A 139,143-nucleotide genomic window follows, 5' to 3' on the forward strand; every position below is an offset into this window, starting at 1 on the left:
CTGTAGAGGCAGCAGCATTCCAGTAATTAAGTGTAACCATAACTAGGCTCTTTTAGGAACGAAGCATGTGCAAGTGTCTTCCTAACTCCAAAATCAAATTACTACAGGCCATATTACAATAATAAAAAACGAATTTAACCTTCAATTACTTCATTTAGGGCTCAATATGTTCTCTAAAAGTGAGTTTAAGATTCACAAAGGCAGGTATTTTTAGGATGACACTTTTTCAATTAAGTCCCAAGATATAAATACCAACATGATCTGAGATCAATTACAATTTGGAAAGTAACAAACACACTATTAGAATCAACTTTAAACAATGCAATACACCAGCCTGACTCAGAGGAGAGAAAGCGGAGGACTGTTTAAAACTAGGATTCACATTCTTTAAAAATCAAATCATATTTTAAATGTCGCTGAAATGTACACTTTGAGCTGTGCATAATATTGCTCACACTCAATATCAGATTAGTTATTTTGCAGGCTGCTGTCTACATGTTGTAGCTGTGTCCCGTCACTAGCAACCAGTATTAAAAAAAAAAAAAAAAAAAAAGTGGAACAACTAGTCTATGGACTTCTCTTGCTTTTGTTTGCAGTTGCAGATGATGATGTAACATTTTGGAACAAACAGTCACCATACCTTACTAAAACAACCAGCTAGTGGCTGCAGCGTCAGCTGACTGATAAGTTACACAGCTTAGTTTTTAAGACCCAAAGGTTTAATGAGAACTGGTATTTGCAGTCCACGCCGTGATGCAACATGAAAGTACTGTTTTAATACTGTAAGACTTTATAATAAACACAATAAAAACAGTCTGCATATATGACAAGTTTCATAAAAGCTACAGCAACCTTGAGTCAGGTGTAAATTAGACAATGCGAGTGTCCTGAGCTCCGTGTGTGTGTGTGTGTGTGTGTGTGCTGACCTCTAATATCACAACATCATAGTCACTAAAGGAGCAGAACTGTGTGGCCCAGGCAGCATCACTCCTGATCACCTCATTGATTAGATATTCAAAATCCAGAGTCAGCTGCTCAACACAAACACTCTGCAAAACAAAAAGTACAAATTCATGATCAACCACACACACAAAAATACTCTGTACGTGTCCAAACCATCTCAGCTTTGCCTCTCTACCTTTGTCTTCAAAGTGTCTAATTCATGTCCATTCTGGTTACTCAGCCCTGTAACTCCAACATCCCCAGGACAGTTCTTACTTATTCCTTACTGCTACTTCCATACATGTTCTCCATTGACTTTACAGTCACATGCACCAACACCTACCTGTCCATTGTGTGGCCCTGTAACCAGCTGGAGGTTACGTCCTTTCAGATCTGTGACTGTGAAAGGCAGCTGGACTTTATCATCTTCATAACCTAGAAAAACAAATGAGGAAGAAATACCAGTCAGCATCTTTGGATCTGACCGGACACATTCTTTGACTCTGTCTTTTATCATCTCTCACCTCCGGCATTCTGCTCTGCTGCCCCTGGCTGTTGTAAGCGGTAGTGTAGGCGTGAGTAGTTTACATATCCAGGCTCACTGGGGCTGGCTTCCTGGCATGAAGACATAGTTGGAGTGGCTGACGGGGATGAGGAAGAAGAGGCGGGAGACATCACTTGTTCCGATACCTGTGGCAGACTATGGCTAACACCTGAGGTTAATGGTTGTAGTAAATTAGTCCTCTCTTCTACGCTCAACCCTTTACAACCACCCTCCTCTCTCACAGTCTCTGCAATGGTCCCTTTGTCTCCAGTTGACTGTACTGCCTCTTTTACACCACCATCAGACGTTCTCCTCTCCCCCTGGCCTTCACCATCTTTCCCTCCTCCCTGGGCTCGCCTGAAAAGGTCAGCAGCAAACTCCCGGGCTCGCATCGCTGCTTGTGAATGGCTAGGAGATGAGGGGACTGGAGTGGGTCTGCTAGGTGGAAGTCGATGTTCAGGAGATTCTTGAGGTAGTGAGGAAGAAGAGACCAAAGAAGAGGAGGAAAAAGACGTCGAAGCTTGACTTGACAGGGCTGCTCTCTTTGTGTAAAGGATTTGCGATGACTGACCCTGTTTACCTGAAGCAAACAAAGAAAAAGGAATGAAAAAACTAATAATGATAAAATCAGACAGCAAAACATCACTGTGATGGTTTTTTACTCTTGAAGACACAAACATTTTTAGGCCTCTACTCAGTGTAGCACTGTTCCTTCTAATCCTATCTGGAGATAAGAGTGAGTTGCTGTTTAAGGTGTGTCTATGAACAGCCGTGTTTCTGGATATGATCAACATATATGCTCCTACAATTAACAAAGCAAACAAAAAAAGAAGATATTTGTACATGGACACACCATGCACCCATGCATTAAAAAAAGCAAAAACAACTGATGTTAACATCCTGACAGCAAAAATAAAATATTCTTTTTAAAAGGGGGGGGGGGGAGAGAGAGAGAGAGAGAGAGAGAGAGAGAGCCAGCATGATATGACCCTCTGGTTGCAAAACTTCTGAGTCTTTTCACTGTCACCATCTCGGTGTTTTGCAATGAGATGTGATGAGCAAGGTGCACATCTGAGAAACCGAGCACTACCACACGTTCACAGGCTTTTACCCGCTTAGCGACTCAAAAACAGAACAAAAATCTACAAACTCAACATCACGGTTTATAGAACTTGAAACGTGTGACTCATAACCTACAGTGGGGCAAAAAAGTATTTAGTCAGCCACCGACTGTGCAAGTTCCCCCACTTAAAATGATGACAGAGGTATGACGGGATGAGATCTTGCGTGGAGCCCCAGATCGAGGGAGATTATCAGTGGTCTTGTATGTCTTCCATTTTCTGATGATTGCTCCCACAGTTGATTTTTTCACACCAAGCTGCTTGCCTATTGTAGATTCACTCTTCCCAGTCTGGTGCAGGTCTACAATACTTTTCCTGGTGTCCTTCGAAAGCTCTTTGGTCTTGGCCATGGCGGAGTTTGGAGTCTGACTGTTTGAGGCTGTGGACAGGTGTCTTTTATACAGATGATGAGTTCAAACAGGTGCCATTCATACAGGTAACGAGTGGGGGACAGAAAAGCTTCTTACAGAAGACGTTACAGGTCTGTGAGAGCCAGAGATTTTCCTTGTTTGAGGTGACCAAATACTTATTTTCCACCCTAATTTACAAATAAATTCTTTACAAATCCTACCATGTAAATTCATGGATTTTTTTTTTCACATTCTGTCTCTCACAGTTGAAGTGTACCTCTGGTGCAAATTACTGACCTCTGTCATCATTTTAAGTGGGGGAACTTGCACAATCGGTGGCTGACTAAATACTTTTTTGCCCCACTGTAAGTGTCTACTGAAGTCACAGATTAGGGGAGATGAGAGCAATTTCCCTATTTGCAATCGTAAGTGATTTTGCAACCAGTGCAAAATCACTTGCCTGCTGGCAAACAGAATGAATGCAGAATTGAGGATCTTCCAACACTGCCTTTCTCTTTTATGCTCAGAAACTGCATCCATTATATTACCAGTCTGTGTATGTGCACAGTCTGCAGAGTCTGGGTGGTCTGAAGTTTTCAGCTGCGTAAACCCTTGTGGACTCATTGATAAGGAAACTCATAATGTGGTGATCTTAAATCCATAAAAATCTTATCTGACGCATTATAAAGAGATGAGAAATGTGGCAATTTTACTATTTGTGTGTGTCTTACCTGGGCAGAGTGAGATGCCACAGGCTACAAGAGAGTAGCTAGTGTTTAACAGAATGACCTGGTCCTTCTTAAGCTGGAAAGCTGGCTGAAAAGTGGGGAACGGATATACCACCTGGTACCTGCTGTTGAGCACATATCCGTGTTCAAGACACTCACCACTTCCTGTGGAAAAAAAGTGATGTCTGATGAGAGTGAGAGAGGAAAACGTAATGAGAGTGGTGAAGTAGTAGCTCTGTATGTGTTTTTGTTAACCTGTGCGTATAGTAGTGACTGAAGGAACAGGACAGCACTGAGCACAAGGTTTAGGAGGTGGCATGGAGGCGATGGTGATGTAGATGTCTCTATTGTTCTCATCACTCATCATTAGATTCATCAGGACTGAGTTGGAGCTGCGTGTACTTAGCAGAAACATACACACCAACACATAATTTAGCCATCACTACCTGTGGCTTGCAATAAGGTTATTTTTGCCATTCATAAAAATAATTATCATTCCTTACTTGAAGCCGAAGATGACAATTTTGGAGTGATCATTTGGCCACTCACATACTGTAAGGTACAGGTCACTGTAGATTTCCTCTCCTGCAAACAGTCGCACATGATGGACCTAAAGAGAAACCAAAGGAGTTAAAGAAAATAAAAATAAATTCTACAATTATATTTATATATTACAATTAGATATTTTTTTTTACCTGCTTGAGTCTGCTGTGCAGGTTAAACTCCCACCAATAAAGATGATAAGTATAGAAAGAGAAATCATCATCTTCTCCACAATCACTGGTGTAAGACAGAACGTAGCGTCCACATTTGGTGAAGCCAAGAAAGATGTGCCTGAAAACAAAAAGATAAAGTACTGGTGTCATATATGCTCCACAATGAACAATACAAAATAACAACAATTACCCACCAGACATCCTCAGAATCTGCTAATTCCTTTTTTTTAAAAATACAGTAATGTTATCATATTCAAAGAACATATGGAAAATTTTATTTTCATACTATGAATATTTTCTGAGTACCAGGTACTGAAAGTACACCAGAGGCGGGTGGAAACTTGGTGCTTTTAACAAATTTTTTCCAGCATCTTTGAACCCTCATAACTTCAAGAGACAGCCATGTGTCACAAGTGTCAACAGCTCTGATTCAGTCACCAATAATCCCAGTCTATTTGAGATGCAGCCAGTGTGGTATACATGCATGTAATGAAGCATACTGTGCCAGTCAAGGTTCTTTAATCACAGTAAAACAATGCAGTAAACACATACGTACCCTGCTCTGAGGAACTCCTCGCTTACGATGTTCTTCAATGGTACACACACTCGAGGTGGCAGCTTCCTGAACAGGCGCTGAGAAAACTGCCCTGACAGCTGCAGGAAAGAAACCACAGTGGAGGTAGATATAGCTAATTAGCACACGGTGTAACATAAAGCCCAAAATACTTTGCAATTTTGCTGTGCTTCATCTTCGTGTAATGCCCAGCACAGTAAGACGACACGAACAGTACATGAATTACGCTTGATGCACAAAGACTGCCATTAAATCTGAGGTGTGCTGCCGCGGTTGAATAAACGCTAAAGCTGACTGGTAAAGTTAAAACTCAGATCAAATAGACCTTTACAAATGTGGCTTAAGTGGCTAGCACTTTAACACGGTTCGGTTGCATTAAAATGTGTATGGGCCATCTGCAAACCAACTTGGGAAGTAAAATGGATAAATATCATAACATAGAGCAGGGAAGCTGCATTGTTTTACAGTTTGGAGCATTAGCCACCTGCCAGCCGTTGGCTGTTATTAAGTTAGCCGCGGTGCTAGTTAGCAGCTAGCTCCTAGCTGGCCTCAGAAGCTCCTGAAACCGTAGAGGCCTTCTCTTTGACGGCTCATTCTAAACCTTTCTCTTCAGGTCCTGCTGATGCATGCCTACCTTTCCGCGCATAAGAAGCTTCACGACATGGTCTTTGTGTTTTCTTTGGCTTTTCTGTTTGCTGTCGTCCTTTTCAGATTTCGAGCTGGGCGCCATCTCCCCCTGAACTGTTCCCAGTTGCCCGTCAGAGGCCCGTCCCGATTGGCTCACAGGCTGCACGGGGCGGCCCTCATTCGCCAGTACTCGCATCCATCAAAACCCCAAACAAAAGTAAGGCACGACAAGGGGAACATCCCGAGGGAAGCAACCACAAAGGAAGACATGCATGCGTTTGTTTGTTTTTTGACGTGCCTAGGATTTTAGTTACAAATAGGCAGGTGTGAAAATTCTTCTTAGTGATCTGATATAAAAAATAACCTGGGAAAATTTGTCAAGACATTAAGAATGAGATGAGATATACGAAGATGTTTAGTGAGATTGTGACGTCCACTTGGATTTTTTTATTTTCATTTATCTGATCTTATCTTACTTGTCAGGGGTAATATTTTGTATCCCCTACAATACTATTAAAGAGGCTATAGTTTTTATCTCAGTGTTGAAAACTTTCAAATATGAATAAAAAACATTAAACTTGAAAGAATAACTTTAATTTTAGGCATATTAGCTAATGTGGCATTACAAACAGCACAGGGGATTATCACACAAGACTGGTAATTGAATGTTTTTATTTAAGTATTTAAAAACAAGCTGTAAAAAACAAAACAAACAAAAAGAAAAAAAAATAAATCAGCATACAATAAGAGAACTTACTGGAAAAGAGACTATTCTTTTCATTGTAAAGATGTAGAAATGAAACCAAGGGCAGTCAAGCACACAAACACATACATGCACAAAGAACCAGCCTACATAACTGCAGGACAGTTAGTGCCTTATTACAGCCAACTTACACACGGTCTTCTGTTCAGTAGCATACACTGTATACAGACACACAAGACTTGCCCCTTGAGGAAAATCACAGAGAATGTAATTAAAAATAAGAAATTATGACAGCAGGGAGAAGTTCACCTGCAACTTAAACACTGGAATCTTTTTTTGTAAAAAAACTGAAGTTTAAAAAAGTACCAAGAAGAAGAAGAAGAAGAAGAAAAAAGACCAACAACTTCTGCCATACAAACATAATTTTTTGAATATATTCAAAATACTGCTAGACAGTTTTTACCTTCAGCAAACAGAAGGGGAAAACTACTGACATGTGAGTCATTGTTGAGATGCTGTTGTGCTAGCTTGCAAGAAAAGATGCTTATTATTTCACATTTAAGAAAAAAATTCCAAACCATCTGATGTATTACAAGGTGAAGGTGAGGTGAAGGGGTAAGTTAGTGCTTTTTTTCAATACATCTGCAAAACGCATTCCCTTTTGAATTTCATTAAAAAAAATTAAACAAACAGGAAGGTTTGAATACAAAATGTCTGAGAGGATGAGTTAACCACAGGCTTATTGTCCTATTAAAGCCCAAAAAAAAACTGGGAATTTAAAAAAACAAACAAACAAAAAAAACCAAGCCCGGAGATTCAACACATCTGCCCAACAGAACACGTCACAAGTTTACTGGGCCTGAAAAGAAGAGAAAAGATGTCATAGAGAAGCACTGATCTAGTCACACTAATAAAAGACAAAAATGTTCTTACAATCAAAATCAACAGTTGATGTAGTCGATTTCCTGGTATTAACTTTTTTTTAAAAAGGCCTTTTCTGTTTTTTTCAACCATTTTCTTTTAGTATTAAGTTTTACCATATTTTCTAATTCTTCTCAAATTCAGTTGATATACCCTTATGGTACTAAAGAGTCATTTTAAATTTTGATTTATAAATGTTTATTTGCTTTGTTCCATCTTCTTGTCAGTTATCTGTAAAATACTTTGAACTGAAGGTAACTTGCATGAAAGGTGCCAAATAAATAATTCAACGTAAATGCCATTTCCATCTTTAGACAGAAGAATATGGAAACTACTGATGTGGTTGATTTAAGCTACTGGTTGAGAAGCTTAACCCAAGATAAAACATCCCTGGTTCATATAAAAAAATCCTACGTGTAATTGAGCTTAACTTCATCGGTGAACTCATACCTGTGATGGTTGGAAACATCATTGCTGGCCTTTTGACCAACCCACTTTGACATAGATGCATATACATTTTTGCATGTTACCATTCCAACTGAACTACAAATCACATATATCCAGATCTTGCTTTTTACTCCATCTTTACACAAGGCGGTGTCCATTTGTTACCCTGCTTCCAGAACAGTTTTGTAGCCTACCATAATGTTATCTCATAGCTGTGAGGATCACTCTATTATCCATTTTTACAGAATTCTATACACAAAATTTGGGGAATTATTCCCAAATTAATTCTTTTTTCATTAATTAAATATATAGCCAATTAATTAGTTTAGTTTACCCCCTTCCAAGCAGCCATGAGGTCAGTTTTAAACATCAGCCATACCTGTTGTCCCTGCTGTGGAGCAGCTGCTTGTCCAGGAGCCTGGCCTGTCTGTCCATAGTAGGCAGCCTGCTGTCTGTAGTACTCAGCCCAGGCTGCACTGTAGTCCTGCTGGCCACCAGGTGCAGCTCCTCCTGCTGCAGCTGCTGTGGGGGCTGCTGCTGTGCCTGGAGCAGCTGCTGCCCCTCCTGCTGGCTGAGCTGGAAAAGAAAAACAAGTGCAAACATACATTATATATGTACAGTTACATGCTACAAGCACATATGGATGAATGAATAATATATTAGCATTAAAGTCACTTGTGAGATGGCAGCACATTTGACGGTTGTGACTTTTTAAATTCTTTAAGAATTAAATATTTGAAGTTGTTAAAGGCTGTCAGTTACAGACTTAATAAACATTATTTACTCAAAATTAGTTCCAACTTACTCATGCCCATCTTCTTATAATACTCTTCCCAAGCCTTGGTGTAGTCTGGCTGACCCCCAGCAGTCTGGGCTGCCGGGCTCTGGTCCCCTGGTGCTGCTGCTGCTGCAGGAGCTCCTGGATTCTGAGCTGGCATTGTCCCCCCTGGCTGCTGCCCGTAATATTGTGCATAGTAGGCTGCCCATGCTGCATTTGGGTCTGCTGCAGCCTTATCTAATTGGGAAAGATGAAATTGAGTTGAGGAATAAATAATCAAGTACTGAAACAAACAAAAGAGAAATAAATAAAGGACTTACTGGGGTCATATGGATTTGGGGCTTGCCACTGCTGATAGGCATTTCCCCAACCCTGAGAATACTGGGCACCACCTGGTGCAGCTCCACTGCAGAGAGACGGGACAGTTAAAGCATAAACCACCTACTTATATGAGTTAACCCTGAAAGAAAACACACTGGCACAACTATTTACACACTGTACTTACTGAGGAGCTCCACCAGGAGGCCCTGCATTATAAGGGTTCGGATTATAGGGACCCATTGGACCAGGTGGCCCTCCTGGACCAGGACCACCACCCACAGGACACAATGGGGCCTGGAAAAACAGGGAATAAAAATCATTATACCAATAACTTCAGACTGCATGGGATCTTTAGGCAGCTGCTTAAAGTCATTCTCTGCTTTGTAAGTAATGTGAACCTACCTCAATCTTCTCTTCTATAAGCTGCTTTGCATGATCAATCTGTTGTGGAGACCCTCTGATGGTGAACAGTTTGAAATTCGGGTCACCGTTTGGAGGTGGCTGACGAGATATCTCCACAAATGCACCAGTTTGCTGGTTGATGGACTTGACATTCTCTCCTCCTCTGCCAATAACAAGCCCACATTTGTGAGCAGGGATGGAGAAAGTCATCTCACCTCCTGGTGGACCCCAGTTCCCTTGGCCTCTACCCTGCCCTCGGCCACCAGGTGGCATACCAGCACCAGGACCCGGTGGACCCTGTGAAAGAAACATGCCACATTCTTTTTAATTAACACAAAATTCAACATTAAAATTTCTTAAAGAGGCCCTTAATAAACATGTGTAACATTTCAAATAATGAGGTCAGTGTTTATAACAGTTATCCCTGGGTGCCAAAAGTTCAGGCTGAAGACTGACTTAATGGTCATCTCAGCCACACAGCTTTGGCCCCACCCACTTTGTGTTTGCACCTTCTCTGTTTAATGGCTAGCCTATCTAGAGAGGAAAAGAGGAGCTAAAATGATCTGTTTCATACACATAACCTGAGGGTCTGCATAAACACCCAGTATGCAATAAATAAGGATTATTTGGAATCATGCAAAGCTACTCTAGCATAATCCAAGAAGAAAAAATATGGAGTTTAAATTGAGCATTTTAAATTACATCCCCTGCCCGTCTCTTCAGCGTGTACTTACCCCTTGCCCACCCTCCTCTCTGGCACGGATGCTCTGTAGCAGGTCAGTGATGATCGAGGCAGCGTGCTGACACTGGTCTGGTGGACCCATAATATAAGCAATCTTTTCAGGACCTGTACCATCATCTGTAAAGAGTAGGAAAATGACAGTTGGGTTTATTGATGAGAGTCCACACTGAGACAAAAACAAACAAACAAAAATTTCTAGCCACCAATACTGAGTAGATGTATGTATGGTATAAATGTGAACATCCTAGGTGACTTCCTTCTCAGTTATCACACCCACAAGACTTTCAGAAAATTTGAGCTCTGACCTTGACCTCAAGGTCAAAGTCACGATTCAAATTCATCCAAGATTTGTAGCAGATGCACCTATGGTATGAATTTCAAAACTATGTCATCTCATTTTCGAGTTATCGTATTCCCAAACTTGGGTGTCCACGTCGCCCACCTCCCCAGTGGGGTGAAGATATTTTTCAATTTTATTACATGCAGTGAAAGTAGAGTGAGAGTGTACCTGGTTTAAACTGTATTTTCACGCCAGCATCACTCTGGATCTTCTTGATCATCTCTCCACTGCGACCAATCACAACTCCCACAGAGTGCCGCGGGACAGCTATCTGTAACATTAAATAAACACTTAACCATTCAGAGTTGATGTGTCTCACTGTGCTGGTCGAATTCAAACACACTGTCTTTACTCACTTCTATGCCCCCTCCTCCCATCCTTGATCCATATTCGTTCCTCTCTCCAAAACCCTGATGTTCTCTCTCTCGTAGGATCTCATTAACCATCTCCTTAGCTTGCTAGAAAGGCAACACAATGAAAAATTTTAACCAACAGCAGCTTAACATATTTCCCGCACAAATGAAACCACTTAACCCAAAACGGTACCTGGACTTTGTATGGGTCTCCAATGATACGAAGAGGTTTATCTATGTTGGGTGGCTGCGACGCATCTTGGATAAGAATCATTTTGACTCCAGCTCGCTCCTAAGAATTAAGGAAGAGGTATATTACAGACACATGGCAGACTAACCAAACTTCGGCACATCAGACTGTCCATTTGTTGCACTTGGATTTCGTACTATGTGATGTCAGGTGTTATTTGTAATAATAATTTTTTTCCAAATATTTTTATGCTTTAATTTCTACAGCTCCCTCATCTTGGAATTAAAAACAACCTTCAGGAGATGGTCTAAATGTTTAAAGTCACTTTATATGACCTTGAGTTACCTCAGGTTCTAAATGTTACTCCTGATAATTAAGGCCTTTCTTGGCACAAATCAAAACAATTAACTGTTCTGCTGTTTTAGTTTTCCCCAGCTTCAAGTTTGCAACTTTGATTGTTACTTTAATTATATACTTAATTTTGTGCATTTTATGCGCACATTTGTTTGCGTTACTAGTTTATGCAACTACTGATCTCTGCACTCTTACAAAAGCAGTGTTGCTGGCTATCTTTTCCTGGTTAAATAAATAATCATCACCATCTGTATAACTGAATGCTGCATGTGTCACCTGCAGTTGTTTGATAGTCTCTCCTCCTTTGCCAATAATAAGGCCAGCCTTTCCAGCAGGGATTATCATCTCTTGCATGGAACTTGACTGACCATTGGTTGACTCGTGACCTCTGGACACAATGTCATCTAGAATCGCCCTGGCTCTCCTGCAAGCAAATTCATATCAAGGTCATGAAATGATTGAAGAACACAAGGTTAATGTGGCACAGACGCAACCTAGTTAACATTTCACACCATTACTGCAGAAAGTCCAAGCAACTTTTACAGCACACAGTATGGCATTGCCTCAGAAAGCTGCAAGGATTTGAACAGGTAACCCTGCCAAATGTTTATAATAAGGACTATCTCCCAATGTGACTGTAGGTACGACCTAGGACCAACCAACAGGAATGCTGCATGAAATAACACGCTGATCCAAAAAAAATAAAAATAAATCATGATTGCCTCAAGGAGGACAAAGAATGGGAACAAGCTACAGCAGTCACAGCCCATGATTCAATATTTTTTAAATCACCATGCAGCCAACCTGTCTTGTTGTCCTAGACAAGTTTCATTAGATCTATGTTGCACAGAGTGCCTTAGAACTGATAAAGCTTCTGACATCTTATAGTATCCAAGCAGTTACACAACATGTCCAAATCCCTGAGAGCACGCCAACTTCCTCCAGTCACCTAAAGATTCATGGCATACATACAATAGCAAACAAACAATGATTAGTTTAAGGACCATATTTATGGTTTAAGCTTAATATAGGACACAGACAACACAGAGTCATGTCTTAGAGGCCAAACTCATCCCAATAGTGCAAACCACTGAAACTTAACAAGTACACAGGAAATAAAGATTTCACACAATCTAAAGCTGTACCAGGAGGTTTGTCTATCATTTAACTAGGCTGGCCATCAATCTCGTTACCATTTCTCCCTACAGATATTAATAATGAAATAAAATTTACCACAAACCAAACTTCTTGACAGCTTTTCCCAATATTTAAAAGACTTAAAGGACCAACTTACTGTATGGCATCGGGTGATCCTGTGAGGGAAATGCTTCTATCTGGCAGACCAACACTGTCTGTGGATTGATATGATAACAATTATAAATCAAAAGGGACGATGGTATATCGATGAGGCACCGTTTACTTAACTAATCACAGCTCACCGTGTGCAATTTGGACTTTGCAGCCAGATTCTTGCTGAATTTTGTTAATCTGTTCGCCTCCTCGCCCAATGACTTTAAGGAAAACAGAAGAATGTTGAGTTTAGTCTGAACATGTGTAACATAGCAACACGGGAATAATTTGTACAGTTTATGAAGGGTTTGTCTACTCACTGAGCCCAACCATGCTATCAGGCACTCTGCACTCTTCTGTCATTGTGGAGGGCCTTACACTGCAGACACATGATCGTGAATAAATAATGACATACAGTGTTTCAACAATAAACAGCAAAAGGTGTTTACATAAAGAAAAATAAAAGTCAAACCTTTGCTGGGACAGAGCAGCTAGCTGAGCTCCAATAGCTGTAAGAGATTCAAAACTGGTGAGCAGGTGGAAACTGAGCAAAAAGGAGTTATTGTAACTAGAGAATTGTTTAACGTACACATTGCAGAATCTCTTTCACTCTGTGATGCTACCTTCTTGGCATCGGGTTCATCTGGAAACAAAAATAATAGTAAGCCTTCAAAGTGGAGTAAAGGAAACTGTAGACAGAGTCCAAGTTTGATCAGATTTTCTACCTCCTTCTTCCAGGGATCGTTTCTGTGATGTGAACGGGTAGCTCTCGGCTCCTCCGTTGTTTGTCGGGGACACACCGTCGCCACCAATTTTAGCTGCAATCTGGAAAGAGGTGAATACTGGATTAAACCAGAAACCTTTGCAAAGACACCATTAAGACATCTGAAATGTGTCTATTTTGGTAAGAAATCTTTGACATTGCTTGGAGCTTTCAGACATGTTCAGCTCATGTCATATAAATAAAAGATCTTCACATTTAAAACTGCAAATCAACAGACACATGAATATATGTTTAATTATGAGGAGATAATGTAGTGCTAATAAATGATGCTCCCACCGCATTCAGGGGTTTGGGTTGTTTGTTACAAAGAAAGAGTAGAAATTTTGAGAGATGTGAGCATGTGCCAGGTTGGGAAGAATAAACTAATGATAATATTGCAGTGCATTGAATCCCTACAAAACTGATCATCATTCTCTTAATATTATATATAATTGACTACAGATTTGTATCAGACTTTTCATTAACCCTTCACTGCATAGTGCTGATATGGACACTGTCTTGTTTAAGAATTGCTGGTACAAATGATTTAGTTATCATTTTAACTCTGGTTATTCTTACAGTCCAAAACAATGTTTAGTTCTGCTCCACATTATAAATTAAAAAGATGTGATCCCCAGGTCTTTTAATGTCCCTTTTGTATCACAGAAAAATGGTTTAAAAAAAGCTTTCATGTGTCAAGTGGCTTCTGTTTGGAATAAATTATCTTTAAATGTCCATTTTATCACTGTTTTAAACAAGCTTTGTTTTTGACTTATTATGTTTTCAGTAAGTCTATTCGTTTCTATTTCTATGTCTATTCAGTATGTTCATTTATTTCTTCTCTAACTGAATAACTTAATAGGTTCGTTTTGTATGATGGTGTAGTTTAATTTGCTTTTTATTATTGGTTATTGTTGGTTCGCCTTTGTTGTGTTATGCATTATAATAAATATCTTACCACTTGTTGTATAAATGTTTGTTCTGACTCCCTGGGCTTATCCACATATAATTGATCAAATATTAAGTACTTATTATAATATTAGAAGCCACTTTGAAACATGAGCCATTGTGACTGTGCCCCAAATTAATGGAAGCACGACAGTCAGACAACCCGACACTAATTTAAATCTAATAAATCAAAGAAACTATAATCCAATGCTAGCAGTCCCTTCAAGTATCACAAATAACCTTAAACGATCTTAATTTATCAAAAAATATTAATTTAATATATCTATATTCAACATCTCAAAATATAACTATCACCAGATAAAATATACGATGTGTTTTTTTTATTTTGTTGAAATAAACAACTATACTTGTTAATGAAAATAGCCATTAGCTGAAAAATAACCCTTTACAGTGAAAAAAAGTAAACGATGGCTCCTGAACTCTTTTCAGTCAATGGTCTACATGAAACAAAACAGCCATAATGCTATAATACAGTTACCTAATAAATGCCTCATAAATGAATGGAGATGATCCCCATATAACAGCTAACCGTTAACTAACGGGTAATAAGTAAATGTTGCTTACTTAGCCCAAGTTCACTAAATTTACCTCAAGGATCGCGGTAGGGACAAACATTTCATTTATGTAACAGAGCCATGCTAACACACACAATTCAATTGCCTCGATCTGAACAGAAAGTAGGGCAAATGAATGGCTTTGCTATTAGCTAGTGTGCTACCTCGCTAACTAAAGCTAACGTTACTGGTCGTTATGCTAGCTGCGGTTTCAGAGCAGCTAATTAGCTCGCCGGCTGACTCCTCTCGTAGTCGAGCGCTTGGATTACCTGTCTGGCTCGCTGAACGGCATCTGCGAAAGCGTCGTTTTTCATTCCTGCTCCGACTCCATTTGATGGCAGAGAGCTGTAATCAGACATGCTGCTCCCAGAGGGCTAACACAAACACGCGCGCGCGCACACACACACACACACACAGGGGGGGCAGGCGGGCTGGACGGCTTTGGCCGGGTCGAGCTGCGCAGAAGCGGGAAGGTTAACAGGAGCGTACAGGGAGACACCGATGTGTGTGAGATCTCCTACCACGCCGGCAAACTTCCCTGCTTGAAATAACCAATCAATGCATGTTCGACCCCGGGTTTTCTTCTTCCTCTTCCTTGTACCTTTGAGGGTTAAATTGTTAAAAATTTCAAACACAATAAAAAAATGTCGCCTCCATCTGGACTGGAGCGTAGTTGCACTGAAATTGCACAGAAACCGATGTCTAGTCATCTCAGTGGTTTTTCTTTCAATGTGTTCAAGTAATTGTATTATGGTAGGCTTTTTAACTGTATTTTTTAGCTTAATAACATTATATCACATATGTAATTTCCTTATGTAGAGATACACCATGAAGACATTGCAATGGATGCTTAAATTCATGTTTATGTAATTGCTGATACAGACAGTGTTTGCGAGTAACGGAATACATGTACCGGCGTTACGTATTTAAAATGCAAAATATGAGTAACTGTATTCCGTTACAGTAACCTTTTAAAAGGGTGGTATTCAGAATACAGTTACTTAAAAAAAAAAAAGGATTACACGGTGGTCTTTTCCTGTTTCACATGTTAGGCTATGACATCTCTATTTTTGGTAATTCCACGCCAGGGAAACCCAAACAAAACACGCATTAAGAGGCTCTAATGTCTGCATCTCAATCTCGCGGCCCATGTCACCCCTACTTGCGGCCGCATAATCACGTGAATAAATATTTTTAAAAAGTTATTCACAAAAATGATTTAATATGAAGGCAATAGGCAGAGTGTTACAGGCATAGCCCTAAATAATGTAGCCTGATGGGCAGTGTAGTGCGTGCTGCAGGGAGAATGGACTGCCATACCCGTGCGTGTGTGAGCGCGAGGAAGGGAGAGAAAAACTGAAGTGGAAAGTCAGAGTTGTCACCGAGCAGAATCGGGAGATGGAAGCATGTAAATGTAATAATAACCACTGCAGCCAAAAAGAGTGCCTGACGAGCCCAGTTGTAAGTAAGCTGTTAAGACTCGACTGTACACTGTGTTCTGTTTTCCTTCGAAGCAACCTTTCAACGCCTCTCTCTGTCTCGCTAGCAAAGTTGACCCAGACAAGTTAAGGGTAGCTAGTTTTCGGCTACAAGCCCGCCAGAAGTCTCTTTACGACGGCTCGGAGCCGCAAACCTGTTTTATATACACGTGAATAGTTTTCAGAGATCGCTGCAAAAAGTGCAGCCTTACCTAATGTCCACCCTGTTACTCATTTTATATTAAGATTTAAAAATCTAGTTGGTATTGGTATGGTGAGTAACCTTCAGTAATAGTAATAAATCACACAGCAATAGTACATTCATGTAGTTGTAAAAAGCATGATAATATATTAAGTAATCCAAAGTATTCAGAATACATTATACCCTTTGGCTCTGGTCCTGACAACCAGTAGCGGTTTTTAATACGGGCGGTTGCCCGGGGCGGCATCGTTACATACAGCATACATACCGCTACATACAGTCCAGTATATAGAGAGACGAGACGACGAGACTCCAGTTACAGCAGTGCAAGTAAACAAACAATAAATATAAGAAGAGTAAAAAAGTAAATATACACTTTACAACTAGGGATAAAGGGACCAATAACAATTTAAAATTTATAGTTTGATGATTTAAAGTCTCACACACAACCTGTCGAAAGGGCAGGCGGCCGGCTGCTTCCAGAGCACATTTCATTCATAATGTTGTCAGTCCAAGCCCATTATGTATTCATGATTTGAATCCTGGGTTGTGCGAAATCCCAGACATAAACCCTAGACAAAGTGAATCTGTGAACTAAGGTGTAGGTCTATTAGGTTATGTTGTGGTGATGCTCGGGTTGGGGAATGGGTGTTCGTACTGGAGTGCAAAATTAAAACCAAGATGGACAAGAAAAGTTCAAAGCCATCAAGTCCTCAGCTTAGAAAAAATAGAAAAGAAGAGGAGGAGAAACAAGCAAAAGATACAGGTAAGCAGATGTGTCATTGGATAATGGCAGGACATGTAGCCTGAAACTATCAGAATCAGAATACTTTATTAACCCCTAAGGAAATGATGTGGGTTACAGTTGCTCCAAGAAGAAATGGTAAAAAAAAAAAAAAGCAACAGTAACAGACTAAACTCCAAACATACATCTGTCATGACTTTAAAAAATAAAAACTGGATGTACAAGTTTCCATTTTTTTATATCACCAATAATATTTGGCTCAGTGCTAAGTGCCTTAGCAAGATGCACCTCAACCAAACACTTTTGGTAGCCATCAACAAGCTTCTAGTACAATTATTGTTGGATATTTGACCACTCTTCTTGGCAGAATTGGAGTTCATTTAAACTGGTTGGTTTCCTGGCACAGATCCATTTTCAACAGTGTTGAGAACTTTGGGAAGGCCATTCAAGGAGCTTTAGAATAGAATAGATTTTTATTGTCACTGCTACAAGAACAATGACACACAGTTTGGCATCTTTCCATTGTGTGAAATACACAATAACGTAACATTTACACAAGAAAGATATGTATAAGTTATACATACAAATGCATACATACGGATACACCCACCCATACATACATACATACACACACACACACACACACACACACACACACACACACACACACACACACACATATATATATATTATATATATATAACATCCATGAGTCTTGTCAGTGCAGTTAACCTTCAATCAGGTTGGAGGTAGGGCATGTTTGACAGCCTGTGGGTAGAAGCTTCTGTTGAGTCTATTTTTTGCCTTTATGTTTATTGCCTGCTTTATCCATTCCTGCACCAGTTTCGATGTGTGTTTGGGATCAGTGTCCAGTTGAAACACCCAACTGTGTCCAAGTTTGAACTGTGTAGCTATTGATCTGAGTGAAATTGAAGAATTTGGAGGTTTTCCTCTTTCTTCATTATTATCAACTGTTCCCAATTGAACAGTCTTGACTATTAGAAGAACTAAATTATATAAGGTAAGGGCCACAATTCTGATTAAAAAAAAATCCTCATATTGTATTGCAAATTAAGAAAAATCTGACAATTTCAAAGATTTGGAAACATTTAAAAACTCACTCTTCACTGGCGTTCAACAGCTTCTAGACTGCAATGAAGTGCTCTCCTGGATAACCGCAGGAAATTATTTGGAAATTCACAAAATAATTACTTCTCATAGGAAACGGTAAGTACAAACCCCACAAACAATTTTTCATTCATTAAATTTGAATTTAATTGCATAATTACTGTATATCAGGTAAAAATAACAAGGTGGGGTTTACTAGGAGTGTTCTTAAAGTCTGACTTTCATCTTTTAACACACTGTCACCAAATACAAGGAGCATTCAATAAACACAAATTACAAAGTTTATTTAGTTCACTGCTTTCATTTTATTTCTCATTGATACATATTTTGATATTGAGAAAAAATGTTCACTTGCATTAAATACTATTATTGTTTCATGATACAGACAAAGATAAGTCTTAGTATAGTGTTTATGAAAATACTGTACATGGCACTGGCCCATGTGGTAAGAAAGCATTCAAATACCTCTCTGCATAAGAACAGTGACATTACCCATGAGCATTTAGCCAAAGAAGTTATCTGAAACAATCTGTGCTCCTTGATATGGCTTTGGCAGTTCATCTTCTGTAAAACATAAAGTCTTTGGGTGTGCTTTATTCAGTTGTAACTCTTCTAGAAAATGCATGGCAGAGTGCCTCTTCAGTAGTTTTTTTTTTCAATACCTATTGCTTTGCTTTACTAATTGTGGCCCTTTTAAGTCAGGAGTGTACCTCCACCCTACATATTCCACATGTACAAGGACTGATCCCCCAAGCTCAGTTACTGTGTATACTGTTTAAGACATCACCTGTGGTGTACACACAATGGTTGGCAATACTGCAGTGTAGGTGCAATGTGTGCAGGGCTTTTTACTAACTTGATTTCCATGGAGTCCAGAAAACATGAGTATGGTGGCGGGGTGCGGTTTGTGGCGCAGCGGCAGGGGAGGGGTGGGGCAGAGGGTTCCGGGGCAGTGCCAGGGGAGCCTGACTGGCACTGTTGCCAGTCATCAGCTAATCGTGACCTCCCTTATTTACATAGTAGGACGTTGGGACCGGCAGTGTGAAGCAGAGAGAGAAATCAGAGGGACGCAGACGGAGGAAAGGGCACTGTAAAGTGTGACCACTAAATCACTAATTGTGAGAATAAACAGGGTTTGCACAGTTGAAACTGAGAGACTGGAGTTGTGTGGTGTGTTTCCCGTGACCACTGTGTTACAGTTTGTTCAACTTGCATTGAGTGTTTGTGTCTATTGTTTGTGTAATTGTGATTAGCAGAAGTTTCCACTTGCTGGTAAGAAAAGATGTGAAGACAGGTCTGTCTGTCCAAAGGATTGTACAACCGGCTTTGTTCAAGTCAAATGGAACCTTGATGTTACCGCAGGCTCAAGAGGAAGTGTTAACGATGCACCCACAAGGCTGTGAAGAATGTATCCTAAAGACACCACAGGCTACACCAGCCCAGCCAGTTTCAGAGGACTCAGGTGATGTGAGCTTTGTGTCGCTGGGTTGTGTTTTCAGTCAGCTATCTGCACAGTGGCACATCCGTGGCCTTAGGGGCCTTCTATTTGACCTGCATCCCTTTACCCGCCTCTGTATCGTCCTGCAAAGAGTTTAGGTTGAGTGACCCTCATCATTGTGGTCATCAGGTCTGTATCTTAGCAACATTTATCATCTCCTTTCACAGAGGCTGAGGCTTTAGGCCTGGCCTCTGAGTTTCCAGCCACAGCGTTGCCGAAGGCTCTTGGTCAAACAGGGTGGTGTGTTCGTATGACTACATAGTAGTTCAAGCAAAGTTGAAACAGAGAGTTCAATGTGAGACAGGTGGATTCCCTCATCTGCACAGCCCCTGACATTCTCCAGTTTCTACAAGTCCCTGTTAGCTTTGAGGGGACTGATTGCAGCCATGAAAACAACCTTTGCTGGTCGTCATAAACTAGCACCTGTATTGCCTGGTTGCCAAAAGTGCTCGTAGTGTTATGCTGTGCTGTCCTGCCATGGGATTTGGAGGTAATGGTTTTGTGTGCATGCTGGTTGTGGTGTCAGCTGTGAGAACGTCAGACCTTTCAGCACACAGGTAGTGTTGCAGCTGGCTGCCAGATTATGCAGGCGGTGCTTTACACAAAACCTCCATTTCACTTTAAGGCCTTGTTTTCAAGATGTATCTTTTTCAGACTTGTGCTCAGAGATCAGTAGGTGAACTACTCGTTGGTAATAGACCAGACTGCCTGGGAAAACCTGTCACTGGATTGTGGAGGTGACCTACTATTCATTTAAATGGGCAGTCCAGGACCTGCAGAATGCATGTCTTCCCTTTAGGAGTTCTCCCACCTCATGTGCTTTATTGCAGGATGTGTTTCTCACAGAAATTTTTTACAGGAGCCTTTTGGACGAACTTGTCCACTTTTACCAGATTTGACTGCTAAAAGTGACTTAATTGAAAAACACATGCTAGATTCTGTAGCACATGGCTCACATATGGTTGAGAATGATGTTGTTTTTTCACTGTAGCCAAGTGGCTTTCCTTACATTTGCAAGTAGGCGTAGTGCTTGGGAGAGGCAGCTAACCTTTGGTAGCATCTTGGATCAAAACCATGAGCATATGCTTATGTGTAGAAGAACTCTACAATCACACTAGTACTCAGCTGCCATTTTGTGCTACATTTGCTTCGTTTCCTAACTGTGTTTGTTACAGAGTCCTCATATACATGGAAAATGGGTGGAGAGAGAGCCTTGATACATAAGAGAACAGTTAGTTACTTTGTAACCTAGGTTCTCTGACTCTGTAGCCAATCAGTGATGTCTCTTAAAGAGTATCCCCATGGAGATCAGACCCCTTACATGTAAAATATGTGGGACTGGGAGACCCTGTAAGTCTCTCTACTTAGAGAGAATTGAGGAAATTGGATCAGCCATCCATCTTCTCTAAGTACCACCTGGAAGAAAAAAAATAATGTTGTAGCAATATAATATGGTTTTCAAGATCGACTATACCTTTTACCTGTTCTCAGTCAAGTTCATGCAAATCCTCATATGTCCAGGTCACTCCAGCAGCAAAATGTCAGTCTGTTAGCTTTCACACATCTGCTGACATGCATTGCAAAGCAATTACAGATCACATGTCACCCAAATGTCAGAATTTCAAACAGATTACTGTATATATAACATACAGTATATATGTCGATTTCTCTCATCCTTATCTTCAAAATTCAAGACTTACATTCTCTTGTATCATTCAAAAGCCTGTCGACCCATGCACTTCCAACAGCTTGCAGGTAAAAAGCACCACAGTTTCTCCTTTTGCTACCCCTTTCCTTTTCCTACCCTCCTACCCTCTATATCCACTCCAAGGAATATCCTTGTGTATTCATAGACGACATAGGACACGCTCACAGCGGGGATGACTTTGAGCATGTTGGGAGAAATTCCTCGATAAAGTCCAGTGATGCCCTCCTGGCTCAAAATGGTTTGAAGCAATGTCAGCATGGAGACTTTAGGGGCTCCCTTCACTGAAGCTGTTGGGAAAGTAAAGAGATGAGCCACATCAAGATCATTTTAACACAAGGGGCACAATATGGTCTTCATCTGATGGAGCTGAACATGTCAATCCTACATATTTCTGAACTTGTTATAAACACTAAGCAAACTCTGTTGAAAGAAAACTGAGCTAAAGACTCTGGAAAAAAGTTAAGAAATATACCTTGGACTAAGATGTTCTTTGTTTCCTTTTTTTGGTCTACTGTTTAAAAGCCCTCTGGTGGCTCGACATCTTGCTAACAGGCAGTTTATGATTCTGTTTTAAATTTATGTTTTACATTTATGCCATAAGTACACTGTAACCTGATTTGTATCTCCCTGGAAATCTAATGACATAGATGCATAGATGCAACCTGCGACTATTGTGATTGGCCTTTTCAGTACTGTTAATTTTTCCTGTGGATTTCCAAACAAATGGAAATAATTTGTTTCCCTATGACCAGAACAAATAGAAGGGACACAGGACACAGGAAAAAGGACCCAACACTTTATTTCTTTCTATTATGGCCGGGGCAACATATAACTAACTAACCCATAAAAACCCCCACGAAAGCATGAATTCTGCTAAAGAATTCGGCCACTTACGTAGGTTGCATCGTAGGCTTTACATAGATTTACAGCAGAAGGCTAAATTAGCCGTAAGACAGTTATTCGACTAAAGTGCACAACCCCTCAGAACCGTAATTGTCAATAACCAAAGCATATGACAATATTTCTTCGAGACGGCATCAGCTTATATTGTAGTACTTGTCCATTTCAGCTGTATTAGCACAATAAAAACAGTTGCCCTCATTACTTTATGCGATTATGTGCAGTTGATGCTTTGAATGATGCTTTACCATATGTATCGCCTGGAGAGTCACATCAAATCTTATAAATATAAAATTCATATATGAAGGAATTTCTTTGCACACCAGCATGTGTTGAAATTCCTCTCACTTGTCACTTATTTGTAACTGTGAGTACAAGCACGCGTATCCTCACCTTGCGCTTGCATTCGGGTACGGATCAGCGCCAAAGGGTAACTTGCCAGTTGTCCACAAGTGCTGGACACGGCACCACATCCAACCAGCACCGTGACCCCTGGGTCCACTAAACCTCTGTTCCTGTTCAGCCAAGAAAACTTCAGAGTCTGTTGAATAAAAGACATGAAAAGAAGGTCAAGACTAAGGAAAACACAGCGGGAGCTGTAGGTTTTCATGTCTCTCTGACCTCGTAGACAGCCAGATCGATGCCAGCGTAAGGGATAATACCCAGCAAGTTAGGTATATAGCCCTTGTAGAAGGCTGCGACGCCTTCTCTCTGTAGGATCTGTTTGGCACAGTCTGCTATTCCTGAGTATTGACCTGTTTTTCTCAGTGTGAGACGGGTCTTTAACACCTGAGGGGAAGAAGAGAGAAGGAAAAGAAACAGAAGCAGACAAAAGGAGAGAACTTGTTCATTTTCATTAAGTCTATAAAATGTGTTTTCTCAATAATATAAAAATATTCTTTATGTCTGTTACCTCCATTGGATAGATGGCTGTCTGAGCTGTTGCTCCAGCCAAAGAACCGGCAACGAATCTCTCATGTACTTTTAAAGTCCTAGATTCATTACTGCCACGCATCATTTTCTTGATCTGTGCAGAAATACATAATTTTTAAGTTAATAATGTGAAATGGTTGTACAATCAGAGAAGAAAGACAAATTATTTTGGCAATTATTGTTAATGTATCGTTAAAAAGTAAACTGAACAATAAGAATAACATGACTGTCAGCTTTTACATCTGTTTCATGCAAGCTTTGCTTTTAAGATGTCACCAAGCACAAAATGTCCAAGAAATTCAAGCCTTGAGTTGTGAAATTTAAAAAAAAGATGACTGGTAGCTATCAGCAGCTTTCCTCAATATTGGATGCTAGAACAACTAAAACACTTGTAGAAAATCTACCTGGTAAAAAAGCAAAAAACAAAAACTGAAGGCCTGGTAATGGAAACAGCAAGGAAAGAGAGTAATAGAATCGAGAAATAGCACAAAGTGAGCCTCAGATTGGGTCAGTGGTGAGCACTCCAGGATTTGGAGGGTTTGTGGTTCTCAGAATTTCTAGTAGATCAGTAGGTAACGGAAGCTGAATGCCTGTTAGTCTAATACTGGAGTCCCATTGTTTTAGATCAGGTGCAACATTTACAGACCAGTAAAGCCACTGCATAACACCCCGTAAAAACACTTCCTTTCTTTTGAGGCAAAGAAAAAAAATCTTTGCCTTCATAAACAAAAGCAATAATTTTAAATTTAAAATGCAAGAGAATTTCACAAAATCAAATGTTTATTTATTCATATAATTAATGATTAAGGACAGTATAAACAGTATATTTACATCGCAGTTATGAAACAAAATTAGACGTAAAGTTTACACGCAAAACTGGTGCACGAGCGAGGGGAAAGCGTTTATTGTGTATAATAATACACAATGAGGAAGTCAACATTTTGGGTGACATCCTTAATGAGGAAACAACACTGTCATGTTTTAGAATTTAATGAGCATTTTCAGGAAAGCACCTCTCATTAGTTAAATCTTTTTTTTTTTATTTGTACCACAGAAGGTTAAAAACATTGTGACTTTCTGCAGTCTTGTTGCCATGCAACCAGAATACAGTGAAGGAAATAATAGCCTGAGAAGTCCTGCATCTGTTTCTCACTTCCGCGATATCTCGACCAAACTAGCTGCTGCTGGTTTGGATTCATATTCGATACAGAGAGAATAAATAAGAGAATATGTTTATTTTTCACAATGATCTAAATAGATCATTTAGAACGATTTAAATATTTGGACAAAGGAAAATAATAATAATAAGAGAATGATGAATCACGGTAAAGCCTTGAAAGAGTTAGGAGTGTAAGGTGAAAAATTGAATGTGTGTTCATAGTTTTCTCCACCTGTTCGTAAGCTGCAAACTTGATAGCAGTCTCCGGGGCAATTTTTAGGACATTGATTCCATTTCCCCTCCACAGAGACCAGATTCCTCCCTCTTTCACCATCGTCTGAAAATTGCTTAGCACATTCCCTTTAAAATCAGAGGAGCCGTGTACCTGGCAGAGTAAAGCAAGAAAGTCAATATTAAAGCATCAGAGCTCAAAAAAGACTTTTTATACATAAACAGTAACACATGGATGAATTCAGAGTGATCAGAGAGATAAGGCAGTAAGTGCACCAGTCTGACCTGTCGGAAGACTTTGAGCCTGTCTAAAGGGGCCGTTCCAGTCCGGGATACAGATCCGGCTATGGCTCCAGCCATCAGCTGCCGCCAGACAAACCCAGACTTCTTTTCCTCTTCTGAAAATTCATCTGGGACTGTCAGCTGCTCACCGATGTCCACCATCTACTGAAGCCATGCAGGTCAGAAGATGTATAAAAAAAAAAGTAACAAGGAGTGGGGAATAAAAAAATATTTTGAATTCTTAACAGTGGTGTCAAACACACTGCATACTGTATGATAAATTTTGTTTCCGACTTTACCAATGAGCGTTTCCAATGGCACGCCACTTCCTCCATGTTAGTGATAGGGTTAAACAGGAAGTGGTCCCGCCACTCATTCCAGTTAATGGTCATTGTACCATCCTTATCTATACTGTGGAAACACATATAAATAAATATTAAAAAATAGATAAAAAGGTCATAAAATTCATATAAAGAAAAACACCAGAGACTGTACAACAAAGATGGACACAGCCACAGTGACATCACCCTCTGGTTAGAATGTCTGCAGGGTTCAGACACCTTACGTCTGAAACCACAGTAAGTTCATGTAAATCGATAAAAGTTCATCTTATTATTAACTACTACTACTACTATTAGTAGTTCAGCGGCTGCACTTCCTCTATGTCCTGAGGAAGAATAACCTGGACCAGAACCTGCTGCTGGCATTCTACCGCTCCTCAGTGAAGAGTGTGCTCTAGTACTGCCTGGGCGTTTGGTATGCAGGGGTCACAGCTGAGAACAGGAAGGCTTGCCAGAGGGTAATTAACACTGCCCAAAAAATCATTGGCTGCCCTCTGCCACCCCTTGAGGCCATCGCCAGCTCCTCCTGTCTCAGGAAAACCAGGCCCATCACACGTGACCCCTTGCACCCAACCCACCCCCTGTTTGACCTGCTGCCCTCTGGCCAGCGCCTCAGGTCAATCAGGTCTCACACCTCCAGACTCACAAGCAGCTTCCTCCCCTGGGCAATTCAGACTGTCAACAAACACTATACACCCTGCCCACCAATCCTGCCTCCCTAGTCTGAGCCATGGTCGGAGTAACCTTCATCACTATGGACTCTTTTCAGACCAAGTCTTTTCTTTGCACTACTACTGAGCACTTTGCAACTATTTTGTTGTCCAATGTTTCAATCGTTCTCTTATTTTTGGATATTTTTCTCTTGTTTTCTATTTATTCCTGCTGTCTACTATTTATATTTTATCCCAGCAGGACAGTTGGTGTAGAGCACCTACAATTTTGTTGTAAATGTACAATTACAATAAAGGGCTATTCTAATCCATTCTAAAGACTCAGTTTCATTAGTGTGGAGATCTCTTCATATTCACGTTTTCAACTCTCTGAATGTTCTTCAGATCATGTTTTCAATATCCCCTTAAAATAATCCACTGATTCAATCAGTTTAGTTTTTTTAAAATATGAGGCTAAAATCAAGGTTTTATGGATAAAAGACAGCTTTTGTAAATACTACAAATCTCCCTCCTCTCCATCACTGGGCCAGAGTGAGGATTGACTCCAGCAAAAATTGACATTATATCTTCCACAAAACTAAATCTCTAGGTTAGAGAGTAACTAACAAACCTGTAACAATGGGTCACTGTGACTGAGGTGATTGAACAGCTTCTAAAGATTCTCCCCAGTTTGGTTATAGAGCATAGTCAGTGGCTTAATATTGAAAGTGTCACGCTGCTCAACCTATTAGAAATGGTGGCAGGTAGTATTTTTGATGATAGACAGGGATCGTAGGAATTATTAATGCAATATGGATTACTGATTGATAACATACCTTAACAAAATCCTGTTGGCATCCTCCAAGCTAATATTCACACCAATGTTGCGAAGACAGACCTGAATCTCTGTTGCATCTATGCAACCTGCAGATATCCACAAGTCACAGGGGTTGAGTGAGAGACGAGTGAGATAATTACAAAAACTATCATGTTGTGATCTGATACAGACCATCGTTGTTATTGTCCAGGCTGCGAAACATGTCTTTAAGCTGCTTTTCATGGCTACGAAGATACTGAGTGAACTCTTCTAAGTCCAGGACTCCATCACGGTTGGTGTCTCCGGCCTCCACGATCTGACAGCAAGGACGTGATGTAAAACAACATTTGGTCAAGAACAAAAAACAGGTCTTTAAACAAGTGTAATTACACAGTGCTGCTTGGTCCTTAAAAGTATACTTTTACTTTTACTTGAAAGTATCCGGACCAAAAATGGACTTTAGCCTGTCTACACATTACTACAAAGACAGTGTGTTTGTAGTTCTCCACAACAGCATAAGGTTGCTTCAGCTTATCAGAGCACACAGAGCTGAGGTGACCTTGACAGCAAAGAAATATCTCCTCACAAAAGTCCAGCAGCCTCTGGGCTTTACATAAACTTTGCAATCTGTTGGGAAAATATGGCTGATAGGTGTTGTGCAGTCAAGGAAATATGTGTTAAATGAAATGCTTTTCTCCCAAGAAGGATCGGTTCATCTGTTTTAAAAAGTCAAAAAGGCTGTTTTATAAACTAAAACTATTAATTGAACTTTACACATCCAGCTAATAGTTAATTTAAGCTGTGAACAGAATTATTTTTAAGGTATTCACCATACTCGAAGATTTAATGGGCCACTTCAATGTTTATTTCTATTAGTGTAGCTTGCATGATTCACAGTTTACATTTTTTTTTCCATTAGAAGCACATGTAAAGGGTCCAAAAGACGTACACTGAGAATCCCAGCTGCACAAAAACAGCCAAGCAATGACGCGATCAAGACCATTCGGATTTTCCAATATTTCCAGTGTTTGTTAACTTCACTGTCTACTAATATCTCTCGAAACTGTGTCCAAAATTTAGTTTAATAAACAGTTTCTAATGAATGAACTGCAGATAAACAACGCACCGATTTTCCCTTAAATCTGTTAGTGGATATTACCTCCTTAGTGATGCCGGCAACTTTTTCATCTTTAGCCTGTGGCGATGACACCATGTGGATTGTAATCAATCAACGGTTTCATGTAAATGTAAAGGAGTTTTTATCTGAATTTTAATTGATTATAAACAATCATTTATCTGCTGAGTATTTACGTTTGTCAGAACTGACACAGTTCCATATCTTATCAAGTTAAAAAATGATAGACAAATTTGTTGTTTGCAATCTAGAAGTTTTGAAATTTTAGAAAACATAAAAAGAAAAAAGAATGTTTGGACTTTTTCACATACTGTATGACATTTATCTGTGTGCAGCTCCTCAGTCTATAACAAGCCATTTCATTCTGATTGGCTGCCCCTCATGAAGAGAAAACAATAGTCTCTTATGTGTTCACTGTAAGAGCTGTATGACTTACAGTGAACACATTTATGTATGCTGACTTTACCATGACGTTATCATTTGAAATTTTGGCCATGTGTGTTATGAATGTCCACAAAAGGTTTGGATGACTAGTATGCCACTCTGCAACCCTTACTCTCCTTACAGTTACAGCTACACCCCATTTTTCCAAAACTTTGGTGTCCATCTCTGTTTTATGTAGTGGCTCAAATAACAATAAGAATCCCTGTCTAGTTACCTAAAAAGTAACTCTGTCGCAGAAATATTCTTGGAAAAACAGGGGCCAAAACACACTGAAAGTAGAGAGTGAATTACACAGAAGCAGTGATAAATGTTACAGGAGAAAAAGAAACTGGACAATTATCCATGTGTAGAGAGATCAAGCATATGACAGAGCAAAAGGTTACTAATCTCAGCTTACAAAGTCCTGCTCCTTCGACCAAAATAGCATCCCGCTGCCCTTTACATGTGTGCAAAGACAGACACTCACACATTAAATCTTACCCTAACATAAGCCTCAAACTCTGAAATAAACCATATTATGCTTGCAGCCCTCTTAATTCACAAAGAGGAGCAAGGCTCAGCTTACAGTTTTCACACAGTCCAGGCGAGAGAAGAAGCAGAACTAGAAGAACTGATGAGTTCTCTTGGTGACCCAGACACTTTTTACCAAAACAAACACTCAAAGAGAGAAGAGAGACACCGTGTGTGCTTTCTCAATACAAATCCATGCTGTTTATGTTCTCTGCTGCTGCTGCTGCTGCTGCATAAATAGTAAGGATGCAGATAAGATGGAACTAGAAGGTAAAGGGAGAAGGGCAGAGATTTTGCCTTTCCTGGTTGTTTAATGTAAAGAGAAGAGGAAAGATGAATGGGTGCTATTCTTAATGAATAGAAAGTGTGCAGGAAGGTGAAATTTAGACACAGTTTCTCCTTCCCACAAAAACCCATGCATAAGCAGGTTAAACCACTGAGTTAAACAATGACCTTCCAACAGTAGAGCAACAAGTAATGGCAAAAAAGCACTGAAAAGCTGAATTACTGAGGTTTTATCTGAAACCAGCATCTGGTTAAAAATCTTTCTTTACAACTAAACTGACTTGATGTGACCTTTAATGTGAAGTGGCTGCTGGTACTACAGAGTGCCCTCTACTTATGTTTGCCATTTACAGAGACCAGCCCTCATGAGTCCTCTAATGCACCTTGACTTCAATATACAAAAATGGCAAATGGCAAAGCCCAAAAGTAGAAGCCTGCTGGAGGATTTTGGTGGATATATTCTCTCTCGAGTGTGATCTGTTGTAGAGACAGTAGGCCACCTGGGGACCAAAGTTATCATCTAAAACTAAAATTAGATGTGGAAAAACCAAAGAAATAACAAAAGCATAATTGCAGGCTTACAAAACTATCTAAAATAAAAGAAATACAAAGCTGAAATGTCTTCACTTTCATTCTTATCTACTTGTTTAACCCTTTAAGACCTACCATAGAACCAAGTTCGCCAGAGCTTATATTATATTTTTACATGCTGTGGAGCCATTTTTGGGAGCATTTCAAGTTGCTATACATCAATACAACCATTATAGCCCAAACTTTAATAATATGTCTGCATTAGGTGCATTGTAATTACATAAATTGCAAAAAAGTGCAATAAACTACAAAAATATTGAAAATCGTTTTTGTTTTTTTAACATATATTTCTAGTTAGAGAAATTTAAGAGGCTTATCCCTCAAAACTGTAAATACAAAAAAGTTGGACAAACTAGTTTCCCACCACAAGAAATTTATTTTAAGTGTCTTCATAGTTTTATTTTTGAAATACACCAATTTTCATACACTGCAGGAAAAACGAAAATAAATATTATAGTGCAAATATGCAAAATAACAGCATATGCATCAAAATAAACTATTTCCAGCAGTGCAATATGAGTCGTAAGCATCCCAGAAACAACACAGAAAATCATAAACTCAAACATAACTTTTAAAAACACAAGTGTAGGCTCATAAGGCCCCAATCGTAAAAAACTACATTTCCGCAAAATTACATCACTTCCGGTTTCGGGCAGGTCATGGCGGACATGCGACAGTTCACGCTGATGGACGTAGGAAGTGTTACAAACAGCTGATCGGATCGGCAAAGCGTGTTTCTGGAATATTATGTTTTTGTTGCTGCAAGTGCTTTTTATGCAGTTTTTGCAAAGCTATATGTGGAAGGAAACTGTGACCGAGGACAAGCTGATGGCATAAGATGTAAGTACAACTCCTCTGGTTTCATATGCAAAAAAAATTATTGCGCTAGCTTACGTGGTTGCAGTGCTACCGGGATTTAAAAATAGTTACGCAAAATGGAGCGTGCCCGCTCCGACCGGCTTTAAAGGGTTAAAATCTTCGCTATAACCACCCTGAATAAATGTATTGCACGCTCAGTCATAAAGGTAAGGAAAGTTGAGTTCCCAGAACGTTGATCCTGTTTACCTGGACATTGCATTTCTCAACGTCCAGGTAAACAGAATCAACTTTCTGGGAACTCAACTTTCCTTTTTCCAGGATTCAGCTGGGTGGAAATGTGTAATGAGACTGGGAAGACAATAGGACTCTCCCACTCTGCTAGGAACCATTTTGAGCTTAAATTATGCTTCAGCGGGAAATCTGCTTCATAATTTATGATGTAACTGGAAACTCCTTTTAACCCTACGGTGTAACATTCCACGTAATCTGATGTGCACCTCCCAAGAAATGTAGCTACATTTAGGGTCAACGCAGCTCGCAAAGACTGAATGACGTGGAAGGTTGAAGTGTAGAGTCGTTTATCAAAATGGCCCACTATTTGTGTGCATGTTAGGTAACAAGATTTTTAAAGAGCATAGAGCAGATAAGGAATGATTTATTGACTGTTTAATGGTAAAACTGTGTCAGATGGTAAATGGACTGGTTCTTATATAGTGCTTTTCTGTTTTATCTGAGCACTCAAAGCACTTTAGACAACTTGCACATTCACACAAGCACTTTTTTCTAAGCGCTTACTATCTAACATTCACAGAAATTCATACTCCCATGGATGCATCGAAGAGCAACATGGGATTAACGTCTTGCTCAAGGATATTTGGCTTGCAGACTGGAGCAGACTGGGATCAAACCGCAAACCTTCCAGTTAGTAGGTGACCTGCTCTACCACCTGAGCTACAGCCACCCAGACGGCTAGCTCCTAAAGACCAAAACAGTCTGATCACTGACATTGGGAGGTGTCTAATGTGAAAATGTAGAAAATGAACCCATTTGTAATGCACAGTATCACTGTATGCTGCTGTATTACCTTCTCTACTGAGCCTTTGGAAAGCCCCTGGTCTGCCAGCCCTCTCCGCAGTTCAAGGATGTCAATGTGTCCATCTTTGTTGATGTCCAGCTGTTCAAAGAGTTCAGCCCAGCGCTGCTCCCGCTCCTCGTCTGGACTAGAGGATTCACTCTCCTGGCAGTGCACCCAGGGGAACCAAGTCCGCTGGGGTCCCATGACTGGTCACCAGTCAGAGTTAGCTGATAAGATACAGGGGCACCAGTTCAGTATCCACAGCCTGACACAGAACAGTATGTCTGTTTATCTGTGAATACCTCAAACTTTCATTTGTACAACAAACTATTCAGTTATCAAAATTAAGTTTTGTTAATGAGAGCATTGCAACCCATTAGGGTCAGTAAACTGAAGCTTATGGGCTGCAAAGAAAGAGACCAAAAACAATCGAGAAAATTATTAAAACTGACTGCAAACAGTTGTTATCTGGTTGGCGGGTTTTGCAGAGGCAGCAAATGTAATATTAAGCAGAAACAGGGGCACAGCGCAGGACCCTGGACCCCAATCATAACCAGTCTCTGTGGGCCCCCTTTCTTTCTTGATCTGTATCTTTCAGTGTAGCTAATAATTAACTGTTCATATTCTGCATTTGATTAAAAAAAAACAAAAAACAAAACTATGATATGTCCAATAGTCTGCCCACCTTAAAATCTCCCCATGTTTGGATCCTCATCTCATAACATACTGTAGCCTGTATAAGCCTCTTAACCTTCTTACAGCCTAACACTGTTTTCAGCCTGTTTAGTGCTAAGGTACATTAGAGGTCTACCCAGATCACTGAGACACACTAGAAGTTGTAACAATGTGAGTATCCTGATAATTGTGAAAGTTTAAATAAGTCTCCCAGCTTCCGCTAAGGAGCTCTTTTGGAAGAAAGCGAAAATACCTTGTGTGGGGCCAGTGACTGTAATAAAGGGGGGCCTCATGTCCTTGCAGTGATTGGTCTGTTGAATAGACGTGGTAGTGGTGGAGCTTCTGTGATTAGTCACACCAGAGGGCGTTTCCACATAGTGAGAAATAACTACAATTACAGTCCTTTGGTTGTGTAGGCTGAATAACAGAATAATGAAATCCATTCAATTTAATGATATATGTGATAAAATAATATATAACAGCCACTTTCTGTTGGTATTTATTTCACGTTTAAAGCAGAAGTTAAATATATCATATAAGGAAGTCTACTGTTTTTGCAGATATATATCGGGTGGTTTTGGAACATATGACAATCTTTGTGGGTGTACAAAGAGGTGCTGGTGTACAGCAAACCGCAAAAGCTGAATAAACGCACCCATAAAAGTGTCTACATAATTTTCTTTTTTAAATAAGAAGCAGTGTCACTGTGGTATTTTAAAAATGCTGTTTCATCAGCCTGAAAATCTCACTGTCTAATTGCTGAGAGTCACTGGTCCAGCATATCACGAAGACACTTGGCATTAGTGTGGCTAAGCTTTCAGTTGAAACTATTCTGGATAGAAATGATTGTTTGGAATAACTCTGGAGTTGCCGTGATGTGACCTCAGTTTGTGTTACATTTTGCAGATCATTTGGAGAGGGGCCTGGGGCTGCTTCACTCACTCTGACTGTTTCTGAAATGAAAGGCCATGTGTTTCATACTGTTGGTTGTAAGTTGTACTGGGTCATTTTGGTAGATGTCACATCTGAAACTGGCTCACTGTCTTTAACAATTGCTAAACCATCCTAAGCCTGTTATCTGTGCTCTGCTAACCTTTGTTAACAGCTGACTCCCCTCACTTTGCCTTCCCTCCTTTGTTGATTCATGCCATTAGCTGTCACTTAGATACAATAAATTAGTGGTGTAAAAGCGAGGCCAAGGAGGTCAGCTTCATTTGTATAAGGTGAATGTAGCACCTCTACACCTCTAGTATAGCCTCCACTATTTTTGAGAAATCAAAATTCAGTCACCAAGCTGATGCATTCAGGCAATTTAACTATGACTAATTTACTTACGGATGAAACACAGCAAAGGAAAAACAAACATTTCATTCCAAGCTAGAAAAGGCTCCTCCTGCCACCGAAGAGCTTTAACCCAAAACTAGATGCCCCTGAGCAGAGATAACATGAGGAGGAAGCTTCAGATGTAAACTCATATTTTGCAGTTTTAAACCTCAAATTTATTTATTTTGTGTGTGTGTGTGTGTGTGTGTGTGTGTGTGTGTGTGTGTGTGTGTGTGTGTGTGTGTGCATTGTATCTGTTGATAACAGGCAGCCGTCACAGTTTTGTTTACAAAGCCTTGATGATAGGTAGAGATTACATCTGGCAGGGTTAAACTGGGTGTACTGTAGCTGTTACATAGTGTTCCTGTTATAAAACACCATTTGAAATGAATAGAGTTGAACGCTATTATTCATAGTGGATGTGTAGTCGATTCAGAGTGTGTATTGTAGTTGAGTTTGCAGCACAGGACGTAGTGTGAGTTGTGTAAGGCGCTGTTACTGTGCCCACCCTGTTAATCTGATAGGCTACGATTAGCCTATTTTGAAAAATGAATGCAAGCAGCAGGGCATGTGGGCATCGAGTGGAACGTTTACTAAATTTGTAACCTAATACTGATGTGTTCGAACACTCTCCAGTAACTGAGTTACTGGTTATTACCGGTAAACTGGGAATGCCATGAAATACCCCGGCTCACATGTTCATCCACATACACAACAGCATTTTATCCTTTAAATACATGACAACACCTTTCACTTGATCCTCACAGCGTTACGCACGCTGTTACGGTCTAATTATAACATCTACGAGACCATTTTGAGGCGCACTCACAGTGTGTTTATCTGCAGACCGACTCGCCGCCCATGCTCGGGCGGATGCGGAGGATCAGGACGCAGGAGAAACCGGCAGGTCCGCTCAATCCTAAAACAGCACTGGAAACCACACAAGCGGGCTCCCCTTGGCTTCAGCGGGTCTCCGTGTTCTGCGGCGCTTGGCGCTGCGTCTTGCAGATTTCTCAGACACTCTTGTTGAGGAAGCAGGAAGCGACCGAAACACGCAGTCGTCCTCCTGCTGCTGCTGCTGAAGCCTTCTGGTGGAGAAGTGTCCGATCCGTGTGTGTCCGCAGTGTACTCAGTGTGAAGCCGGCAATTTATTTTGCGTCAATAAAAAGAATTATTAATTGTTTACGACAAGGACTTCTCACATGACATCAGCTAGAGCCCCTGGGCCAGATTCTAAATAAATACTAAGATCATCAGTCCATGGTTCCCTAATGCTTATAACAGGCTAATACATTTAGGTCCATAAGTATTTGGACAGTGACAGTGTTCTTAGTTTTGCCTCTGTTCACCACCACAGTGGCCTTTCAAACAGCCATGCTGTAATTAAAGTACAAATTCCTTATATTTAAAGTTATGTTAATTTGTCCCTTTACTATTGAGCAATATGATTAAAAATGGCGGCACTTCCTAAACAGTTAATGCAGTACTTTTGTGAAATCCCTTGACTTAAAGCTGAAAGCCTGCACAGAATTGTATATCACTGAAAAACATTCTGCTAAATGAGCTTCTTTACCTTCAATGTACTTTGCGAACGGTTTTTAAAGGCTGGACACTTTCGTGCATGCTGGATTTTAACTATACTAGTTTGACTTTTTAAAAATACTTTGAGTATTCACGTGTATAACCACTCTCTGTTTATTTTAACACAGTATATTACCTAAAATTGTTCAAGGTATTTCAACAATTCCGCTGTTGGGCACAAGGTGTCCCCTTCTTCGTTATTTTCAGTGTGTTTGGAGGTTTCAAGTTTCCAAATCACACGTGACTGGCTTCCACACTAGTTATGTCACAAAATTCCTGCTTCTTCCCTGCAGCTCTTGAAGATGAGCACGGAGATTTTATAACCTATCACAGCTGGCAAAAGCATAAGGTCGAAGGAAAAAAAGGAATCACTAACATGTAGAGAGGATATTCGTGCATGTTCAAGTCATTAATTTAAACAGTGAAGATAACCGAATGCACTGATATGTATTCATAAATGATATTTCTCTCCAGGTGAGACAGGAACATCAATGAACAAGAACACAGCTGGGGATCTTTCTGAGTATCTCAGATAATTTGGGATTTTCCTCACAGCGTCTAATGAAACACCAGTATTTAAAAATTAGTTGACTCATGTGTGCAAATGTTTAACCAACCAGTGTCATCTTTTCATTCAGGAGGAGCACGACATAATCTGCAGGCCTCCCATACGTCACATTATTCAAACAATGGAAGTTATGATTCAACAGAAGCATTTTTGTCTCTATGTGTCTCTGATTTGATTTTTACAAATTTACAGTAATATGGAGTCGATCAGAATTTGGCACAAAGTTTTAGCTCTCTTTTTAACATTATTTGCAGTGACATACAGATGAGCACTGTCTGCAGAGAGCCACATAAGAGGGTTATAAAACAGCCAACTAACAAATTAGAAATGGAGAAGAAAAGCTGAACCTTATTTAATGATTTTGCCAGATGTTCCTCTAATTTTGTCCACCAGCTTGTCCATCATCATCTCCGGCCTGCAGATCTCAGACATTCTCCAGCGATGAGTGGTTGTGCCTGTCCACCTGCTCCTCCCTCATCACTTTATTCTTCTGTGATATAACTCTGCAGCCCACTCTGTGTTTCGTTTATGACACACTTTTAAGATGACAGGTGTACCCTGACCACTCATGTACACTCACACATGTGATTTTCCTACTATTATATTATATATTGACTGTGTTTGTATCTCTTGTTGACAGGACTACATGGCCTTTGAGCACGTATACAGCCTCTCATTCAACGGTTTTAATCTCTATTCACTTCCCATCTCCACACCTGCTGTTCTAATCGAAGCAGATTGACAGATCAGATAGCACACGGGCGGACTGCTGTATATAAGAGCAGCACGCTTTAGTCCAGGAGACTGGCTCGGAATAATTCTTCAAATACAGCTCGGTTAATTTTCCCTTTGCAGATCATTTAATACTAGCAGCTTCAATGTGTAGGGGGCTCTCCTACCTGCCTTCCTCATGTCTGGAGAAGTACGTGTTTATTTTTGATATTATGTTTTACATTAATAAATGAAACCCTGAGTTTGTTTTACATCTTCTTTTGTCTGTGTTTCAGGGCAAAAGAGATGCGGGTGAAGCTAAGCCACCTGGCTGAGACCCACCACAAGAACAAGTAAGTTCACTGAAACCCGTATTTTGAATAAGGAGTAAATCAGAGGAGCTGAAGCTACATTTCTGACTCCCTGTGCCCCTTTTATCAGGACTCAGGACGGAAGAATTCTGCAAGACTTGGAAACGCTGCTGAACAGCAAAAGTAAGATTCACTTTATTTTGCTTCTGAAGTCAGTCACCACTTTAATATTCAAACATGAAAAACAGCTCAATGTTACTGGAGGGTGAGGAGATTTGACCTTTTTCTGGTTAATTCTAGCACATCTTTACTGAGAAAGGTTAATCAGTCGTTTGCACAGGCAGCAAAGTGCTTTTATTTTGTACATAAGAACGCACACTGATATTTCAGCTAAAAATCTGAAGACATTAGGCATTATTATCACTAACATATAGTGTTCTTCCTTTTTAAAAATGTGACATGGTAATGTTTATTCAGGGTGCATCCTAACTGAACTGCTTTTTACTTTTTACTGAGTTAATTCTTATAATTAATTAATTGTAAAGTAAAAGTACCTTTACTTTTATACATCTATATCTCCTGTATTCTTAATACTCTAGATAGATGGTGAAAACCATCATATTACTGTTGGCTAATTTATTTTTTAGTGTTGCTAATGCTAACTTACTATTTAAAACAGTATGTATCAAAGGAAAGGCAGTCAGCTGTGTTTGACAACTGCATATTTTGTACTATTTAAGCCTCAATAAGGAGAATTAAGGTGAAATAACTGTTACGGATTCAAATATTGGGGATGGATACAAGAGGAAAAACCACAATAACCACACTGGTCCGGCCGGGTTGAGTCAAACGATGATTTTAATGATCACACGCGTGGGAGATGGACACCGTACGCAGACAGCATCAGATCTCAAAATGGTGGAGCATTGATCAAACTCTTATAGCCTCTAGTGGCCCCCACCTAATCATAAAAGCCTAAACATTCACATGCTTTCTCTCACACGGCGCCTAAGCTATGACCTTGGCTCCCTGTTTATCTGCTCCTGCTGAGATGGGGCAGAAAACTCCAGCTTGTTCCGTTCTCTTCTAATCAGACAAATAAGGCGATGACTTTCTGCGAACAGTATTTCTTATAACTCAGCAGTATAATGCATCATAAAACAATATCATTCATTCACAATAAATCAGCAGTCTAATGTAATGCAAATCAGTTTAACAAATGCAATAGTTATCACCTTCTTCTAATTCAGGAGAATAATGCAAACTAAAACTACATAATAATTCACAATCTTTAATTAAGGGTCTAACATGGCATAAAATAATATTATAATCTCACATAACTCAATGTTAATTCCAGTGGCACAGTTTATCATAGGAACTGTGTAAAAATGGCTTTTAGAACAGTATTTTTGAATTTTTGTAACCAAGTAAAAACATGAAAAGCTCAGATGTTTAGCTGAAATTTGTGTCAAACCTGAACCGTTCTTCTAGCTCTTCTTTTCTTCTTCCTCTCAGGTGGTTTGCAGGCCTTTCGGGCGTTCCTGCGCTCCGAGTTCAGTGAGGAGAACCTTCAGTTCTGGCTGGCTTGCAAGGATTACAGGGTTTCCCCTTCAAACCTGCAGAAGAACAAGGCCTGCAGCATCTACAGCCAGTTTATCAACCCTGACGCTCCACAGGAGGTTGGTAGAGAGGAGCACACATCACTAAACAGCAAATGATGAAGAACAAAACTTATTTAAATAACTTTTCCCTCGTTAGGTAAACCTGGATGCTGAGACCCGGGAGGCTCTGCTGAGTGTGATGGACTCTCCATGTCCCAACACATTCAACAAAGCACAGCAGAGGATCTACAGTCTGATGGCCAAGGACTCCTTCCCTCGTTTCCTGCGCTCACATCACTGCATGGAGGCCGTTAAGGCTTTTTAAACATGCTCAGATTAGTACTAGACCTGCTTTAGAAATAAGTGCTGGTGAATCTGTACTGCTTCACTTGTTGATTGTATTTTAGCAATTAATCTAACATATGTGATCATGTTAACCATAAGGTAGTGCTGTCCTTATATGCACAGTATACTATCAGTAAGCTTTAAGTCTGACGTTGTAACCTCATAATTATCAAACTTAAATGTAGATGTTGCACCTCTGCATGGCTACAAATTAAATCCAGCAAAAGGATTTAAATAAATACCTCATAACAGAGAACTCTTGTACCTTCTCTGCGGTCTTCCTCAGAATCCTTTGTCCATCCCTCCTCTGCACACGTCTAAACCATTTCAGCCTTGCCTGTCTAACTTTGTCTCCAATCACTACAACGCATGTGCTTACGTTAGAAAAGCACCAGTAAACTTGCAACCATGTCCGATCATGCAGCTATTGTCAGCATGGCTGGAGTCTGACTGAGCCGAGGCATTTAAAAATGATTTTGCTGCTTTTATTTAACCTGTTTATATTTTCACTGTGATTTGGAAAAGGGTGTGGGGACCTGCCAATCATATTTAGTTGTCAGCGTGAGCAGGGCAGATTCTGTTATCCTTGTAAAATTCTTATACTCCTTACAAAGCATGGACCAAGTACCATCAAAGGAAAGAAAACAAGTGACACCCAAAAAATTTTCATATTTAAAAAAAAAAAAAAATTATATATATATATATATATATATATATATATATATATATATATATATAGTTTCATAGTTATTGACAGTGCAGTGTGTAAACATTCTCACAACAGATTAGAGAGAGGCAGTGAACTGATCATCTTTAGTTTTATAAAGCAAGCTGACAAAACACTTTATCAACACAAAAGATTAAATAAATCAAGCCCATTTATACATTTTACAATACAATTTTTCTGTACAGTGATAACTACAGAATAATCTGACAGAGTACCAAAAATCTGTCTCCTTTGTCGATTTTATCTTTGCAGGAAAAGATAAAATCCTGTGACAGCCTGATGTAACCTGTCCAGTGAGTGTAATCGCTAAATGTTTTGGATTAACTTCTTAAAAACATGGAAGTCAGCTTGCAGTCAAAAAAACAAAACAAAGCAGGACATGTAACATTTGATATTAATTGCAACCCATTCAAACTTCATTTTAATCAATTTGTAATATAAAACCAGAAGACTCAGGTCTCGAGCGAGCTGGTTTTATTTGGAGCTGGTTCCAGGACGGGCTGCTCCAGGGTTTCCTTTAGCCTCGGGAGTTTTAATCACACTCAGCGGCTTGTGGAGGGAGGAGCTGGCCTTCTGGGTCACCTCCTGCTCAATCTTGTTCCTGATGGCAACCTCTAGACCCTTCAGCAGAGTTGGAGACAAGTTAAAGCGGGTCAAGCTCAGACCTGTACTCACTGTTAAATTCCTCTGATTTCCTGTCACTTGTCCTCCTCACCTTCTTCAGCTTCTGCTGCTGAACCACTTGAGCCTTCTTCGGTGCTATGATCCTCCCTTTGTAACAGAAAGTGTCACAAACATCAACTTTCCTTTTTCAGATACTCTGAAGGTTTGTCCATCAGATGGAGCTCAAGTGCTTTTTGGTATACCCTGCAAAAACTACAGTCTGTATATGAAAGATGGATGTAGCCACCATGACATCACAGCGGTTAATGAATTTAGTGAATTTTGAGCTGAATGTTTGTTATCACCATCTTTTGAAATCATTTGTGACATGTGTTCACTCACGTGTCATTCAAAAGGCCGGCAAGCTTACAGCATACTGTGTTTTATCTTCATTTGTGACTCTAATTGAGGTCATATTTTAAAATGTTCATTATGTATTAGTTAAGACTTTAATAAAGACACGTCAGAAAACAGCTTAAGCATTCCTCAGAAAGTTCACTTTAAGTTGCTCCTCATGGCTTACAGTTTTCCTTGATATCAAATTTAAGTCTGTAAGTTTACACTTCTCTCGCTCCCAAGTGCTGACATTTTGTCACATTTTCATAAAAAAAACAGGAAACTTGGGAGACTTTTTTTTAACAATATTAATTCTGATTGGATCACATCCAAACTTGTCCCGCCTTTCTGCACAAGTTCATCAGTTCTGAGTTTCTGTGACAACTAAATACTCCTTAAGACACACATATTTCCGAGTTATGCCTTCCTGCAGCCGTTTCTTTTATATATATGTATATAAATATATGTGTGTGTGCGTGCATATCTATCGATCGATATCGATCGATATCTATCTATCGATATCTATCTATCTAGATAGATATGTTAATGTGATGTGCACTACTCTCTTTTTTCACTGTTCTATATATCAGTACTTGCACTGTGTACTTTGCACCTGTGGCATTTTAACTATGCTGTTTATTTATTGTAGACTGTACTATTTCTATTCTTTATTCTGCTGCTGTAACACAATCATTTCCCTTGTGGCATCAATACCGTATCCATCTGTCACTAGCTTGCTTACAAAGGCATGAAGCTAATTTGATGTTTCTGTTTTACTCTCGACCCCCTTATTTTTTTTTATTTGTACTTATTTATTTTTTGTGTGCTTTTGAAAGGCTTTAGTGGGTTACTGGTTTCATTGCTGTTTAAATATCCGTGCTGGACAGACTGTCCACATGTTTGAGGTAAATAATCTGAAACGTGCTCAGCTGTTTACAGGCGGGGCACATGGTGGAGCTGCTGACCGACTAAAAATACTTCACACGTTATTGTTAATATTTTTAATCATCGGGCTTCATAAGGGAAAGAAATCAGAGCCATACCTCCTTTCTTCGGGCCTTTCTGTTTGCTCTGTTGTTGTTTTTTGGATCCTGGACGCTGAGCTTTAAACTTCTGCGAACCCTGAGCCATTTTTGCTTCCTCCGTTTTTTTCTTCTTTGCATAAAAAGGTGCTTTATAGCCTTCTTTTTGTCATTAGCGCCACCTGCTGGTTAATCAGCTTACAGCTGTTTAGTACAGCCTTGGAAATGAAGTTCAGCGCTGCATTAGAATCACACGAACACTTTCATAAACTTAAGTCTAAACCTACTTTGTCCCTTTTAAACTTAATTTACTTGATATTCAAGTATCTTCTTGCAAATAAGATAAGTATAACTTTGTTTATCCCGAGGGAAATTCTTTTGTCATATGATATGCTCAAAGCAGCAGGAGAGACAGAGGAACAGATGAATAAGATATACAATAAGAATAGCAGTATACAGTATTATACAGTAAGATAGAGTTATTTGATACTATATTTTGCACTAACAAAGTAACAATATAACTATATCCTGGAGAATAAATAACTTAACTATCAGTGCAGGCGATTCTAGAAGGTGACATAGTGTTGTGCAATTGAATAAAGGGAGTAGCAGCGTATGATGGGGAGATGAAACAAATATTCAATAAGGTACTGTTGGGTGATATTGCACGGTCTGAAAAGGAACAGAATAACATTGGTATTAGTCTTAGGAAAATCACCTACAGAGTGAGGAAGAGCTGTACAGTCTTATTGCCACCGGTACAAAGGATTTACTGTGGCGATCAGTTCTGCATTTCGGGGCGATGAGTCTTTTGCTGCATTTTGCAAATGACTGCACAGTCTGTGCTGTCCGGCTCGCAGTGACAAAGCTGTAGAGCAACTTAAACCTTGATTCAGGTGGATTCCTATGTAATAATGTGATATTTTCATTGTAACCTTTAACAACGCTTTAATTCAGCTTTTAGAAAATATGTGGCCATTTGTGCTTACCTTAATTTAAGCGATTCCATGACCAACCATTTCTTCTTTTTAAATCACTCCTTAGTGGTTTTGTGTCATTAGCATTGTTATCCTTTTTAAAGGTCCAGTACTTTAGGGACAGGTGGAACCAGTCTTATTTCACACCTCTGACATCTGCTATCGCTATTCCAAGTTCAAAAGAGTCCTTGAAGCCATAAACGGTAGTGGATGAATAAACCTAGCACAAAAACTAAGGATATTTGTGTTTTGTTGATGATTTCTTTGTTGAGGCAGAAGGGACCAACACAACCACAGTGACTGACTTGTGACAAATGCTGGTTGAACAGCGTGTGGCTCATCCACTTATTCCATTTCAAGGTTGTGGTGGAGATGGAGCTTATCCCAGGTGACACTGTGAGGGGAAAAAAAGGTAGCACATACTGGACAGGTTGCCAGGCCCTCACAGCTAACACAAAGAAAAGAGAGCCATAGTCTGTTCAGTCCACATCTACAGACTGTTTAGAATCACCAGTTAACTTAAACACTTGAAGGAAGCGTTTAAGTTAACTTGAGTTTGAACATAGACGTCTTGCTGTGAGGTGGAATTGTTAACTCCTGTCCCTCTAGGACTGCCATCCCAGCAATTTTATCCCATGTCCCCCAGTCTGCCAAATTTCACAGAACAATCTGCAGAACAATCCTGCAGCCACTGGTTACACATTTGACCTGCATGGGAGGCCTGCTAACAAAAAGGCCTCAGTTTCCCAGTGAACATATGACAAAGACCAAGTATTTGGGAATGAAATGCTCTGGAGAGAGAAATCAAACCCACACATGTTCAAAACAGGAACCTTGTTGTGAGGTGATAGTAGCCCGCTCATCGGCACCTCTGAGGCCAAAGACTTGGTTACTTTTTATGTCATCTGTCATGTATTCACAATTTTGCTCAATAAATGACAAAAAGGCAAATTCTACTTGTGCATTTTTGCTGTGGTTTTACTTCTTTCCTTTATTGATGTGAAAGAGAAATCTCTTAATTTATGACTGCACTTTACAGCATTATATTCATATACGTAAATATAAAAAAAAAAAATAAAACCCAGTTCAGAACACTTTCCACATGTTACAAAATCAAACCCAGACCAGGTGATTATCAAGAACAACAACAACAACAACAACATACTTGCACTTAAAGAGGCCATCTGAACAACACTCCTTCCATGGTAAATGCAGACTGCACCAATCGCTTTATAATGCATACACATCTGCTATGATTAATCGAATCAACTTGGAAAGTACGAGACAGGCGGCGCTGGATTTTGGCACCTCATTATTATCCATGTTTTGGCCTTTTTGGAAGGAGAGGACTGCGTTATCTCTTTTTAAAATACGACATTATATTGCTGCTGCTTAAAAAGCATTAATCCATAATACAGAAATACAGTACTGTGCAAAAGTCACCCCTCATTTCTTTATATCTTGCTAAGAAATTGGAAATAACTGCACCAATTTATGAAAACATGGTAACAAATATGTAAGTATATAAGACAAAAAACACTTTCTGCTGTAGACACTTCTACAGACCGGCCTTTTCTTCTTTTGTCCACTTTCCTCAAATTTTTTAAGAACTCAGAGCACTCCATGCTGAGATATGCAAAATTTTTGGCTAATAGCTATTCGGGAATCACATTGCTGGGGCAAATATACCATTTTACTATTTTATGTAGCAGCCAATGTCCCAAGAAGAACTTTGAAAGACCTTTAGAAAGCCTACAGAACTATTACTCAAGACCACTTAAAATAAAATAAAAAAAATAACAAGAAAATGTGACTTATTAGAAGTGAAATATAAAGAAATGAGGGAGAACTCGAGACATCTGCAAGGTATTGTAATTCAACTGCAACCTAAAATAACAGACGAGCCTGAATCTAGGCTACTTTGGCAAACTAAAAGCACCGCCACAAATTAATTGTCACTTAGCGTTCAAGATACAAACGAGTGAAAATTGTAATCCATATTTCTTTTCATCAACCTTGTCAATCTGCTCTGCTGCAGGCTGGCGCATTAAGTGCTTGTGTTCATGCATTTCAGTGTTCGAGTCCGTGCAGGCAGACGGAGAGGTAGTGCGTATGGTTGAGGAGGCCTCCCCAGTGTGGTGCTCTAATGGCCTAGTCACTAGGAATCACAATGAAATCATGAAATAAACCAACAAACCACAGCAGAACAGTTATAATCATGACCTACAGACAAACAAAAATCTTGTACCTCTTAAACAGAAATGACAGGCGGCGCATCTAACGGGCCATAAAATTGCTACATATGTCAGGAAAATTGTCTAAAATCCCCCCCTCCCCCAAAAAAGCATGAAGTCTTTAACTTTACAAAACGAAAGAAATTTTTTAACACTTGCGTGTGACCTACCAGCATCTTTGTGAGTTGAGGTTTGATGGGTGAGAGAGGTGATGATTGATGAGGAAGAAAGTGAAGAAATGAGCTTACATTACAGCATATCTTAAGATATAGACAATAGACACTGTCGTAATTATTGATGTTAAGCTTTTTGTTTTGTTTTTTAAAATGATGTTTTCTCAGAACCTCCCTGTGGTCCTGTAGAGTAGAGAAGTTGTGTAGTAGACAGTCAATGTGTGAGGTGGTGGTGCCTGTGGCCAGACCTCTGACATCTCTCTAATCGAGTCAGTAAATGCATTTACATGCACATTACCATGCTGGTCTAGAGCACTGCTTTTCAACCTTGATGTTAGTTATAACCCTGCGTAATTACAGTATCGCGTTTCCGCTCATTTATGCATCAGCTGAGCCATCTCCGCAGTTTCCGGCCATTTACACTGATACTGACTGACGCACATAGGAGTACAATCACGTTTCATGTGCGTTTATATGCACACATTTCACCATTATGAGTGTGCAGGTAAATCCACTCACTCACAAAAGAGTGGTGACACTGTGTGTAGGAGTGGGATAGCATTTTCTGACACAGAGCACAAAAATCAAAACGCTGTCTGTGTTTTTAGGGCGTCTTTAACAAGGTTTTGTTCTTTCTGCACGAGGCAAAAATGTTTGAATAGGCATAAAACACGCCGCCAACAGGCAAGTCTGAGATTTCAACATGCCATCGGGCTTTGTATTTTCAAATGAAACAAAAATGTTACCATTCAATTGCTATGGCCGAGTTTCAGGTAATATACAAGGAAAACCACAAAACAAAAAACCAGACTGCGACGCAGTGCAAGCTGTGAATTTTGAAAATCATATTTTCCTTCAGGAATTTCTGCTACTTTTCACAATCTGAAGTATGTGCAAAGGACTCCTCTGCACATCTGCAGAGGAGCCATTAGGCCTGTGATTGAACAAAGACGTAGGCTAGATCTAATAAAGCCTGAAAACAGAGTGAAGAGATGGTTCAGAGGTCTGGTTTCCTCTGAGAGCACTTGAATTACAATATGCTGAAAGGTTATTAAAGGATTTTTTGTCTAATAACCACAAAAAAATATTACTGCCTGCCTCAGCCTTTAAGCACTCTGGCAACACGATATGAACTCTGTTGAAGGACGGAGCGAGGGGACTACTGCCTTACATCAGTAAGCTACAATCAGGCTGCACCTGTAAGGCAGCAAACAGTGTGGACCTGGTGACTTTGGGTAAATGATTAGGTGTCAGCACGCAGATAAGAGACGTCTGGGATGTTTCTACGAAGCCTCTCGCAACGACAAATGCACCGTAAGCTTGCAGGCCAGGTGGCAAAAATTCAGTGCATTCAAATCACGATACAAGACCTCAAACACAGGCTTGCATCAATCAGTCTGCCTAACGATGCTGGATTTATAGTTAGTAAGTTGGCAACTAACTTGAAGGACGGTCCAAATATTGGGTGTAAAATTTCAACTAGTATTTTGTGTGAAAATGCTTTATTTTCTGTTATAAATGCACACATATTGTTACAATGCTGGATGCTCATAAAGGGATTTCTTAAAGGTCTTCCATGGACAGGAGCTAAAATGGCTTGTTTCAGATGGCATATGAACTGGAGGATAAATAAAATAAACAAGAACTATTTTTAACTGTGAATCATTCAAATCTACTCTACTAGAGCCCAAGAATAAAAATATGGAAAAAAGCATAATAGGTTCCCTTTAAACAACTGCTATATTGTTAGGATATTCATTCTTTTCCTGTACAAATAGTTTCAGCACTAGACGAGTTTGGCATTTCCTACTATTATGAAATTCATTTTTCCTTTATAGTCCTGTTCTTTCATCAGGATAGAGAAAAGAAACTCAGGGGCCAGAAATGTCAAACAATAACTTCTGAGAAAAAAAACAAAACCTTTGTGTACTTCTTGATATCGACCTGCTTTCAGTCGCTCGCGGCACAGATTTCGGCGAGTCGCGAGCATGTCTGGGAGTTTATGAGGAGGGATTAGTCCAAGCGGTCGAAACACATTCGAAGGTGAGCGCAAAGGCAAGAAGTGGCTGAGTGTCTGACGTCCGGCCCCAAACGAAAACAACATTTATACGACTTAAATGTTACATTCTCATTGGTGGTGGCGTAAAAGTACATAACGCAGAAGATGCCCTCCATCATAAAGGAGTAGTTCATGCCCCCACAAAAAGAGACAGTCAGCTCCTACTCACCCCCACATTAAATTTGTGAGTCTCTCAGGTTTGTATGGCCCAACTAGTTAGTCTGAAATCTAAGACTTCACCTTTAGACTAAGTTTTGTGTCTCTGACACTTTGAAACGCCATCACGATGTCAATACTGGAGGGCTTTAAAACTGCATTGATTTGTTTTCCACACTTTAGTGGCAAAACAAACTAACAACACACAAAATAACAGAGATATTAAAAGAGTATTTTGGTATTTATTTGGCAGTTAAGAGCAGCTTGACATAAAGGCAGAGATGTGGGTGTATGACACGCAACAAAGGACTGAACACTGGAGATTTCACTCACATGGTTTGGAATATAATCATTAGGCTGCTTAACCCAATGTTAAAACAAGCCATCAAGGCGGATGTGTTAGCAAAGCGGTTTGTTATGATGACACTGTGGTCACAGAGCAACCTAACCATTAGCTTGGAGTCAAATCAAAGCAACTATCTCTTTCTTCTACTTGTCAGCTGTGTCCGTCTGCTGCGTCACGCAGAGCAGGAAGTGTGAGAGTAAAAATCCTTTTTTGTGCAGCTTTTCGTGTGTTGAGGCTGATGTAGTTAAACGCACCATCTGGAGAGAGATTCGTTTCTAAGCAGGAAAGCTGACATCGAAAAATTATTTTAAAGTCTTGACTGATGTGCACACAAGCCAACAACTAAAGCTTAATTTTGAGGCAAACTACTCCTTTAACTCCTATTTTTTTTTAATGATTCTTCCTTACAGAGAAGGGTAACAGGCAGCCCAAAGTGCTGACCAGCCTCCAAACTCCCCGGGTCTAAATCTGATCGAGCGGCCGCGGGATGCATCAGAAAGAGACCGATCTGGACCCGTTTCTGCAGGTGGTTTTAATGCTGTGGCTGATCAGTTTATACAAGTCTAATACGAGAGTACATGTGTGGTATGATACAGTATAACTGGGAAGAGCAAAACGCAAATAAGGAGTGAGGTATAAAAGTAGCCATGTGACGTTAAAGGCTTCAGCTGACTAGCGTGACCGATCGTTCAATTATTTTGACACACAAAATTCTTCCATATTAAGACTATGAGCTAAAAATGTGAATTTGTCTATTACAAAAAAGTTCCTACACTGAGCAAAAGAAATGAAATGTTAATATAACATTTTTAGATGCGAAATGTATTTTTTACATAACCGCTTATTTGGATGAAAAAGCGGCGCGTTTCACGAGCGGGGGTTAGTTTCTACATATGTACACACTACCAGCAAGGATATATATATTTACAAGTAGGTAGCAGCATTTTAGAAACCACGACTTGTTTCAAATTAAAGAACCAGTCGTGCTATTTAGGCTTTCGTTTTATTCTTTAAGTTGTTACAATGTGACTTTCGTAAGGTCGCATTTAGGTTTGTTTGCCAAATTGAATTTCTGGGTTCGAGTCCAGCTGAGCTTCTTTTTTTTTTTGTTGGTACAGAAGCCATTTGGAAAGAGAGGCTGAAAGAGACAATGACAGATGCAATGGAAAGCTTTGGAGGTGAAAGGTAAAGACAGAACAGGGATTTAAAAGAAAGGGGAGACCGCACGTGTGTGGCTACTCGACTCCCTGCAGTGAGACTCTATGTAGCTGTGTATGTGGAAAAGTGACAAACAAGTTTTTTTTTTCCTGTGTGCACCACTGAATGCAACAGTGACTGTGTATTGAACAAAATTCAATTAGAAATACAACTGTGCGGCGTCTGTGATGATGAGAAAGTGTCTCTTAGTGTGACGTAAACGTGCAGTGGTGCGCACGGACCAGCAGGAGGAGCCGAGTGGCTCTAGAGGGCAGTGAGGCGGCCGGTGAGCGCCGCCTGGAGCTCAGAGGGGAGGAAGACTCCCAGCTCTGTGATGATGCCCCCTGTGATGAGCTGGTGAGGGGTCACGTCGAAGGCCGGGTTCCACACTTCGATACCTGCAGGAAGCGGCCGGGAATGAGGTGTTAGTCACACAACACAATTCACAGGTTATTATAATGCAAGTGCACTAACGTGTAAGCTAGCTGTACTGAACACAATATTGAGAATTAAAACCCAGTTGAACGGTCTGACACTGAGCCCAACGTGCTCCTTGTCAGTTGTTTAAACATTGATTTAAACAACAAGATGAAGATTGATTTAAAAAATAAAAATCTATCATCAATATGAATAATCATGTGTCGCAATCTGTTGCTGTGATGAAAAAAGTCTCGTCATATTGAAGATGTGAAGATTCCTGAGTCAAAAAGAGGCTTGAATAACTTTGAGACTATGTCTGAAATAATGTGCCTTAATGTGAGTTTTCGAACACTGTCTGCACACTTAGGATTAAATTATCATTAAATACTGCCAAGCAAAACAGACGCCCAAAAAGCTTAAAGTTTGACATCTTTTCCACTCGAAAAGACCCGAATCAGTCTTACTTATGTACAAAAACTACAAGTAGGTCATAATAAAACATACTCTTATTTACAGTTGCTGTTACTGCATTTTTGTCCCGGTCAGAAGCAGAATCATTTTAAAAATGTACGTTTGTGTTAGGTTTTCCGTCTTTTCCTGTTAATACAAACTGAAAGTGGGTAAGCGATGACTGAGTGGACGCTGAGTGGACTGCCCTCTTGTTTTTAAACTAAACATCATGGTTTTAAGTGAAACGTGTTCATATTTCTCAGTACACTGGATTAAAATGGAGGCTGTGCTCTATATTTACCTGTCGCCGGGGTAAATCATAGTATCGGAGCTCCACTGATGATAGCTTTCTTTCCCTAATCGCGCTACAATCAGGGTGAACATACTCAGAGTTGATTTAACTAAGTCTGAATAGCCTTTCTGGATATTCAGAGTCTCCCACAGTTAGACTCAGAGTTTGTTGACCCTGCTTTCTGTCTCGGGTTTATTATTCCTTCAAACAGCAGCAGGACTACACCCCACACTGCTCGTTACGCATTTCTTTACTGTGGTAAAGGAATGTTTAACGACTGCAACAGTGTGGTTCTAGTACACCAAAACCTTAACTAAAGGTTAATTCATAATTATTAAAGTCTGTGGGGAAAGTTAAAGAGTGGAAAAAACGAATGTGCAAGCACACATCCTCGTCCCCGGGGGCCTGTGTACTCATTAATTCAGCACAATTACTGTGATGTCACTGGGTACCTAGAGATTAAATGACTCAACTAAACTCTCACAAACTCAACTAAAATACATTTTCAAGGTTTGATCCGACAGACTCAGGCTCAGGTCCAAAGGGCTGCAAGTCAGACTCAAACCTGGGCTTCAGCCGTAAGGTATATGGGCACTTGAGCTCAGTAGGGCTGCTCTGAGCACTCCAAAGTGCATAGCATTAATATATTTACTGATAATCCAGGCTTTAGTTTGCCCTCACACATTTCCACTGTGTTTCTGTCCAAGCACAGGCCATTTCCACACATGAACTTTGGCCAGCTTTGCACAGTTGTTCTTTCTGTAATGCAGCGCAGAGCAGTAAACAGTCTGCTTCAGATGCATGCGGTTCAGCTGAAAGGAGCTCCCCATGTAGAGGCAGCTAGACACATGACACCCACTCACTAGCACTGAATACGCCGGACTGTTAGCTCCATAATTTGTTCAGCAGCACATGACATCACACAGACTTTGTACTGGAGAGCTGAGAGGTTAAAAACCAGTTAAAGTCCCACCTGAATGCGTCTGACATTTGCGGTGTCACGTACACCTCTGTGGGCGGTGGTGCATGTGTGAAAATGACTCTGTTCTCTTATCTCTATCATGCCACTGACTACTAAAGACGCATAAATGGCCTGCAAGAAAGTTCAAGAAAGAAAACCCGGCGAGAAAATAAAAAGGATGATGACAGAAGAACTTTGTGTGCACATTAGTGGCCACAGGGCGCCTCTGTGCAGGACATATGAGCTAACAGCCTCCTTCACTCTGGCACTTACGTTTCATGTGATGCCAATTTAACTCTGAGTGTGTTCGGTGCTTAAGCCTCTGGGCTGACTTTGGAACTGGGCCAAGCTCATCTCCTCTCTAACCTTGATGCTTTCCTGTCGATACTCTACCGAGCTCGCGCTTATTTAAGTGCTCTCTCTGCACAGACATCCCTCACGCCTTACCTGGGGCAGCGATGGGAACCCCGTTTATAGAAGTGAGTTCCTCGGGGGGGCGCACTTCGATGATGATGTCCCTCCCGCTCTCCAGACTCAGGTCACACGACGTGCTGGGTGCCGCCACATAGAAAGGTATCCCATGGTGCTTAGCGGCGATGGCCAGCTGGTACGTGCCGACCTTGTTGGCTGTGTCACCGTTAGCAACCACCCTGTCTGCACCCACCACCACAGCTGAGGGAGAAAACAGCAGAAAGGAAGTCTTAAGAAAAAAAAAACGTGAGGTTTTAGTGAAGTGAAGGAGACGTGATGGGACACAAACACACACCTGTGATGTCCATCTCCCTCATGGTGAGAGCTGCCATGCTGTCTGTTATAAGCGTGGCAGGGATTCCCTCCGCTACAGCCTCGTACGCCGTCAGTCTGGACCCCTGGTTGTACGGCCTCGTCTCTGTGCAGTACACGCGCTTCAGCCTGCCCAGCGCGTGGAGGCTTCTCACCACGCCTACACACAGACTCATATCAGTTACAGTGCTCTAAATATTTCAACAACCACCTTCTTTTCTCATTCAGAGCCAGCGCTCCAGTCTCACCCAGCGCCGTCCCGTATCCAGCTGTGGCCAGCGAGCCGGTGTTGCAGTGTGTGAGGATGGTCACCGAGTCCCTGGGGACGCCAGAAAGGATGTGCTGAGCTCCATAGTTACCGATCTTCCTGTTGTCATTGACGTCACGCTCCAGCATGTCTTCGATCCAGGCAATTACACTGCAGGAGGGGGGCCACAAGAGGTGGGAATTGAGAAGAGGATATATGTCTGCCACTGTGGGCTCAATGTGTCCATCATATCTGCAGGAGCAATACGGCTTTGTGTTTCTGTTTGTCATGACTTTGCTTTCTCCGCTTTTCTCATACACAATCTTTTTCTTCATGCTGTTCCTTCTCTTTTTCTGCCATAGCTGTGCCACATCTCCCTCATTTTCTCTCACTTTCTTACATTATTCTTGCTGCACAGTCTCGATTCTTACCTTGCAGACACGCATTATCAAGTAAACACTTGCACAAGTGTTTTTGGAGACTGGCCCACAATTCAAACCACACCAAGTTTAAAGTAACATAAATCTTCCATGGTTACCTGCTAGGTCTTTCACTCCACCACTACAGTGTTTCTCTTTAGCCCAACTTATTCTCAGATGAATGGACGGGTTCTTATATAGAGCTTTTCTACTGTACACCTTATACAAATATGCCTCATTCACCCAGTCACACAATCACTTTTCTATGCTTAAGTGCTTTGTATCTAACATTCACACTCAGAGAGTAACTTGGGGTTAGTACCTTGCCTAAGGATATGTGGCATGCAGGGATCAAACTACTATCCTCTCCATTAGTGGGTGACCTGCTCTACCTGACCAGGTCTCTGAGCTACAGTCACCCCAAGCAATGTGACTCACTGCTTTGTAATGGAAATCTAACATATTTATTTAACACGTGGGAAGGGAGCTAGTCACCTTTTCAGTTTCCACAGTCTTTAAAGGGACACTTTGTTTGGACAGGGCTCGAATGACTCGTAAGTCAGTGTTCCAAGTGGCTTAACGAACAAACCTCTGAAAATGTTCAGCTAAAAAGTGCAAAAGGAGTGAAAAAGCAGCCAACGTCCAAAGAGACCTTTTGACTCCTTGAAAGCAAATTATAACGAGCGTGCTGCACAATACCAGCTTAAAGGTCAATTAAAATACCTGTTAAAAAAAGTGCTTATTTTCAACAAATTCCTTTGAGTGGATGCTAACGACTGACATGGCGTTACTTTGATCCCTGACCTAAAAACGGTGACGAAGACGAGGGCCCCCTTATGTTCAGCCCACTGACACGAAAGTCAGGAAAACATTCAATCACTGATAAGCATAGAGGCCAGTGACTGATGAACTGAAACACTTGCTTCTTAACTGGAACAGTTACCATGAAATGCATGTATTGGTGCAACCGCAGTAAATATTGATTCATGCTTTGGCACCAGCATTTTCTTCTTTTAACTCTACGTAGCTTTCTGCACAAAATTAAGTGAATCGCTGCCTTGAGGCCGGGGTTACTGTAAAGTAGATCACTCCCTTCTGTCAAAAACAAGCTGCATCATCTGCCCCTGACAGACATTATCCACCTAGACTGAACGTTTTCCGTCACCAAGAAACACCAATGTCTTTCACACGTGTTCTTTTCCACTTGTCTGAAAATAAAAACAAATCAAATTGCTATTCAATCACTATTTAACAAGTGAACCCTGTAAAAATTACCACTTGATAATTTGGTTTTAACACTAATAAGCTGCAAAAATGTATACTATTGATGCTTTCCAATTTTCACTTCACAACTGATCCGATAGCTTCTGCAACTTCTTCAGCAAGACACCTGCAGCTGGTGTTAAATGAGGAAGTGTTACAGCAGCAACTAACTCGGGAGACACCATTCAGGAGGAAAACTGAAGAGCCGAGATGATTTCATGTAACAGAACAAGTTCATACAGAGCAAACAACTGAAAAGCTGACAGTAGAGCCTGACCGATATATCGGTGTGGCTGACACTAGCTTTACTTTTTCATTTATTTTTTGTATTCTCATTTAACCCTTCTGAGGTAAAAGAGAAAACTATTTGCTAGGGCTGTGCGATATGACCTAAATCTCATATCCCGATATAAAACATCTATCGTCCGATAACGATATAAATCACAAAAAATTTAATATTTTCTGTAAATTCTGTGAATCTCAGGTAGGTGAAGTGTTTCCAGCTGGGCGTCATGTAGCTGGAGTCGAGTGTTTTAACCGATGCATGAAACTATACATTTTTAGACATAAGTTGTAACGGCCGCCGTTTTCTTTGTGAGTATTTATTACACGGCGTGCTGCGGGGAAAAGCCTGTTCTAACGTTTGAGTCTAAAGTTTATTTTTTAGCACCTGACTACTCTTTTTTTTTTTGCTTCTCATCCGTCAATACTCGGCATACTTTTTCACGTGATTCCGTTTATTTTGAAAATTCTCAACAGGATCTTGAGCTTTATTGTGAAAGTTTTATGTGGAAAATAAACAAGCGGACATGCGATGGTGTTACCGTCGTTGTTGCTAATGACAACCCATAAAAACAGGCGCTTGTCCGTCTGTAGTGTGGTTATATTAAATATAAGAGAAAGAGAGAACTTTAAGAAATTAATATAGCTACTACAGTGACCATCAAAACAATAAAAAAAAATATTGCCGTGAACAGTTTATTTTGCGACACCACGAAACAAACGATAGCGTAAAATGAAACGATAGACGTTTTTCTATCGTCATCCGACATATATCGTTATATCGAACAGCCCTACTATTTGCGGATATGCTCGTATCGACGTTTATGATGGCCAATAAATGAAAATGGAAAAAGTAAAGAACAGACAAAAAAAACCGCCATTCAATCATGTTATGAGCATATTAATGCTGCATAGTTTATCTACCAGAGGAAACTCTTTGATCCGAGCAGTCGGGCTGAGTGTAAACGAGTAATTCATGATTTGCTGAATTAAATAATAATCTTTTTTTTTGCTGAAAAAAAAAGATTATTGCTGAACAGCACCGATATATTAAGACTCACAAATAAGTACACATAAAAAAAAGTGAAGTGTGTTTGTTACGCATGTCTGAATTAAGAAAATCTCACCTGATGTCAGATATCGCCAAATATTAATATCAGTCAATATCAGTTGGCAATTTTGCCTCTGCATTCAACAGCATAAAGTCTGTGAATCCTTTAGATAAATGAACGTTTTTAAAATGCAAATGTTTTTTTGTTCCTGATGAAACTTTTACAAAGCCAGCTATTCACAGTTTGAACCATTCCTTAGCAGATGTGCAAATCACAGAGTGAAGGCATGTGTCCACATAGCTCTGCATTTCCAGCAAGTTACCCACTACTTTGTGCAAAACAAGGAAATCTGCAAATCTTTGAATCATTGTTAGGACCCAAAGACCACGTGGCTTATTTCCCACCTCAAATGTTGGAAAGAAGGTAACTGGATGTCTTTAGGAGTTTTTTTGTCTTTGTTTTGTTGAAGACGTTTTAGAACTGAAGAAACGTCTTGGATAAGAGGCGTAACTTTCAGAGAGTCCCAGGTCATAAACCCCTAGTGGGGTCTGTCCTGTTTGGAGGCGTTTCTAGGAGCCGTTAACCCAATCTTGGTCACACGAGTCATTGCATGAGCCAAGGTGGTTTGGGTAATTACCATCACCGTGGCCGACGACTAAAACCTCTGAGATATTGCCCCACCCCGCCATTGTGCGAGCTATTGAGGTCACATATGGCGAGGTGTGGGTGCGAGTTCAAAATACCTGGGATTTCAGGAATCCACTGTATGTCATGAAAGCCTACACAGACACATCCATCAATCCATTTTCTGCAACTTTTCCCAGACCCGAAGACAGCACTCCACCTTTTTTAGGGTTTGGCGGTGCCAATTCTCATTCTTTGCTTGTCACTCTCAGCTGGAAAATGCCCCAGTGTAAGCTGGAGGTCATCATTTAATGAAAGCAGAAGACCCACAAGAATGAAAATTCTCTCCATAAAAGTTAAATGGCACCTCTAGCAGTGTCCAACTCGAACCAAGACCGACTTACTGCGAACAACATGAACCAAGCTCTCACTGTGTGCCTAACAGCAGGCCACAAACCCCAAACCGGTCTGGTGGAAACTACTGAAAATCTGTAAAACTAGTCAATGTCCATCTCAAATAAAGATAACTTCAACAACTGCATGGAGTATTTGTGATACCAAATGATTTCAAAACATACATTTGTCCATTATGAGAACGTTTTCAGTTAAGCTGCCATGTTGATTTGGGTTTGAAATCATAAACCAGACCACACAAAGCGTTTCTCCGATCAGGTGAACTCTTTATAAGCCTGTAGAAGATCTAGAACATCTGTCAGTCATCGACTATCTAACTGATTGTCCATCACGTGGCCAATGCCGGGGAACGGAGTAATCTCTCGCATGACATAACACCAGTCCAAGGGAAGTACCAGAACTCACGATACGATCATGGTATGTTGCAGACAAGAATAATATTAACACAATCCATTGATTCTGTAATACAATCCAAGCAAGATGTCCAAGATACAATTAAAACAAATATCCTTAAAAAGGGAAAAGGCTGGAATGTCTTTTTTTCCATAGCATTTTTGTGCTTCTGTGTGTGGCTAACAGGGACATGGTTAACTTGTTATTCCACCTCCATAATGCAAACACCGTGATCCAAAAAAATCCAGAAGTGAGCTACCAGTGCTGGTAAGACAGAAACCCTGGGAGTTTATTTTTCACTTAAAGCATGAAGACAAAGGCCGGCGTGAGAGCCGTTTGCGTAAACAATGAAGAATGATCTATCCAGCTGTAATTAGGGACTAAAAGTGGATTTACATCAGCTGAACAGATACTGAGAAGATTCACCTGATTATTTACATTTTTTTTTGGTTCAACCAGTTTTTTTAGTCCGTTTTTGAGTGTAAAAAAGCTCCCCTGCGTGTCCTCCACTTGTCTTTTACTCGCAAATGCACACACCGTGAAACAAAAAGTTCAGGAGATGAGACGAGCGAGAGTCTCTGCAAACGTGTTTACATTAAGTTCTAATTTAAAAATCAAACACGCAAAGTCAACAGACAAACACCGCCCGACGTTTCACTGTAGCTGCTCCTCACATTCATTTTAAATAGCACAGAAGGTATGTGCATCTCATATGTCAGCCACATGTGGAGACTCTGACATCAAAGGGAATAATAATAACAGTGCTGCTTTAATGCATTAGCGAAGAAAACATGCTTTAAAAAATAAAATTTATTTAAAATCACTCTAACCACCAGCAACCCACGAGATCACTGCCCATTGGTCCAACACCTCAAAGAGAGAGGGAACTCCTTAAGAGCCCCTGCAAACCTTCAAAGAAACAATGCAGTACCGGTTTATACTGCTATACAGACATCATCCCCCACTCCTGTTGTGCACTTCATCCTGCTCATCTTTACTGGCACACTGCTGCGTTTTCTGACCCCAAACCACCATCAGTAGACCAGGAAGTAATGTGAAACTATCATCAAAAATGTGGATCAGCAGCATGCATGTGAATCGCTGATCATAACAGCAGAAATGTATCAATTACTCCACAGAGAGGTTTTTTTAAGGTAGATTAGAAGTTGAGAAACCAGCCAAAGATTTTGGTTGGGATTGATCAGTGTAAGGTGGCCTACAGGTCCCGGAGTAACAGACGTGCAGGACCCGAAGAAGAATACTGTCTGTTATCCGATTAATTAAATGTGACTCCACTCAAACATATCAAACATAACCAACAAACCGCAAATTGCTGTCTACCTTTCTCTGAGCTGCTCAGAGTTCTTCTCCATACTCTCATTCTCTGCAAACTCCATCAGCTCGCGGGCGGCGCGGCCCATGTTGACGGCGGTGGGCCTCGCTGAGGTCAGGTGACACAGAGACTCCCTGATGAAGGTCACAGGGTCGTCACCTCCGGCGCCTGCCCGCAGCTCCACGGCCAAGCTGAGACAGCCAACGATGGCGATGGCCGGAGCCCCGCGCACCTGGAGGAGAAAAGGAAGAGGACAGTAGTCATCATCATCACCATCAGTTTTAAAGAGGACGATCAATGTTTTTCCAGCACAAAGCTGGAAGTGGGTGAACACAGAGCCAAAAGTTGTCACGACAGCTTTGATTAAAATGATCTCATCTCCGTTACTGGAGACATTTCTCTCACTACCATTAGACTTTATTAACATGACATCACCCCTCTGCTTATGGCACATTCCTTCACTCTGACACACACACACACACACACACACACACACACACACACACACACACACAAAGGATCAAACAAACAGCTAGTGAGTGTGTGTGCAACTCGAAAGACAAAAGGTCTAGTGTCTTCTTGGCTCTTATAATAACAACAATAATAATGATAATAATAAACACCTTAAAATGCTCCAGCTGTTACAGAACTTGAGCGTCTTACATGTATGTGAACACTCAGGTATTTCAGGATTTCAGGTGTGGAGACAAACTGGAGCTGGAGGTGTCACCGAGTGCAGCACAAAACCAAAAAACGCGAACAAAAAAAAAAAAAAAAACAACCCTGGCAAAGGTCATTAATAATTCATCAATAATCTCTCCCAAAGAAAGGAGGAGGAGGAAGAGAGGGGGGAAGGCATATTTCATGGCTGGGTGGCTCAGTGAGCGCAGACACCCAGTTTTATCGCGCTTACACATGATGTGAAAACTATAAATAACGGATGGTTTAAAGGTAGGTGAGACGATGCTGCAGGTAGGTCCAAAAACAAAAATACAGGCCGACGGCGGCGAGCACATGTATGTGTGCCTGCATGCATGCAGCGGTGAGAGCACAAAAGACCCGACACATACAAAACACAACACAAAAAACCCCACACATGCATGACGGGACTGAATGCACATGCGGCAGGCGTGCAGGGCAGGCTGGGGGAGCGGGTGAAAGGAGAAGGTTTGGAGAAAGGGGAGAAGAAGAACCCCGTACCTTCATGGACTTGATGGCCTCGTAAGCGTCCTGCACCGAGCGGATGTCATCGTAAACGGTCTGGTGTGGCAGCAGCAGCTGGTTGAGGATCTGCAGAGACCCGGTCCGGTAGCGGATCGCTTCTAGCGTCATGACCGAGCAACGAGGCAGGATAGCGGGAAGGGGGTGAGAGGGAATAACGCGGATGGACCGGTTGCCGGCGGGTGCGCGCACACGCACTCACTCACTCACACTTACACACACACACACACATATATATACACACACTCACACACACACTCGTTCTCCCTCTCTGAGCTGATCCACGCTGAAGTGACCGCGGCCTGGCTGTCGGCAGTCCCGTCGCAAAGAGGAGGAAAGTGTAGCGGGAGGATGAGGAGGTGCGAGTGGGACGGAGGAAGGAGAGGAGAAGGTGGTGTGCTGTCTGCTGTATGGGAGGATGAAAGGGAGAGGAGTGAGAGAAGGGCTGGAAACCTTCACACACACACACACACTGACAGACGAGCAGGAAGGCAGACACGGAACCACGTGTTCATCCGAGCAGGAAGCCCTCGCCTCGGTGTCCACGCCCACTAAAGTCTCGCGGGGTTGTCCAATTTCTTTAAGGCTCCCCTCTTATGCCTCTGTGCGCCATCCCTTCCCCCAACATTTTCCTCTTATTTTTTTCTTTCCCCCCATCTTTTGTCTCGGGAAATTTCACACTCACGCACGTTATTAGCATAACACCAAAGAACCACGAGCTTCCCCCAACAACAGCAGACTCCTTCTGCAAAGACAAGTCTATTTTTGTCCCAAGATTTTATTGTTTCTGTCTTCTGGCGACACCTCCTCCCACCAAGCACCGCAAGCTCTGTGTGCAGTAATCACTGCAAAAACCAATCCAATATGTTACCGGAGTAGATTTCAATGGGGGATCCTCTCAACGGGACTGTGGGGGCGATGCCTGTTAAACACAGTGCAGATATATATATAATCAAGATTATTATAAATGGAAAAACAAAAACCGGTTAACTGAAATAAAAATATAAACTGGACTTTTGCTTAAAAGGGAAAACCAACAAAAGTGACTTGTGAAGTTTGATTAAAATAAGCACTGCAAAAAATGTATAGGAAATGTCTTGAGTCCAACATGCTCAAGTACTGAGTCACAGTATTCGTTTTTATTGTACCTGTTTCAACTTCTAAATATAACCGTAAAATCTAAAAAAATTGCCAAAATACAAAGTACAGTTTACTTAATATAGCTAAGTTAGTGCACAGTACTTAGAATAACCTCATTTTTCTTTTTGCAACGGATTCATGTAGTATATATGCCAGTGCCGTACCGTGCACTCACAATTAACAAGTTGCTCTAACTTAGCTACCTTAAGTAAATTGTACAACTAAATTACGATGAAAGCAAAAGCTGGGCTAACACGGAAAGTAATAAAATCTCAACTGAAACTAAACTTTTTTTAATGTAATAAAAGTAAAGATGTGAAAATTTCATAAAATCCAAAAGTAATAAAATTACAAAACTGTTTTATTTTTCCATTTTAAGTATTTTACAATACATTTTTGTTTCTGCTGGTTTACAGAGCAGGTTTATTCATTTATTTATTTATAATGTTTATTTTCAGCTTACTTTGTGTTTCAGTTCTTAACTATTACTATAATTTGGGAGGTATTTGGGAGGCGATTTAAGATTAAGTTTAAAAAGTTTATCACTATTATTATATTGTAGCAGTATATTATTATTATTATTATTTTTATTTTATTTATTATTATAAACCTAAAAGATGTTTTACATGGTTTTTTTTTCAAGTTTTTGTCTGAAGTCTAGTTTTTGTTTTCAATCCAGTTACTATTTTTCCCCACACCTAGTGTTTTGTTTTAGTTAAAATTAAAATCATGTTACCAACCACAGCACAGACTCATAAATGATTTGCATTAATGAGTAAAGAGCACAGTAGACCTCAGTGCTTCATATACAAGTCTGTGACTCTCACATTATCTGAAATGAGAGTCACACAAGCGGATAACAGAGGAAAAACAAGAAGCATTTGAACCTGTTCTACCCTTTGGCATTGAGTAAAAGCCACTAAAGACTCTGCTGTTTGCAGAGAGATAAAGTGTGCTTGCTAAGGAGTGAAAGCATAAGTGAAATATTCCACTACAAGGAAAATACGTGTTGAATCGTCAACGGGTGCCTGATTTTTGTGTTTTTCTTTACATAAATACATTTGCATCCTCTTCTGATGCAGAGAAAATTCAAATTAATTAAACCAAGTCTTCCATGTGGAAGGGCAAACTGACCCCTGCTTAATTTATTCTCAATACTCAAATGTGGTTTCAAACATGTGTTTCTTAATTGTTCTTTCGTTTTTGTTCAGCTGGTTTCTGGGATGTTTTTCTTCTCATTCTTTCAGTGTAGTTGTCATCATTTGACATTTCTTAGGTTTAGTTTTTATACAAACCCTCAGAGTTAAGTAGACATCCTTACCAAACACATGCATCAACACTCCCTCGGGCTGGGTGTTCTTGACAAAACAAAAACTGCATTTATATTTTATTTTAGTTAGCTTTATTACATTTCATGTGTTTTAGTGTTATACTTACCTATAGTAGACTTAATAATGACACAAACTCACTGCGGTTTCACCACTTTATTCGTGTCAACACCAACCTCATACATAAGATAATAAAGCCTCAAGAATCAGGCCGTCATACATTCCCATTTTAAACTGCATCAATCATCAAGACATTCACTTAAAAAAAAAGAGACAGAGCATATTATGCCATATTTACCAAATATAAATATTACATTTATAATGATTGCCCTTACGTGACTTAGCAAATTTTTTAAAAGATGTCAGCTTCAACAATAAATGGATACATTTACCCAACTCATCGGGAAGAAAGTAGTAAAAACAAAAAAATAACAAAACTTAGACCAAACTTTTTTAAATGAAATCAATAACAGGATAAAGACAGAGAGCCAAACAATCGTATGAAAAGAGAGTGAGCAGGAGTGTGTGTGTTGTGGTGTGTTGTATATGCAGAAACGGAGTGTGAGTCACCAGCAGGACAAACTAACAATATGTCCCTCCACCCGGGTCCTGACCATCCACCTACCACACTGAATGCTGATGAGCTCGTTGCTACGACAACAGGTCAGCCTCAGAGGCCGCAAGGTTATTTGGGGAGTGGGGTGATGTGGCAGGAGTGCGTTTGTGTGTTTGGGGTGACGTGGGGTTACAGCTCTGGATTTAAAAGAAAAAAAAAAAGTGGGTGTGGTCTAGGCGGGGATGGGGGTGGCGGTGTGCAGTTGCACTTTTTGTGCAGGCTCAAACATGCAGCTGCTACACGGTCACACTCAGATGTTTTTCTTTTAATCGGAACGACATCTTTGTGTTGTTGTTGTTTTAGTCCAACTCACTATTTTCCATTAGAGCTGGTCTTTCTGTGAACCCCACTCCTGGGACAGATGTTCTGTTTTCAAATAATTCATTCAGCTTTGCGTTTCATCCACAGGAAAAACAAAACAGAACACGGGAACATTAAAATTAAATACTAGTCCCTTTGTTTTAAAGTTATAAGCAGTAATTGGGGGCTTCTTTCCTTTCTGTGTGTGTTGCTAACATGAGGCCATTACTTCCGGCGACCCAGAAACTGATCTCCAAATATTGGTCATTCAGTTTCATGATTAACTTATACAAGGAAGTATAGAGGTCCACCATAAGGACTTTAAGAATTTTGTTTTTTTATGTAACCCTCTGCTGATTGTCAAAGAAAATGGTTCTGCTGAAACAAACAGGCACATGTTTACTCCAGTTTTACATGCATAGCCCCTCTAACAGATTTACAGCTGAGTGTAAGGTCCGGACAGAGAGGTGGTTCAGACTTTCAGCTGTGTTCACCCCTTGGCTCTGCCCTGCGTACAGTATGAAAACCATTAGCAGAACCTTCAAATTTGCTCAAGTTGAGTAATCCGCTGATTCACTATTTAAATCTTTCTTAATGCCCAAAGCTTTACAAATAAATTTGTACTTAAACTACACTGCTGCATAAATGCATCATTGACATTAATCCAGACCTGCTTGGCTCGAGCTCGAGTTTTAGGAGCGTTCAAGATTATAGTCTGTGCCGTACAAAGATTTAAATAAGACACAAACGATCACCTAGAAGGAAAGGGAGCACGTTTAAAGATTTGAAGCCATGTTTAATACTCCAATCTGATGTTCTAATGCTACGATCTATCTACAAAATAATATGAGATGATCAAAATCAGCATAACATTTACAAAGAGTCAAAAGATGTCCTCTGTTGATTAAAAAAAAAAAGAAAAAGTGGGGCAACGGGTGTTACATAAGGGTCACCACACAGTGGAAGGCCAACTTTAACCGGGATTATTTGCTAATGGAGTGAAGCAGTGAGTGGATTAGCGTGAACACATGATTATCTGACGTGTCACATGACCAAAAAACTATTAACTGGAGTTACCAGACATCGTTAATATTGAGGATTCAAACACAAAACGCACAATAAGGCTCACTTAAAGTAGTCTGCTACATCCCGGCTGGATGCAATCAACGTGCAACAGGAGCTATTGTCAGATTAGCACACCAAACATCTGCCCAGATCTCAGAATACATGGCAGCCCACATTTGTCGGATTTTTTTTTTTTGTACATCTTGTGGTGTTGTGGCAAATCATTCTGATCATTGCAATCTGCCCACCTCAACTTTGTCAGCGTGTCAAAGTTTAAGTGGTTTTATCTGTATTTTGTCCGCTTGACTTTATTCTCCAAAAAGAAGGGAAGGCAGAGAGGAAGATGATGATGACATAGGTGTCTGTGGGAGAACTGAGACAGAAATGAGCAATTACCCAGCCATACTGACACTTATAGGGCCGCCTTCCTGTGGTTAGATTTTTCAGTATCCACTGTGCTGCCACTGGTGAGCTCAATGGGACAAATTCTGTTTTTGCATCCACCACAATCTGTGGGGGAAAAAAGCACTCTGACGCAGCAGCTCTAAACTGTTTTAAACTAAGTGACAGCACAGCGGGCTTCATATTGTTTAAGAGTTTAAATAGATTCTGAGTAGGGCAGCCTATTAATCAAGAATAATCTTGAAAGGAATGGGTGCGAGGAAAATAAGATGACGAAGACGACAAAGAAGAAACAGCTGATGAAGACGCAGCAATCTCTTAGCGAGGCTAAGCTTCTACCACATTCATGGCACGCTGTTAAAACCCCTCTTCCCAGCCCCCAGAGGCGACTCTACGTCTGATGTAGTCGCCTCTTTGGTGACATAAACACTAATCCCTTATCATGGGATGTAGGCTGCTGCACCCCGAAGCCCCATTTTTTTTGTTGTTTTTTTTTTTTCTTTTATTCCCGTATCACAGCACTCCAAACGGAGCAGATTACTGTAATCTGTGAACACTGGAGCAGACAGATTAGATTAAGCTCATTACACACATAAAATACAGGGAAAAAGGTAAAAAAAAACCCTCTAGTTCACTGGTTAAACACACCTAAGAGTGCGTGGACAAACACACACACGCACCTTCACACACACACATATTTTTGGTCATCTGTAGACACCAAAAGCTGGTGCCGAATGTAAAACGTCAAGTCTTCTGGCAGATTACTTCATCAAGAATTGTCACAGGAACGTTGGGGAAAAAAAAAAAAAACCCAAAACAAAATAGAATACCAGCAAAGTCTGTAAAGCCATTCTTTAGAAGCAGTTTCCTGTAGTGTTTGTCTTGTTTAAGTGCAAATGCATCTCCCTCTTTACACATTTGGATGTGTTTTTAATTGCCGTCTGCTTGGCGGCTGCAGCCGTTTGTTAGGTTATTGTGGCAGGTAACTAACCACATATGACACAAGCTAAAGGAACAACTGACTGAATTAGCAGTTTAGCTCATGCAGTTGTTTTGCAGCACTGAATCATGCTAAAGGTACTTATTGTACCCACTGTAGTGTTTGGTATATGAGTGTGTATGAGAGAAAGAGAGAGAGAGAGAGAAAACAGTACTCCAGCCAAGGCTCCACTCCTTATTCTGCTCTCATCCAGTGCGTTTCCTCTTCAGCGATTCCAGCTGGAGCAGAGAGAAGGTGTAAACACACTGAACAAACTGCTTTTATATACACATGACAATTACACAACAGCAAGCCTTACCTCATTCTCAACCATCTTCAACCTGCCCAGTGCATCCTTGGCAGCGTCCTATATAAGGAGAATAAAAAAAATTCTTTCACACTAAAACACACACACACACACACACACACACACACACACACACACACACACACACACACACACACACACACACACACACACACACACACACACACACACACAAATGCCTGTCCATACCCTGACCCTGCACTCACCCGGTTTCCTTGGCTGGAGTATTTTTTCACAGACTCAGAAAGTCCTTGAACGAAGCGTTGCAGCACGTTTTCATATTCTGCACATGTGGTGAAGGAAAAAGTGAGTTACATGATTCGTTATCATCATCATCTTAAACAGAATGAATTTTTTGCGAGAAAACAGAAAGAAGTGATGGGGAAACGGTTCATCCCGACCTGGGATTTAGGCTCAGTTTTTGCCATCATACTGATTTTTAGATTTTTTTTCAAATCCCATATTGAGAAATAGTTATGCTGCATTTGTTATTTATGCATTCTTTGTTGTTTTTTTTTTAACATTGTATAGTATTTTGTTCATAAGCTTTTCTGTGAGCAGTGAGTCTGTTCTTCAGCTACAACTACAAGCCAGTAAGGAAGCACTGCCACCTATGTACTCTTGAGATGGACAGTTATACGGAGACGTCTCGTTACTCAAAGCTAATTCTCTTTTCATCTTCAGCCAGTGAGTCCTGTGTTTGCTTTCCTCAGTAGATTTAGAACAAATAAACCAGTAACCATAAAACAGCTCGTTTCTGCCTGTGCTTTGGGTAAAGTTGCACGCAAGGGCCACTCATGGCCCCTCGATGCAGCAGCCTCCACCACAGGATCTGTGGAGTGGCAACACAATCACACACATCAAGAGACTGACACAGCAGCAGCAAGGACAGCAAAGCCCACAACTAACCAACTAACCGACCAACCAACCACTCTGAGGGACACTGCCAAATGCAGGTAGAGTTTCTCTGAGATGCAGAGACAGTGACAGCAGCAGGAAACCTTAAATAATCCTTAATAATAAAACAACTTTTACTTTCTCCGCAGAGGGGATCCTCAATTTATGACTTGAGTGCCAATTTGATGCATCTATCAGACTGAATTACTGCAAAAATTAAAGCTGCCACAAAACCTGCCTGACAAAAAAGAAGATGCAGAGATGTTGTTGCATCCATAACCCGATGTTCATCAATGTAATAATTTAAAAGTTAGATTTGGAGTTTTGCAAGATCAATTCTGAAGTGCACAGGGTGCTGCTCAGATTCAGCCAAATGCTGCAAAACTGATCCGACTTCACTTCACAGTGCAAACGAATAATGAAACGCAAGGCAAAAAAAATAATGGGACAGTCTAACCTAAAGGAGCTTTTCAGTTATTAAATAGTTTGTGAATGCAAAGACTCACAAAAAAGCAGCAAATGAATCTGAATCTAATATCTAATATTGTGGTATACAGAGCAGAAATGACAAAAACTGTTCCATTTAGCTGAAACAATTCTAGGCTGTAGTGGTGATCCCAGTGATGGACTTGTGATGGAGCTGTGTGCTGCTATCAGCCAGTACTTTGAGGACCTGGACTGCTCTACATAGATGCTGTTGACGAAAGACTTTCCTGTCTCGGTCAAGTTGTTCCAAAACTGAGTCAGGCTAAGATTTTAGGGAGGGGTAAAAGCACATGTTCAAAAGTAAGAGATGTGTGTGTTACCTGTGAGCATGGCAGGAGAGGCTCGTTCCAGCTGTGCTTTCTGCCACTGCAGTCGGTGTGTGACCTCTTGGTGCTGATGGATGAGGTCAGACGGGGTTTCCCGCTTGTTCTTTCTGTACTCTGTAATCTGAGAGACAAGCGTAATGAGTGACGAGACCTTGGCGCCTTCGGGCCATTGTAAGCATCAGTGAAGTGCACGTTGTGGGTCGACTCGGGCCGCATGAACACGCAGTACTACCTTCCTCTCCAGCCGCTCCTTGTCGTAGTTGAGGAGGCTGAAGCTGTGGAGTTTGTACTGTGGAGGGGAGCTGCTGGAGTGACCGCTCCTGCTGCTCGCCTCGTGTTTCGGTTTAGACCGAGGAGATGCAGGCTGATCAGAGCTGCTTCTGCCGTTTCCTCCATGTCTCGGTTTGGACTGAGGAGATGGAGCCTAAACAAGCAGACCAGAGCATTTCTTAGATTTCTTGGGCAACTGACTCATTTTCACCCAGGTTTATGAAAATCAGGTTATTTGACTTGTGCATTGCTAGTTTTTGTAATGCCTACCTTTATTTACCCGTAATCTGACTAGCAGGCTGGTTTACACACAACAAGTTTGCAGTCCAAACACATCTAAAAGGTACTGGCCGCACTTAATGTGAGTGAAAAGCCTGCAGTCTGCTACGATGTGAGCAATGCTTTTTGCTTCTTCTGGCTACTGACAGTGGGAAAGACTAAAAGCTGGTACAGCTACTGGACTGACGATTTGCTTTCCAGCACGCTCAGAGTGTTTAAATTCAAATCTTTGTCACTATTCTGTTTCAACTTTGTTTGTAATTGTTCGTGAAATAGATTGCAGTTTAAACCATGGGTAAGAATATATGTGTAGATGCAAAACATCAATAAATAAGCATCATTTATTTAAAACTGCTTTTCACAGATAAGTGGTAGCAAGGCAGTGTACTCAAATAAAATAGAATAAACATTAATTGTCCTAAAAAAAAAATAAAAAAACAATACAGAATGAATTAAAATCAGTAAAGAAGCCTGGCTGACTAAAAAAAAGTCAGTAAGCATCAGTAAGACACCCAAACACGAAGAAGGAAAAAAGATGCCTAAAGCCGAGAGTTTGAGTGAGTTTTAAAGCAAGGCTGTTTGTCATTTCTATTTAAATGCAGCATATACTTTACAAAAAGCACACGAATGTATTAACACTCAAGTCAGGCCTCATTGAATCATCGCAGCAGAAGATGACACAATGAGCTAATGTAATTACAACAGCGCCAGTCGCACCTCAAACAACCTGGTTGAAAAAAATTACGCAAGTAAAACAACTAATAACAAAAAGCAATAATTTGAGGAAAGTACATGCTTCTTCTTTGTTTTCCTTCTTTTGTGGAGCCATGTTTAATAAACTACTTCCATCACAGCCATTTTTTCCCTATTTTGTGCTTTTCAAATATATTTCTTGCATTTCCACTCCATGTATCTGCTGCATTTATGTGATCATGCATCCTGGCTTCTGTAATTCTACCCAGGCAGCTCTATGACTTGAACTGCATAGAACGGTCTATATTTTGAAAGAATCCAATTTTCTGGTTTTTTTTTCCATGTGAGAAAGTAAAACTGTGATTCTTTTGAAACTGTCTGAAATTCACGTGTGAAAACTGTTTCTCAGAAAGCAGCGAAACACGACAATTGTTCAGATAAAGATATCGCTGTAGTCTCCATTTTTCCTGAAAGGCTATAACGGTGTTTCCACTCATTGACTAAACATTATGCAGCAGTATGGATTCAAGAGTTTGCCAGTTTCTCCTGTGCCAAAGAACCACTAGCACTTGAGTTCATAAAGTAATTGCGTGAAGAATAAAGAGAACTCGCGAAGACGCTAAAATCTTGTACACTCTAAGACTTAAAATCGCTGCGTGAAGTGGGATGTTACTGGTAGATCACCAGTTTTAAAATAGATGTGGTTTCAGACACTATTTGATCAGCCACCAAACACTTTGTTTATACTGGCTGACTTCACACTTCTGCTCTGACACATATGAACATCCAGTTTGTGAGGCAGCACTTTGGCTCAGTGTTTTGCACAGTTTGCATCACACATGGAAGTCTTGTGTACGTCCCTGCTTGAGCTGGACGTGTTTCAGTCCAAAGACAAAGGCGGGTCAGTTTAATTGATAACACTACTCACCCGTTCCTTTTGTTTCTCTGTCGGCGTGGAGACTGGTTCGAGAGTCAGCCACTTCTCCTTCACTGGATGCAACTCGACGCCTGACAGAGGCTCTCTGATCTTCACCCTCACCTCCAGCTTTCCGCCTGTAGTTTTACGTCCATCCATCACCTACAAAAAACAAACGCGCGCAGTTAAACCGCCTCTGAACATGTGTGGGTGCGCGCACGCGTAATCAACACTCACCTCTAAGATCTCTCTGATTTCACAGTGATTTTCTAGACCTTCCAGCTTCAGCTGAGCAGTTCCCAGTACTTTGTCATTCTTAAACAGGCCTCTGTAAACACAGCAGAGAATACAATTTACAGAAGCTACAACGAGGGGAAAAAAAACAAACAAAACACACTGATATGGAAGCATATTCTCTTTTTTTCTACTGAAGCTGCTGCGTTTTACCCCTTGTGGATGATTTCAAACTTGATTCCCTTGGATTGTATGACTCGTTTAAAGGCCCTGTGGCCGCGGTTGATGTTGAGTCTGAAAGTCTCTTTAAACTCTGGACTGCTGGTGTTCTTTACTGTGTTGGTTTTGTCCCTCTGAGCCTCCTCCTACACACACACAGAATTCATTAACGCACATATGTAAATACACGGACTGAAACGTCCACAGCGAGTGAATGTGAAAGATTCTCACCGCGCTGGGAAAAGGAAACTCAAATTTTACACTGGCATCCAGATCACTAGCAGAGACACCTGTGGAGAGAGAGAAGCTAGGTGTCAGTGCACAGCGATCTGACAGATTACTGCCTGGTAATTTCAAAGATGGGGATGACTTCAATACCAGAGGGAGCTGGGAGGTTGATGCCTCGGGTGACGTACAGTATCAGGTCATTGAGTGTCAGGTTGGGGTTGATCCTGCGGAGCAAAACAACAACAACAAACAAACAAACATAAAAAACACCATTCAGAAACAGCTTCAAAAGTCAGCATCAGTCAGCATCACGGAGAGGCAAACAATTAACTGATGAATGAGTCACCGCCACAGTCGCTTAGCTGTTAGCTCCGTATGACACTGGAGCAGAGGCAGAGTGAGTCACAATGAGTCACTCTGAGTCATCCATCAATCCAGTCAGGAAAAGCACTACCTTTAATGTTCAATCATTTGCTTTCAAAATTAAACAGCTCATGTACGAGTAGAAAATTAAATATAAAGGACAATCCTCATAGAGTCAAAACATCTTGATTATAACGTTTTAAAAAATACACAATAAAAGTGACAGTTTGATGAACCGCGGCTTAATTGACCGACTGACAGATTTTCCTTTTTCTGCAGGCACTGACATAATGCCACAAGATGAGTAACAAAAAGTTATACAGATGATTAGTAGTCTTTATCATAGGCGTCCTCTGGATGGATGAATTACATTAATTAACATCATGTTGGCCATTATACTGCAGGCTGATTTGTATTAGGTTTTTAAGGCAGATGTATTTGTCATTTGTCAAATACATCTGCCTTAAAAATTAATTAAAAACATGGCTTAAATCAACCATTTAAAAAAAATAACCAAAACACAAATTATATAATCTAACGAATCTAATCCGACTACAGAGCTGGTTAGTTTTTTCTTTTCTAATTTTGATAACGCTGTTGAAGTGACTTGATCTCCAGTCAGGATGTTACTAAGATATAAACTGATCTGAAAATTTGATAGTTAAGTAAAATAAGGATAATGTTGACAGAGCGCAGCAGAACTATGACTAGAAGAAAAATCAGGTAACGTTTGGCCGGAGGAGACCACGAAAGATTTACAGAAATCCTTCTGGACCAAAGTGATGGACCAACAGACAAACTGAGCGACTTGCGATGGTGTTTATTATGAATGAATCTGTATTCTGAATGTTTGCTACTGACTTGATAGAGTTGAAGGTTCTCTCCTCGGTGCGGCACTTGGGGACTGGATGACCCTTTGTGTAGGCGCTCTTTAGAATCTCTATGTACTTCATGGTCTCCTCAAGTAACTTCTCAGACCTGGGTGAGAGACAGAGTCATGATTTTTAGATCTGTGTGACAAAAAACATTTTTCTTTTAGTTTGATTTTGTCATTTTTATGCATTTTCGTGTCTACACGTCTACACACATCTTGGTCTCGCCTGGTACTGAAATACAACAAGTTTAATAACTGCACAGCTGAACAGCTCTATTTCCTGAGACAAACACATATATCACTGCATTTGAAAATCCGTGATTACAAAACACTCTGTGCATCATCTGTAAAAATAAATCCTAATTTTCTAGGACAGGACAAGATTTTTCAAACCATGCCAGAAAAATGAGGAAGCAGGACAAACCCTCTGAAGATAAGAAAAAGTTTTAAAGTACAATTCTCAAAGGTTAAATGTCAAAATATTTGAAGAAAACTACAAATATTATAAAGAGGTACATCATATATAAAGATAGCTAAAATCACTGTGTGCATGCTGACAATATAATTAAGAATTACAGAAGTTCTCAGTTAGATTTATTACAGACATTCATTAAAATGAAAAAAAAAACTACATTAATCTGAGTCATAAAACCCTTTCTCTGTATTTCAGATTTTATTGAAATTTTGTGAAAAGGTGAATTTATACTTAATGTGATCACAACCAGATCTGTTCTAGAAGTTGGTGTTGATGCCTTTGAGGTAAACAGTGATCTTTTCAATGTTAAGCTCCAACATGACTGCAAAAAAAAAAAAATCCCACGGTTATAAAACTAAAACAAAAAAAAGTTTCTTACTTTAAAGCCTCGGCCACGTTTCCCGTGTTTGTGAATTGCTGGGAGAGGCCCAGACATTTCTGTTCATGGAGAGAGAACAAAAGAGGGCGTGTTGTGTGTGTGAGAGAGAGAACATACCGTAGGCGAGGACAACAAAATAAAGAACAACTGTTATTTGTCTGTTTAAGAATCACAATCACAATATGTATGAACATTTCGTAACTAATAACCGTAACTAACACATGACATTAACATCAGTATGTAAGGTGGACGTCAAGAAGGTGCTTTTTCAGATAAAATGTAGCATAAAGATGAGGGAAAGGTGCATCTTAACCTCGTACTGCTTTTTCAAGTGATCCATGAGGTTATGGTACTGCTCACTCGTGGTACGAGAAGAAGGAGAGGTACGGGAACGAGCCAGGGTGTAGTCTTCTTCACTTACTGGAAGACTGGGAATCTGTTGTAAAGGAGAAATAGAAACAAACAAATAATAATAAAGACAATTAGAAAGTTACCAGGACCCATTCAAATACAAATGTAACTGATTTAATACAAATATTCTGTTATGAGTTACAACACAGCTTTGAAAACCGCATGTCCAACTTGGATCGAACTCTAATCAGCTGTTACTTCGTTTCCTGTCTGTCTGTTTTTACACTTGTGTGACAAACAAACAGAAGCACAAGCATAATATTCTTGGTTAATACATGAGGGGACACACTGAGAAATAAACAAGTTATAGTGAGTTATATGCAGAGAAGTCAAATAAAAGTGAGGCAAAAATAAATCAAAATCTTATGGGACAACTGGCACAGATATGAAATATGAATAGTGTAATGATGCTGAAAATATGCGTGCGCGCACACACACACAGAGGCGTGCGCGCGCACACACACACACACACACACACACACACACACACACACACACAGGAGGTGAGACCAGGTGTTTTGATTTCACCCCGTGTTTCCTTCCTATCATCTTCTATTTCCGTCACATTGTGTTAACACACCTCACACATTCAGCTCCTGCTGCCGTGACAACCTGTATAGCAGCAAACACACACACACACACACACACACACACACACACACACACACACACACACACACACACACAACTCGTTTAATATAAATTATTTTAGCATGATACAACCAGTCTGTGTATTATTTCAGGTTTTTAGTAAATTTTTCCTGTTTACTTGTAGCTGAGGTATGCACAGTGACGCGCCCAGTGGACATGCCAAACTAAAAAGGGAAGAGCACCTGCAAGCTAACCAACCAGCAAACAAAGAAGCGCACACAAAGCCAACTTTAACAGAGGTGTTAGACAGAGTTTCTTCATCAAGTGTTAAGACAGGCCTGCGTTTCCATTCACTGTGAGATAATTGGTGTTTTTAAAGAATATAAATGTGCAGTATTTTCTTTCCCAGCAGAGACATGGAACCACAAGCTGGGTATGGAGGCAAAATGTTGGCGAGTTGAAAAGACGCATGTAACTACAGGCAAAAACTGACTTTTCAAGCTATGTGATTAGTGTGTGCTTAGTCAAGTTCACGCCAGAAGGTTATGCTGTAGGGCAGCGGTCCCCAACCCCCGGGCCTCGGACTGGTACCGGTCCGTGAGTCATTTGGTACCAGGCCGCGAGAGTTGAGGCTCAGGTGTGAAATGTATAGTTTTCAGGGTTTTTATCGGTTTTCAGCGTTATTTTGTTATCGTTTTTATCGTTAACTCGATTTTCCTGGGTCTTTTCACGTGTGTTATGAATAAATCTTATTTTTTCGGTACCGGTACTAGTTTTATTTTGTTGTATTTATCCGCGACACCTTAAAGGCCGGTCCATGAAAATATTGTCGGGCATAAACCGGTCCGTGGCGCAAAAAAGGTTGGGAACCGCTGCTGTAGGGTACAGGTAAACCACATGAACAAAAAAATGTTTTAAATTAAAAAAGAATAAATTAAAAAACATTTTCCCCCAATGCTGCCACTATATTGTCACATCCCAGCCAGTAAAATGAGCTATGAGAGCCTTTTCCAAATACGTGTAAATATGCCATTTATTGTGAGTGCCCATCATATTCAAGCTTATGAAACAGGTTGTTATGAGTCATCTGCTTGTTGTAAAACTAATCAGAATGGCTGTGCAGCTTTTTGTGTTGACTAGTTGAGAGTTTCTGTGAGGTTTGATGAGGCTATGTGGTATATGCAGGTTACATGACCATCAAAGCCTGACAAACTACAGATGTCTCACAGTCAACATGACTCTTATTTCCCAGTGTGGCTCTAGTGAAACTAAATTTGACACCCTTGATCAAGATTATCCTGAGTATTACCGATCCACCTCCTATTCAGGGTCGTGGGGGTGCTGGAACCTATCCTAGCTACCGTAGGGCAAGCAGTGATTACTAATATATAGAAAATGTATTTATAACCTTGGTGATGTCAACTGGCAGGCCAGACTTTGCAGCAGTGATCATGGCGTCCAGTCCTTTGGCATGTCTGAGGTGCTGTGCTGCTCCTGTCATGTCCTACAAACGCAGCAACAGATGCATCAATGAAAAATACAACAAAGGTTTGGAATTCCAATAACATCAAAGGCAGCTGTGCTAAAAACATCTGCATAACTGTAAAGATGGCACTGTATGCATCTAAAACAAAAACAAAGAAAATAAGCTGGGAAGTCAAAAGATTACCTTCATATTTTTGGAGCGCAGTGCCGCACGCATGAAAGCTTGTCGCCTTAGCAACAGGAAATCCAATTGCTGCTGGGCTACAAGGATAATTAAGACAAAAATAAGCAAAACTTACTGTATACCACGTTCACACCGTTAGAAAAAGTTTATTTCAGCTTATCTGTGACTCACTTCTTGACCACACATTGTTTATGTCACATATTGGGTTGAACAGTGTGTGGTGCTGAATCAGATACAGGTCTGATTCTCTTCGCAGTCTGAACAGTAAAAATTGATTCATCACTTGCTTGAAATAAGTGTCATTTTTACATCCTGAACTTTTTGGATGAAATTTGTTTTACTGAAGCCATTTGCATCACGATCCACTCCTGGCTCCAGCTGCATACACCTCTGTAAAGACTTAGCAGCCACTGCAGTACAAAAAACCAAAAGTGAAGTGTTGTCTCGCTTTACCCTTGTCTTCTTTGTCCAGTCGCAAGTTTGCTGACTTCTACTGCACACAGACAAAAGTGTAAACACTGACTCAGGTGTCCTCCATGTTTACTGCTTGGCAACAGCAAAATTAGTGCCCTCGTCTTCTTTTGCACATGCAGGTAAGTTCAGGACTGAGACCAGGTCACAATGAAATCTGATATTGCTCAGTCACTTTTTTCATATAGCGCCTTTTGTGAGAGCGAGAACGGTGAGCATAAATGGGCCATAAGGTTTGCAGTATGACAACACTTCAGTGTTGTGTAACACTCAAACATCGCGCATGACACATGCACATGCCCCTCTTACACACACCCACATTTGAAACTCACCTTTAGCTCCCAGTTTCGGAGTTGAGGAGCCTGCAGGAGCCTGAGGAGCTGGAGACTTTGCTTTCTGGACAGGTGGACGCACCACAGCCTGCAGAGGTTAGGATCAATAGCAAATGAAATGAACACAAGAACAGATTTCAAGGTCACAAAATACAGCTTAATACATCTGTGAGTTTGTGTGTGAATAAACTGATTTACCTTAAAGCGTTTGTGTAAATTATTACGGCTATTAATAAACTTGTTAACAAGCCCAAAAATGATGCAATAGGCAGAAGGTGCAGTTGAGAAAACAATGACTGAATAATCTGCCATAGAAGTTGCAGAAGCTATTATGGGAGACAATAAAGCTTTTTTTTTTTGGCTTGGTGCAAAAACAATCAGATTTCTTGGCTGCAAAAAACACAATTTGGCCATTTGGCAGTCCCTGAATTTGTTTTTTCCCCCCATTCTTCTTTTTACCTTGGCAGCTTCTTCGTGCCCATCCTCTTCCTCATCTTCTGCGTCTGCATCCTGGTTTGCTATTTTCATTGCTGTTTCCAGGACACCCATGAAGTTCTGCTGACCACCCTCTGTGCCCTGAAGCGGTGGACAACCTGGAGCAAATAACAAAAATCACGCACACACACACACACACACACACACACACACACACACACACGAAGAAGCCTTACACATCAACTCAAGACATCAAAATCTCAAGACACACATGAACTCAAAACTTACCTGGTGGCACGGGTAGATCAGATAAGTTAACAGGTCGGCCAGCTTTGTGAGCTTTGATGGCGTCCTGATATTGCTGTTAAGAGTGAACATTAAGTAATTAATATTACTCAATGTTAGGTATTTTAGTACCATGGTAGCATTTACTGGATATTGTTTTATAGTGACATTATGCAGGAAAACTCTGTCATTCAATAAGGCCCCTTTGTTTTAGTTATTTTTCTCTTTGACCCAAGAATTGATGTGTGAGAATCACAGGCTGGTACAAGGTTGAAATACCACAGAGATCACTCCCTCAGCTACATTAGTTTCTTAATCTTTTAGACGCCTGTTGAAGGCCAAATGGTTTGTTTCAGATTTCACTAATGAAAGAACTCTTCGTTTTGTGCCTTGAAAATATGTCGCTGAGATAATCACAATTGTAGCTGAACTAATAAACTACACAAAGGATGCTTCTTCACCCAAGGGCAGGAAGACGCTGCCTTATCTTGGTCTGTACTGGTTTAAACTGATAAATCTGCTGTCTCATGAATTTTACCCTCTATATAAACTGTTGTACTTGTGAATAAAGTTGAGTCAGTTTGGGAAGACAATCTAAAGCAGTCTCTGTTTTCTTGTTCTCCCAAGCTGCTCCCGAGCTCGTACTAACACGCTGAATGGCATGCTTGAATATTGCTTGAGAATATATTTGACTGTGTTACAGACTAAGGGACATTCTCTGCTGATAGGTGAAGGTACATTCTCTGCTGATAGACGTCCACGCCTCGAAGGAAGTCGATCCACGGATTAGGCCCTGGAAACCGTTTCCTTCACTCAAGTTTTGCAAGACATATATATATATATATATATATTGAAATCTAACATATGAAAGCACACAAAACCATTTCCATTCCAATCCAAGCACAAAATCGAGGAATTAGTTTTTTAAAAAAAAGAAGCTGTAACAGCTAAAAATGTTTTAATATCTTGTTTCTTTTAGTTTCACTGAGCATAGAGTTTATTTGGAAAAAACAAGCAAACACATGTGCCACAATATTTGTGTTGTGTACCTTCATAATGCGCTGATGCATCCGGGCCTTGCGATCGTCCCCTTTGCTCTTAGCTCCCTCTGCTGCTGACTTGTATATATCCAACCTCTGCTGCAGGGCTTCAGCCAAACTTTTGGGAGCAGGCAGATCTTCAGAAGGCACAAACACACAGTAACGTACATTATTATTTTAACATGACTTTTTTTATTTAAAATCACTTCATCACACTTTTTGGTTAAAGTGAAGGACTGGGACTCCTGGAATCTTACCCGCAGTGGCCACCTGGGAGGGCGCAGGAGCAGCAGGAGCAGCAGGAGCAGCAGGGGGGTCAGGTTTAGAAGAAGACTGAGGAGGCGCACTTTGCTCTGTTATTACGTCTCCTGCAGACGGTGGAGAAGTGGACACAGGTTATGATTGTAACTAATTATGAAGTACACATTAAACCCCGTTTGAACATGATTATCAAATCCAAGACCGTTTTTTGGTACAATATAGAGGCCGTGGCCGAGAAGTTTCTGGACCAAAAAATATACGATTGAACTTTATCCAAAGACTTGATGATGTAACTCTTGCTCTCAAGTATTACAGTGAAACAGATTTTTTTAATATACAGTCCTTAATCATCAGAGTTGTTTTTATAGTTTTTGTTGTGAATTAGTCTCTGAAACTCTTTTACATCTCCACTACTTGGAAAGCACTTTGCAGCTGAATAAATATAAAAATGTTTTAAATGATGCTTGTGTGATTGGCGCTAATGTTCTTACAGTTTCTCAATTTTTACTGTGCCTCAACAAGACCAGCCAGAGAACAAGCAACATCTGAGTGAGACTGTGGCACATGTGCAGAAACAAATATGTGACATGAACATACATAACATAACTCAATTAAGTACAGATGACGTGTGTTAGAGTGGAGCTTATAAACTGGACGTTTTTTAAGCAAAATTATTTTATTTAAATGGGCATTAATTTAATTTTATTAAAGGAAACTGTTAGCACTATAGTGAGTGCATGAATGAGCATTTAAAACTAACATTCTCCTTTAACCACTGACCAGGTGGAGGAGGCAGTGAGCTCAGGTCTACTGGTTCGCCCCGGTCCAGTGCCTCCAGTATCACATCGAAGTTCTGCATAAATCAAGAGCAGCGTTGTTAAAACAAACTATGAAAAATCCTCACACTACAACCACACACACACTCTTACTCCAAAGCCCTGGCTGACATCAGCTGTGTTACCTTGGCAGTGAGGTAGTGCTGTTTGGCCTGGTCAATGTTGCCGCTCTGTTTGGCGTGTATGGCAGCCATCTTATAATCCCTCTGTCTGGTCAACACTGCCTGTTTCGCCTCTGCGTGAAGAAGACATAGTCATGTGAGGGCGAGCATTACAGTAACATTTAGTTAGCAGACACGCTACTTGTCAGAGCAGCATAAATTATAATGTATGTTGTCAGTTAAGCGTCCATCGATCTCTTTAACCGCTTATCAAAATAAGGGTCATGGAAGAGCTAAAACCTATCCCAGCTGCTACAGGACTGAGAGGTAGAGTAGTGCACTCACAGGGCTAACTCGAAGAGATAGACAACACACTGTCATCCACACCTACAGCCAGTTTAGAGTCACTCATTAACTAAGCATGTACTGTATGTCTGACGGTGTTAGCAAGGAGACAAAAGCATTCATGCAAACTGCGCGAAGAAAAGCCACTGACCAGGGGATCTGAACCAAGAACCGTTTTGCTGTGAGATCACATTGTGAGGCATTTATTAAAAAGGTGTCGTCGATAACAGAAGCTAGAGAAAATGTACTGTCTGATCAGAAGTGAAAAAAATCCCACATGTATTTTAATCTTAATAAAGGAAAGAAAGCTTCTCTCAAACTGAAACAGAAGTAAAGATCTGCAGAAGGAAAGAAAAACAACGCAAATTAATCTTTTATGCAATGTTGTTTAGTGCAGTTATTTAAATGACCAAATATTATTCAATTCTTTTGAGTACGATGCTAATCTGATTAACTTGCACTATGACCGTGTATTTACTTTTATACTCTTCTAATAAACAGTATAATTCACATAATGTGTTTACCTGAGTGATGAGCATTAGGCTGGCTGGGTGTGAGGGGAGAGATGGCAGGTGTTTCCGGAGTCATGGCAGCAGCTTGCTTTTGGGGAGGGATCAAACGCGTTGGCTTAGTGTTCAGAGGTGTCGGGTCAGCTTCCCTCAGAGGTTTCTGATTGGTGGGAGGGGGAGGGACCAGCACAGGCTTGGGCACCTCTCGTTCTTTAACCACTTCAGGCTGGGCTGGGGAATCCGACTTTCCGCCGAGAGCAACAGGTGGAGGCATCTCTTCTTCATTGACTGGTTTTCCTTTCTTGGCAGATGTTAGCATGGACTGTAGAGTCTAAGGTGGAAGAAAAAAACCCATAAACATAAAGCTTGATCTGAGCAGTAAATGAAAACTTGAAGACTCTAAATAAAGACAAAAGTATGTACACAAGACTTCACATCCTATAAGATGCGTTTCTGCCTATTTGCTTTACCTTCAGCCCGCGTTCATATCTTCGAACTTTGCTAGTCTCGCCTGCAGCCTTGGCGTTGGAAATGGCAGTCTGATACATTTCAATACGCTCGAGGAGCCGTGACTCCAACCCAGTTGCACCACTGGGAGCAGCAGGAGGTGAGGGGTGTGAGGCGACACTAGTTTTAGGAGCTGTTGGTGTAGCGGCAGGTGGAGTTGGAGCAGGAGTATGCTCCTCATCATCCTCCAAAACATCATTCAGTTCTGCCTATGTGCAGAAAGGAAAATGTCAGTTAACTGTTTAGTCCCTGAAACGCTTACGTTTGTGTCTGTTTGTGTCCATTACCAACAGATCTTCATCATCCAAATCATCGTCCCCCATGTCGTCATCATCTATATCTTTCATACACAGAGCTGCCATTCGCTCAATTTCAGCCATGGGAACAGGAGCTGAACAGAAGAGGCAAACATATGAACATAATGTCAACTGCTCTTTGTGATATAAGGAAAAGGTCAGTTTAAACATTAGCACATGAATGAGAAAGAAAGAAGGCTTAATGTGCCAGAAGTGTGTCATCCTCACCTCTCCCATCACCTTTCTTCCCTTGTGCTCTTCCTTCCTTCCTTCCTCCCACCAGATTGAGCAACTCTGCCTCCAGCTCATCATCATTTCCCTCATCATCCATGCCGCCATCCGGAGACAGGTCAAGGAGCAGCCCCATCTGTGACACAGACAGACAGATAGGAGAAACGGCTTCAGAGTCCTGCCTGCTTGCCACACGTAAAGTTTACAGTTATCAGACAGGGAGGGTAATTACCTGTTTGGCTCGGGCCGCCCCTTGACCCCGAGGAGGTGGGTTGCGACTGCGACTCATTGACTTTTAATACCTAAAAGTGAACGCACAAACAGGATGACAGTAAATTACCCCAAAAGGGAAACCAATAGATATAGAATAAAGTTAAAACAAGTACAACTCTGACTCCTTGGAGTAAAATATACATAAATAATGATTACTTAGTACACCTGAGTCGGTACACTTCACTATCAGCCTCAAGGGCAATGTGGCGTAATAAATCAAACAACTTCTATGATCTAATATGCAGTTAGCTTCTATATTTATGTCAGCTAATAGCTAGACCCACAGCTTCACACGGGCTGTTTACCTGCTTAGATTAACGGAGTTAAACGTTAGCGTTACAGCCACACGGGTCGACGGTTAAAATCGGATCCAAATGAGGAACAGCAGACCAGATCTACCGTGACAGATATATTTCTGCCTTCTTTTCGAGTTCCCAAAACAAGATTCGCAGACAGTGGAATTTACTTCCTATATTGCGTCTCCAATAGCAACGAGCATTGCACTTTACGGCTAGACCAGAGCCGTTGAATGGAGAGTCACGTCTCACGTGATTCATGCAGGGCAAATCGATCCCGGAAGTGCTTAGGGAGTGTGATTGCAGAGCGAAAAAGTGTTTTTGTGTTTGTTGTTGTTGTTTTTTGTAATTAGGCATCAAGAAATGCATCATTATGTAATAGTGTGTATACCTCGATGAGGTACATCCATTAACATCTTTGTATATTTATTTATAACTCAAATATTCTAGGATTCATTTGAACTGGAAGCCTTATTTGCTTACTCAACATATTTTAAAACTGTTGAATTGTTGTTCATGTGTTGTTTAACAGCATGCTAATCAGAAAGAGTCTAAACCAAATATATTACTATATGTTGATGGAACAAAATAAATATTTAAAAGTTAATTATTTCCTACCTGCCACGTTTTCTTCATTGTCCTTTCAGAATTTATCATAAATTTATGTTATTTAAGAAAAGGTTATGAAGGATGACATTATAACAATTCACTGCACTAGCATGAGCGTTAGTCTGCTTTCTTTGTAAATACATAGCACACTTGATAATAATAATAATAATATACTGCTATTTGTTCTTTTGCATGACATAGGCAGAAACCTTTCTGTTGTGTATGTAAAAACAATCTGCTACTAAATTAGAACATCAATACTGGGAAGGTTACATTAAAACAAGTTACTGTGTATCATGTATCCCTATATACATCCTTGTGCTGCTCACTCAGAGATCAGATTATAAATTACATCTACAGTCATCCCAGTGGCATCCTACTATCTTTCTTATTGCTGCTTACAAGTATTTCTTTTTTCAAGCTAATGTTTAAAAGTGAATATGTGATTATTTATGTATGTATTTTGGTAATAACTCTTAATTCTTATCATTGTAGTTTTTATGGCTATATTTGGATAGCTTTATCTAACTTGTTATCTTTATGTACGTCAGAGCTGATTCACTGATGGAGGAGTTTTGTGGAACAAGAGCAGAGTAACACCAGCAGCAAACTGTCTACCACAGATAGAGATGAGTCACTTTAACCTGAGAAATTAGATAGGGAGAAAACATAGCATCAAAGAACCACTGATATTATTGTAATGGTCCTCTAACCTCAAAGTGCCTATCAACAGCCAAAATGGGAAGCATATGAGCCAATCAGAGAAGAGCTTTCGGACAGTTTGAGCTGCGTGTTGGTATACATGTACTCAATATTGTTTCTCTTGCATCCATGAGGGGAATTAGCATGATGTTTGCTCAACACTTTGTGGGAGGAGCTAGATGTTAACCACGTTGATGCTCTGGCTAAAACCGTAAATGAAGCCGTAAATGATATTTCAAATTATTATTTGCATCAGGACATCTTGTTATTTTTAATTAGAAAGTATTATTAAAGTTAATGAAATGTTACAACTGAAAAAAAATAGGAAATATTTCAAATCAAATATGTTCTCAGATTGTTGTTACTCTGTCCATCTCTTTTTGCTCAATAGAACCAGACATGCAACATCCCCGACAAACATCCTGATGAGAGTGGGGTGGATTTTACTCAAGGACAGCTGGATCAGCTCAGCTCAGCTGAAGATAAACCACACGTCTGTGACCAGCGTTGGAAGCTTCAGTCATTTATGCAATTTTAATATTCATCTGTATAGCCTGAGTGAATAAAAACACGACTCTTGTGATGAGTGTGAAAAGAGTTTTACCCAGTCAACAAATCTGAAGACACGGCATACCCACACAAGAGAGAAACCATGCATCTGTCAGTGTGGGAGGCTTTCAGTGACCCATTAAATTTATGACATAATAAGAATTCCTATCAACGTTGTCCCCGAAGCTACATCAGCATTTCCACAAGGACCACAATCTGAAAATTTCAGAAGCATATATGAAGTCTATGAAGCAATAAAAAGCACTTTGTAAGAATGCTCAGTAGTTCTGATTCACTTTTTCTAATGATAGCATTAAACTCAGGTGGAGTTATGGATTTAAAAAAGAAAAATAACTACTACTCTGTGGGATGCTGGGATGCCACCTGGATAGATTTTTACTATCTTTGAGTTTTTGGTGCTGAGGAGTGAGAGCAGGGGTGAGGCATGCCCCTCACAAAATGGTATGGTCACATCAGTGGAGCTGTGGGCAGAAACTACGGGAGGATAAGCAGGTTCTGATCTTATTTTACTCTTATTTTACTCTCATAAGTACATCACTGACAATATAGTAATATTAAATGAATATTAAATTAAGCAGTACTTCCAAAAAAAAGGGAAAAAAAGTTTACTCCCTACTTTACTTGTACAGTTTCATCACCTGTGAGCCCAACATCAAAAGAGTTTTTTGCTCCTTCATCTAGAGATATTAAACTTTTATGTCAAATCTACTGAGTAGTTCTTAGTAGTATATATTATTAAATGTTATCTTCAAGCACAAACTAGTAACTGTTTTGTTCATCTATGTTTTTGCCACCATCTATTGGTCAATTAGATTTCCTGCAAACCAATTCATATTTTAGAGAAAATCACATATAAGCATTGGTTTAATGTTCAGATGATCAGATTTATTTTGAAATTAGTAGCCAAATCAGGTGGGTGATTTAGAATTTTCAGTCAGGTGCATATTTTTGGATATTGGAAAAAATTTGGAATACCCGGAGAAAAATCCAAAAGAACATAGAGAGAATATTCAAACTCCTCACGGGAAGAAAGAGGATATTAAGAGTGCAGCAGATTGATAAGCAAAAGAGCAGGAAAGGTGAAGAAGAGGTGAGCTTCCAAAATACAAGACAGACGTGAGAGTTAAAAAACAGTAAAAGGGACCATTATGGCACAATGGAAGTAGAAGGCCAGTACTGGTCTTTGTCTCAGAGCTTCTACTTTAAACTGACTTTAAAAACTGAACTAAACATTTTTACTTTTTTTCTTAAGGTTTTACTTCTGTTGCTTAAAAAAATAATTGTGAGACTTTAAGCTTTAGGAAGAAAGTGTTTGACATTCAGTATTCAGTTTACTATAAAATATATAAATTAAATTTTAAAAGGTGCTATTATTGTGCTGTTATCTGTTAGATTGAAAGTCCAGTGTTTTAAGATTCTGGGAACACCACTGCTAACAAAAGCCCTTTACTTCAGGCCTTATTTGAATCCAGATGGATAAGTTATATTAAAAAAATACTTCAATGCAACTTTTGTGAAATGGGGAAAGTGCCACGAAACGTTTTTGTACCAGGCTGGAAACATCTGCGTGTCTTTGAGAACTGAGTTGCTTTTGAAATCAGCTTCAAGTGTTGACGAAACACGTCCATCACTGACGTAAAACGTAAGCACACGGTCCGTGCATCTGGTGGGTGGATGTATGTCCCCGTGGGAAGAAAAAGTCAGCTGAAAAAAGTCGTCACTTTGTCACAGGAGTTATTTAATCCCCATATTTTTATTACTTAATGTAAGCAGACACATTTAATCGGTGCTCCGATTATCTGTACGTTTTCTCATTGAGTAAGCAAAGTTTACGTTTGTTAGCTAGCTAATACATTTGTTTCGAGAAAAATGTCTTTAACAGTTAGCTGACTCTTTTGCATAACCTTAAGTTAGCTGGCTTATCAGCTGATATATCTTTGATATTTTCACGTCTTTATCTTTCTCGTAGGAGGAGATGGCGAAAGGCAAAACGAAGATCAAGAGCAGTGGTAACAGGAGATGCTACTGACACAGATATTTGCTAATTTAGCCGCCGAATATAAATAATTATAAGATTAATTATGGTTTAAAATAAGTTGATTTTGAAAAAAGTTACGAATTTGATTTCAGTCCATTTAAAGGAGTGTGTTGTGTTGTGCTGTGTCCTGTGACTCCTGTCTTGTGCCAGAGAGTGATTACCAGTATTTAAACTGTTGTAAATGACTTGTTGGCCTATAATCTACCAAACATATCTCAACATATCTCTGATGAATGATAAAAAAAAGTCATTTTTGTCCAGAAAGAACATTTCTGCCACAAAGTAGCAATCAGTTTTTGGCAAAGTGACTTTTATATTTATATTTTATATATATACTTTATTTATTATTATTTATAGACAAAACTCTCATTGACATTAATTTTTTTTTCAAGAGATTCTGGCTAAGAGGGAAGCAGGAAATATAACATCATCTATAATGATATTTTATGTGGAGTAAAAGGACTGGATCGATTATTACTGATTAGGTACAATAATGCAGAGTCACAAAACAACAAGCCATTTCTTTGGATAACTATTTTGTAACTCCTGTTACAGAAGGCTAACACAAGATAAATAGTAATAAAGGAAAAACATTTTGGAATAATCCTACTAATAATACATAAATATATATAAGGTATTATATAGTAATTTTACTTGTCTGGCCTACTTGAGATTAAACTTGCTGTACGTGACTTAAGAACTAAAAAGGGTTTGACTCTCCTCTTTGACATAGCACCAACTAAATGTTAATGGTGAGTATATGTAGTGATTCTTCTCCACAGTATTTGATTAATTGAACGGATTGCTTTGTTTTAAGAAGACTTAGCTCCACCCCAGGCTCGGTCACTCAGGTCTAGAAAGAGGGAATGTCCAAGTGATGACATTTCTCTAACCGATGATGTTCAGGCTCCACATCAACAGGTACTTTAGGTGATTGAAACAGAACCTACATTCACATATCATTAAGACAAGCTGCTTGATTCTCTTTGTCTTTTCTTTAACTTCAGGATGCTGAAGAGTATAACTCAGCAGTAGTTTCCACACCACCACAGTGTCCTCAGTCTCTTGCTCAGGAATGTGCTAAGACTACAAATCAGCAGGAAGCAGATCAAGCCTGTGCCACAAAACAGGAAGAAGATGCAGGCTGCTTTACAAATGTGGAACTTCAAGAGCAAGATGCTAACAATCCCAAAAATGATTCTCAGCTGGAAGACCTTCAAGTACTTTCTGAAAATTTCACCAACAAGAGTGGAACAAATGAGGAGGAAATGGATTTAGATGACTGTAACAGATCATTGTATGACACACGCACAGATCAGCTCAAGGTCTTCTTGCCTATCACCAAAGAACATGTCCAGTCCTGCCCGGTTGCTTTGAATGGAAAGGAGAACTCTGATGTGGAGAGCAATCAACACACTGGCCCAGAAGAACCTACCAACGTGTGCTTGGGTGATGTCACAAAGGGGTCGGTAGCAGGATTGCCAGCCAAGAAAAAGCGAAGGATGGGCATGTGTGGCCTGACAGAGAAGGAGCGGAGTCATTTTTTAATGACACAAAAGCGTGAAAACGGGCAAAACAGAGAGGGTAAAGTGGAGAAACCTATTTGCGAGAACACAGCTGAACCTGTGACTGTGGAAGAAAACACATCTTCACTCCCGTTACCATCCTCACCTCCATCCATCCCAGCAGACGGGCAGAACGGGGAGCCGAGAGAGGAAGAGATAAAGCTTCAGCCTAGTCACTGTAAAGGAGATGAAAGGTAAGTGTAATATTACATTTATTACATTTATTACATTTTTCAGAGTTTTACACTGTTTTAGCAACCAGCAGTGTTGGAAAGGAACATTAACACAACTACTGTTACATTAGTTATATTTTACCTAAAAGAGGTTTCACGTAACAGTTTTGCTCATTTAAAATTTAAACACCATGAACTTCAGTTAATGATTAGTTTTAAATACCTTAATTATCAAAATGGAGTTCAGTTTAGACAGTTTTATTTTCCAGAATTGAAAATCACAGGACAAAGAGAAAAATTAAGATTGCAAAGTGCTGTTTTCATTGCGAGTCAAGATGTTAAATAACCGTTTCAGAAGAGGTTTATAAAAATTCAAATGACTTTTTAAAACTGACTTGTATATGTAAAATACAAGAGATACTAATTTGTCATTTCTTTCTTTGAGAACACACAGAGCAGAAAGTGAAGCCTGTGCTGCTGTCAGTCCTTCAGATGGCTCCACCGCTGGTTTCGATTCCGGCTGCTCAGAGGGAAAAGGTAGTGAGCGTGAAGATGGCATAGTTACTGATTCAGAGCAAGCCGGTGACTTAGATCACATTGCAGAAAAAGAAGCAGGGGAGGATTTGGGCAGCCAAAAACTCCAAGAACTCAAAGTTTGTACCAATGAAATTATGGCTGAAGTACCTAAAAATCAAGAGGAAGCTGGCTTAGCAGAAGCAAACTGCAGCTCTGCCATGTCTTTCTGCACAAGTCAAGATGAGAAGACTGTCCACCTGCAGGCTCTCCTTCTGCAGGTGGACAGTGTTACTGGAACAAGAGATGAGAAGGAGGAAGAGATCAGCGGGAATGTGTTCAGTGGTGATGGAGCTGATAAAAATGTCTCCTGTTCACACACCCAAATGGGAGGATTAAACTGTGGCTCTGTGGAAATCTGTGAGAGCGCAGCTACACCCAGTGTCTCAGAGAGGAAAGACAGTGTAAGTAGTGGCGCTAAAACCTAAAACGGAGGGAAGGAACAGACTGTTATGCAACAGAGTATTATTTTGAGAATAATGTCAAAATGTGGCGATTACAGTTGTTGTTTCAAGTCAAACAACTTCCACAGCTCGTATAAGCTCTACAAAATGCCCTGTGTAGATGAGCTAGGGAAACAGCTTGATCAGCTGCCATTGTTTCCCCTCTGTACTGCATGAGGGCGTAGCCATCCATATCGATATACTGTCCATTGCCAGCTATTTAATTTTGCAAGTATGATTTCACTAACTCATCAGCACAAACCATTTTTTAGAGGTTGTAGCAGCCGTGGCACGTCTATGACCTGAAACAACAATTTTAATCTCCACATTTCAACTTTATTCTTCTTCTATTTTAAGGACTAAAGGACTAAATCTTTCTTCTTATTTTGCCCTTTTGTTCCCCTTAATGATTCAATAATGTAGTTTATAATGTCATCACAGTCTTTCACACTTATGCACCACCAGTAAACGCACTGGGCATTAGTGCTGAAACTCTTAATCAGTTATTGATTAAACTGTCTGTAAAATTATAAGTCATTTATGTTAAAAATATCAAGAACAAATGTTTCAATCTTGTGTGTTTCTAGTATATTTATCTGTGTTGATTTACAGTCAGTTTTCCTTATGTTCTCTTTACTTGTGATGTTAATTTGACAAATTAATTATTTTAATATTTAAAAAACTAAACTATGAAATTAATTAACTGAAAATAAGCCCAACATAAAATAGCTACTTAATTAATATCATGTGGAAAGAGCATTTATTGTTTTTGTTTCTTTGTGTTTATAAATACAGTGTGATCCTGATGAACCTGCTGCTGGTCCGTCAGCTGTTCACGCTGATCACTCGCAGACACTCTCACTCACTGCTGACTCGTTTGGATCTGGGTGCTTAGATTATGTGTCGGACTCCCAGCTGAACACCATCGTTCTGATGTAAGAAATAAGCGAGGAAATACCAGTATATCCGCTGATACACAAAAGACTGCACACACGAGCAGTCGGATGCTTCAGATGTACAAGTCTCTGTATGTGTATCTTTCAACTCTACTGTGCTAATTTTACTCAATATTCAAGAAACTGTTTTAAAAAAATAGTCTCAAATATAAAAAAAAGACATTTTTAAGAGACAATGCTGTCTTAAAAGTTAAAAATGTACTTTGGTCATCTTATGAAATTAACAGACAAGCTTTAACACCTCTATTTTTAAATTATTCCGATGTTTGTGTTTCTGTAGTGAGGATGAGGCGATGCAGAAAGAGGAAGACCCTGATTCCTCAGACTGTGATGAAGATGGTACAGACCTAATCTGCGGACTTATCAGAGAACTCTCCTCTCTAAAGTTAGTACATGCCATTCTTCTTTCAGCTACCAGTGTCTTAGCGTCTCTTCCTATAGGTAACCTTTTGACTTTCACTACCATTAGTCAGTTTAATTGTTTTTATACTCGCCTCCCTGCTGTGATTGGTTGGGGGTAAAGCATGTGTGGTCAACTCTGCCAGCTGTAGATCTCGTCTGGTCAAAGATGAGCAAGCGAAAGTATGTAGATGTGAGAGAGACCGACATTTAAGTGGCAAATTTGCTTGAATAATCCTGCAGCACCTTTAAAGTCCATGACATTTATCTGTTATTACACACCTCTCTCATTCTTTAAACCAGTCACTTAAAAGGCAGTTCTTGCTCTAATTTCTAACTCCAAAATTTCACTAGAGCAACTTTGTAGGTTGCACATGTCCAAAAAAAATGAATGTTTTATCTCCCTTTCTCTTCCAAGCAAGGCAGTTTTCTTCTGATTGGGTGCCCCACACAAAAAAAAGCCACAGTTGTGTGCCTGAGATGACCAAAGTAGGGCCATCTACTCTCACTGACATTACACAGAGCCAAGATCAGAAAAACATCGTCGACATGCACAGCGGGTTGAGGATGGTAAAACAGAATCGCTGACAAAATTAAATATAATAGTGGCTTCTCTCAGCTTCCCAGTAGATGCACCTATGGTACAAATTTGAAGATCGTTGGTGATTTGCAGAGAAGTTGACCTCTGACCTTAAGGTCAAAGTCATTTGGATTTGAACTTGTCTGAGATTTTTACTAGATGCTTCTCTGGGATTTATCTTAAAGTTCTACATCGCCTCATTCTTGAGTTCACAAGCTTAGGTGTCCATGACGCTTGTAGCCCACCCGGCAGGTTGACGGATACAGAGTTAAATTGTCATGAATGAAAAATAATGTCCTCCATCTTTCTTCTAGTCGGAGAGTCATGGCTGCTCATCGAGAGCTGGAGAGTCTGCGCCGTAGCAGTAAAAGTTCAAGGAGCTCAACTCGTTAAGAGAGTTGTTTCAGGTTTCTTCAGTCCTTATTTTACTGCTGCCCCAGTGGTTCACTGGTAAAGAACATGTTTTAAAGTGTTTACTGTTCTGGAGTTAACTGCAGCTCAGTTTTGTTTTGCTTTTTTAGTTTAATGACTCATTCCACTTCTTCCCAAATAAAGATGGATGTTTATTACATGCGTCTTGTCATTGGTGATTTAGTCACATTAATTTGAACATGGCTCATTTAAAATGTCAAAAAAAAATAAAAAAATAAAAATAAAAAAAAAAAATTCAAAATTGAAAAATGACAACATAGAATGCAAATAAACTTAACCAATTTAGTTATTTATAACTTTTTAGCACACAAGAATATCCACAGAGAAATTTTCAGACTTTTTCCACAAAGGCAGAAGAGTTACAACGGCGTTAACATTTTTAGAAAAGCCACAATTACAGTTTTCAAAATAAAATAATCTATCCTCAAGAACAGAGGCCTACTTGCACACAGAAACAAGAACAAGTCACTCATTTTTAAAAAATTTAAAATGCTGACATGGTCACATAATGCTTTACCTGTTTTAGTAGAGTTATTAATGATGACTGCATCTCTTATAATGTTTGACAGTGTTATAATCCTTCAATGCATGGACAGGAAATCTGAAACGATATCAGCTGGCCACGTTTTAAAAGTATGTAAAAGAAACATACATTAATTTTTTGAAACATGTCTCCTCCCAAACATAAAATCTGGCAGTCGTTCTTGAAAGTGCCTCTCAAATCCAAACACCAAACAGCTGAGGTATTTTAGGCTGGCAGGACCAGCTGCAAAGAAACTCTAATCAGCTACACAGCAAACGAACCAAAGCATGCAAATGAAAAGCACACAAAAGCAAAACCACACTAGAGCTAAAATAAATACACAAATAGAAAAAATAAAGTCACACTAAACGAAACGAGGGTCCTGCCTTCTGTGTAGTGTCTTATTGTCCCTTGCCACCTGCTGGTTCAGCGTCTGGACTTTGAGTACACGGAGCTGTATGCGCTGTCCACTTTGGGGCAGAAGCGCTTGGTGTGAGCCTTGGCCCCCGTGGCTCCACACAGAGGACACACGTACTGGCGCAGATAGGGACACAAAACATCTCCTTCTTGGTTCTTCAGCCAATGGGATCCGTAGACCAGCTCAGACTCTCCGTTGTGTTTACAAAAGCTGCAGAACATGCGCTCAGGAGTGGGTAAGACTGCCTCAGGTGTTTTGAAACGACTCGTCTTCTTTCGATTTTTTGGCCCCCGGGAGCCCGGCAGGTTTTGCATCACTTTCACATCAATTGCGTTTGGTGCATACGCCACACCATCCACTGGATCCGTGCGAGCAGGGGAACGCATTAGTGCACATTCGCGGGAGCAGGGATCCGGCGCGCTCTCTGCTCCGAGGCCACCTTGGCGAGCTGCGTTATTGCGCACAGATACCATAGCTTGACTCATGTCGTCACACTCCGTGTGATGAGCTTTGGACACAGGCTGGGAGGACTCGGAGACGGTGCTGCGACCCAGGATATCTCGAATTGTATCACACAGTCCCATGTAGTCTCGCCAGGGCTGGAAACTTTTGCTGTCGGACTCCATGACGCGTGGCAGGTGATGAAGGAATCCCCAAACCATTCCGTTCATTCTAGCTCCAGTCCGGCGATGTTTTCGGCCCCTTCGGGAAGATGACCCAGTTTTTTTACTTGAAACAAACACCAGCAGACAAAACAGCTCGCGTTGCGCACAGAATTTACGAGTAGTAATTGAGCACAAGGTGTGACCTCACCAACAGCGCAGCAGCCAGTCACGTGAGCACGTGCCCAACGAGTGCGGCCAATTAAAGTGAATTTCCTCCAAATGTTTGCGCAGCCCTTGTCGAGGGTTAATGGGTACATAGATTTCATTTTCTGTACGTAAACATATTCAACATGCTTCAATGTCAAATTATATATGTCAGTATACAAACTTTTTTATTATTGGAATAAACATTAAAATAAATAAATTCTATTTTATTTCGATAATGACTGAAAAGTCGAAGCGCCAGAAATACATAAATCATTCTATATATGTAGACACCTTCTCAGTGCCCATCTTAGTCCAGTTGAACTACTATTCAGAAATTTTGGATTATACCCCCCCCCAAAAAAAAAGTTATGAATTTGCTGAGCTTCACTTGATTCAAATAAGTTAAACCAGTGATAAAGGCCAATGGCATCTTAAAGAACCTCATGGTATCACCCTTTAGTTATGCAGCTATAGTCTCAGACTGCTGTGAGACCTCCCATGATGAACTTTCCACCACTCCTTTTCACTCCCATTGTTAATATGCCACTATTGCATGCTAACTTATGTACTCTCTCCTGTTTGAATTTGGTCCCCTTTTGTCGTGCAAAGTCTCTATGCTCCTTTTACCCTTGTGTTGTCCTCGGGATTCCCATATACTTGTTTGCCATTCACCTACGGGTCGTTTTTGACCTGAGGACAACACAAGGGTTTAACAAGTCATAGCAGATGGCTGCCTGACCTGGTCCAGATCCTGGGTCGTCATCCTGTTAAAAGGGAGATCTTCCACTCTGCTGTTGCAAAGTGTTGTTCACAGCAGGGAATTACAGTTCACTAAATTCTTGAGGTTCTCTCTAAAATATAGTGCAAGTCTACTGACAACTTTAGATCACAGCAAACAGCACTGCATCCACATGAAAAAAAAAAAAAGAAACAAAAAACAGTGGAGATAAATAAAATTCAATATTTATTGTCAATTCTAAAAAGGGGAAATTGAGTTTCTGTTGAATAAAATTGCATTAAAATGACCAATCTAAATGTGGAGCATGGGGCGTGTGCCCAATCCTGTCTGCTCCAGCGTCCCATGTTTCCAAGTGCTGATCAACATCTCTGGATCTACACAATACAGAAACAAAATTTAAAATAAGCAGCACTTTCATAAAGTCAGGAGGAAAAGAGTTTGCAGTAAATACAGAAGTTGTATCTGTTTTCATGTCACAACCCCCCACCACCCAAAAAATACTTTGTTAAATAATTATTGCATGAAAGGAGTGCAGGAGAGAACTGAAGAGTCATATCAATCCACCTGCAGTTGTATGGTAGATTGAGGGAAGAGTAGAGCTCAGGAGTGCTGGGAGTTTGGACTCTGCCTCTTCCCTGATGTAATCCAGCAACGGCAGCGGTCCCTGACTCAGAGGTTGATGGAGTAAGGGGAAGACAGCCAGATATGTTTGTGGGTCCCAAACCTGACAGACCTGGAGTCAAACATGTGTGTGACTTCAAAGCATTTGACGTAAATTATTTAAACCTATTAAAACGACTTCACTCACTGAGAGCAGTGCTCTCTCTTCTGTTGTTGTTTGGCGCTCCTTTGTTAAACAGAGGTGAGTCACACAGATATTGCTGCTTGAGAAGAGAGGCTCTCTGTTGCTCAAAATCACAGCGCTGCAGACAAGACATTAAAACAAAGCAGAAAAACAAGTTGCATAAGAGAACCACTCGAGAATGTACAATCCTCCAGTGTGATGGTGTCCTGATAAACTATTTTTTTTATTTTTTTTGACAAACCTTATTAGGGAACTATCAGAACTGACAGCAAATGACATTTATATAACCCTTTATAAATGAGTCTGCCTTATTTTCTTCAAACCTCACGGCTCAGTCGAATGGCGGCATCAGTGAACGACTGACGTTCCCTTTCAAAAGTCCTCCTCATATGATGGAACTCTGCCCAGCGCACCTGAAGACGTTCCCACTCTTCCAAAAAGTAGCTATCAGTAAGTTCGGAGGGGATGGGTGAAGCAAGGGTATCCTTCACAAAGAAATGAGGGGGAAAAAGTCTGAGACTAGCAAAAGTTTACAAGACAAAGAATGTTAACTCATATTAGAGGGCAATACCTGCAGCATTTGCTGCTGCAATCTGACAAGATGTTGACTCTCTTTCAGTTCAGCTTCCAGCTGAGCCAGAAGCTTTTCTTGGTCGGTACCAGCAGTAGTCTGACCTGCATGAACACTGTAATTCTTAAAAGTTTTCCAGTCAACACTCGATACAGTCTTCTTTGACCCAACAATATTTCACAGATTGTTTTAAAGTGTGTTTGAAAGAGGTTTACCTTCAAACATGATGCCCGGTAGTAGCCTCTGCACTTTCCTCCAACTCTGAACAACCCCGCCTGTCACATGTTCTCCAAGTGCTTCCTCAGCTTGATCCAACCTTTTATCTCCATCCTGGGCCATATCCATCGACTCTGACAGGGTCTTACATCAAAGTTTAGATCGATTTATTGGGATTGGGAAGAAGACTCTAATGTTAAAAATATTCAAAAGCTTCGAAAGTGTATTTATTATCTTGACATTATTTTAGTAGCTATTCCAGAACTTTAAACTTTACATGGTCTTCATCAGCAAATGTAATTTATGGTTTAAGGCAGCAGATTTATGAATATATGATCAGTCACTATAAGGTTCATTAGTGTATCATTCCAAATGTTTGCAGCAGCAGGGATTGAAACTCTAAAAGGATCTTGTGGTGGGATTGAGTTTTCATTTGACTGTTTTTGGATCAGTTCATTCAACATAACTTATTCAGCATCTCTGGTGTTAGTTAAGCCTTTGCCCACCTGCTCCATGTCGACTCTGAGTGCATGAAGTAAAGTGGTGAGGCTGTGACGCAGCTTCATCGCCTCCCTGAGCTCTGCTTCTCTTCGCTCCAGCATCAGACGCAGTGCTGCCTCTTCTCGTCTACAAGTTGGAGAGAGCAAGTCAAGATTAGGAAGAGCAATTTGATGAGAGTCCAAGATCAGAAAATGCATGAAAATAACCAGCTAACGTACTTCGCAGTAGATCTGAATGATTTAATTGGCTGTTCTTTTTTGCCCCGGCTTCCAGGTGGAAAGTTTAGCACCTCTATGGCTGGATAGAAAAATATAACGGGTTGAAAGCTACAGGATGTGAGAAATATTTAAGAGGTAAGCAAACTGCTGGGGTTAATCTCACCTGGTCCTTTCTCTCCATGTCTGTCAGTCATCTGTGACAGTCGCTCCTTCAGTCTGTTGGTCTGCAGTTCTCGCCGTCGCAGCTCCGCTTCCTGCTGGTTACATTGGAGCTGCAGATGGCCGCACTGACAAGTGGAAAGATATAGTTTAGGAATTGGAAATGAATATGAAGGCATTCATTTAGAAAACCCTCACACATGCTTTCATCTTACTTTGACCCGCTCACATCTCAGCATGTCCTGAAGCCTGGCCACATGCTCATCCATCTCTTTTAGCTGCTCCTAGAGGGAAAGAGTTCACCTTGTCTCCTTAATCTGAAACACAAATCTGTGCTCTTAAATTTATTGTAACACACCCTCAGTGAGTCTCCTTGTTCCTCCCTATCAGCCCACCAGGAGGCGCTTTGGGGGTGCGCATTTAGAGGGTTGAGACTGGGATCCCTAAACAGATGAGAGTCTGCAGGAGAAACACAAAAAAGCAAGTAGGTGGAGATAAGGTGAAATATGAATACAAATATGTCTTCTTTTTTTAAAAAAAAATCTGTGGTCTGGTAGCTTAGATAATGTTCTTTCAAGTGAAAGGATGTCATTACCTGAGTACTCCTGTCTGTCGTCTTTTCTTTGCACAAACCTGGAAGCCATCTGGCTGCAGTTTACGTATAATAGCAAAAGGTAGATGTTTTTACAATTCTAATTGATGTGCACAACATCTAGGAAACGCGGCTATATATAACTTTACAAAGGCTCTCACCTGAGCAGCAAAACCTCCTCAGGTGAGTCCAGCCTGTGTTCACAGGTGATGGCACTTTTGTTAATTATCACTGACAATGATGAATGAGGAGACTGCAGCTTTAGACCATTATTCAATCAAACTACTTATTATAAAAGAAATTCCACTACTACTTCTCAAATTGTTGCTGTGGAGATTGAACAGCACAAGATTCCTGGGGGTGCATGTGACCGACAACCTCCTCCAGTGTCAAAGCTCACCAGCACCTGCACTTCCTACAGAGGCTAAAAAAGACTCATCCCAACCCATCGGGCTTCACCACTTTCTACAGAGTCACCGCAGAGAGTGTTGCATTCGTCTGCAACATGAGAGTAGCAGTGTCTCAGAAAGAACGGCACTGACAAGATTATCGGGGTCTCACTGCCACCATCTGGGGATCTGGCAAAGGAACGCTGCCCTTCATGGGCAAAAAGGATCGTGACGGTCATCACTCACCCGGTCACTGGCCGTTTTCCCTCCTGCCTTCAGGCAAAAGGTATCGCAGTATAATGTGAATTTACCCAACTGCCATCAGACTGGTAAATTCATAATGTACATCATAAATGGATGTAGTACAATAACCTAAGCACGACTTAGCTTTTTCAGGTTTCTTATATAAATGTAATGTTTTTTGACAGCTGCACTAGAGCATTTTTACATGGTCCCCTTTTTGTTTTTCTGTGTTCATAATTTCGTTCAGCAATGCATCTGTAACGTATCGACTGAATGCCAATAAAGAAATCCAGATGGGTTTTTTTCCCGTTTAATGTCAAATTAAAAGCAGTACCTCGAACAAGAGCAGCAGCGATAATTTGAGACGTCTTTGCAGTGTCACACTGCTGTAAGTCACAGTGTTCGTCATCTGTCCCGTGACTTTGAGCTTGGTGCTGTATTTTGTTTTCAAATGCATGAATAGAACAAATGCAGCACATTATCAACATTTATTTTTTTTTTTTTTTATGAAGACACTGCCGTTATCAGTATATTTTTCTTGATTTATAGAGGTGACACATGACATACTGATGCTGGTGAGATCCTGGAGATTTATGACATGTGGGCAGACACTTACTAGTGCACAAAAGTTTGTGTTAATGTAGAAACATGCCACTTGCATGGTCACTGGAACTGAGTCAGTGCATGCCTACCCTAAATATTCATTTAAAAATCATAAATGATTTCATATTCAGCTGTTCAGATGGCTTTAATATCAGATTAAAAAAGTGAAACCACGTTTTAAAATGACATCAAACTTTTGAGCATCACACTTGATGCAGTTCTCTGTTCCTCAGATGCACTTTACACAATATATGATCTGGAAAATGTTGATGTTTGCATATCCTTCAGTCTTTTCACTTTGACTATAAAACACCTGAGACTGAACCTTCTGACCTGCTAATGTGCGAGTCGTAAAATAAGTCAAAAAAGTGACACTTCATAATAATCATTTTCTTATGCTATCTGTGCAAAGGATTAACATTTCCTTAAAAAAAAACAAAAAAAGCATAGCATACAGATTTTCAGTGTTCAAAAAAAAAAATAAAAAAATTTTAATTTAGTTTCTTTTGAAGGCTTCCCACAAAAGCAACGTTTATAAAGATACAGACTAACAGCAGTGAAGGTTTTGGTTGATAGTAAAATGATTCCAGTGTGGAAAACAACTATTGCAACAAGTCATTGCAGTAGATTCATTAAATACAAACATTATCAGAAATACGTTTCTAATGTGATATACATTCAATTTCTGCCACTATCCAAATTGTGTAAGGCCATAATGTGTTTTTAAATTAAAGACAGGTACAGATACAGGCAGGTAAAAGCACGTCTAATGGGCTCTTACATACATACAGAAAACAGCGGGACAAAATGTTAATGAACAATCACATGCCCTAAAGCGAGAGGTTAAAAGTGTCGTAAATCAGATTATTAGAAACACCTTTTACATAATCACAAATACATGAGCAGTTTCTTTTGGCCACATATAGTTAGTCCTGTGTCTGTAGTGTTAATGTCTGTGCTTTGTAATGACACACTTGGCATGGATAACAACATGTTCCTATTGCTGAGCAGCACCTGCTTTAAATTAATGATTGATTGTACTTCCACGTGTTACGCAGAATACAAGAGGAAGTTACACTTGCACTGGCCGTTAAACATGGGCTGAATTTCACTGACTGGAAAGAGACACTGTTCAGTCAGTAAATGGAGAGTGGACATGTTAAGTACTAGGTAAACCCAGAGCGGCTTAATCATTAGTCAAGTTAGTGTCAGGAACAACTTTTTTTTTTTAAACATGTAGAGTTTAGACCTGCTTTTATGTAACAGATTGGAGTTATGAAGCCATTAGTTTGGCAAACAAGTGGAATAACTGCCCCCCATAATCCCTCCTCCCCTCTCCCAAAACCCCGACCCCTGTGTGCATCATCCCAAGAGGTGTTGCAGGTAGATCTACAGCGGCAACAACTAGAAGTGAAGAAAGCCTTCAAAGAACAGATCCAGAAATCCTCCACGGCTCCTTCCGCTACACACAAAAAAAAACAAACATGGAAAAAAAGAGTTAAGCTGCAGGCCAAAATGACAAAAATCAGTAAATCAATAAAACACATCTGATGACATCTAATGATTTACATGCATGCTAAAACTCTGAGTTTGTGTTATGAAGGTGGTTCACTCGGTACCAAGGTACATCACCATGGTAACTTATGCTGCAGAATAAACCTGCTCCAGATGAGTGCATGTTTGAAATTTGAGATAAAAAAGGTATGAAATCACTGCCTACGGACCAACCAGTTCTACAGAGAACAGCTTCAGCATTCCTAGAATATCACTCAGACCTCCGTGTGTAGACAGTAGGAGGACCAAAAGTTGTTTTTTTTTTTAAAATCATCATCTAAAGTCTTTTGTCTTTCTCTAATGAACATCAATAATAAATCCATACATACAATAAATATTCTTAGAACCATCTTTATTTCTCCCCCCCCCACTTGTTGGCTGCAAACAATTTGAAAAACTTTTCATTGTTCTAAAAGCCTTAATGCTCGCTCCTAAACCAGAGCACTGGTTTGTATGTTTTATTCTTTACTCTGGCTGCAGCTGAAAGGATGAACTAAAACAACAACTATTATAATCTGTAAGATTCTCTTACCAAGTCTTAATACCACATTATGTGTAATGTTATATTGTTGCTTTATTTACACAGTCATCTTTTGTTTTATTGCCAACTTTCCTTTTTGACTTCAAATAGGCCAATCTTTATTAACAAAGTAGGTCTATTCTGGTCTTACTTACAAAAGTGCTTAAACAAATTACTAAACAAGTGGACACGCACTCAGCTGCTCTCAGTTTGTATTATGTGTGTAACCTTCATATTTTTCTAATATCACAGTTTTATCCTTGCAAAATCAGCCACTGCTGCTAAACAGACTTATTTGTGTTTGTTATCTTTTGTGTCAACACGCTCCATGTGACCTCTCAGCCTGACTGATGATGTTAGGGTAAATGAAGCCAGATAACAGAAAGATCACAGAGGAGAGCAATGACAACACCACTGTTGGTTTTTCTCGGAAACATTAAGGTCAGGAAAATTCCTAATTGTTTATATAGTCAACTCACATTCAGCTGTCAAACACATGCATATCTGACCAGGCCAGACAGCATTAGGGTTTTTGCTGTTTAGTGGAATACGTTTTAGCCCAAGCCAAAAGAAAAACACGAGTACTTGGATATAATATTTTGTTCTTACCAGTGTTTTGCTTAAAGCACATTTTTGTTTTTCAAAATGTTAGAAATAACACAAAAACACAAGTTTTTGTCAATTGCTTCCTTTTGTGTAACACAAAAGCACACACACTGTTGTAACACACAATAAAGCAAGCTTTAAGAAACAAATGAAGCAACACTTCAAGTACTGCATGCTATGTTTATCTCTTACCTGTTTTTTCTACTTTTTAATTTTAACTATTTTTAATAAAATATTCAAATATTATTTACTTATTCTTACTTAAAATATTATTTGACTATTGTACCTTTTACTTTTATTTTCTCTTTTTTCGACATTTTTAAAAGCAGATTTTATTTGTCTTTTATTAGTTTTATTATGTCTACGTGATTCTCTTATTTTGTAATTATGGGCAGTGTTGGGGAGTAACGGAATACATGTACCGCCGTTACGTATTTAAAATACAAAATATGAGTAACTGTATTCCGTTACAGTTACCATTTAAAAAGGTGGTATTCAGAATACAGTTACTTTGTTGAAATAAATGGATTACACTGCGGTACTTTCCTGTTTCATTTTGTCGCGGGTCAGGACTGTTTGGGTTTTGTTTGACAGCTACGTGCTGTTGTTCCAGGCAGCAGCGTTACGGTTGCCATGGTTACAGGGCGACGCTCTCTCTCTCTCTGCGACTGTGTGTTTCCTGGGTGAGAGAGCGCCTTTTCGTTGTTGTTGTTGTTGTTGTTGTTGTGCTAAGCTAATAGGCAGAATGCTACAAGCATAGCTCTAAAGAATGTAGCATCATGGGCAGTGTCTGTGAGCGCGAGGAGGGAGAAAAAGGGGAGTGGAAAGGTACAAGTTGTCATCGAGGAAAAACGGCAGCTGGAAGCATGTAAATATAATAATAACCACTTCAGCCAAGAAGAGTGCCTGACGAGCCCAGTTGTAAGTAAGCTATTAAGACTCGACTGTACACTGTGTTCTGTTTTCCTCCGAAAACAATAAGTTCCGTTGGAGCAGCCTTTCGACACCTCTCTCTGTGTCTCGCAAGAAAAGTTGACCCACACAACAAAGTAAAGCTATTTTTCGGCTACGAGCTGACACGGACCCCGCCGTATTAGTCTGAGGTCCCTTTACTACAGTTCGGAGTCGCGGACCTTCAGTAATAGTAATACATTTTGGGGCATGTATTCTGTATTCTGTAATGGAATACATTTTAAAAGTAACCTTCCCAACACTGATTATGGGTTTGTTTTTTTGTATTTTGTGTTTTCAGTTTTGTCACTGCTGGTTCTGCACATTTTTGAAGACTACATAGTCCATTTGCCTCCATTGAAAAGCACTTAACTTTGGTTTTAAATTTCATATTAAAATTAGTGACTTAATTAATTCACATATTTAACAGGGAACTACTCCACCTATGTTTTAAAGTTTTTAGGTTTAAAGTTAGAATTAGGTTTAGGTTTAAGAAGCTTGGAAGTGCAATAATATTACTGAATGCTTAATCATGCTTTGTGTAGATACCAAAAATAATTAAAAATAATGACAGTGTAACAGCATTGAGTGTGGGAGTAATGTTCTGGGTGGTTTGTACTGTAGCCTTACTGGAACAGGTAAATAAAATAGGGGCATCATTACAAGTATTATCAACACTTGGCCTTTTCCTGTGGTGAAAAGTAAAAGTATTTCATGTGCTCTTAGTAGCACATGCAGCTTGGCAATCTGATGTAATTTCCTGGAAAACTCCACCCAACCTTAACAGACAAGTGAAAACTCCAGTATAGCTGTACTGGGTTTATATTCTTAGTGCTGGAGAAACTGTGGGAAAAGCAATGCCGACATTGTCATTTGTGTAAAACATAAATAAGTTTGAGAAAATATGGTGGCAAATGATAACATTTCAGTAAAACAATGGTTCTATGGATGTTTTTTGGATGTTTGTAATAAAAATAAATGGGTCAGCACAATGGTGCAGCAGCTGGCGCCATCAATTCACAGCGAAAATATTTGGGGTTTTAATCCGTTGACCTGCTGGGGCTCTCCTGTATAGAGTCTACATGTTCTCTCTGTGCCTGCATTGGCTGGCTCCAGGCATGAACATCTTTGCATTAGTGCTGTGATAAACTGGTGACCTGTCCACAGCTACAATAGGCCCCACTCATGACCCTAAACAGAATAAATTTGTTAAGAAGACTGATGGATAGTATACACTTAAATGGATGTACTCACGTGTCGATAAAGAAATAAAACTGAACTTAATGTGTTTTTTTGTCCCATTTTTATTCTCTTTCCATTTGCTTCTGTAGGGTCAGATAATGTGTAAATATACTGTTAATTTCCACTGTTATGCTGATGACACACAACTATATGCAAATACAAAAATCTTTTGAAGGGCGAGGACGAGTAAAAAAAAGCCGCCCCGGCCTGTTTATAGTCTGTTTATATTCTAGCCTATTTGCCCCAAAGGCTGGGTGGAGCAACCCTAGTGTTTGTAGTAGTGCTCAACAGCATGATTTGAGATCCCTTCCCAGACGCCTTAACGCCCACTCACATCCTGGGCCATCTGACCTCAGGAATTCGCATGATAAGGTGGGGCCAGGTTTCACAATGAACTCACCCGAAACTCTGGCTGATTGGGACCCACACCCAGTTTCACACCTTGGCTCAGGCGATTAGAGGATCATCAGGGGGTCCTTTTGTCCCTCTCTGTGGGGGATACTCCCACTAGGTTTATATCTGGGACTCTCCACCATTTGACCTTAGAACTGAAGAAGCTTCTCGGATGAGAGGTGAAACGTCTTCAAGCAACTTAAAGAAGTCCAGACGCTTTTCTTTGCAAGCTCCTTTGACTACGATGACCTGGATGACTGAGAACCTTCACAGTCAACAGCATGATCAATTCACTTTTACCAACAATAGAAAAATTTGGACTGTGAAGCATATTTAGGGGCACGTGCGTATAATACGACCAGCCCAACTAGCCTCTTTTATCTCGACTAAAAGCCTGAAAACAATTACAATTGTAATTACAATCATAATTACAATGAAAACCCTCACAGCCTTAATCAACCCGCCTGATCTCCAGCCTTTCTTTTATTTAGAATAAATTAAAACTAGTCCAAATACATGCACACCATCAGGATGACTGACTACTTGCAGAAATCCCATACAGGCACAGGATAAACAGTGAGATGCCACTGTTTACTGTGGCATCTTTAAATTCATCAGATTTCTTGTAAACTTTGCTGCAGGCTGAAGGCAGCTAACCTCAGTAACTCCTAGCATGAAAAGCTAGAGTCCTTCATGTTTGTAATTAAAGCTTTAATTAAGTTAGTTTAAGCTTTAGTTAATATTTTTGTGTGTGTATGTAAACTAAAACTGTAAAATTAAAGCTGTTTTTGATAACATGGAAAAGAACAAACAGGGCTGTGGGAGAAAAAAAAAAAAAAAAAAAAAAAAAAAAAAAAAAGGTTTTCAATCACGTGCCCAAAGTTGCGACATTGGATGCCGCTAAGACTGGTCTCTATGACGTTAGATATTTGATGTCACAAAACTTTGGTTCAGTGATTCCAAATCTGAGGTCCTTTTGTTCATTTCCACAAACCTGACCTGTAGCTTGGAAAACAATCATGGAAACCGGTTCTCCTACATTGAGGACTCTGCTACCAATCTGGATGTGATGTTTGACTCAGAGCTTTGTTTAGACAGTCATGCCTTCTCCAACTAAGAGATATTACCAAAGTTAAAACTGTTTTAATCCCAAGCAGACCCTGAAAGTCATCCATACTTTCAACTCATCACATTTGGGCTTGTAAGTCACTCTGTGTGAGTCTCAGCCAAAAATCTCCAAATTCAAAGAGACAGAGTCACATCGCTCCCATCCACGTGACACCAAACTCACTGTCTGTAATTGTAGATTTGATTTTATATTTTCCCCAGTTACCTTTATAGTGTCTGTGGGCTAAATTAAGTTCACTGACCGGAAAGGTGCTCTAGCCTGTGAGCTTCAGGTCAAGCAGCGTAAAACAAACTTTGCATGAAGGCGACACATAGAAACACATTTATGCATTTTTGGAGTCACCAACTGAATCCATGCAAATTCCGGTGGCAATGTAATGCATGCAATTTGCGCTGCTGTGACTTTACCACACAGCTTCCTTGTGATGTTGTTGTAAAGGCTCTGAACCTTCCTCCAAAACAGATGTGTTAGCAAGATAGCTCGACATGTATAAAATGCATTCCTTGAGCAGAGGAGCGATGCACCGCTTGACAATTTTAAACTACAACTAATTTTATTTACATTTTTTTTTTTTTTTTTTTTTAATCAAATATCAGGAATGTACTTTAAGGTAACACTACATTATTTGATACCATCTACTTCAACTGTGTGTGACCCATATATGCATTAACCCCCTAAAAATGTCCATTATAAATGCCCCCCAAAATGCAGGGTTTTAACTGGGTCATAATGGATATTTTTCAGAATCAGAATCAAATTCTGATTCTGAAAAATGTCCATTATGACCCAGTTAAAACCCTGCATTTTTTTTCCGCCCTAGTTTAATTAAATATACAGTTTTATACCCCCACCAAATGAAACCTCCATGAAGGAGCAAGCAAGCCTACCTCAGAACAGGGAGCAGGACTTGGGGGGTCTGAAGGGATTATCACTGGAGGGGACGCCCATCAGGAGAGGATCCTTGGAGGCGTTTTGCATACAGAAGTTTTTCAGATCTGCGGCAGCCTGGGACACCTGCAGAGCCAGACACACGAGTGAGTGTGTGTGTGTGTGTGTTGGGTGGGGGATCATGAAAACAAAAACAGAGTATTTGTGATTCCTGCTACAACCCTTTGTACCTCCCACTCTCTCATTTACATGACTAACTGGCTCATTTTTTTTGCATAACATTTGCAAGGAACAGTTCCATACACGAACGGGTGTGTCTGCTGTGTATCTCTGACAGATTATGCTCACAGTCTCCTTAAAATAATCAACCCAGGGAGGTTTAACTTTCAGAAATTCCATAAACGGGTCACTTCTCCTGACACTTTAGAGCGACTTTCTAAAACAAACTAATAAGCAGAAGAAACTTGTTCGCTTGTAGCTGCGATTTAAACTACCAGAAAGCAATCTGTGAGTCTTAAGTGTAACTTAGTGTGGACAACTTTGTTGAATCTACGGACACAGCGTCACTTCTACGGTCGGTCTCCGCCATTCAGCAGCAAGAACAGCTCAATCTTCCGTGTTTGTGTGTGAGTGTAGCAGGGGTTCGTTCGTACCTTGATCCTCCGGATACTGGCCTCGAACCGGAGCTGCTTCACGGCTCTCTGGGCGATAACTAAGTTGTTGTTGGCATTGTTGTTAGACATGGCGACGGCTGTCGGTAAAGACACGTTGAAGGCTGTTTCTTATAAACTGCCACCACCGAGCGAGAAGCAATTTATCCCTAACGGCTCCAAACTAAACCCGAGAGGGGAAACATCGTCCACTGGTCAGTGCCCCGCCCCCGCTGCGCCAATGAGGTACTGGATTGGACTCTAGACCCGTCAATCAAAAAGTAAACTCGGAGACACGCCCCTGAAAACATTAACCATTATTATTAGTTTCCTAGAGAGCAGATCTCGAGGGTATCCTGTGACCTTCAGCCACAACATTTATCACATCACTTAACGTCCACCACTGTGATAGCCATATCTACAATAAAATACGTGAAAATAAAATAAGTGAGGGTAAATGACTCACTGAACACAAATCTAGTGTTTTGTTGGAGACATCCAGTGTAGCAACAGCAGGGCGTAATTCAGGGATTTTTACTTTGGTGCCTACACAATAGCATGAAAGACGGACATAACTTCCAGATCTGAAAAGCCAAGCCAAGGTGAAAGTGTGCTAACCTTTGCCTTCTTTTTAATACCACCAGGTGGCGACTCATGTGGTTTCAGAAAGACTTGTATAGAAAACATGGGAAAATGGTCCAGGGCTCACTTAATCTGTGACCTCAGTAAACACTTTCCCAATGAGTTTATGAGCTTAATTGATACTTTCCAGTCATACTGAACTTAAAATTAAGTCTGTTTGAATTGCAAATGATGGTCACTCAAAAAGTCTGACAGGATTATACAAGATCGGCTCCCTGGGTGTGTATTTTCACAGTACTCACCCACACATCACTCATCATATCCACTTTCAAATCACTAAGTTGGAAGTGGCAAAAATGCTCACCTCGAGTGTTTGCAATAGGACCATACTATAGGATGGTCCTGTTGTGTAGGATAGGATAGAATAGGATCATACTAACAACTGGGTGACATCAAACTGGCTAGTAAGACTAGTTCAGCACTGTTAAAACAGTAAGCACAGTTCTAGTGTTAGTACTGTATCGGTATGAAGGTGATATCTCATGAACATTGTCACTGCATGAAAACTTGGTCTAGCTATTATCTGATAACTGTTTTGCATTGTAATCGAGGGCTAAAAATTGAGCCAACACGGAAATACCAAAAATTGTAGTTCCTGGAGTAACTTCAGGATGGCTTGAAAAACAAATCAGTCCCCACAGACTTCCACGGTAAAAATGGCCAAACAAAAAGTATGTTTAGAGCCCTGTGTAAAAATGGTGTTGGGTGTAGTGGGTGAGTCTTTTATAACTTATCTGTCTGGATTTTGCTAAGATTTGCTTTGACTTCAAAATTAACCGGAAAAACCAACATAACTTTAATTATGCAAGAGGATCCTTGCCTACAGGCTGTCAATCACTGCCTGTAGTTTAGAACCCATTGACATCACCAAATGCTTCAGGCTTTCTTCGGTAAATGTAAACCATGGTCTACTAGGTTTCAGATCAGGTGACTGACGTGTCTATTGAAGAATATCCTATTTCGTTGCCTTGAGAAATTCTTGCAGTATTTTGCTTAATCTGAGCAGAAAGTACAGTGGTGTACACGTCACCAGGAGTCACATAATCACTAAACACTAGTAACTTGTTTCTATTCTTAACCATACATGCTAAGGCCATGACATTACCTGGTGATGTGGTATACTCTGGATCATACTCCTTCTTTATTTGACTACTCGTGAACTCTTTGTTATCTTGCTCATAGGTATATATGTTTTTAAGTCAAGATGTTAATGAGGTACTTTTGTAAAAATCTCTTGAATTCAAGCTGGAATCTGCACTTCACTCACATCTAGAAAATTCACTGAAACAGTCGTTGACCAAAACCTTACGGACCTGAATTTCATCATGTAGTACAAATGACAGCCTCATGGTGACGCCAGAGGAAAAGTTATCAGTTAACCAAAGTCATTTAAATCCTCCATTGAGACACATACTACATTTAATGACAGATTATCAAGCAGTTGTTTTTCATCATATTTTTCACCTTTTATGCTGTGAAACTTTATAACTGGTTTGGTTATTAGACCCAGAGAGGAGCCCAGTGTTTTTTGAAACAGATGGTCTTAGTCCCAGTAATAAAGAAAAATAGTTGTGAACATAGTAATAATAATAGTTCAATAATTCAAACAATTTTTTATACAAATAAGAAAACAAAAACAAATGCAAAAGAAAGTACATGCATCTTGATTTTTATTATTGATTAAATTGTACAATATCACAGCATTAATATTTATTATTTAAATATGAATATTTAATGAATTTGAAAAAAGGATTTAAAAAAATGAATATGCCCTCATAGAATGTCCTTGCGATATACTTGGATATTATGAGTTCATGCAGGTGACTTATTCCCTAATAGAAAAAGAAGAAATGGTGGTTATTGATTTGAGACCGATCATTAAACATTAGTATTGAATCTAAATTTGTATTCATACTCACAAGTGATCGGTCCAATGGTGATGGGATTCATAGAAGCTGAGTTGGAAACAGAGCGGCGTGTCCTACTTGTGCATGACTACAAGGAGAGAGGCGATGAGAATAAAGATATAGGATTAAAACCAGAGAAACCATTTTGGATTATGGAGTACTGCTAAAGTGAAATGTGGAACTCACTGCTACACAGCTGGAGGTCCCCTTTTTGCACAGGCTGAGGCTGCAGTGAAGATATATGTCTCTGTATTGACCCTGGAGCAGGAAGAGCAGAGCAGAGAAACGAGCTCGGAGGGACGAGCCGCTTTCAACTATTGACACCTTTAGGCGGTTAGTGGGACACCTGTGAGACAGGAGGGAGGAGATCAGCAGGGTCCACACAATTCACTGTATCTCACAAAGCATTGGTGAGGTTGGAGAGATGCACATACTTGTTCTGGATGAGAGGATATTGTGTGGGATCATCAGGGTTTGGTGAGTGAGTGGCGTAGCAGTCCTCCAGAACAGCTGCCAAAACTGGGTCTGTGTCCTCCACAGAGACGCCCACGTACAGAGGTGAACCCACTGGGAGGAAGACTTGGCCTGGTGGATAAGACTCAGTGTAGTTGGAGTTGCGGAACAGAGACATGGAGGCTCGAGCTTTTGGACCCGAACCTGAAATGCCTCCAGACAACCTGAAAAAAAGGAAAGAAAATTATATAATGCAATGATCTCTCAGACACTACTTGCTGCTATTCTGTCTTTTTCCTGGTTTGTGTAAGTGGAGGCCTTCAGTTTGTTTGCTTTGTTTTCACTTTATGTCTTTATGCCCACTGTGCTCCGGAGTGGACATCTCTAAATCAGAAGTCTGATGGTTCAATCCCCAGCTCTTCCAGACCATATGTTGGAGATGTGTGTATGTGAGCATGTGCCGATAAAAAGTGCTTCAAGTGCATAGACTCAAGTAGCATAATCAGGGACCATATAATGACCAAAAATGTGCCTGAGAGCAGCACCACTTTGAGATTATTGACCTGGATTTCACAACTTATCTTTGTGCCTGTGCGTTTGTGTATGATTGTGTGTGTATAATCACTTCACCCCACCAATCATTCTGCTGAGTCAAGTGATCACTGCTATCTCTCCTCTCTTCCTCAAAGCCTTTGTGGGAAAACTCTGTTTCAGCCTACATACAGTTTGTGGGGTTATGTTAATTTGTAAATCCAAATTGTTGCCTCGAGGCAAGTGTTTAAAGTCCCTGTCAGTACTTGAATGTGGGTATTTAGATCCTCATCATTAATAGATTCGTCTTTACATGATTTTTATTGACTGACGGCTCTGTTCACTAAAGCAATGTGGCTGTCATATAATTTTGTTACAACATTTCTGAATTGGTGGATACATAGAAATAGCAAAAAGAAGGACAAATACAAATATAGAAATCTCTCATGTGAAATCTCCTTGAGTTTTTTCCTCTCACTGTACTGATCTTTATTTGTTAATGAATAATCAGGTCCTCAGATGACAGGAGGCTCAACAAGTCAACAAGGACAGGTTAAATAATAAATAAGGCTGTAAAAAATCAGAAACTTGTTTTAGTGATAAAAATCTAATTGCAGAATCTTTTTGTCCTGTTTTCTCATGTTTATCCTGTTGTTCTTAAAATGGACAGGATACATTATGGAATGAAGCAAAGAAAAGACTTTTGAGAACAGGAAGTGCTCTCTTTAAAAAATGTACTCTTCACATCCCACGGCTGCTCACTCAAATATGTGAACGCTTGCTACCAAACAAATTTCCTGTAGATGAACAGTTAAGACAACCTTGAATTTTGAACCTTGACGTGTGTGTGATCATTTGATTCAGAAAGAGTCATAAATAATCATTTAGGAAATGAATATAATTACCACATTTGTCTTGGCCCTATGCCTATCAGTGACCATGTAATCTACTTTCCCTTTCATCATGGGAAGCCAAGTAGACGCACCCTTATGGAAAACACTGTCCTCAGCTGGAGAAAGGTAAAAAAAATAAAATAAAAAAAATTATACAGCATAATCAGGGACCATATAATGACCAAAAATGTGCCTGAGAGCAGCACCACTTTGAGATTATTGACCTGGATTTCACAACTTATCTTTGTGCCTGTGCGTGTGTGTATGATTGTGTGTGTATAATCACTTCACCCCACCAATCATTCTGCTGAGTCAAGTGATCACTGTTATCTCACTGCTATCTCTCCTCTCTTCCTCAAAGCCTTTGTGGGAAAACTCTGTTTCAGCCTCTCACTAAAGACTCAGGTGGGTTCTTTTGCCCCCTGAATCCTCTTCTTTCTACTGGAATTAGAGTTTGTTTTTAGGTTTTATTATTAAGTATATTTGTCTCAAATTTGTTTTTAAAACTTTAAGTAAACAGTTTTTAGATTTAAATGTTTTATATAAATGTGATTTGACTAAATAAGAAGACGCTTCCTACGTATTCTTTACATCTTAGAAACCACGTGGTAATCCACCATAGGAACGCCAAGCAAAACAACACTATTGTACAAAAACACAGAGAAAAGATGAAAAATGTTTAAAAACAACATATAACAGATGGGCTGAAGAAGATGATTTTAAATAAAGGACATTTGTGGTGTTTTAGTCACAAAATCTTGAAGAATCATATTTTTTTATGTTTTATATTTATTTGCACCAGAGTACCAAAAGAATTCATTAATTTTGGCAGTTTTATTTGCACAAACATTATTCTTGAATGTTTGACACTTCATGAAATGTCATGAAGTGGAGCTAAAGAGAAAAATCTCAAGTAACATTTTGCAACTAATTTGGTTAATTTCTATAAGGTCATTAACATTGCTGGGTAATTGTATTTCAAATCAACCAAGTCCTCTGCTTGACCAGCAGGGCTTGGTTGTCCAAAGATTGCAAAGTCCCATATTTGAACACACATAAATCCAAAAATCCAATGTGAAATTCCCAGTCACAAAAATGAAAAAATTCTATTCCATGTTGACTCATCAAATTGTTTAGACTATTTTTTGTTAAACCATCTCAGATTCATCTACACTTTTTGTTATCCATATTTACGTTTTTAGTGGAAGAAACGAGGGAAAAATAAGAATTTGCATATTAATGATTAAGGAACTGACCTCCCAGACCATTGTTCCTTCAGCCGTTATGCAGCGTACTGTTTATAAGATTGGGGAAACCTGCACTCAGCTGAGACCGAAGAAGTCACTTGGATTAGTGACGAAACGTTTCTCCCACTGAAAACTTCACGTCCAGATGAGCAGAATCAAACTTTGGTGATTTACTTGTAGTCATTCTATTTCCTCTGTACTAATACTTAGGTTTATCCCAGCTGTGACCAGTTTCCAGCCCTCCTGATTATCAGGGGCGGATCTACTGGGGTGGCATGTGCCACAAGTGGTTGATTGTTACACTCTGGAAATGGAATGAAGGTGAGTGTTATTAATCTTCTGGGGCCGACGGACGCAACACTATCAAGAAAGAGAGAGAGAGAGAGAGAGAGAGAGAGAGAGAGAGAGAGAGAGAGGAAGAGAGAGAGAGACAGAAAGGGGTACACAGACACTTTGCGCAGGCACCGTCTCCACCTCACTGAAGCCAGTAAACACGTCACTGGATTTGGCCCGGTGGCAAATTCATAAAAGGAGACATAAGCCTGCTTTGTTATAATATTTACCTCCACAGATGACTCTGGCATCTTTACAGTTAACACAATTGTGGACCCCAAACCAAGTATGTTTGCATTTGGTAGTGCTATTAGCGCTGCCACAGCCCAACTGTCTGCACACCACATTGGCATCATTAAGATCTCAGGAATCATCACCAACAGAAAAACAAAATATTAATTGGGGTAAGTAAAATAAGAATAATGTTATTGGTAGACAAGGCTTGCTATGATGACTGCTAACATATAGGATGATGTGGAAGAATGGGGGAAGGTGTTGTTGCTTTGGGTCTTTGGGCAAGAGTTTCGTGTTTCTATTCTTAGTTTATTCTTTTGGATATTTCAGTCTGTAGTTCTTGTTACTTTTGTACTCTGGCTCTGTTTGCATTTTGAGCATTGGTTTATATCTCAGCATAACATCTCCAGTGTCCTTTTGTATCTTGTTAACACTTTGTCTCTCTCCGTGTTTGTTACTTCCTGTTTTATTTTCGCCCTCTGTTGTCTCCTGTGCAATCTATAAGAGATAAGAGACAGAGAAGCTGATACAGACTCTGGCTACGTCTACACTAATTTCAAATGATAAATTTGAAAACGACATTCTCGTCTAAAAACGCTCCGCGTCCACACTGTCGTTTTCAGTCATTTCCTAACAGTTGTTCATCTACACTGAAACGACTCAAAGCGCTTGTTCCTGTATTGCGCATGCGTGAAACGAAAACGATTCGACCTGCTAATTTCTGCCTGCTGTTTATTTACTTACCGGCTCTTTGAAACGTTGCTGTAAAATGTTGAGGAAAAGCACCAAGTTTTTTAAATGGACTGACAATGAGGTGGAGTTCTTGCTGCAAGTAACACAAAAGTACAAAGTAGCAAAAGTGAGTGAGAATTAAAGAATTTTCTAAATGCTCCGGATTCGCAGTCCACACTGCGATTCGAAAACGATGTTTTCAAATGTATCCGCTTTGGAGAGCATTTTCAAAGAGCTCAGTTTTCCTTGACCAAAAATGCCGTCTCAGTGTGGACGGAAGGCCAAAACGGAGAGAAAAAGATGCGTTCTCAAATGAAAACGTATTATGTGGACATGGCCTCTGGGTAGTAGGGAATTAGTTGCCAGATGATTTGGAAAGTACAGCTTAAGTGATGAGGGAAATTCCCAAGAAGGTGTTGTGTCCTCTGGACTGTGGAATTGGTGGTGGAATGAGGAAGTAAAGGAAAGTGTTCAAAACAAAACAAAGAGATCAGTGAAGAAAAAGAGGGGTAGTGAAGGACATGAAGAAAGTAGACTAGAGCAGCGGTCCCCAACCTTTTTTGCGCCACGGACCGGTTTATGCCCGACAATATTTTCATGGACCGGCCTTTAAGGTGTCGCGGATAAATACAACAAAATAAAACTAGTACCGGTACCGAAAAAAAGAAAATTTATTCATAACACACGTGAAAAGACCAAGGAAAACCGAGTAAACGATAAAAACGATAACAAAATAACGCTGAAAACCGATAAAAACCCTGAAAACTATACATTTCACACCTGAGCCTCAACTCTCGCGGCCCGGTACCAAACGACTCACGGACCGGTACCGGTCCAAGGCCCGGGGGTTGGGGACCGCTGGACTAGAGCACTGGGCGGCTTGGCGTACAGAAAAGAGAGAGGTAGCAAAGAGACAGCAAAGAGAAAAGACTTTTATCGACTTGTCTGAGAGAGAGGGTAGTTGCTGAGATAGTTTAGATATCTGCAGAGAAGATATAGAGTTGATGTATTTGACCAAAGATGTTGATTATGGAGCTTCCAGGTGCTGGACAACATAGATGATTCATGGATGTGGTGAAAGAGGAGATGCAGAGGGTTGGTGTGACAGAGGAGGGATAGGGTGAGATGGAGGTGATCCACTGTGGAGAGCATGCTAGGGAGCAGCCAGAAGAGGAAGAATGAAAACAGATAACCTATCTAACCAATTCAGGTTAAACTATTGCACTGATAAGATACCATATCTTGGTATTGTATCTTGATAGGATAAAATCTTGGTATCTTATCAAGATATGTTTGTTTTAGATTTGCTCTCACGTGATTTTTACTGTAAGATATGAGGAATAGGCTTTGATATAATCTGACCTCCTTTCTGTTTTATGCAGGTAGTGTCATACAACATTCAAGTCTTACAATTAGAGTCATTACAGAAGATGTCGTTAGGCCCCCGTTTTTTTAACAAATAAAAATGTAAAAAAAAATCTTTTGAATTTGAAGAAAAAACATACAAACTTGTCATATCTAAGATGGATTACATCTTACATCGCACTCAGAATAAGACCTCTGAGCGAAAATTGATTACATCTTGGAGAAGCTCACTGCGGTCGTGAGTTCTCAGAATCTGCTCTTTGAGCACAAGAAGGACAACATCACGGAGCGTAGGTTTGATAAGATCATGGAGAAGCTCACGGCTCTCCAACGGGAGATTGAGAGACCAGTGTCGGACTGTTAGAACAGCTTTGAAATTCACATGAGTTGTTCGCACTAAAGTAAAAACCACCATCACTTCATGCGGCTACCACTTCGGCGCCAGCTGTGATCTCAAGGCAGGAGCTGAACAAAAACACCCTGATAACAGACTGTGCTTAGACTGTTCTTCCTATCCTACGCAAGGCCACCATGGGTTGGCTGGAAGACTGTTTACTTAGCCTAGCAGGGCGGAGGACACTGTCTCAGCTGAACTCTGGACACACACACACACACACACACACACTGATACACACTCATCCCCCCTCCCTTTCCAAACTCCTTCGATGCTTGTCCCCTCCCGGGGAAGATGGCGGTCGACTGGACCAGCGCAGACATGCTGCAGGACCGGATGCGCTGTCTACACCGGCTCTCTCTTACCCTTTACCCACCCTGTTGCTTGTCTTGTGTTTCTATGGTGTACTGATAGTCATGTGCTTTTTGTGCTGAGGTGTTTTTTTCTGTTATCAAACTGTTCTCCCATTAGGAGCTCAGTCTGAGTGGAGTTTTTTTTTCTCCTCCTCTCACCTCATGTTATATATTTTCGTTGTTTTTTTCCTATCAGCCTACCTTCTGACATGTCTTCCCAATGTGTTGTTTGTGTAAGTTTGGTCAGAAGGTTCCTTTGTAAGTGTGCATGCGCCATTAGCGTGCTGCCTGCTGTAACCCTAATTTCCTTCGGGATTAATAAAGTATTCTGATTCTGATTCTTAGATCAAAATATTACATAGACAAGACATCATATTATCCTAAACTAAAGTGCACATGATAAGACCCAATGGGAAATAGTGATGTTATTTGATCTGGTCATATTCTATAATATTTGCCTCAAAGGCATGAATTCATCTGTAAAGAAAAACTAACATTTTTTCTGCCTATAGTCTGTTTTAAGATTAAAAGAACAAAAGCCTAGTGTTTGAAGTTAGTGAAAGAAAAAACAAGAGGCTCAACAGCACGATCAATTCATTTCACTTTTGCTAACAATAAAAGCATTTAGACTGTCAAACACATGTATAAAAATTATAATACAACCAGCCCAAGTAGCCTCTTTTTCTCAACTAAAAGCCTGTAAACAAAAAAACACTAGTGATGACAATGCTGTCTTATGCAGCAGTAGCCTCTCCTCTCGGACACACACGGCAATCAGCTTGTTACTATAAATACAATGAAAACCTTCACAGCCTTTATAAAACCATCTGATCAACTAGCATAACTGAAGAATTTTTTCAACTACTCCCGTCTGTGTGACGCCAAACTGACTGACTGCTAAATGTAGATTTGATTTTAAATTTTCCTCAGTTACTTTTATAGTCTTCTGTAAGCTAAATTGAGTTCACTGACTGAAAAGGTGCTCTAGCCTGTGAGCTTCAGGTCAAGCAGTGTAAAACAGACTTTACAGGAAGGCGACACATAAAAACGCATTTATGCATTTTTGGAGTCACCAACTGAATACATGCAAATTCTGGCAGCAATGCAATGCATGCAGTTTGTGCTGATGTCACGGTGACATGCACAAAAAGCATTCCTTCAGCGGAGAATCTATGCACTGCTTGACAATTTTAAATTATAACTCAGGTCACATAAAAGGTGCTCAGTGTTAAGTTACTATGGCGATCTTACCAGGTACAAAGGAAGGCCACCTTTGTCACACTGAAATCTCGAGTTGAGGCTCAGCACAGCTCAGTAACCTGTTACATACATATATACATTATATATAATATTTATTTATATATATATAAATTATAATTTGAGTAAAAAAAAAAGCACTGGATTGGACTCTAGACCAGTCAATCAAAAAGTAAACTCAGAGACACGCCCCTGAAAACATTAGCCATTGCATGACCTTCAGCCACAGCATTCATCACATCACTTAACGTCCACCAGTGTGATAGCTTTATTTACAATAAAATAAATGAAATGTGAGGGTAAATAGCTTACTAAACACAAATCCAGTGTTTTGTTGGAGGCATCAAATGTAATAACAGGAGAGCGTAATTTTTACTTTGGTGCCTACAGAGTAGCATGAAAGACAGATATATCATCCTGGTCTAAACAGCATTATTTACCATTATTTAGCACTAATTAGGTGGTGCAGTTTGGTCGGTAACCTTTTGGAAAACTGTACAATTCTTGTAATTTTGTTTTTAACCTCCTAGGACCTGGCGTCCACATATGTGGACATCACATTTTGGGATGTCTAGACCAAAATACCTAATTTTGCTCTACAAGGGACTGATATCCACTTACGAGGACATTATACTGCCACTGTTCTATCAAAATTTAAAACGAATGTCCTCATATGTTGATCTCATTTTTCTCAGAAACAAAAATTAGGTTATAAAAAAAAAAATCAGGTAATTCTTTGTTTTTATATTCATTAGGTCCCAATCAGCCCAAATGGCAAAGAAAAATTAAAAATGCATGCCGTGAAAGAGTTCAGGTCTTAGGAGGTTAAATAATAAAGTCGAGATGTTATTGAAGGGCTGACCTTCAGCTTTAATTCAAAGGGTTTAACAAAACTATTAACTGCTTAGGAAGCCATTTTATACATAGTTCTGTATTTCAGAGGTTCAAAATTAACTAGATAAAATAACATAATTTTACATTTGAATACTTGGATGAGGATTCTTTGCTCTCAATAACTGCCTGAAGTTTAGAATCCATGAACATCACCAATCCCCCTCTGCGATTCGCTACCTTATCGTGGTGGAGGGTTTTGTGTGTTCCAGGGATCCCAGGGGCTGTGTTGTCTGAGGGCTTCTGCCCCCTGGTAGGGTCTCCCATGGCAAATTGGTCCTGGGTGAGGGACCAGACAAAGAGCGGTTCAGAAGACCATTATGAGAAGAGAACAGTTCACCCTGCCTGGGATAGGGTTACCAGGGCCCTTCCCTGGAGCCAGGCTCAGGGAGGGTGCCCGAGGGCGAGCGTATGGTGGCCAGGCCTTAGTCCATTGAGCCCAGCCGGGCACAGCCCGAAAAAAGGACATAGGCCCATCGTCCTGCAGGCCCACCACCCGCAGGAGGTATCGCAGGGGTCGGGTGCATCGTGTGTCGGGCAGCAGCCAGGAGCGGAGGCCCTGGCAGACCGATCCCCGGCTACCAAGACAGCAACTGGGACGTGTGAACATCACCAAATGCTGTGGTTCCTCCTCTGAGATGCTTTAACAGGCTTTTATTGAGCCCATGTTCAGTTGTTACTTGTTTGTGGGTCTTTCTGCCTTCAGTAACTGTAAACTATGGTCTACTAGGGTTCAGATCAGTGACTGATGTGTCTATTGAAGAATATCCCATTTCGTTGCCTTGAGAAATTCTTGCAGGATTTTGTTTAATCTGAGCAGAAAGTACAGTCGTGTACTCATCACCAGGAGTCACATCATCAGTAAACACAAAGTTAACTTGTTTCTATTCTTAACCATACATGCCAAGGCCATGACATTACCTGGTGATGTGGTATACTCTGGATCATACTCCTTCTTTATTTGACCACTCGTGAACTCTTCATTATCTTGCTCATAGGTATATATGTCTTTAAGTCAAATGATGGCCTGACTAAGCTGTTAATGCTGTACTTTTGTAAAAACCTCTTGAATTCAAGCTGGAATCTGCACTTCGCTCATATCTAGAAAATTCAGTGTTGCAGTGTACAGAGGAAAGATCACAGAAACAGTCATTGTCCAAAAGCTTACAGACCTGATTTTCATCATGTAATACAAATGACAACCTCATGGTGACGCCAGAGGAAAAGTCATCTGTTAACCAAAGTCATTCAAATCCTCCTTCTTTGACTGTTGATACCCATCACAAATTTAATGGCAGTTTATCAAAATATGGAAAGTCAGTAAACCAACCCAGAGAGGAATCCAGTGTTTTTTTGAGAAAGATTATATTAGTTCCAGTAATAAAGAAAATGTTTTGTGAATATAATAATAAGGTTGGATATAATGTACTTAGCATATAACATATGAAATAACATATTAAATTCTACAATGTAACATCAGTTTGATTAAATCATATAGAATGAATTTGAAAAAAGGATTTAATTACATCATAGAAAGTCTTTCTGATATTACAGGATGTTACAAGCTCACCGAGCTGATTTATCCCGCAAAACAAAAAGAAGAAATGGTGGCATTTATTACTTCTAGGCTGGACTACTGTAATTCATTATCAGGATGTCCTAAAAATTCCCTGAAAACCCTTCAGCTGATCAAAAATACTGCAGCAAGAGTACTGACACAGACTAGAAAGCGAGCAGATTTCTCCGATATTTGTTTCTCTTCACTGGCTTCCTGTTAAATCCAGAATCAGATTTAAAATCCTCTTCCTTACACACAAGGTCTAGAATAATTGGGCCCCATCTTATCATAATGATTTTATAGTACTGAATCACCCCATTAAAGCACTTCACTCTCAGACTACAGGCTTTATTGTGGTTCCTAGAGTATTTAAAAGTAGAATGGCAGGCAGAGCCTTCAGCTTTCATGCCCTTCTTCTGTGGAACAAACTTCCAGTTCGGACTCGAGAGAAAGAAACTGGTGGAGGTTTCTTCCTGTTAAAAGTGTGTTTTTCCTTCCCACTGTCACCAAAGCACTTGGCCATAGAGGTCATATGTTTGTTGGTGTTTTCTCTGTTTTCTTTGTATTATTGTAGGGTCTATACCTTACAACATAAAGCACCTTGAGGAAACAGTTGTTCTGATTCGGCACTTTATAAATAAAATTGCATTGAATTGAATTAATACCTTCTCTGCAATTTTCATACGGTGCAATGAAATGTAAAGGGTATGATTAGAGTGTGTGAACTGTGATACTTGGTGGCTTTGCAGTTTATCACCCAGTTGGTTTCACATTCTCGCATCAAGGTATAGTTTTTACAAATAGGATGCATACCTTATTTGGACAGTTTGCAGTTATACAATGAAAAAAAGCCCAAATGGAACATAATATCAAAAAATATGTGTAAAATATTTGTGAATATTATATTTAAATCATCTCTCTTCTGAAAACAGAGTTCTGGCAGTTAATTTCACACTACAGAATGTTATTGGATGTTCCAGATCACTCAGCTGGCTTGTCCACTAAAAAAAAAGAAGAAGAAGAAAAAGTTGATATGGCAGTTATTAGTTTAATATAAATCACTATGTCAAGACATGAGCTCTGAATCCAGGTTTTAATTCATACTCACAAGTGATCGGTCCAATGGTGACGGGATTCATAAAAGCTGAGTTGGAAACAGAGCGATGTGCCCTACTTGTGCACGACTGCAAAGGGCAAAAGAATGAGAAAAGAGATATAGGATTTAAACCAGAGAAACCATTTTGGATTATGGAGTACTGCTAAAATGAAATGTGGAACTCACTGGTACACAGTTGTACTTCCTCTGGTTACACAGGCTGAGGCTGCAGTGAAGATATATGTCTCTGTATTCACCCTGGAGCAGGAAGAGCAGAGCAGAGAAACGAGCTCGGAGGGACGAGCCGCTCTCAACTATTGACACCTTTAGGCGGTCAGTGGGACACCTGTGAGACAGGAGGGAGGAGATCAGCAGGGTCCACACACTTCACTGTATCTCACAAAGCATTGGTGAGGTTGGAGAGATGCACATACTTGTTCTGGATGAGAGGATATTGTGTGGGATCATCAGGGTTTGGTGAGTGAGTGGCGTAGCAGTCCTCCAGAACAGCTGCCAAAACTGGGTCTGTGTCCTCCACAGAGACGCCCACGTACAGAGGTGAACCCACTGGGAGGAAGACTTGGCCTGGTGGATAAGACTCAGTGTAGTTGGAGTTGCGGAACAGAGACATGGAGGCTCGAGCTTTTGGACCCGAACCTGAAATTCCTCCAGTGAACCTGACAAAGGGAAAGAAAATTATATAATGCAATGATCTCTCAGACACTACTTGCTGCTATTCTGTCTTTTTCCTGGTTTGTGTAAGAAGACAGCTTTGGATTTGTTTTCTTCAAAAGTCTGATGGTTCGAGCCCCAGCTCCTCCAGACCATATGCTGGAAATGTCTTTGGAGATGGTGCTAAACATGCATCCATTGGTATGTGAGCATGTGCAGATAAAAAGTGCTTCAAGTGCATATAATCAAGTAGTTGAACAAGTGAAATAGCACTGCCTAAATAACAGATTATATAGCTGATTTAAATTTTACACTAGAGTTTTAATCCAGTAAACATGTTTTGTTATGTTAATTGACAAATCTCCCTTTCTGACTGGAAAGAAGACTTTGTTTATTTTATTTTATAAACTTTATTTTATAAAGTCCAAGATATATATGTATTTTGAGCAAAAAGCAACAAAGTCTCTTGAGGGAATTGTGCGACTAAAAAGACATTTGCACTGGTAAAACGCTGCCTCCTGGTGGTAAATGTTTGTTAAATTCTGCATTGAATAATTACAAAACATATCTTTAAACTACAACTAGGCAGCAAACTGTTAACTGGATTGAGTAAACAACTTAATGTGGAGCTTTCTAAACAAACTGTAACGCTGTTTGGAAAGTAGCCTCACAGCTAAAAGCACTTAAGTTTATGCATGAAGGATCTGAAAATGACTTTCAGTGGTCATGTTAAATTACAAACAGCTCACAGTAATGCATGCTTACTCTCTCATAAATGGTTAAAAGAAACACACACAGTAAACAAGATTCATCTTAATTATTGCAGTTTGGTAACAGAATAATTGAAAAGAGTGGGGTAATAACTATACTATTACACACATGAGAGCCCTGAATTTTAGAGCTACATATACTAAGTGATGCTGCAGTTAAATTCAATGAACTTACAGGTCTGGCCTGATAGCTACATTCAGGCTGGCGTCTGTATCCAGGGGATAAGCACAGGAGAAGGGAAGACCCACAGGAAGAGCGAAGGACAAATTAGTCAGAGGGTAGATGAATAAACTGTTGAAGTAGATGACATGTGTGCTGTTGGTCTGAAAGACAGATGATGACATTTTCAGTCAGTTAAGAAATCATGTCACCTAGAGAAAGTCTAATCACCAGAGACATGTCCACAGGGGTTAATACAGTGAATCCTTCTGAAGTCTCTGACTGCTGTTGCTCACTTTTTTCTCCTTGAATAACAAAAAGGCCATTTTATGCCAAAACACAGTCTACAGCCATCTTATCACAAATTAATTGCGCAGTAGTGTTTTTTAATGGGACAGTTAAACAATAGGAAAAAGAAATAAGTCTTTACCCTCAGCACATTTCCACAGGCACCTGCCCGAGCCTCCATTTCATACCAAACATAATCATCACGGACTCTGACCCAGGAACAGTTGCTGGAAGCCAGGTTGCCCGAGAAGGGGTTCAAACCGGAGGACGACATGCTGCCCATATGCAGACCAACTTGGATTTTATCACGGCCACAAATTAACTGTGAAGTCTGGAGTGGAGGCTGCTGGACTAAAGAAAAAGACATGAGGTCACTAATAAAAAATGAAAGCAGATGAAATAGGAAATACCAAATGAGGCCAGCATGAGTACTTCAATGTCATAATATAAGATAAGATAAAAGATTTCATTATTTCAATTTTTCAGTATGTGAGAACTTTAACTTACATTCACATACGACGCTGGCATCTTCATGGTGACCACAGTTGTGGACTCCAAGCCCGTTGTGTCTGCAGTCAGTTATTGATGATTCATTTCCAAAACAGTATACATCGTCCAACCAGATGGGTCCGCTGCCCTGTCCAAAAGCTGCACTTTGTAGCGCTGAACGAGCGCTTCCACAGCCCAGCTGTCTGCACACCACTTTAGCATCATTCAGGTCCCAAGAATCATCACACACTGTGCCCCACTGTCCATCATTGAAGACCTCCACTCTGCCAGAGCAGCGGTTCTGACCATTGACCAGCCTCACTGACGAAAGAGCTAATAGAAAACCAAAAGAAGGAACACTGTCAAATTTTACTGGAATATTTTTCAATAGTAGTATCTGTACTTCTACTTAAGTACAGAATTTCTGTACTTTTGCTACCTCTGGTGGTGCTGTAAAAGATGACACCACTACAACATGTCAGTACATGAAACCTCTTGCTTCTTAGATATTCCAGGATCACCTATAAGTGATATTATTGCAAAGTGGAAACTCTTAGGAACCACAGCAGCTCAGTCACAAAGAATCATCCTATGTAAAGTTACTGAGCAGTGTCTCTGTGTGCTGAGGCACATAGTATGTTAAAATGTCCAACACTCAGCTGGCTCAATAACTGCAGTGCTCCATACCTCCTCTGGCATTAACAGCTGTTCAAAAACTACGCAACAGGAGCTTCTTGGCATGGGCTTCTGCTCTGTCTCAAAGCCAGACAGTTACAAAGTTTGATTCCACTCTTCATAGCTCCACATGTTCATATTTACCTTCACAGACGACACCAGCATCCTCAGAGTGGGCACAGTTATGAGATCCAAACCCTCTGTGTTGACACTCAGAGAGCTTTGATTCATTGCCCGTGCATGTGACTTCATCCAACCAGATGGGTCCGTTGCCCTGTCCAAATTGTGCATTTGTTGGTGCTGATAGGACCGTACCACAGCCCAGCTGTCTACACACCACCTGAGCATCCACCAGGCCCCAGGCGTCGTCACACACCGTCCCCCACTGTCCACTGTGAAAGATCTCCACCCTCCCAGAGCAGGAGCTGTTTCCATTAACCAGGCGGACCTCCCCCTCGACTGCTGTGCTGTTGCCCACTGGTGTTGTGGTAGAGATGTTAGCGGTCACATGTGTGGTGGTGAAGTTCTGTGGCCTTGGTGTTGTTGGAAAAACAGTGCTGTTGATTCCTGGTTGGACTGAAAGAAAAGTGTCTTTGAACTCAAAGGACAAACTCAGTTTGCACTTCCTTCTACATTAATGAGGATAAGCTCTCATTAGAACATCTCAACATAATTGTTTTCTCACAAAATCCTTATTTACTTTGCATTTGACTCCATGTGCTGCACAACAACTTTATATTTAAATGGTGATTTAGAAACAACAAATGAGAATAGTTTTTCTCATCAGTTAGATGTCAGCAGTAAGAAATGGAGGGTACCTGAAAAATGCATAAAATTTACCTTCACAGATGATGCTGGCATCTTCATTATGACGACAGTCGTGGACTCCAAGCCCGTTGTGTCTGCAGTCAGTTATTGATGATTCATTTCCAAAACAGTATACATCGTCCAACCAGATGGGTCCGCTGCCCTGTCCAAAAGCTGCACTTTGTAGCGCTGAACGAGCGCTTCCACAGCCCAGCTGTCCGCACACCACTTTAGCATCATTCAGGTCCCAAGAATCATCACACACTGTGCCCCACTGTCCATCATTGAAGATCTCCACTCTGCCAGAGCAGCGGTTCTGACCATTGACCAGCCTCACTGTTGAAGCAGCTAATAGAAAACCAAAAGAAGGAACACTGTCTATGGGAGTACTTCAGAGGAAATGTAGATTTATTAGAATAATATAACAATATAATAATATATATAATATATAATAATATAACATAATCATCTTTCTACTATTTATTTAACTTCAGCTGACAACACGTTATTTTAAACTTATTTTTAATTTGTTGGTAATTTGATAGTTCTTGGGGGCAGGTTCTGGATTCATGGAAATATCTTCATAGTAAGTTTATCTTTATTGAAAAATTTCTCATAATTCAAGACTAAAAGAAAAAATTGTTGTGTGGATAAAAACCTGTAGTAGTATGTAACTATAAATCATCTTAGTTCAGTGTTATCCCAAATGCACACACGAACAAAGTTGGATTTCACTCTCTTTAACCCCACATGTTCATATTTACCTTCACAGACGACACCAGCATCCTCATAGTGACCACAGTCATGAGATCCAAACCCTCTGTGTTGACACTCAGAGAGCTTTGATTCGTTGCCTGTGCATGTGACTTCATCCAACCAGATGGGTCCGTTGCCCTGTCCAAATTGCGCGTTTGTTGGTGCTGAGAAGACCCTGCCACAGCCCAGCTGTCTACACACCACCTGAGCATCCACCAGGCCCCAGGCATCGTCACACACCGTCCCCCACTGTCCACTGTGGAAGATCTCCACCCTGCCAGAGCAGGAGCTGTTTCCATTAACCAGGCGGACCTCCCCCTCAACTGCTGTGCTGTTGCCCACTGGTGTTGTGGTAGAGATGTTAGCGGTCACATGTGTGGTGGTGAAGTTCTGTGGCCTTGGTGTTGTTGGAAAAACAGTGCTGTTGATTCCTGGTTGGACTGAAAGAAAAGTGTCTTTGAACTAAAAGGACAAACTCAGTTTGCACTTCCTTCTACATTAATGAGGATAAGCTCTCATTAGAACATCTCAACATAATTGTTTTCTCACCAAATCCTTATTTACTTTGCATTTGACTCCATGTGCTGCACAACAACTTTATATTTAAATGGTAAATTAAAACAACAAATGAGAATAGTTTTCTCATCAGTTAGGTGTCAGCAGTAAGAAATGGAGGGTACCTGAAAAATGCATAGAATTTACCTTCACAGATGATGCTGGCATCTTCGTTATGACCACAGTTGTGGACTCCAAGCCCGTTGTGTCTGCAGTCAGTTATTGATGGTTCATTTCCAAAACAGTATACATCGTCCAACCAGATGGGTCCGCTGCCCTGTCCAAAAGCTGCATTTTGTAGTGCTGAACGAGCGCTTCCACAGCCCAGCTGTCTGCACACCACTTTGGCATCATTCAGGTCCCAAGAATCATCACACACTGTGCCCCACTGTCCATCATTGAAGATCTCCACTCTGCCAGAGCAGCGGTTCTCACCATTGACCAGCCTCACTGACGAAGCAGCTAATAGAAAACCAAAAGAAGGAACGCTGTCTATGGGAGTACTTCAGAGGAAATGTAGATTTATTAGAATAATATAACAATATAATAATATATATAATATATAATAATATAACATAATCATCTTTCTACCATTTATTTTACTTCAGCTGACAACACGTTATTTTAAACTTATTTTTAATTTGTTGGTAATTTGATAGTTCTTGGGGGCAGTGTCTGGATTCATGGAAATATCTTCATAGTAAGTTTATCTTTATTGAAAAATTTCTCATAATTCAAGACTAAAAGAAAAAATTGTTGTGTGGATAAAAACCTGTAGTAGTATGTAACTATAAATCATCTTAGTTCAGTGTTATCCCAAATGCACACACGAACAAAGTTGGATTTCACTCTCTTTAACCTCACATGTTCATATTTACCTTCACAGACGACACCAGCATCCTCATAGTGACCACAGTCATGAGATCCAAACCCTCTGTGTTGACACTCAGAGAGCTTTGATTCGTTGCCTGAGCATGTGACATCATCCAACCAGATGGGTCCGTTGCCCTGTCCAAATTGTGCATTTGTTGGTGCTGATAGGACCGTACCACAGCCCAGCTGTCTACACACCACCTGAGCATCCACCAGGACCCAGGCATCGTCACACACCGTCCCCCACTGTCCACTGTGGAAGATCTCCACCCTCCCAGAGCAGGAGCTGTTTCCATTAACCAGGCGGACCTCCCCCTCGACTGCTGTGCTGTTGCCCACTGGTGTTGTGGTAGAGATGTTAGCGGTCACATGTGTGGTGGTGAAGTTCTGTGGCCTTGGTGTTGTTGGAAAAACAGTGCTGTTGATTCCTGGTTGGACTGAAAGAAAAGTGTCTTTGAACTAAAAGGACAAACTCAGTTTGCACTTCCATCTAAATTAATGAGGATAAGCTCTCATTAGTACATCTCAAAATTATTGTTTTCTCACAAAATCCTTATTTACTTTGCATTTGACTCCATGTGCTACACAACAACTTTATATTTAAATGGTAAATTAAAACAACAAATGAGAATAGTTTTCACATCAGTTAGATGTCAGCAGTAGGAAGTGGAGGATGGTGAAGATGACAACATTTGTTTTGAATTTATTTATAATTTGTTGCTAATTACATAGTTTTTAGTGGCATTATCTGTGGATCCATGGAAATATTGCCATAGTAAGTGTATCTTTAGTTAAAAATGGTAAATGGTAAATTAAAGCAACAAATGAGAATAGTTTTCTCATCAGTTAGGTGTCAGCAGTAAGAAATGGAGGGTACCTGAAAAATGCATAAAATTTACCTTCACAGATGATGCTGGCATCTTCATTATGACGACAGTCGTGGACTCCAAGCCCGTTGTGTCTGCAGTCAGTTATTGATGATTCATTTCCAAAACAGTATACATCGTCCAACCAGATGGGTCCGCTGCCCTGTCCAAAAGCTGCACTTTGTAGTGCTGAACGAGCGCTTCCACAGCCCAGCTGTCTGCACACCACATTAGCATCATTCAGGTCCCAAGAATCATCACACACTGTGCCCCACTGTCCATCATTGAAGATCTCCACTCTGCCAGAGCAGCGGTTCTGACCGTTGACCAGCCTCACTGTTGAAGCAGCTAATAGAAAACCAGAAGAAGGAACGCTGTCTATGGGAGTACTTCAGAGGAAATGTAGACTTATTAGAATAATATAACAATATAATAATATATATAATATATAATAATATAACATAATCATCTTTCTACTATTTATTTAACTTCAGCTGACAACACGTTATTTTAAACTTATTTTTAATTTGTTGGTAATTTGATAGTTCTTGGGGGCAGGTTCTGGATTCATGGAAATATCTTCATAGTAAGTTTATCTTTATTGAAAAATTTCTCATAATTCAAGACTAAAAGAAAAAATTGTTGTGTGGATAAAAACCTGTAGTAGTATGTAACTATAAATCATCTTAGTTCAGTGTTATCCCAAATGCACACACGAACAAAGTTGGATTTCACTCTCTTTAACCCCACATGTTCATATTTACCTTCACAGACGACACCAGCATCCTCAGAGTGGGCACAGTCATGAGATCCAAACCCTCTGTGTTGACACTCAGAGAGCTTTGATTCGTTGCCTGTGCATGTGACTTCATCCAACCAGATGGGTCCGTTGCCCTGTCCAAATCGCGCGTTTGTTGGTGCTGAGAAGACCCTGCCACAGCCCAGCTGTCTACACACCACCTGAGCATCCACCAGGCCCCAGGCATCGTCACACACCGTCCCCCACTGTCCACTGTGGAAGATCTCCACCCTGCCAGAGCAGGAGCTGTTTCCATTAACCAGGCGGACCTCCCCCTCGACTGCTGTGCTGTTGCCCACTGGTGTTGTGGTAGAGATGTTAGCGGTCACATGTGTGGTGGTGAAGTTCTGTGGCCTTGGTGTTGTTGGAAAAACAGTGCTGTTGATTCCTGGTTGGACTGAAAGAAAAGTGTCTTTGAACTAAAAGGACAAACTCAGTTTGCACTTCCTTCTACATTAATGAGGAAAAGCTCTCATTAGTACATCTCAAAATTATTGTTTTCTCACAAAATCCTTATTTACTTTGCATTTGACTCCATGTGCTGCACAACAACTTTATATTTAAATGGTAAATTAAAACAACAAATGAGAATAGTTTTCTCATCAGTTAGGTGTCAGCAGTAAGAAATGGAGGGTACCTGAAAAATGCATAAAATTTACCTTCACAGATGATGCTGGCATCTTCATTATGACGACAGTCGTGGACTCCAAGCCCGTTGTGTCTGCAGTCAGTTATTGATGATTCATTTCCAAAACAGTATACATCGTCCAACCAGATGGGTCCGCTGCCCTGTCCAAAAGCTGCACTTTGTAGTGCTGAACGAGCGCTTCCACAGCCCAGCTGTCTGCACACCACATTAGCATCATTCAGGTCCCAGGAATCATCACACACTGTGCCCCACTGTCCATCATTGAAGACCTCCACTCTGCCAGAGCAGCGGTTCTGACCATTGACCAGCCTCACTGACGAAGGAGCTAATAGAAAACCAAAAGAAGGAACACTGTAAATTTTAATGAAAGGTGGATCTATTAGAGCAATATAAAAAACAACACAATAATCTTTCTACTCTTTCTTGCATTGACTGACAGGTGACAACATTTTATTTTGAATTTAATTCTATTTAGTTTTTACTGAATTGGGTTCTTGGAGTGATTTTGTGTAGAGTTATCGAAAAATTGTCATGTTATGTTCATCTTTATAAAAAAGGTTACTCATAATTCGCCTGAAAGAAAAAATACTTACCATGAAAAGCCTTATAGGTAAAAACCTGTAGTAGTATATAACTTTAAGCCATCTTAGATCAATCTGGCCCCAAATGCAGTCGGTACAAAGCCGAACTTCACTGCACATGTTCATATTTACCTGCACAGATGACACCGGCATCCTCATAGTGACCACAGTTATGAGATCCAAACCCGTTGTGGTGACACTCGGAGAGCGTTGATTCCATGCCTGAGCATGTGACATCATCCAACCAGATGGGTCCGTTGCCCTGTCCAAATTGTGCATTTGTTGGTGCTGAGATGACCCTGCCACAGCCCAGCTGTCTACACACCACATGAGCATTCACCAGGCCCCAGTTATCGTCACACACCGTCCCCCACTGTCCACTGTGGAAGATCTCCACCCTCCCAGAGCAGGAGCTGTTTCCATTAACCAGGCGGACCTCCCCCTCGACTGTTGTGCTGTTGCCCACTGGTGTTGTGGTAGAGATGTTAGCAGTCACATGTGTGGTGGTGAAGTTCTGTGGCCTTGGTGTTGTGGTAGGTAAAACAGGTGTAATTGTGTTCACTTCTGTTTAAAATAATAATAATAATCATGCACTCAGAAACCATTGAACCAACTGAATCATCAACAGGTTAATTATATTTAAAGCATAGGTTTACCTGCACAGTATGCAAGGTTGCATGCATATGGCTTCACAAGTTTGTAGACATAGTAGTTTGCATGGCAAAGTTTAACATGGATGGTGTGTGACTGAAAATGGCAGCAGCTGCCACTCCAAACATTGCACACAGTGCGATTCACAATTTCACCTGACCATGTGGGATGAGGTTGTGTTATCCACAAAGGCACATGAGTTCCACACCTGTTTGATTCGACACACCTCTCTGGAATACGAGCACTGGTTTGATTCAAAAACAGGCGATACCAGCCTTGCCAGTTTATATATTGATCACAGTGTAGGACCTCAGTATTTGTGTTATTTGTTGAACGCCAGTCATCATTCAATGTTGCATAGTTCTGACAAGGGTCCACACATTGGGAATTGATGCAGTCCGTGCCTGAAGGACAAACTGTGTTCCCACAGTAGAACCGGACAGATTGGGAAGAGGCAGCTGCTCTGTTCTTGGAGGAAGGCTCCGGACATTCGTATGAGCCTGGCGTGTTGTGGCAAATCTGAGGTGGTGTGCATGGTGAGTTTGGGAGGGAACACTCATCAGTGTCCACACAGCCCTTCTCTGAGGACCAGTGGTAACCTCGGTCACAGCAAGAAGAGTCACTGCAGAGTTTTGGGTCATAGCAGGTGAGGCCATCACCTACAAAGCCATCTTTACAGATACATGAGAGGGCGTGGCCGGTGAAGGTGTCACCTCTTTCCTGTGACTCCAAGCAGGTGGCTTTGCCATGACATGAATCACAGCTGGTCACAGGAGTCCCTGCAGACAAAATAGTCACAGCATTTCATCTGTCACAGCACTTAAATACAAGTAAGACTTTTTGATTCATAATCATTTTGAAACATCTTTTGAAATCTCACCACAGTGTAAAATAGCTGAATTTAAAAAGAAGAAAGATTTGAGTAATTTGTTGTAATTTAGATAATTCATCAAAATAACTCTTTGGAGGCATTTCACGTCACTGTTGAATACTCTTACTGAATATGAGGTAAATATTTGTCTACTTTCAAACTGATATTTAAATAACATACCTTACCTAAAAAATTTCTAAAGGAGAAATGTGAAAATGTAAAATTAGCAAATTCATTATAGTTTGTCTGGAGCAATTATTTAATTAGTGTCTTAATTAGAGGCACAATAATTGACAAAGGAAAAAGTACCATTATAATAATTACATCAGTTCATTTAGAAAATGAATTTATGTCTAACTAGAGATGATTTACCTGAAGAAGTTCCTGTGAAAATATGCACAAGTATGAGTAAGAACAGTCCAGAAGGCGTTCCCATTATTGATCACATCCACGACTCAAACTGCGTGAAAAAGACAAAGGAGATGTTTTAAAACTGCATTTTTACATTATGCCATCTTATTCTGTATTAAATCTATAACTTCTGATGTGTCTGTACTTACCCTGGAGAGACTCTGAGAATCCAGCGCTTAAGCTCACAGAGAGTCTGAGGATGAGAATTTATTGGCCTGTTTCTGTGTGCAAAGGACAAATAGAAGTGATTGATGGGGAAATATTTAAGTAGGTAAGACAAAGAACTTATTCATATGGCATCAAAGGAGTTACTCATTAATCTAAAGAACGAAAAAGAATCACGTCCACAATGAAAGGGCACATCCACAAAGCCCAAGTCAGTCATTTTTATGGTACAACAAATTGATGTTTGCACAATCCAGTATTTTCTCACACTTTGCTCATTTATAACCATCTCAGAAGATAAAGAGTACACTAAGTTTTGTGCAATGAAGCTATCTGCCCGACATTCAGAAATGTTGTTTGATCCAATATTCTTATCTCAAGATCCTGTTGGCATCTAGACTTTCAACTATTCAATATTTCCAGTGACATCAGGTGAACCCTGCTAATAATCATGCATGAATCAAAATGCCCCAGCACATGTAAGTACTTTTACAGTTAGACCCAAAAGGTTTTGGATAAAGACTTGCTGTTGTTGTAAGTTTGACCAAACATTGATGTTGTGAAAGGCTTTCATCTTTAATATGAGGGGCTTTACAACATTTTGCTTTATTGGTTTAGAACTTACAGCTGCTTGTGCATGTGTTTCTTTGCCTTCAGGTTTGTATTGAAAAGTTGCTCTGTTGGATTGAAATCGGCAGCTCAACAGTCTGACTGACGTGGCCATTGATTATTCCTTTCCTTTGTTCTGAGAAATTTGGGGGTTGCTTTTGCAGTTTCTTATCATTATCTGAACAGAGCCATGCATATAATCCATCTATTATTCTTAAAGACATCTCTTCACTGTAAACTGACAGTCACACACCTACCTCCTCAAACGTGTTCTTGACATGGTTAGATGTTATGAAGTTATTTTTCTTAACCAAGGAAAGAATTCTGTGATCATCCTTTTTCATCTTCTGAGCTCCTTCAGGCGTTTTAATGTTGCTAAGCTGACCAGAATGTACCAGATTGTTGATATATATATATATATATATATATATATATATATATATATATATATATATAATGAATAATAGTAATGGGTTGCAGCCACAGCTGCCCTGGGGCAGACTGACAGAAGCGAGGCTGCCATATCGCACCATCGGCCCCTCTGGCCAACACCAGTAGGCAGTAGGTGAAATGTCTTGCCCAAGGACGCAACAACCAGGACAGAGAGCCCGGGGATTGAACCGGCGACCTTCCAGTTACAGATACGCTTCCCAACCCCCTGAGCCAAAAAATTCCCCACTCGCCCCTGCGGGCGGTCAATCCTTCAAGCTCGGGTCCTCTACCAGAGGCCTGGGAGCTTGAGGGTCCTGCGCAGTATCTTTGCTGTTCCTAGGACTGCGCTCTTCTGGACAGAGATCTCCGATGTTGTTCCCGGGATCTGCTGGAGCCACTCGCCTAGTTTGGGAGTCACCGCACCTAGTGCTCCGATTACCACGGGGACCACCGTTACCTTCACCCTCCACATCCTCTCGAGCTCTTCTCTGAGCCCTTGGTATTTCTCCAGCTTCTCGTGTTCCTTCTTCCTGATGTTGCTGTCATTCGGAACCGCTACATCGATCACTACGGCCGTCTTCTTCTGTTTGTCTACCACCACTGTGTCCGGTTGGTTAGCCGCCACCATTTTGTCCGTCTGTATCTGGAAGTCCCACAGGATCTTAGCTCGGTCATTCTCCATCACCCTTGGGGGCATCTACCATTTTGACCTTGGGACTTCCAGGTTATACTCGGCACAGATACTATGCCGGCCACTTGGTTATGGCGTTCCATGTATGCCTTACCTGCTAGCATCTTGCACCCTACTGTCATGTGCTGGATTGTCTCTGGGGCATCTTTACACAGCCTGCACCTGGGGTCTTGCCTGGTGTGATAGACCCCAGCCTCAATGGATCTTGTGCTTAGTGCTTGTTCCTGTGCTGCCATGATTAGTGCTTCCGTGCTGTCTTTCAGTCCAGCTTTGTCCAGCCACTGGTAGGATTTCTGGATATCAGCCACCCCCTCTATCTGTCGGTGGTACATACCGTGCAGGGGCCTGTCCTTCCATGATGGTTCCTCGCCTTCCTCCACTTTCTTGGGTTTCTGCTGCCTGAGGTATTCACTGAGCACGCTGTCAGTTGGGGCCATCTTTGTGATGTATTCGTGGATGTTCCTTGTCTCATCCTGGACTGTGGTGCTAACACTCACCAGTCTCCGGCCTCCTTCCTTCCGCTTAGCGTACAGCCTCAGGGTGCTGGACTTGGGGTGAAACCCTCCATGCATGGTAAGGAGCTTTCTTGTCTTGATGTCAGTGGCTTCTATCTCCTCCTTTGGCCAGCCTATTACCCAGCAGGGTACCTGATCACGGGCAGGGCGTAGGTGTTGATAGCCCGGATCTTGTTCTTACCGTTCAGCTGACTCCTCAGGACTCGCCTGACCCTCTGCAGGTACTTGGTGGTTGCAGCTTTCCTAGCGGCCTCTTAATGGTTCCCATTTGCCTGCGGGATCCCCAGGTACTTGTAACTGTCCTCTAGGTCTGCAATGTTGCCTTCTGGTAGTTTGATCCCCTCTGTTCTGACTACCTTTCCTCTCTTTGTTATCATCCGACTACACTTCTCCAGCCCGAACGACATTCCAATGTCATTTTTGTATATCCTGGTGGTGTGGATCAGTGAATTGATGTCTCGTTCACTCTTGGCATACAGCTTGATGTCATCCATGTACAGGAGGTGGCTGACAACTGCTCCATTCCGTAGTCGGTATCCGTAGCCAATCTTGTCAATTATCTCACTATGCAGAACAGCAGTGGGGACAGAGCATCTCCTTGGTAGATCCTGCACTTGATGGTGACTTGTGCTATGGGCTTGAGGTTGGCCTCCAGTGTTGTCTGCCACATCCCCATTGAGTTCCTGATGAAGGCTCTCAGGGTCCTGTTGATCTTATATAGTTCTAGGCATTCCAGGATCCAGGTGTGGGGCATTGAGTCATAGGCCTTCTTGTAATCAATCCAGGCAGTGCACAGGTTGGTCAGTCTGGTCCTGCAGTCTCGGCTGACTGCTTGGTCTGCCAGTAGCTGGTGTTTTGCGCCTCTGGTATTCTTTCTATGCCCCGCTCATGTATTGACCCATGTGCCTGTTCATCTTAGCCGCTATGATGCCTGACAGGAGCTTCCACGTGGTGCTGAGGCAGGTTATTGGTCGGTAGTTGGAGGGGACCGGTCCCTTCTGGGGGTCCTTGAGGATCAGGACTGACTTCGGTTAGCCATTCCGGGTGTCTCTCGTCAACTAGCAGCTGGTTCATTTGTGCTGCCAGGCGCTCGTGGAGTGCAGTCAGCTTCTTCAGCCAGTAGGCGTGAAACATGTCAGGGCCTGGTGCTGTCCAACTCTTCATATTGGAGACCCTTTCTTGGATATCTGCCACTGTGATGGTTACTGGACCCTGTTCAGGGAGGTTGCTATGGTCTGCCCTCAGATCCACTAGCCACTGAGCATTGCCGTTATGGGTTGCGTCCTTCTCCCATATGCTCTTCCAGTATTGTTCCGTCTCCAGCCTTGGTGGTGCTGTTCTCATATTGTTCCCCTGCCAGTGAGAGTACACCTTGGCTGGTTCCGTGGAGAACGGCTGGCCAAGGCTGTGAGTCGTTGCTTGGCAGTTTCCAAGGCCTCAGGTATGGACAGCTTCCTGTACTTCTTAGGCACCTTCCTCATCGCGCCTTTCTGCAACTCCGATAGTTGGCTAACCTCCCTCCGTGCTACCTTGGTCTTAGCCTCTAGCCTCCTTCTCCATGGAGGGTACTGCCCCTTGTGGCTGTTCAACTTGTAGCCAAGCATCTCACTGATCACTGCTGCCGTATTGTAGATCAGCTTGTTAGTGTCGGTAATCGTGGCTGTAGGTATCATCCGTAGTGCTGCATTAACATCATCTAGCAGACCTTCTGAGGATCGTTCTCCTATCGCACTTGGGGCTTGGTACCCAATCTCGGGTGGGGGTGATGATATCTCCCCCCTGACCTGGCGTCCTGGCTCCCCCTTGCCATAGCATTTATGTTGTACCTCGTCAATCTCTAGCTGTGAGAGCAGTCCCTTCTTCCAAATGTTGGAACACTGAGCTACTAGTTGTTTCGCCGTCATTGTGGATGTTGGGTATCGAAGAATCCATAGGTCCCTCATCCTATTCATGTAGCCCCTTCCGCCAGGGTTACTTGCGTAGTAGCATTCCAACAACGCCCTGTTTTCGTCTCTTGCCCACCGATGCCTTCTTGTTCCAGTAGCCCACTTCTCGTCAGGGTGCCCTGTTCCTCAACACCTGATGCGGACCTTGTTGATCCGGGCGATGTCCGAGCTGGCATGCCTTCATATTTATCTGTCTCGCTCATGTCTACGGTAGGCTTGCTTAGCAAAAGGGGTCTAGCCTTGTGTGTATATATATACATATATATATATATATATATATACACACACATATATGTAGATATATGATGAACTCCTTGAATTAAAGCTAAAAGTCTGCGCTTCAATCACATCTTTGTGTTTATCATTAAAATCATCTCTACAGATGCGAAAATACCACAAAAAAAGGTGCCATTTTCAAAAAGCAGATAGACCACACTGTATATCACGTTTGTTCTTTTGTGTGTTGTTCTCTATATTTATCCGACTGGCTTTAAAAAATTGGTTTCAATAAATCAAATTGTCTTCTTTGAAAACAGGAGTGGCTCACTTTAACCTCTATTTGACTGATCGTTCTCATTTTCTAGTTCAATTTATTTTACTTTTATTATGCTGGCATGTCACTTCTTATCATTACTTAGTGGAATAAACACCATTACACAATATTTATTCAGAGAATTCCTTGTTCCCCTTTTTGATTAATGATTGACTTCTTCTTTGTTCGATTACAAGAAAAGTTTGATAGTAATATTTTTACAGCACTTTGTGACTGTAAGTACCAAAGAGCACCAACGATGTTCCAAATAGAAACTAAACTTTCAGCCCTTCAGGAAGGAACGTTATTAAGAAAGCACATATTTGTGTTCCTCTCAGGATGTATTTAACATTGACTGTGGAGACCAAAGCAAAACATAAAGCACTATACATCACAAAGCATAGATGTGAGAGTAACACTGCAATAATCATCTTGAGCTTTATCATTAATAGATTCCTTTTACATGACTTGTTTTACTGTAACATTTTATTTAATAACTGAACCTGTTTAAGCTAAAAGGTCAGGCCATATACATTTTCTTCTTTAATTTTCTCTTTCACACCATGTGCCTGTAACACACCACTCCAGTCTTTCTTTTTAAAACTGCAAAACTGGCACAAATGTTGACACTGATTATTTCAGTAATATATTCAGTGACAATCTGTTTTTAATGCCAGTCCAGCCAGTCTTTCAGAGTTACTAAAACACAGATAATCAGCTATTCTTAATTTTTATGCAGGTCTTGACAGGTTTGACATAAGAGGTCTTTAAGAGCACAGAAACTTAATGTCTTGGAGACATGGGACTTTCTTGTTTCTCTGTTTAGTGCCTCTTCTCATCCTGCAGATCAGTCTCATTAAGTCACGTTAGAGGATGTCTTAAATTCTAAAATACATATGCCTCCTTTGCAGAAATGTTTTTACCTCTGATGCATGAAGTTGGTTTTCCATGCTGCTGAAATATACATATAAAAAAATCACCTAATGTGGACTCTACATGCTTGTATCACCTCCGATATCATTAGATAGAGTAGCAGTTGGCTGGCAATATCAAGCAATATCAGTGTTGCCATACGAAATTTCTTTAAAATTCATAGAATGAGCCTCTTACACTAAGGCAACTGGGATCGGTGTTTCAGTCTCGACATGAGGACAGCAAGGAGTGACTGGTCAGTTGATCTGAGAGACCTTCGTGGTATCGGTGTAGAAGGCCTGACAGATAAGAAGGAGCCAGGCCATTTAAAACTTTAAAAGCAAACAATAAGATTTTAAAATTAATTCTAAAATGGACAGGCAACCAGTGTAAAGAGCAAAGAACTGGGGTAATGTGCTCACGTTTGCGTGTCTCTGTCAGCAGGCGAGCAGCAACGTTCTGGACCATTTGCAGGCATGTTAGTGAGGCCGGATCAATACCAACATAAAGTCCATTACAATAATCACGGCGAGTGGTCACAAATGCATGTAAAACTCTCTCCAAGTCACAAAAAGAAAAAAAGGTTTGACTTTAGAGAGCTGCCTCAGCCGAAAAAAAGCTCACTGCTGTATTTACCTGTTTATCCATTTTAAGAGCTGTGTCGATTTTTATTCCAAGGTTGGTGACAATTGGTTTGACACAGGATGTGAGAGGACCCAAGTCAGATGGTGGGACACCAGGGCCACTCGGCCCAAATATAATGACCCCAGTCTTCTTTTCATTAAAATTTTAAAAATTCAGAGCCAGCCATGCTCTGATATCCTTAAGACATTCTTAAATAGGCCTGAGGGGGTTAGGGTCATTGTGTTTCAGGGGTAGATAAATTTGACAGGCGTCTGCATAAAAATGAAATGAGACTCTATATTTTTTTTTAATAATATGGCCAAGGGGAAGTAAATAAATGCTAAAAAAAAAGAAGAAAAAAAAGAAGGGGCCCGAGGATGGATCCTTGAGGTACACCACATGGGAGGGGGGCGGCGAATGAATAAAATTTCCCAAGTGAGACAAAGAAACTTCTGTCAGACAGGTATGACTTGAACCACTCCAAGGCAGTGCCTCTAATTCCGACATGATGTTCTAGGTGGGAAATTAAAATGTTGTGATCTACTGTATCAAAAGCTGCTGTGAGATCCAAAAGCACAAATAAGACAGAATTCCCAGAGTCAGCAGTTAGTAAGGTATCATTAAAAACTCTCAAAGTGCAGACTCTTTGCTGTGAAGTGCTTTAAAATCTGCTTGAAATACCTCAAAAATGTTTTGACTCGTTTAAAAAACAGTCCAAACGGTGAAAAAATTACAATTACTTCTTAATTGTTGTTCTTACTACTTGAGCTATTCCTGTTAAAAGTAGTTTTAAAACCTACTGCATCATAGAGTGCACTTTTTTTTTTTTTTTTTTTACACAATGCTTGCATTTTGGTTTAGTTTTTGTCAAAGAGATAATAACACAGTGTAACATGTCATGTGTTGCTTTTTCATCTGAGGTTTTATTTAAATTATTTCAAAATCTGGTGAAGACTAGATGACTTTTTAACTTGTGTCCTGATGTGTAAAACTAGAACAGAAAGATGGCGTACTTTTTTTTTTTAAACGACTGCATTCTGGGGAGAGTTATGAACAGACTATGAAAAGATGTGGCAGCAAACTGGAAGGAAAACTAGCAAAAATAAAACTAATAGAAATGGAAAAGAACCCTGAACCAGCTTTTCAGTTGCAGCACGGTTGCATGGTGATCCCAAGGATCATGCCCATGACAAGTGATGATAACTAATGATCATTAAATAGAAGAATAAATGATAAATGAAAAGAAAATTCTTCATGTACATAGAAACACAAATAACTTGTAATGATTTATTCAGGAAAAATCTTTGTATAAATGTGATGATTTGGGTTAAAAATATAATTCACTCATCTTCAACATTTTTTTAACGACTGAACTAGAGATCCTGTCCCAGCTGTCATTGGCTGGGAGGCTGTGTGCACCAGGTCTCTCGCAACACTGGAATAATTTATTTATAAAGAGAAAAGTTTTGTCTTTTTCCCACCTAGAAGCATTTCTTTGTCAACATAAAATAAGAGACTACTGCCTTACAGTACATTTTACACATATGAATAAATAAAACGATAGATGGCACTTGTGTTAGCCTGACTTTGCTCAGTTCATTAATCAGTAACTTCTTATTTTTAAGAACATATTTGGTCCCACTCTGGACTTTCAACCTTAAAACACCACACAGACATCTATTAGCAAAATTATACCACATATATCCACTATTACTTACACAGTCCAGATATTAATAGATTATATTATTTACATTTACAGACATTATATTAAACTTGTGCTCCAAAGTTGTTGTGCAGTGGACAGTGTTTGTAAACTTAACAGATTTCCTTATTTCTTCACTTGGTCAGTGGCAGTCGCTGCAAACTGCAGAGAAATTACTCGCTGGAGGTAGTTTATAGATTTTTTTGAGGTCTTAAGAGCCTTATAATTCCAGATTAGGGGCATCTCTCCTCTCCAGGCTGTAACTGGATAGTTTTTGTGTTAGTCATCAAGAAGGTTCCTTGACTCCATCTGCAGTGCCTCGTCTACGCTGTGATTGTGCCTGAAGCCCTCCAGATCAGCTGCCAGGAGAACCTTCAGAATAGAGGGCTGAAGGAGGGAGGAAGACACAGGCAGGGGAAAGCAAAAGATGATGAGTATGAACTCATTCAGTAAGGATTAAAGGTTTTTAAGGACTGAAGGGTGTACCTGCAATCCGGCAAAAATCAGATGCACTTCTCGGAGTTTGAACTGCCTCAGCAGGTCCCTGAGCTCACTGATCACTGTGTAATCGATGACGCTGACGTGAGAGCAGTCCAGCACCACAGACCGTGGTGGAGACACTGGGGAAAGACGAGCAAGTAAACAGCAGGAAACACTGAAATGTGCCCACGCAGACTATCAAGCATTTCATTACCCTGCAGAGCCCGAGTGTGTATGATGTGGCTGAGATACTCGGTAGCAGGAAAACTGAGGCCACTGCTCAACTCCATCACCAACACGCCGTGATCAGTCACCTGCAATGCAGATATGCAATATTACAGCATTAGTCTTGTTTGATACCACATATTTCAAATGTGTCCTCATCAAAGTTATGAAAAATGTTTAGTTTTAGTTTTTACTACTTTTATTTTTTGCTTATTCATTATTAAGTATTGGCAGGGCAAGATTTAAGAAGTTCATACAAAGTCTCAAAGTTCTGTTGACATTCCAGTTCCAGTTCCTCATTTTGTTTTTCTTAAGCCTCTCAGAGGTGGACTCGCTGGTGTCTTTTGTCCTGCTGCAGAACCCAAGTGCGCTTCAGCAGAGGTCATGAACAGACGGTCGGACATTCTGCATTTTGTATTTACACTTTTTCCCACCACTGTAACTGGCTCTAAAATAAACTGAAATGGTGAATACCCCACTACGAAACAACACAGTGTCTCCTGCATCTGGGTTCTAGTTTGGTCCTGATATAAGATGCAGTCTGAGAGAGTTTAGCTGCTGGAAGCTGGGCCAGTCATCACACACTGGTGTGACAGGAAGAAGCAGCAAAACATCACAATTTAACTCTATGATGACTTTTCTCTGGGTGGATAAGGATGGATCCAGCTTTGATTCACATACCTACAAAAAGCAAATGTTTAACCCAGGCAAATACTAACAAAAAAAAATCTTAGCTTTTAAGCTTTTAAGACATTTTCACGGTCAAATCATCCTTAATCATTATCCTCTTTTGCGTCCTTCATCTCTCCCTCCCCTCTTTCTCTTTTCATGTATTTTTTTACATTTTTAGTACTTTACGGATTAGTATTTTATGACTTTTAAGACCATTTCATGACTTAATATTTGTGACCTTCTTAATTGTTTTTTTCTCCTGTTTTATGCTTGTGAACCACTTTAACCCTTTACCCGTGATATTGAGCCAAACAAACTCACTTCACATGACTAGTTTCATACACTGCTTGCACACAGATATAAAAAGATAACGCACCTCTATCTGGGGTCTGGCCATACTGTAGAGCAGCAGGGCTCCAGACACAGCTATACCTCCTACGATGCCGTACTGCACCGCCCAGAAACTCATCAGGAACGTCACAAAAAAGGGGAGAAGGTCCAGCTCTATGGGGGATAAATCATCATCATTAACGTTTAAGTGCCATCGATACTAGACGTTACACATGTTACATATTATGTTCTTGCCTAAAAATGGGGTACTGAGACGGTGAC

At 40.4% G+C, this 139,143-nt stretch overlaps 14 protein-coding genes across 24 annotated transcripts in view; 2 read left to right on the forward strand and 12 right to left on the reverse strand.

Annotated features, from left to right (window-relative positions):
* Window positions 1–5,839, reverse strand: part of dcaf15 (DDB1 and CUL4 associated factor 15) — an 8,964-nt gene extending 3,125 nt beyond the window's left edge. Inside the window, exons 1-9 of the mRNA XM_085460062.1 lie at window positions 5,610–5,839; window positions 4,958–5,055; window positions 4,381–4,519; window positions 4,189–4,295; window positions 3,941–4,086; window positions 3,689–3,850; window positions 1,467–2,066; window positions 1,286–1,377; window positions 927–1,049 (exon numbers count right to left, since the gene is read on the reverse strand). Of these exons, the coding sequence (XP_085316188.1) occupies window positions 927–1,049; window positions 1,286–1,377; window positions 1,467–2,066; window positions 3,689–3,850; window positions 3,941–4,086; window positions 4,189–4,295; window positions 4,381–4,519; window positions 4,958–5,055; window positions 5,610–5,798 (1,656 nt within the window). The 5' untranslated portion in view covers window positions 5,799–5,839. The remainder of the gene's footprint in view (window positions 1–926; window positions 1,050–1,285; window positions 1,378–1,466; window positions 2,067–3,688; window positions 3,851–3,940; window positions 4,087–4,188; window positions 4,296–4,380; window positions 4,520–4,957; window positions 5,056–5,609) is intronic.
* Window positions 5,840–6,257: 418 nt separating this feature from the next.
* khsrp (KH-type splicing regulatory protein) lies at window positions 6,258–15,344 on the reverse strand. Its single transcript, XM_085460063.1, has 18 exons — window positions 14,999–15,344; window positions 13,169–13,268; window positions 13,033–13,086; window positions 12,916–12,952; window positions 12,764–12,822; window positions 12,593–12,664; window positions 12,448–12,505; window positions 11,430–11,577; window positions 10,803–10,901; window positions 10,613–10,714; window positions 10,425–10,527; window positions 9,909–10,033; window positions 9,175–9,471; window positions 8,957–9,066; window positions 8,772–8,857; window positions 8,479–8,688; window positions 8,053–8,249; window positions 6,258–7,164 (listed from the first exon to the last, which is right to left on the reverse strand). The coding sequence occupies exons 1-18, from the start codon at window positions 15,086–15,088 to the stop codon at window positions 7,156–7,158; spliced, it is 1,956 nt and encodes a 651-aa protein (XP_085316189.1). The 5' UTR covers window positions 15,089–15,344; the 3' UTR covers window positions 6,258–7,155.
* Window positions 15,345–17,887: 2,543 nt separating this feature from the next.
* On the reverse strand, window positions 17,888–34,976 carry LOC146708264 (mitochondrial adenyl nucleotide antiporter SLC25A24-like). 3 transcript variants are annotated; one of them, XM_085460065.1, is made up of 12 exons: window positions 34,488–34,976; window positions 31,670–31,887; window positions 26,994–27,117; window positions 26,821–26,908; window positions 25,293–25,404; window positions 24,997–25,155; window positions 24,713–24,865; window positions 23,302–23,415; window positions 23,010–23,177; window positions 22,782–22,929; window positions 21,585–21,775; window positions 17,888–21,196 (listed from the first exon to the last, which is right to left on the reverse strand). In XM_085460065.1, exons 2-12 carry the CDS (start codon window positions 31,862–31,864, stop codon window positions 21,098–21,100), a joined length of 1,551 nt encoding a protein of 516 aa, XP_085316191.1. In that variant the 5' UTR covers window positions 31,865–31,887; window positions 34,488–34,976; the 3' UTR covers window positions 17,888–21,097. The 3 variants fall into 3 exon arrangements, with proteins under 3 accessions (XP_085316191.1, XP_085316193.1, XP_085316192.1); XM_085460067.1 differs by having other exon boundaries at window positions 21,130–21,196; window positions 21,593–21,775; XM_085460066.1 differs by having other exon boundaries at window positions 21,130–21,775.
* A 1,538-nt stretch (window positions 34,977–36,514) lies between these two features.
* Window positions 36,515–39,044, forward strand: LOC146708265 (regulator of G protein signaling 5). The gene is made up of 5 exons (XM_085460068.1): window positions 36,515–36,729; window positions 36,815–36,871; window positions 36,960–37,012; window positions 38,345–38,508; window positions 38,588–39,044. Exons 1-5 carry the CDS (start codon window positions 36,686–36,688, stop codon window positions 38,753–38,755), a joined length of 486 nt encoding a protein of 161 aa, XP_085316194.1. The 5' UTR covers window positions 36,515–36,685; the 3' UTR covers window positions 38,756–39,044.
* A 532-nt stretch (window positions 39,045–39,576) lies between these two features.
* On the reverse strand, window positions 39,577–41,674 carry lg6h19orf53 (linkage group 6 C19orf53 homolog). The gene is made up of 3 exons (XM_085460940.1): window positions 41,545–41,674; window positions 40,218–40,273; window positions 39,577–40,123 (listed from the first exon to the last, which is right to left on the reverse strand). Exons 1-3 carry the CDS (start codon window positions 41,630–41,632, stop codon window positions 39,977–39,979), a joined length of 291 nt encoding a protein of 96 aa, XP_085317066.1. The 5' UTR covers window positions 41,633–41,674; the 3' UTR covers window positions 39,577–39,976.
* Window positions 41,675–43,451: 1,777 nt separating this feature from the next.
* Window positions 43,452–59,411, reverse strand: mri1 (methylthioribose-1-phosphate isomerase 1). Its single transcript, XM_085460069.1, has 6 exons — window positions 58,799–59,411; window positions 57,607–57,830; window positions 51,820–51,989; window positions 51,555–51,731; window positions 51,236–51,460; window positions 43,452–49,063 (listed from the first exon to the last, which is right to left on the reverse strand). Exons 1-6 carry the CDS (start codon window positions 58,928–58,930, stop codon window positions 48,930–48,932), a joined length of 1,062 nt encoding a protein of 353 aa, XP_085316195.1. The 5' UTR covers window positions 58,931–59,411; the 3' UTR covers window positions 43,452–48,929.
* A 2,017-nt stretch (window positions 59,412–61,428) lies between these two features.
* On the reverse strand, window positions 61,429–80,739 carry cc2d1a (coiled-coil and C2 domain containing 1A). Its single transcript, XM_085460070.1, has 28 exons — window positions 80,515–80,739; window positions 80,169–80,238; window positions 79,934–80,072; window positions 79,697–79,800; window positions 79,373–79,618; window positions 78,918–79,233; window positions 78,073–78,182; window positions 77,892–77,964; window positions 77,108–77,218; window positions 76,860–76,987; window positions 75,814–75,886; window positions 75,550–75,683; window positions 75,091–75,178; window positions 74,288–74,364; window positions 74,027–74,122; window positions 71,930–72,052; window positions 71,617–71,675; window positions 70,750–70,866; window positions 69,676–69,749; window positions 69,529–69,587; window positions 69,292–69,443; window positions 69,082–69,172; window positions 68,857–69,006; window positions 66,919–67,110; window positions 66,681–66,807; window positions 65,184–65,260; window positions 64,969–65,016; window positions 61,429–64,888 (listed from the first exon to the last, which is right to left on the reverse strand). Exons 2-28 carry the CDS (start codon window positions 80,223–80,225, stop codon window positions 64,856–64,858), a joined length of 3,054 nt encoding a protein of 1,017 aa, XP_085316196.1. The 5' UTR covers window positions 80,226–80,238; window positions 80,515–80,739; the 3' UTR covers window positions 61,429–64,855.
* A 3,148-nt stretch (window positions 80,740–83,887) lies between these two features.
* Window positions 83,888–89,684, forward strand: LOC146708269 (uncharacterized). Of its 9 annotated transcripts, none has more exons than XM_085460074.1 (8): window positions 83,888–84,028; window positions 84,356–84,395; window positions 85,242–85,345; window positions 85,432–86,183; window positions 86,608–87,139; window positions 87,974–88,113; window positions 88,415–88,519; window positions 89,428–89,684. In XM_085460074.1, exons 2-8 carry the CDS (start codon window positions 84,362–84,364, stop codon window positions 89,504–89,506), a joined length of 1,746 nt encoding a protein of 581 aa, XP_085316200.1. In that variant the 5' UTR covers window positions 83,888–84,028; window positions 84,356–84,361; the 3' UTR covers window positions 89,507–89,684. The 9 variants fall into 9 exon arrangements, with proteins under 9 accessions (XP_085316200.1, XP_085316204.1, XP_085316198.1 ...); XM_085460078.1 differs by having other exon boundaries at window positions 85,245–85,345; XM_085460072.1 differs by having other exon boundaries at window positions 83,983–84,187.
* A 147-nt stretch (window positions 89,685–89,831) lies between these two features.
* Window positions 89,832–91,456, reverse strand: nanos3 (nanos homolog 3). The gene has a single exon (XM_085460941.1). The coding sequence runs from the start codon at window positions 91,155–91,157 to the stop codon at window positions 90,495–90,497; it is 663 nt and encodes a 220-aa protein (XP_085317067.1). The 5' UTR covers window positions 91,158–91,456; the 3' UTR covers window positions 89,832–90,494.
* A 788-nt stretch (window positions 91,457–92,244) lies between these two features.
* LOC146708271 (afadin- and alpha-actinin-binding protein) lies at window positions 92,245–96,386 on the reverse strand. Its single transcript, XM_085460080.1, has 11 exons — window positions 94,866–96,386; window positions 94,723–94,791; window positions 94,512–94,635; window positions 94,349–94,427; window positions 94,136–94,256; window positions 93,629–93,773; window positions 93,414–93,517; window positions 93,166–93,327; window positions 92,846–92,960; window positions 92,602–92,770; window positions 92,245–92,411 (listed from the first exon to the last, which is right to left on the reverse strand). Exons 1-11 carry the CDS (start codon window positions 95,097–95,099, stop codon window positions 92,315–92,317), a joined length of 1,419 nt encoding a protein of 472 aa, XP_085316206.1. The 5' UTR covers window positions 95,100–96,386; the 3' UTR covers window positions 92,245–92,314.
* Window positions 96,387–96,460: 74 nt separating this feature from the next.
* Window positions 96,461–104,497, reverse strand: LOC146708272 (guanine nucleotide-binding protein G(I)/G(S)/G(O) subunit gamma-10). Its single transcript, XM_085460081.1, has 3 exons — window positions 104,271–104,497; window positions 103,617–103,743; window positions 96,461–97,796 (listed from the first exon to the last, which is right to left on the reverse strand). Exons 1-2 carry the CDS (start codon window positions 104,358–104,360, stop codon window positions 103,618–103,620), a joined length of 216 nt encoding a protein of 71 aa, XP_085316207.1. The 5' UTR covers window positions 104,361–104,497; the 3' UTR covers window positions 96,461–97,796; window position 103,617.
* A 2,182-nt stretch (window positions 104,498–106,679) lies between these two features.
* LOC146708273 (pancreatic secretory granule membrane major glycoprotein GP2-like) lies at window positions 106,680–107,521 on the reverse strand. Its single transcript, XM_085460943.1, has 4 exons — window positions 107,251–107,521; window positions 107,003–107,162; window positions 106,829–106,904; window positions 106,680–106,741 (listed from the first exon to the last, which is right to left on the reverse strand). Exons 1-4 carry the CDS (start codon window positions 107,445–107,447, stop codon window positions 106,722–106,724), a joined length of 453 nt encoding a protein of 150 aa, XP_085317069.1. The 5' UTR covers window positions 107,448–107,521; the 3' UTR covers window positions 106,680–106,721.
* Window positions 107,522–116,286: 8,765 nt separating this feature from the next.
* LOC146708274 (scavenger receptor cysteine-rich type 1 protein M130-like) lies at window positions 116,287–129,212 on the reverse strand. The gene is made up of 19 exons (XM_085460082.1): window positions 129,176–129,212; window positions 128,988–129,075; window positions 127,750–128,523; window positions 127,226–127,657; window positions 126,523–126,837; window positions 125,829–126,260; window positions 125,098–125,412; window positions 124,204–124,635; window positions 123,473–123,787; window positions 122,779–123,210; window positions 122,048–122,362; window positions 121,352–121,783; window positions 120,551–120,865; window positions 120,186–120,394; window positions 119,771–119,919; window positions 118,588–118,830; window positions 118,340–118,499; window positions 118,166–118,241; window positions 116,287–118,058 (listed from the first exon to the last, which is right to left on the reverse strand). Exons 2-19 carry the CDS (start codon window positions 129,049–129,051, stop codon window positions 118,039–118,041), a joined length of 5,430 nt encoding a protein of 1,809 aa, XP_085316208.1. The 5' UTR covers window positions 129,052–129,075; window positions 129,176–129,212; the 3' UTR covers window positions 116,287–118,038.
* A 7,497-nt stretch (window positions 129,213–136,709) lies between these two features.
* Window positions 136,710–139,143, reverse strand: part of slc26a11 (solute carrier family 26 member 11) — an 8,876-nt gene continuing 6,442 nt past the window's right edge. Inside the window, exons 12-15 of the mRNA XM_085460083.1 lie at window positions 138,908–139,035; window positions 137,849–137,948; window positions 137,641–137,774; window positions 136,710–137,541 (exon numbers count right to left, since the gene is read on the reverse strand). Of these exons, the coding sequence (XP_085316209.1) occupies window positions 137,434–137,541; window positions 137,641–137,774; window positions 137,849–137,948; window positions 138,908–139,035 (470 nt within the window). The 3' untranslated portion in view covers window positions 136,710–137,433. The remainder of the gene's footprint in view (window positions 137,542–137,640; window positions 137,775–137,848; window positions 137,949–138,907; window positions 139,036–139,143) is intronic.

This window comes from Copadichromis virginalis, linkage group LG6 (genome assembly GCF_057382275.1).
Source record: "Copadichromis virginalis isolate Kocher_CV1m ecotype Utaka linkage group LG6, C_Virginalis_male_GT1.1, whole genome shotgun sequence".
Classification (NCBI taxonomy): Eukaryota; Metazoa; Chordata; class Actinopteri; order Cichliformes; family Cichlidae; genus Copadichromis; species Copadichromis virginalis.

Bases quoted from the DNA above. Each gene is read 5' to 3' on its own strand.
- khsrp (XM_085460063.1), bottom strand. From the start codon at position 15,088: ATGTCTGATTACAGCTCTCTGCCATCAAATGGAGTCGGAGCAGGAATG. The intron at 11,578-12,447 runs GTAAGTTGGTCC...ATTTGCTTGCAG, and splicing joins GGATCACCCGATGCCATACA to GAGAGCCAGGGCGATTCTAG. The intron at 10,715-10,802 runs GTACCGTTTTGG...TTGCCTTTCTAG, and splicing joins GAGACCCATACAAAGTCCAG to CAAGCTAAGGAGATGGTTAA.
- lg6h19orf53 (XM_085460940.1), bottom strand. From the start codon at position 41,632: ATGGCTCAGGGTTCGCAGAAGTTTAAAGCTCAGCGTCCAGGATCCAAA. The intron at 40,274-41,544 runs GTATGGCTCTGA...TCTGTTACAAAG, and splicing joins GAAAGGCCCGAAGAAAGGAG to GGAGGATCATAGCACCGAAG. The intron at 40,124-40,217 runs GTGAGGAGGACA...ACTCTGCTGAAG, and splicing joins AGCAGCAGAAGCTGAAGAAG to GGTCTAGAGGTTGCCATCAG.
- nanos3 (XM_085460941.1), bottom strand. From the start codon at position 91,157: ATGAACGGAATGGTTTGGGGATTCCTTCATCACCTGCCACGCGTCATG.
- LOC146708271 (XM_085460080.1), bottom strand. From the start codon at position 95,099: ATGACATCCTTTCACTTGAAAGAACATTATCTAAGCTACCAGACCACA. The intron at 94,257-94,348 runs GTACGTTAGCTG...TCCAACTTGTAG, and splicing joins TCATTCAGATCTACTGCGAA to ACGAGAAGAGGCAGCACTGC. The intron at 92,412-92,601 runs GTGGATTGATAT...TGTATTGTGTAG, and splicing joins AATCTACCATACAACTGCAG to ATCCAGAGATGTTGATCAGC.
- LOC146708265 (XM_085460068.1), top strand. From the start codon at position 36,686: ATGTGTAGGGGGCTCTCCTACCTGCCTTCCTCATGTCTGGAGAA. The intron at 37,013-38,344 runs GTAAGATTCACT...TCTTCCTCTCAG, and splicing joins AACGCTGCTGAACAGCAAAA to GTGGTTTGCAGGCCTTTCGG. The intron at 38,509-38,587 runs GTTGGTAGAGAG...TTCCCTCGTTAG, and splicing joins ACCCTGACGCTCCACAGGAG to GTAAACCTGGATGCTGAGAC.
- LOC146708269 (XM_085460074.1), top strand. From the start codon at position 84,362: ATGGCGAAAGGCAAAACGAAGATCAAGAGCAGTG. The intron at 86,184-86,607 runs GTAAGTGTAATA...TCTTTCTTTGAG, and splicing joins CACTGTAAAGGAGATGAAAG to AACACACAGAGCAGAAAGTG. The intron at 88,520-89,427 runs GTTAGTACATGC...TCTTTCTTCTAG, and splicing joins AGAGAACTCTCCTCTCTAAA to TCGGAGAGTCATGGCTGCTC.
- mri1 (XM_085460069.1), bottom strand. From the start codon at position 58,930: ATGACGCTAGAAGCGATCCGCTACCGGACCGGGTCTCTGCAGATCCTC. The intron at 51,732-51,819 runs GTGAGACTGGAG...GTCTGTGTGTAG, and splicing joins TGGATACGGGACGGCGCTGG to GCGTGGTGAGAAGCCTCCAC. The intron at 49,064-51,235 runs GTAAGGCGTGAG...CGCTTCCTGCAG, and splicing joins GGTTCCCATCGCTGCCCCAG to GTATCGAAGTGTGGAACCCG.
- LOC146708272 (XM_085460081.1), bottom strand. From the start codon at position 104,360: ATGTCTAACAACAATGCCAACAACAACTTAGTTATCGCCCAGAGAGCC. The intron at 103,744-104,270 runs GTACGAACGAAC...CTGGCTCTGCAG, and splicing joins CCAGTATCCGGAGGATCAAG to GTGTCCCAGGCTGCCGCAGA.
- LOC146708273 (XM_085460943.1), bottom strand. From the start codon at position 107,447: ATGTCTCTGTTCCGCAACTCCAACTACACTGAGTCTTATCCACCAGGC. The intron at 106,905-107,002 runs GTGAGTTCCACA...CTCTCCTTGTAG, and splicing joins GGACCTCCAGCTGTGTAGCA to TCATGCACAAGTAGGACACG. The intron at 106,742-106,828 runs GTGAGTATGAAT...TTTTTCTATTAG, and splicing joins CACCATTGGACCGATCACTT to GGAATAAGTCACCTGCATGA.
- LOC146708274 (XM_085460082.1), bottom strand. From the start codon at position 129,051: ATGGGAACGCCTTCTGGACTGTTCTTACTCATACTTGTGCATATTTTC. The intron at 128,524-128,987 runs GTAAATCATCTC...TTTTGTCTGCAG, and splicing joins TTTCACAGGAACTTCTTCAG to GGACTCCTGTGACCAGCTGT. The intron at 126,261-126,522 runs GTAAATTTTATG...CTTTTCTTTCAG, and splicing joins TGCCAGCATCATCTGTGAAG to TCCAACCAGGAATCAACAGC.
- cc2d1a (XM_085460070.1), bottom strand. From the start codon at position 80,225: ATGAGTCGCAGTCGCAACCCACCTCCTCGGGGTCAAGGGGCGGCCCGA. The intron at 69,750-70,749 runs GTCAGTAGCAAA...TTTGCTCCGCAG, and splicing joins AGAACCTTCAACTCTATCAA to GATCAACCCCAACCTGACAC. The intron at 69,173-69,291 runs GTAAAACGCAGC...CTGTGTTTACAG, and splicing joins TTTGAAATCATCCACAAGGG to AGGCCTGTTTAAGAATGACA.
- LOC146708264 (XM_085460065.1), bottom strand. From the start codon at position 31,864: ATGGGACCCCAGCGGACTTGGTTCCCCTGGGTGCACTGCCAGGAGAGT. The intron at 26,909-26,993 runs GTCTGTATCAGA...GGATATCTGCAG, and splicing joins CCTGGACAATAACAACGATG to GTTGCATAGATGCAACAGAG. The intron at 21,197-21,584 runs GTAGGAAAAGGA...TTTTTCTTCCAG, and splicing joins TGGATATAGAGGGTAGGAGG to GTGGTACTTAGAGAAGATGG.